At 38.1% G+C, this 143,768-nt stretch overlaps 8 protein-coding genes across 10 annotated transcripts; 3 read left to right on the top strand and 5 right to left on the bottom strand.

The window, feature by feature from the left end:
• Nucleotides 1–1,937: 1,937 nt before the first annotated feature.
• On the bottom strand, nt 1,938–3,233 carry LOC119979842 (putative nuclease HARBI1). The gene is made up of 2 exons (XM_038822468.1): nt 2,498–3,233; nt 1,938–2,410 (listed from the first exon to the last, which is right to left on the bottom strand). The coding sequence occupies exons 1-2, from the start codon at nt 3,231–3,233 to the stop codon at nt 1,938–1,940; spliced, it is 1,209 nt and encodes a 402-aa protein (XP_038678396.1).
• A 266-nt stretch (nt 3,234–3,499) lies between these two features.
• LOC119979843 (L10-interacting MYB domain-containing protein-like) lies at nt 3,500–5,708 on the bottom strand. The gene is made up of 5 exons (XM_038822469.1): nt 5,667–5,708; nt 5,314–5,359; nt 5,040–5,245; nt 4,854–4,991; nt 3,500–4,117 (listed from the first exon to the last, which is right to left on the bottom strand). Exons 1-5 carry the CDS (start codon nt 5,706–5,708, stop codon nt 3,500–3,502), a joined length of 1,050 nt encoding a protein of 349 aa, XP_038678397.1.
• A 1,174-nt stretch (nt 5,709–6,882) lies between these two features.
• LOC120016868 (protein EXPORTIN 1A) lies at nt 6,883–30,496 on the top strand. Of its 2 annotated transcripts, XM_038869822.1 has the most exons (32): nt 7,158–7,256; nt 8,579–8,695; nt 8,985–9,077; nt 9,194–9,265; nt 9,641–9,748; nt 9,827–9,909; nt 13,127–13,265; nt 13,382–13,450; nt 13,547–13,624; nt 13,788–13,850; nt 13,945–13,989; nt 14,621–14,728; nt 14,803–14,901; nt 16,997–17,206; nt 17,649–17,708; nt 18,113–18,223; nt 21,064–21,161; nt 21,412–21,520; nt 22,864–22,929; nt 23,106–23,204; nt 23,298–23,378; nt 23,488–23,577; nt 25,036–25,121; nt 25,217–25,297; nt 25,382–25,564; nt 26,713–26,779; nt 27,479–27,589; nt 28,861–28,968; nt 29,047–29,184; nt 29,269–29,406; nt 29,483–29,587; nt 29,823–30,496. In XM_038869822.1, the coding sequence occupies exons 1-32, from the start codon at nt 7,158–7,160 to the stop codon at nt 29,943–29,945; spliced, it is 3,237 nt and encodes a 1,078-aa protein (XP_038725750.1). In that variant the 3' UTR covers nt 29,946–30,496. The 2 variants fall into 2 exon arrangements, with proteins under 2 accessions (XP_038725751.1, XP_038725750.1); XM_038869823.1 differs by lacking the exons at nt 28,861–28,968; nt 29,047–29,184; nt 29,269–29,406; nt 29,483–29,587; nt 29,823–30,496 and adding an exon at nt 28,070–28,532 and having other exon boundaries at nt 6,883–7,256.
• Nucleotides 30,497–42,932: 12,436 nt separating this feature from the next.
• LOC119979845 lies at nt 42,933–44,874 on the top strand. The gene is made up of 5 exons (XM_038822470.1): nt 42,933–43,153; nt 43,221–43,634; nt 43,817–43,861; nt 43,945–44,104; nt 44,362–44,874. The coding sequence occupies exons 1-5, from the start codon at nt 42,933–42,935 to the stop codon at nt 44,872–44,874; spliced, it is 1,353 nt and encodes a 450-aa protein (XP_038678398.1).
• A 10,960-nt stretch (nt 44,875–55,834) lies between these two features.
• On the top strand, nt 55,835–69,355 carry LOC120016855 (serine/threonine-protein kinase TIO). Of its 2 annotated transcripts, none has more exons than XM_038869800.1 (23): nt 55,835–56,118; nt 56,696–56,805; nt 56,899–56,973; nt 57,676–57,768; nt 57,889–57,963; nt 58,085–58,177; nt 59,694–59,757; nt 59,851–59,935; nt 60,350–60,422; nt 60,508–60,576; nt 60,672–60,752; nt 60,891–60,972; nt 61,062–61,214; nt 62,155–62,293; nt 62,781–62,952; nt 63,442–63,540; nt 63,816–64,361; nt 64,560–65,714; nt 66,123–66,356; nt 67,314–67,457; nt 67,674–67,754; nt 68,474–68,662; nt 68,889–69,134. In XM_038869800.1, exons 2-23 carry the CDS (start codon nt 56,716–56,718, stop codon nt 69,132–69,134), a joined length of 4,038 nt encoding a protein of 1,345 aa, XP_038725728.1. In that variant the 5' UTR covers nt 55,835–56,118; nt 56,696–56,715. The 2 variants fall into 2 exon arrangements, with proteins under 2 accessions (XP_038725728.1, XP_038725727.1); XM_038869799.1 differs by having other exon boundaries at nt 55,836–56,118; nt 60,891–60,996; nt 68,889–69,355.
• Nucleotides 69,356–78,186: 8,831 nt separating this feature from the next.
• LOC120016492 lies at nt 78,187–79,955 on the bottom strand. Its single transcript, XM_038869292.1, has 3 exons — nt 78,949–79,955; nt 78,580–78,901; nt 78,187–78,484 (listed from the first exon to the last, which is right to left on the bottom strand). The coding sequence occupies exons 1-3, from the start codon at nt 79,634–79,636 to the stop codon at nt 78,316–78,318; spliced, it is 1,179 nt and encodes a 392-aa protein (XP_038725220.1). The 5' UTR covers nt 79,637–79,955; the 3' UTR covers nt 78,187–78,315.
• A 1,278-nt stretch (nt 79,956–81,233) lies between these two features.
• Nucleotides 81,234–82,921, bottom strand: LOC119979846. Its single transcript, XM_038822471.1, has 4 exons — nt 82,860–82,921; nt 82,137–82,676; nt 81,602–81,904; nt 81,234–81,400 (listed from the first exon to the last, which is right to left on the bottom strand). Exons 2-4 carry the CDS (start codon nt 82,225–82,227, stop codon nt 81,234–81,236), a joined length of 561 nt encoding a protein of 186 aa, XP_038678399.1. The 5' UTR covers nt 82,228–82,676; nt 82,860–82,921.
• A 26,465-nt stretch (nt 82,922–109,386) lies between these two features.
• LOC119979847 lies at nt 109,387–110,306 on the bottom strand. The gene is made up of 3 exons (XM_038822473.1): nt 109,829–110,306; nt 109,506–109,699; nt 109,387–109,416 (listed from the first exon to the last, which is right to left on the bottom strand). The coding sequence occupies exons 1-3, from the start codon at nt 110,304–110,306 to the stop codon at nt 109,387–109,389; spliced, it is 702 nt and encodes a 233-aa protein (XP_038678401.1).
• Nucleotides 110,307–143,768: the final 33,462 nt, after the last annotated feature.

Genomic DNA, 143,768 nt, shown 5'->3' on the forward strand with positions numbered 1-143,768 from the left:
GTAGTGAACCATCCTTGAAATTGACCGGATCTGAGACTTTTGTCTTGCGGTGGTCGCAGCTTTTCGATCATTTTTCGGTCGAATGGATGGCTGTTGGTTGTGGTGGAAGATTGGAGTATGTTTGAGGTAATGTGAGCTTCAGTTTAGGTTAGATACCAATGGACAAAAATAAGTAGAGAGAAAGAGAATAGAAGTGTAGTTGTAGGAGGAAGAAGACAATGGTAAAAAAGTAATTAACATACTAGTGGTACCCTAGAGCATCTACAGTGGATACTATATTTGACATTATTTTAGCAACACTTTTTGGATAAGTATAGTGTTACACCATCACAATGGATATAATGGAGTATATTTACTTGAAATGTTACTTTTTTTATAAGTTAAGCACTATATGCACACAATGGGTGAAAAATGACACTTGAAAACTTAACAAAATTTGTCCATGCTACATCTTTGGAGTGTATATAAATTGATGAATATTGAAGAGAGATGATAAAAATGAATAGAGAGATGATGAAAAGGAAAAGAGAGAAAATAGAGAAAATGAGTATAAAGTGTTGGAATGTAGGGAGTGTTGATGAATAGTATATATTGTGGGATCTACTTATCTAATTAAATTGTGCCACCCAAGAGAGAGAAGAAGAGAGAGAATGATTTTGGAGTGTTGAATATTTCTATTACCACTGTGGATACTCTTAGAGGATAAAATTTTTTGGACTCAACTTAAGTGTTTATTACAAATGGTATCGGCTTTGAAATTTTCTCTTTTTCTATTTCTGGTCATGGTTATATTTTGAGAATATTATGGGCTTGTTTGGGAATGCTGTGAGGTGCGGTGTGGTGCTGTGAGTTATAAAACTGTGGTGCTGTGAGGTGAGTTGGAACGCTAAAAGCTGTTTGGCGCATCACTTTTAAAACTGTGATATGGTGCTGTGAGGTGTGTTTGGCGTATCTAAATTACGGTTATATTAGATGACTAATAATATTAATATAAAATCACTTAAGGTTTATATTGTACATTAATCTAAAATAAAATAATTGACCTAATTTGATTACGTAGGACAATTCAACATATATTGTAAGCGTTTGGGAGTGCTGTGAGGTGTGGTGAGGTGCTGTGCGATAAAAAGCTGTGGTGCTGTGAGGTGAGTTAAACGTAAAAGCTGTTTGGCGTGTCACAAAAACTATGGTGCTGTGAGATATATTGCAATTGAATAGTTGCAACACATTGCCAAACTCATACTATGGGTTTGTTTGGGAGTGCTGTCAACTGCTGTGAGGTGTGGTGCGGTGCTGTGAGTTAAAAAACTGTGGTGCTGTGTGGTGTGTTGGAACGCAAAAAGCTGTTTGGCGCATAACTTTTAAAACTGTGGTGCGGTGCTATCAACCGTAATTTCGCGTTTTACGTATAAAAATAATTAATAATATTAATTTATATTAATATTATTATTTATATTAATATTATATTACTATTATTAATTATATTAATATTAATTAATCATATTAATATAAGTAATCATATTAATATCATTAATCATATTAATATAAATTAATCAAATTAATATAAATTAATAATATTAATATAATTATTAATATTAATATAAATTATTAATATATATTAATAATATAAATTATATTAATATAAATTAATTTGATTAATCATATTAATATACTTAATCATATTAATATATTAATATACTTAATCATATTAATATAAATTAATCATATTAATATAAATTATTAATATTAATATAAATTAATAATATTAATTTAATTAATCATATTAATATACTTAATCATATTAATATACTAAATCATATTAATATAAATTAATCATATTAATATAAATTAACGAAATGTTTACATTGCATAATAGTTTAAAATAAAGTAGTTTACATCATTTGATGACGTTGGTAAATAAAAAAAAAAAAAGTACTCTAGTACGATGCAAACACTTCAGCCGCAATCATATCGCGAAGAGCTGCCATCTCTAGTTCCTCACCAATGAATGGTTGGTGCTCCGAAGTGCTTGCTCCAACTTGGCTGGTACTGGCTTCCATGCCTGAGACATGAAGAGTGTGGTCATCATCACCATATGCAGTGAAGTCCGGGTCATCCAATGCGCGTAATCGTATGAAATTATGTAAAACTACGCAGGCAACCACGATCTTCACTTGAGTGCGAAATGAGTAAGGGGGCATTGTTGATAAAATGTGCCACTTATTTTTTAGCACACCAAATGTGCGCTCAATAACCGAGCGGAGAGATGAGTGAGCATGATTAAAGGCTTCCCGTGGTGTCGATACATCGGGACCATTTCGGAATACCTCTAGATGGTATCTCTGTCCCCTATACGGTGCTAGATATCCACTTTGATTCAGATATCCTAAATCAACCAAGTAATATTTTCCTGTAACATATTAGGACAGTTAATGTTACTTACTAACGAATTTTACATTGCATAGTAGTTTATAATAAATATGTTCATATGCCTTACTTGGGGGAGGGTGGGGAAACTTTGAGTTTCCATTAGAGAGAACTGAACTAAAAATTCTCGAATCATGCGCCGATCCCTCCCAACCCGCACACACATATGTGAATAACATATCAAAGTCACATGCCGCCATCACATTCTGTGTGGTCACGCCTTTTCGCCCAATGAATCGTGTCCGATCATCATTAGGGACTGATGCATGAATATGCGTACCATCAATTGCCCCAATGCAATCCCGAAAATATGGAAAATATATCTCGTTATCTTCTATATACTTCGGGACTGTCGAATATGTTGGATCCCGTGGTCTAATAATATCGTCTGACATTCGAATTAAACTGGCCAATACATTATGAAATTGGCGATGGACTGTTTCCCCAGAATGTTGGAATCTATCCTGCACGGACCGATTGCCGACACCATTTCCAACAGTGTAAACAAACATCCCGACTATTTCTTTGACACTAAGCTCACGAGATGCTTGAAGGCCATAACTCGTGCTTAATTGTCTACACAAGTCCCTGAACACACTCCTACCCATCCTCAAAACAGACAAACATTTGATTATGTTACCACGTAACAAGTCTGTCATGTACATATGGCCAGTGTAGCATGACCTCCAACAAGGTATTCGTGGAATATGAGACATAACCTCGCTGGCCGCAATAATTGCGACCCCCGTAATAGCCGCAAGTTCTTCCAAAATAAAATGATCAGTTTCATCGGCATACATATCCATCTCCTGTTAAGAGCAATGAAATATATTAATGTTAATATTTCTTACCACCATATTCAGATTTAACACAATTGCATGGAATAACAGCACACCTAATTATAAATTCAGCACTTGACATTGACATTTAATTCCAAACATAACTTCATAAGTATACTCACTGAAAAGATAAAACAAAATGTCAAAATCTAGAAAATTGAACAACTCAAATAAATTTTTTTAATAGTCTAAACATAAAATGATTGAAAATTGAAGCTTAATTTTTTTTTTCTTCATTTGCTGCCCCCTGCACCACCCCCCTGTGCGTCCTCGTACATCATCTTCAACCACGCAAGCTGCCAGTCCCTGCGTAACATTGCAGTAAAGTACTCACGGTGGTCTTTGTTATGGAATAGTTTCAGAGCAAACAAAAGCAAATCTCCCATCTCAGCAGTCTCTGGAATTTCCTCTAGAATATGCATACACTCAGCAATTTCAGCTTTAGCACCTGAAACAGGGGTACTGGCTATAGAATGAGATCGGCTATTCACAGCAGACACTAAGTTTCCCAAGGACTTGCTAATGTCTTCGCGATAGTCAGATGCAGATGCCCTACGCTTCTTCTTTCCACGGGTCCCTGACGTGCCTGACCTCCTCCTAACTTGACGAAGTGGTGGAGTGGGGGAGCTAGTTACTTCATTACTTTGCTCAATGTTGATGTCAAACTCTGGATCAGGAGAGTAATCAGAGGAGATGTGGAGAGAATCCACATTTTCTCCTATGCTTGACTTTCGCATTTGATCATTATGGTTCACAGCATTCTCGTTTGATGCTCCTGCAAAAAATGCAAATTCACCAGTGGCCATAATTCCATCAAAGAGTGTCTCCAACTGCTCAAGGTTTTCAGGTCCCTGGATTCAAAACTTGGCAACCTTATTGTCTTCCTGAAATGTAGTACAAGAAATTTATGTATTATAATGCAGTCAAAAAATATGTTATTTAGCATTTACATAGCTATATACACATGTATTAAGTGCAAGCTGCTTGTAATTTCAATCATCCCCAACTGATCCTAATTCCTAGCAGCCTACTTAAGTGAAAACACCTACCATAACTCCTGACCCCACGTTTAAAGCTTTATATCAAGGGATCCAACATATCAGTGCCTTGTGCTCATGCTCCTAAATTGTTTAGTTACCACTAATCTTTCACAGAAAAGAAAAGAAAAGAAAAAATAAAACAGGCAAAAAGAAATTTAAAAAGTCGAACAAATAATTGAGGTAAACCTGAAGAACACAGTCTTTTCAGCTAAATCCTTGAGATAGAGTTGATTCTGTGCAACAATCAACTTATTGTCCTAAAAAGTCGAACAAATAATGCATTCACAGCTAGCAACTTATATACAACAATCAATATAGTGCATCATCATTTAATGTTCGAGCCATTGTCCTATATGCATTCAAAGATTACAGCTTCTGCATCTATCCTATAAGCATCATAAAATTCACTTTCATGTCCAATTTATTGACATATATACATTCAGAGTGAGCAAACATTGAGTAAACTTTATCGAAATTGACATATGTTTGATATCGTGGCCATTAACATTAACAGATTACATTACATTCACATAATCATCAAACTTACCTGAATTCTTCTCTCCCACCAATCATTGTCCGCCAGAATAGTGTTACGAACATTGTCCCATCCAGTCCCAGTGTCATGAATACGCAGCTTCTTCCACAATTTGTACTCCTTCTTCAGATTATCCCATTTGTTCTTAAACTGTGGTTGATCATATCACTTCCCAGTTTTATCAAAAAAACCAGCAACTATCTTCTGCCAACCTTCTTTGGTGAAGTGTGAACCAGGCCTACGCCCTTCCTTTAATTGTTCGACACAAAGATCAACAAAAACTTTGGTTTGGGCAGAATCCCAATTGGCCTTGTCTGCAGCTTGTGTTGATGGTGCAAGAGGTGTGGTATTGCTCATACTACGTGGCAAGGCCCATTTGTACAACTTAGACACAAAGTAATATGCTAAGGCACACAATTGTACAATAATTGAACAAAAAAAAATTGATTGGCATACCAATGATATAAATAACCAGCATTTAGAGAAAAAAATATAGGTTGCCATGAAGGAATTTGGATCTATAAACAAATGAATCATTACAATCACACAAACACAATGCAAGCAATTATAAATTTCCACTTAAATATGTTGTCTTTTGCTACGACAGTCTCATGTTCTGCATCATCGTAAACATTGAAATACAAGGATTGCAATAAGCACCAACAGTAAAACAAGCAAATCATAATCCATATTGCAATTTGGTTCAAAAATAGTAACTATAAATTTTCTTCTTAGCATAAGATTTGGTACTCTTTAGAAATAAATTGTTCAAAAGTACTCCTCCCTAGTAACGCAAGCCGGAGAATTTTTATTCAAGGATCCCACCTCAGCAGCTTCCTTCTTTGGATTATCCCCTGAGGCAAGCATTAGCACACCAACAACTTCTATTTAGGTTGTAGGATAAGATGCGGAAATTAATACCCTAGACCCTAAATCCATGACACAGAGTGTCGAATGGTTGGCTTTACAACCCAGATAGAGCTGACCTGTCAATGAGGATCATGTTGGGAAAGGGAAGTTCGGGAGTAAAAAAGGGGTGATATCTGAATTGGGTTCGAGTGGGATTCTCTTGGAGATCCACAGAAGCACCAAGGCATCCCAAACAAAAAACTGCAACAATAGAGCACTTTGAAAATAAAGAACAACAAAGCAGCTAGTAATACTAATTTTTTATTCAAGGATCCCACCTCAGCAGCTTCCTTCTTAGGATTATCCCCTGAGGCATGCATTAGTAAACCGACAACTTCTATTTAGGTTGTAGGATAAGATGCAAAAATTAATACCCTAGATTAGGAATCGATAAGTCAATAAAGAATGAGCGGGAGGGCTAGGTTGAAGACATTCACATTTGGAGAAAGCGTATGCAAATTGTCTCAAACAATTTCATTCAAGCAAATCAGAAATCAAGCCCAAACCTCGCGAAATCAAGCCCTAACCTTGCGAACAACAAAAAGGGAATTCAAAATAGAAGGAGCTAATCGTGTAATACCTGATAATCGGAGTTGAGATGTGATTCTCCAGCTATACGTATCAGTCCAAGCTTCGTAAAGGGGTGAAGCGTAGCTACCGCTGTGCCTGAACGCTTCTCGTGGAGAGCTTCCCGTGGTTGTGCCTGAACGCTTCTCGTCGACAGCTTCCCGTGATGAGGTGTTCGTACGATTTAGGTGAACTGATGAATTTGGGTTTATCGTGGACTCAAACGTCGTTTAATGGGATGCAGGCCGCAACACAGCTACTGGGCTCACCAAACATGCAAAGCTACCGTTGCGGGCCGTTGCGGTAAGACACAATTGGAACGCGGGCCTTTAAACGTGTTGCCAAACTGGGCCTATATGTTCTTAACTTCTAATAAAGCCAAAAAGAGTTTGTTACCCAAAAAAAAAAAGGGACGTCGTTGACAAGAACACTCCGAAGAAGCCATCCGTGGACTCCCAGTCACACAATCGCCAAAAGCCAAAATCTCTCTAAGAAATTAAATAAGAATAGAAATTCACTCACAAAAAAGTCTAGTAAAATATTAAAAACCAAAAATAAGAAATTTTTTCAAAGTCCGCTCACTCCCCCTCTATGCTTCAAAATTAAGCTGTCTTTCACTCTTCTGCGTCTCCCCGTTTAAATCACGACTCTCTCCATCTCTCCATCTCTCCACATTGTTTGTTTCTCTCTACATGGTATAAACCCTCATTGTTTTCCTCTATCTCCCTCTCTCTCTATCCTCCTATGCTTTTAGGGTTTCTGTCCGTACAGTTGGTTGTTAGGGTTTAGGGTGTCCGAGAGTGCCGGTGGTTGTGATTGTGCGTGCGTGCGTGCGTGGCTATGGCGGCCGAGAAGCTTCGGGATTTGAGCCAGCCGATTAACGTTGGCTTGCTCGATGCCACTGTCGCGGCCTTCTACGGCACTGGATCTAAGGATGAGGTGACACTTTACTTCTCTCTCTTTTTTTTCCCTCTCTGTATTCTCCATTCTATAGTGCTGTAGAACTTCCCGACAAAGGGAGGCGAAATTTCATTAGGTGACTTATTTGAGTATATAACTGCTTTGGAGTTTTGTTACAACGGGGTTTGAGGTAGTGATACCGGTTTGATTGTTCACTGTCTAATTCCTTCATTGATCTCTTGGGAGGAAATACACAGGAGTAATGGAGTTTGTAACCTTTTTTTTTTTCTTTTTTCCATACATAGGGTTTATAGTGCTATAGTGCTATATAATTTCTGGTGCGGTTCTGATAAATTTCTGCAAACTAGAGGAATTGAGATTCCTCTTCTTCTTTGAGCATTTGCTTAAACCTTTTGTGTTTGATGATTGTTGGGGTTGGTTGTCCTTGCTCTTAGGTTGCATTTACTTGTTATGGAAGGATGACATAACTGAAAATTGAGCCTTGAAGTCATAGTGTAGAACCCAGATAGGCTTGTGGTACAACAGTTAGGGGTCTCTGTATGTATGTGCCAATCTACTTAGTATTTGCAAAGGGGGTATGTGTATAATGATTTTGATGAAATGTTGGCCATTTTATTTTGTTTCCACCTCAGCTTACCGGCGGGGGGGGGGGGGGTGTATAATTAACTAAGTAGTTGGGAATGGCAGTTTACACTCAGTCAATTTGCCCCCTTTGGGGCTTTAAGTTTGGTTAACAAAGAGAATCCCTTCCGTGATTTTTTTTTTCACCAAAGCCGGATAAGTATAGATGGATAATCTGGATGACTGGATAGTTGTTATTTCTGGGGCTATAATTGTTCAGGATTGCAAACTTTTGTGTTTGTCTTCACCAGAAGTTAGTTCTCTTAATTTAAATTATCACAGCCCCGTAGAGTGATATCTATTTTTATTTTATTTAGGGTATTTTTGGTTGGGTGCTATCATTTCAGGAATAATTTAGTGGAATGTGATTTTCAGTAAAATTACCTTGAGCTCTATATGTTAATTGTAAAACCACCTAGGAAAAGATTGTTTGTGCAATTTTCTTATTGTTTTGTGTGATATAAGAAATTGAGATGGTAAAATATTTTTTGTTCTACATGAAGTCAATTTTGGGAACTTGGAAACATAATGTTCACGGAATCTATATGAATAACTCACTCATCACTACCTATTGTCAATTTGTCATCCTTTGCCATTGACTATTAGATAGCTGACAACTATGATGGATACCTAAATGAATTATAGTACCGTTTTTGATAAACTTAAGCTGCATAGTTTTACCAAGAACCTAAATTTTTTATTCTGCATATTGGAGACAGAGGGCTGCTGCAGACCAGATCTTACGAGAACTGCAAAACAATCCAGATATGTGGCTCCAAGTTGTGCACATTCTTCAAAATTCTAAGAACCTGAACACCAAGTTCTTTGCCCTACAGGTTAGTCGAATTGCTCAAGTGTTAGCAATTGTAAGTTGCAAGTCTGTGTACCTCAATATTGAGTACATCGTACAATTGAATTGGCTACCTGTAAGCTGTTGTCTATCCATGTGTACCTGTATTTATATGTATCTATCCCTGTCCTCCTTTTAGAAGTTGTATTTGCAGCTATTTGTATGTTGTCCTGGCTTAAAGAGAGTTTAGGAACACTCAAGCAACTGAAGAGGATATATTACCTTATGGTCTCTTATTTTCGAAGGCTTTAATTTTTTCCCCTTTTTTCACTCAGGTGCTAGAAGGTGTTATCAAGTACAGATGGAATGCATTGCCTGTTGAACAACGTGATGGAATGAAAAATTACATTTCTGAACTCATTGTGCAGGTATAACCCAGTATAAATTTAGTCTCTATTCTCTGTTTTTTTAATTAGTTTTCAACACATTGTTTTTATCTGCTATTATTGATTTGTTTTCTTCTTCCTTCCCACCTCTTGCAAAGCTTTCGAGCAACGAGACCTCTTTTCGTTTGGAAAGGCTGTATGTGAACAAGCTAAACATTATTTTGGTTCAGGTATTAGTTGGTTGCTTCTCTGAAGTTTTAGTTCTTGCTGTTATTTCTTTTTGTTAATTTGTAATTGGCTGCGCTATGTGGTGTTATTATTATGAAAATTGATGATTAATTTGATTGTTTCTTACTTTTAGAAGTTAGAACTATACAAATTTCAAAATTATGGTTGATGGCTGCAAAAGTTTTTCACCAGAAGGTCTTTTCCGTATATACTTAGCTAGTTTAGTAAAGGATGATGTTATTTAACTTTTCCTCCAAGCATCTAAATTTATATCCAATTTTTTTTTTCTGCAATGGGCTCTCAAATTGTATATCTGCTTCTCTATTAATATGCATGATTTGATATTTTGATGTGGTTTATGCAATCATCATATACAGATTTTGAAGCATGATTGGCCAGCTAGATGGCAGAGTTTTATTCCTGATCTTGTCACAGCAGCGAAAACTAGTGAAACAATTTGTGAGAATTGCATGGCCATATTGAAAGTAATTCTGCTGCTCTTTTCCCTTTTCAATAAACATTGATTTGGCATGTGCTGGGTAATATATACTTGTATCTTTCAGCTTCTAAGCGAAGAAGTTTTTGATTTCTCACGGGGCGAGATGACTCAACTGAAGATCAAAGAGCTCAAGCAGTCTTTGAACAGGTAACTATTGATACCTTTGGTAATCATTTGGTTTATCTATTGTTTTCAAAGGCGTCTTCGATGTGCGTTTTGGTGCGCGTTTTGATGCGAAATGAACAGTAAAAGACCAAAGCGTATGTAAAAAATGATTCCCACTTGCGTACGTCTTTTTGGACGTAATGCGTAATGCATATAGATACAGTCGCTTCACAGGATTTATGCCCATACTACATTGTTTTATTAATTTTTTAGGAATAAAGAACAAAATCTAACCAAACGCAAGTGAGAGGATAGAAGAGAAGAGAGTGTCAGAACAAGAACTTGGACTCCCTAGATTGAAACAAAATTGAAACCAGAACCTGGAGCCACTAGATCAAAACAAAATTGAAACCAAAACCGGGAGTCACTAGATCGATCATCCTCACCTTTTGCTTCAATTGTCCTCACTCCTCAGCCTTCTAGATCCTTCTCTTTCCAAGTGCTCTGTTTACTATCTTGTCCTGTCTTCCACTTGAAGGCTAAATCGGACCATGGGCTGATTGAAGTATTTAGTTCTACTTTGGGACTGAGAAGACTTTACTATTGGGCATTTGGGCTTTAAGTCCTTGTGACCTTTACCAGTCTAATATACATTCAAATGAGGTTTCTTTCATCGTTGTTTGAGTGTCCTCCTCAGTCCTCAACAATCAACATTGGTTCTTCTTGGAATGGAAAAAAAAAAATACTAATTAAACTCTATTCACAAGTTTAGTGGTTTAAATATTATAGCTTGAATATAAGTCATCTCTACATTTCTATTATATTTATATGTTTTTAATTTTTAATATAAAAAATATCTTTCCCGAAAAACTTGCTGGGCATATTTGGACAAGCTTGTTTCTATGTTATTCTGTGTTCTGTCCTTCATGAGTTGTTTCCTGTTAGAAATGGTGGTATAAATGTATAATGTTCTGTCCAGGATATTATACGAGTATAATGCTACGTTTTTGTCTTCTGATGTAATATTTCTCGCAAGTGCACAAGAGTCTACGAATAGTACAGTGTATGCAAGCACGATGTCGATCCCACGGAGACTAGTCAATCTAATTAATGTACCTAACTTGATGAATGATTGAGAAAAGGTGATGAATGAGAATATGTATGATGTAATTAAACTAAGCTAACAAAGGAAATTAAAATTCAGATTTTTGTGATATCAATATGAAAAGAACACTAGGGCAATGATTTCACCTAGTAATCCTATTACAAGCATTCAATTAACAAACACACAATTATGGTTCCGATTCAAGGGTTGATTTTTTCTTAAATATGTTGGTTCGTTCGTTCACGGTGCCAACAAATATTATTAACAATGGATTAATGCTGTTCGGTTCGCAGTTTTTAACCCAAGGCTAACAACTCATTACGATCTAAAGAATTATAACAACCAATCAATCCCCTAAACCTTGTTCATGGTAGTCGACAATTGATTTCCTTAATTTTAGTTCCACTAAGACACGTGAATTCGGTTCGTTCCTTGGTCCTAGCTAGATGAATCTAATTGAGCATTCAATTGGTGGCCAATCAATCAAACAAACAATAGATTATAAGCATAGAAATTAAAGACAAAAATCATGAACCAAAATTATGCATTCAATTAATTGAAGTACTTGCAATAATCATATTAGGCTACATCAAGCCCTAGCAAAGAGGTTTAGTTACTCATGTTATAAGAACACAAGGAAACTAAATATGAGAACATCATGAACCAAGAACAAAAACAAAGAGAAAAGCTAGAGATAAGAACAAGAACAAAAGCTAGAGAATGTGGCTCTCCAATTCGTGGCCCTTCTACTGCCGTGTCTCCCCCTTATATAATAACAAAAGTTTCCCTCATGTCTGGCTTTCCTCTTTCTAATTGAAGTCGTTGTTTCCTTTATCGGGCGTCACACGAAGCTTAGAAATCCTAGTTAGACTTGAACACCACACGGCAACCTCCTTAATTTGTAAAACAAGTCTCTTCTTTTTATACTGCATAGTTGGTCCCACTTGTTTGACTCGTCTTTTATTCCTTTTCCTTCTCTCATTCATGTATCTCTTCTCATTTCTTCAATTCTTCTTTCCTTTTGCTTTGACTTTTCTGGTTTCCCTTATTTCCTTCTTTTAGTCTTCTTTTGTTTCCCTTACTTTGCTTTTGCTTCTGTTTTGGATGGCAAGCAGCTTCCTTTGCATTTTCCATCTCAGGTGCAAGCTACGCCTCGTCTCCAATTTTAACCCAATTGAAAGAGTTCAATTCCAGCCCTAGATCTTCATACACGCCAGTAGATTCCAATAATTAAATTAAGCCTTTTATGCCATATTTGTGCAAAGTAACCTACAAATCAAACCAAAGATAAATTGCGTAATATACATCCTTATTTCAATAAAAGATACAAAAAAATAAGTGTAAGCTGAGGTGTAAAAATAGATAAATTATCATATGATCATCTTCTTGTGTAATTCTTTGTATTTTCTCTTGCCTGATAAATACTGTGATGCATTAAAACTGTATTTAGAAGAAAATCACCTTTTCTTTTGGTGTAACAATTATGCAATGACTTATATGTTGCCTCTGGAATTTCTCTAAGAGCTGAAAACATCTGTTTTCTTTTTGGAAAATTAACTTGGACAACACATTATAATTTTTTAAAAAAATTTTCCATTCAAAAGAAAAAATTTCTGCTTGGAAAACTTGTCTGTTAACATAGCATTTAAGCAGAAGTGTCTGAAAACTTTTATGCAATTAATTTAAAGTTTTGATTTAGTTTAGCTCTTGTGAACTCTGAAGTTTTTTCTGCTTTTGTGTGTCTTGGGGATAATTATTTGACTACTTTTTGCCTGAAGTTTAATACTTTGTTGAGGATTTTCTGTCGGTGCGTAAATCACATATATGTAATTAGTTAGCAATTAACTTATGATTATGTTTCACTGCGCCCGAGCCATTTTTTTGGGTCTCAATTTCCTTTAACATTTCTTTGATCTATTTGGTTCTTGAAATTATTATGACCATTTAGTGGATCTAGCCTACTTTGCTATTATTTTTGCTTTCCAAAATTGTGTATGTGCTGTTTCTGGGACTGTGTGTGGTCCGATTTTAGTTGATTATTAAACTGATCCATCTTTGAAAATCCATCTTATATTTGTAGCTTATGTTGACGCTTTAATTGATTTAATTTGCTCTGTAATCTATCTCATCAAGAATCCTAATTTATGTCTACAGTGAGTTTCAACTCATTCATGAGTTGTGCTTATATGTGCTATCGGCATCTCAGAGAGCTGATCTTATTCAGGCAATACTATCAACTTTGCATGCTTTTCTTTCGTGGATTCCCTTGGGCTATATATTTGAATCTCCACTGGTATGTGTGTTCTTTGTTTGTTGTTCATCTACATGAAGATAGTAATTTTTTACTTGATCCTAATGTTCTTTTGCTGGTATACGTTATGTCTCATGTTGTCCTTCTGTACCCTGTAGCTGGAAACACTTCTAAAATTTTTCCCTATGCCTTCATATCGGAATCTCACTCTCCAGTGTTTAACAGAGGTATGTATTTGTTCCATGTGGAAGGTAATTTGTTGTCCTTATCTCCTGTATTATTGCAATTATTTTGCTCATTGTTACCTTTTCTGATGCTTACAGGTTGCTGCCCTCAGTTTCGGGGAGTATTATAACATGCAATATATCAAGATGTACAATTATTTCATGGTCCAGTTACAGGTGTGATTAGACACTAGATTCCAGAAAGAGAAATCAAGCCTTTAATTTGGAGAATTTCTTGATTACCTTGGAATTTGATAAGTTTTATGATGTTTGTTTTTTCAGTCATAAATTTTGTAACATCTTCAATTTGTATCTACTAATCTATCTTCTTCTTTTGAAGACCATTCTCCCTCCAACTACAAACATTCCCGAGGCTTATGCTCATGGAGATAGTGGAGAACAGGTGGATGTTTCCTTTTTAATATAGTTTCCACGAGGTTCAAATCCATATGTCTTTTTTGTGTATATCTTAGGCTGTTTCTTTGTTGACTCGTCAGGCATTTATCCAGAACTTGGCACTGTTCTTCACTTCATTTTATAAGGCAAGTTTCTTTTGTGATGTATCCTCAAACTACTATTAAGGGGCAGTGAAAATTGATGGGGCCGTTAATAATTTGAGGTTTCTTTTTTTCCCTGTTATAAATTTTTCAGTTTCTTTGAAACAGGAAAATAGTAGATTCATTTATTTGTGGAAGGTACTAATAAGTTCCTTTTATAAGTTGGAGTTCATTTTCTTCAAAATTCAAATCAGTATATTAGTTAGGTACTCTTAGGTGCAGAAAGTTCAAGGAGTGGTTATTGTCTTTGGCTCACAAACAAAGGGGTGGGGGCCACAGGGATCCTTTGTAATGGGAAGCTGAATTCTTTGTTTGGAAGCTCCTTTATTGATGCTTCTGATATGTTCTTATGCCCTTTAGCGCTTCACTAGAATCAATGAATCAATTTGCATATTACTTGATTGGATTGTTATCCTTGCGTCTTATTATGTCATGAAGAAAACTTGAAAGTTTTGCTTCGTCAGTATAAAATTTTAAAGTTCTTAATTTGGTAGGTGATGATGGCGCTTTTGTGGGATGTGCAAGCCTTGCTTCGTGCATGCCTATCCCATTGAAGATTTTTTTTTCCTTCAACCATTTTGGTAGTTTTGTTTCTGATATCCTTGTTTTTTCACAGGCCCATATCCGAGTGCTGGAATCCTCTCAAGAGAACATCTCGGCGTTGCTAATAGGTCTTGAATATTTAATTAACATCTCATATGTTGACGACACTGAAGTCTTCAAGGTGAATTGTTTTTCCAATGCCTTTTTCTCCTTTTTATGGTTTCAGATATCTAATTTGCTTGTTTGATTGGATAGGTTTGCTTGGACTACTGGAACTCCTTGGTTTTGGAACTTTTTGAGGCACACCACAATCACGATAATCCCACTGTTGCTGCAAATATGATGGGACTGCAGGTATGGCTTATTTTATCTTCGCCTTGTTTTTGTTTAGTGAGTTGAAGAATGACGAGTAGCTACGTATTTATAAAATATTTTGTTCAGATGCTTGTATTTCTTTGTGAAGTAATAGCAAGGTAGTTAAAATCGCATCGTAGTAGCTGCCAAAATATAGTTAAATCGGAGTGAAATTAAAAATGGAGCAAAATCAATATCGATTTTACTTCGTTTTAATGATTTTGACAACCTATGTAGCATGGATACAAACACGACACATACACGAGGATATGTAATTTTTCAAAAAAGTTGGATACGGATACGTTAGGGAGACATATATATATACACACACATATTTTCAATCATTCCAAAATAATACATTAAAACTAATGAAATAGAAGCCCAACCAACTCTAGAAGGGCACAAGCCACACCCATGTAAAAAGAAATGGATCTAGAGAGGAAAAAACCACTGACTTCCAAAAACTAAACCGAGAAAGAGGGAGTCTACATGTCAGGTTTGAGTAGATGAACAAGACCAAAAAATCAAAAGAAGAATAATCGTGGAAGTTCAGTCTTCTTTTACAGGTCGCCTCCTAAAACTCGACATCGGCCAGCTTTGCCGCCCTTCCTCTTAGATTCTCTCTCTTTCTCTCCATTTTCGTCTTGTTCTTTCATTCGTTCAGGTGAAGTTGACCTATATATATTCTCTGTCTTTGTCTCAATTTGTCCGTGCGTGTCCAACACGTGTTCGATAATAAAAATAAAAAATAAAAAATTGGATACGTAAATATATGTATCCGACACGTATCGTTCACGTGTCCGAGTGTATCCATGTCGGATACGTGTTGGACACCGATACTCTGTCCAAACTGAGTGTTCGTGCTTCATAGTTGAAAACTAGGACTTTCTTTAAGTCTGGTCAACGAAAGGAATTGAATTCGTGGGGTTGGATCGCAAAGGACTTGGTGCTATGCAGATCTCCGGAAGCAAGTACCTTCTTAGCTGCGGCGAGTCAGCGCGCAGCCTCTCCGCTGCTGTTGTTGTTGCCGCTTCTATAAGGCTGCATGTCAGTCTCTGTCCGAAGCTGGCTCTCTCTATCTCTGTGAAAATTTTATTTCTCGAGATAGGAAAAGAGAGCACACTACCTTTTGACAAAATAACACGACGTCTTCTTGAGCATGCCTGGGTAGTTCAAATATTTCTTGATCTGATATCCTTGCTCGGTTATCACCACAGACTCTTGGGGTACTAAAACACCGGCAAATGCTTTCGGGTTTGTGCCACATGGAGAGTACTTGTCTGATGGATATTTTGGTCATTTTGAGTCAAGCATATGTAAATTACTAAATTTGTAGATTAGATTAGAAAACAAAGGCAACTAGTGCGAGCAACAATTGTAATGGCCAATAGGATGTTTTTGTATTATATTATTGATACGATTTTACAGTCACTCTCCGATTTTGGGTAAAATCTCGATTTTGACTGCCTTGTGTGAGAGTGTTTCCTAAGTTAAAGATCTTGGAGACATTTGGATTTGGTGCATATGCTTGGCTTTTGGTGTACCCTAATGATTAAGAAAACAAATGGCTGAAGTATATTGATCTCAGAAATGAGGTTATTGGAAGTTTGAAATTTTGTGCAGTATCCATTGGCTGCTTAAAAGAAGCATACCCACTTTCATACAGTCTACTTCTTGAGATGATAAAGTAACGCATTATTCATAAGGTGGCTATTTCGGAATTTGACATGCCGGGTTCATGGTGCCATTGGAGTCTAGAGCATGTGAGCTTCCACAGATATAGAATCGTGAATAAAGGGAATTGGGAGAGTACTGCATAATCATCTTCAAAGGAAATGAGCACTGCATAAACTTTTATTACTCTTATTAGATTCCTTTCCTTTTCACATTACTGGCAGCAACGTTTTCCTGTTTTTATTCTTCTGTTAATCTGGTTCCGTTCATCTTTTTACATGTATGAGCACATATGTAACACTTGAAGAAGAATGTGTATTCTTTACTGTACTTGTGCAGTGCTTGATTATATCATTTTTGTAGTATTATATGCTGTTCATGGAGGGTATTCGTCTCACCTTAACATGTATTGATTTGGCAGGTGCCTTTGGTTCAGGGTATGGTTGATGGCCTAGGGCTAGGTTCGCAACTTTTGCAGCGGCGGCAACTTTATGCTGGTCCAATGTCCAAGTTGAGGACGCTTATGATTTCTCGAATGGCTAAACCTGAAGAAGTTCTAATTGTCGAAGATGAAAATGGGAATATTGTTCGGGAAACACTGAAGGACAATGATGTTCTTGTTCAATACAAGGTGATACCTGTTTTTTGAATGTAGTCTATGGAACTGTCCCTTTGTCACATGTATCAGGTTCCTTGAAATCAATGTCTGTGTCATTATTTGTATTATCTATTCCTAGAAGATATCTTTGACTGATGGAGTTCTTGGCAATGTTTGCTGATTGTAGTTCAGCACACCTAGCTGTTGAAATATGAGGCTTTGTTTTCTTATCTGTATCCATGAGAATTTTCTTGAGTAGAAACCTTAAATAATTCATTTTTTTGAAGATTTTATTACATTTTATAGATGTTGGGTTTTTAGGGTAACTTTGAGGGTTTATATTTTTAGTAAACTATTTTCTTCTTGAAATTTGAAGTTTGAAGTTTGAAATTTAGCAACTTGCTTGGTTTTTAGTGATTCATGCACTAGGGAATAACTTTGTCCCTATGTGTCTGTTTAATTATTTTTTTTCCAGATCATGAGGGAAACATTGATTTACTTGTCACACCTTGATCATGAGGACACTGAAAAACAGGTATGGATATGCCTTTGATTTTATGACTTCTTTTCATGTGCATGGCATCAGCAGTTCAATGCAATGCCCTATTTAGGAGAGTTTTGATTAGTATCTGTGTCAGTCATGCCCTGTGGATGAGGACTCAACTTTACAGTTGTGATTGATGTGTGATTGTAAGTGTTACTTTTCGAGAGTTTGATAGGCATATGAGCCATGAGGTGGCCTGTGATTAGTCTTTGAGGCTTTATTCCATCTTGTGCAAGTGGTATTGATATTCTGTAGAGAGCACTTGTATAAATATATATTATTTTTAAGTAGGCTATAGAAGGATAAGAGAATTTGCTCTTTTTACTAGTCTTTGACTACATTGTCTTTGCCTCAACTTAATTTATAGTGCTTTTTTTTTTCTTCCTGTTTCACAGATGCTGAAGAAATTAAGTAAACAACTTAGTGGTGAGGATTGGACATGGAACACCTTAAACACTTTGTGTTGGGCAATTGGATCTATATCTGGGTCCATGATGGAGGAACAGGTATGCAATTCTTTCGTATTTGGTTATGCTTTGTGCCCAAGTTGCTTCTTTGCTTCGTAGAATAATATAAAATGGTTTTTGATGCCTAAGATTGTCCCTATTCTGCCTTAATTGACTCTTGAGTCGAGATGATATCCCAGCTGTCATATTCATAGCATTCGTATACAAAGTTATATATTATTTTACTTTTTTTTTGGACATGTTAGGATGTTCTATTTTTATATAGTTGACAGTTAAGACTTGAGAAGCCCAAACAAGTGTGCGTGGAACATTGACACTATATTAAAGTTTTTGATTTTTTTTTGGTTTAGTTTCTTGGTTCCTGTCTTTTAGCTCAAATTTATATATTGTGAGTTTGTGATGGTAAAATGTGTTTGCGCATACTCTAGCTGAAATGGACAGTTTGCTTGTATGTGCATATATTATAAAGGTTGCACATATATGTAATGTTTCTCTGCCTGCTGTATAGATATTGTTTACAAATATTCTATGGCATGATCATTAATTCCTTTAGTGTTATTTTAAAAAAATGTATAGATTTCATGTGAGATGACTGCTTGCAGCTGTTTAATGACTTCAAAAACTGTTTGACTATGGTTTATTTTGTAATTTTGAATGATGTGGAAGTCCTTGCTGGACTGTATGGTTTTCTTCGACTTAATAGCAGAATCTGTTGGCACCTTGAATAATGGGTAGCTTTTAGTGAATGTTTTGGCACCTTGAATAATGAATAAGTTTTAAGTTTTCAATCCCTCTTTTTTTTGTGCATTTTTTCTATAAGATTGTTGCCAGTTACTCTCCTAAATTAAATTTGTAAGGGTAATAAAAAGGTTTCCTAATGCTGAAAAGTGATGCTTGTTACTCACTCCCAAGCAAATGGATTTACGATAAGGTTGAATCAGATGATTGTGACTTAGTTGCGCAACAAATTGATTTAAGTTACTATTTCGGCCCCACTTGGAGAGTAATTTTGGGAACAATATATGTTCGGATGTAGCATATATGCTATGTGGCTGCCAAACAACCATATTATGGCAAGAAGTCCAAGACAGTTTTGGGGCAATATTATGGCACTTTCAAAATGGTTCTGAGATGAACAATTTTACCACAATTTCACATTTTATTCCTAGTATATCGTGCCTATAAGGTTGAACTAACCATATTACCCCGTCTTCTTCCTCTTCTTCACCTCTCTCTTCCTCCTTGGTTCCTTCTTCCCTTAATCTCGCTGATGCTTCCCTTAAGCTTGCCGACACCCAACTTCGGCGGCTCCCGAAGTTCCAACTCCGTTGACTGCTCATAGATCTAGCTAAATCATCACCGGCCAAAGCCGCAGCGATCTTGTTGATCTAACAAGAAGTTCGCCCAACAATGATGATGCCCACAAAATTGTTAGATAAGTTTCCAATAGATCAACAACCCAAGCTCTTGAGGCATGATTCCACTCAATGAATTGTCAAAGCTGTAGTATGAGCAATCCCGTAGACCACCATTACATCTCGTCATCTCCTATTTTGAGTGGGTCACAAAAGGGTGCTTGATTTTGAGTTCAAGCCAAAGAGCAGAAAACCTACAGAATGGAGTGGAGTGAGGAAGAGAAGGGAAAGGGGAAGAGGTTCGGGAGAGCATAGGCTGAGATTAAAATAAAATATTTGTAAACATTGATTAAATATTTTTTTAAAAATTGATTAAAATGAAAATATGAGGAGATATTCCTATTTATTATTGTTTAATTATTTAATTATTCTGTTTACAGTAATACCTCTGTACGTAATTTGCCACTAAATATTACATAGCATATATGTTACTAGCAAAAGTTAAAACAAACACTACCAATCATTCAGACAGCATATCTGCTACCATTATTGTCTATCATATCTAGCGTATATATATTTGCTACCACCATATACGCTAGCATATACGCTAGTGACAAAATTGTTTGCCAAACAAAGCCTTAATCCACTCAATGCTAGATAAATAAAACTTTTAGTTGTTGCTACCTTAAGCATAAAGTCTGAGGTTCAGATCTCGCATTTCCCAAGTTGCGGAAAAGGATACAAGTTTTAATGCCTTGCTGTAATAGATTGGCTTTGTGGTTAAGAATCCTTTCCTTTTTTTTCTTTATTAGTGCTTATTATGTTTACCATGTTATTCCTTCTTTTTTTATGAGGAAAAGTAAATGAGTTTAATGGTCCTAGTGTAGGCTCATTGTCTTCATGCTATGTTTATTTTCTGGAATTGGTTTGTGGTTCACTTTTCTGAATTCTTTATTCTGAATGAAGGATATCACAATGAAAGGCTCACATGTTTTTTTATTAGCAGCAAGTCTTGAAAACTAAAAGGAGATTCTGCTCTTTTTTTGCTGTCTGCATCTTGTCTTTCTCTTTTCCATCCCATCCTTCTCACTTAACAAGAAACCATCCTTGTCATGGAACACCAATATTCATTCGTCTATTCATGCCAGCATATTGGCAATTTGTCATTTTTTAAGAAAAATCCATGTGGATATGGTTGGTGCTTTGTTGTATCACTTATTCTCATGCTTCCTGCATTGGAATGCTGGACTAGTGTTTTTTCTTTGGTCATAGATTGAAGCAATCTAAGAGTTCGAAGTCAAATGTTTCATTTATACCTTGTCTCACACTGTATACCATATAGATGATGGAGAAACTCATGTACTGTAAAGAAGGGTATTTGTTTGGCTTCCTAATTAGTACTTATTTAGACACCTCTGTCCACTTCCAGTTGAAGGAAAATTTCATAGTTTTTCTACCATTGTGTGCCATACTTCTCTTAATGAGGCATTCTTGACAGTTTTCCTTGTATTGGTTTTATGGCAGGAAAACAGGTTTCTGGTCATGGTAATTCGTGATTTACTAAATTTGTGTGAGATCACGAAAGGAAAAGATAATAAAGCTGTGATTGCTAGTAACATCATGTAAGAATATGTTATTTTGAGTAGTATTCATTTTTGTAAAATTTGTCCATTACTGTTACCAATCTGTCATGCCTTTTACATTTTTATCTGGTGATACAAAATTGATTTTTCCCTATTAAATAAGCTTTCTTCTAGAGAAAACTTTGGTATTGTCCCTTGTTGATTGGAGGAGCTGTAAATTATGTTGCATTTTGCCTTTTTCTCATTGAAGATTGCTGACTATTTATTTCATCTTGTTTTCTGTTGGAAGGTATGTGGTTGGACAGTACCCAAGATTTCTAAGAGCCCACTGGAAGTTCTTGAAAACTGTTGTCAATAAATTATTTGAGTTCATGCACGAAACGCATCCTGGTGTTCAGGTTTTCTCCACTTTTTCTTCTTCGTGATCTCACATTATATTCAAGCTGTTTACTCAGTGATCTGACATCAATTCAGACATGTTTGTGGTATCACATTAAAATCTTGTCATCGGCGCAATGTATCGTGCATGCCACAATAGACATGTGTGCTTGTTACAAATGAAAATGATATATGTTGCTTGTAATGAGTTTCCTACTTTACTATTCATGCACTGTGTTAAACTTCAAGGGTGTTTAATCTGTTAGCAACCAAATCTAGGAAGCAGTAAATTTTTCCACAGAATAGAATGATATTGCTTGGAGTATGCTGCCCTTGTGGATGTCGTGGACGTGACATAATGTCTCATGCCATGTAGCATTCTCTCTACTTCTAGTATGCAGCTTGATATTTCTTGTGAGACACTGCTTGTCAAATGAATTTTAAACATTTTCTTAATATAGAAAATAGTTTTGTTGGCCTAAAAGTTACTTTTTCTTGGGTTGGACCCCTTTGGTGTTCCTTAATAGTCTCCTCTTTGCATTCAAATGAAAAATGAAAAAGAGAAAAAAAGTTAAAGAGAAGGCATCATAATAAAAGCTATTGAATTTTACTGTTTTGAGGCATATTACATTTCATTCCATTGGTTTTTGTGCAGTGTAAAATAAATATACCTTAATGAGCGCGGGATGCCAGTGAGACATGTTTGTGCATAATTATTTGTCAAGGACCAATGTGTTTCTTTATTACAGCTGTATAATGTGGGAGCTAAAAGTAGGCATGTGTGGCACATAAAATTGTGAAGAGCAGTGGAGTGCTCAATCCACTTGCCGTCGTACTGGGTTGTGCTAGTTTGAATAAACATTTGGTGGTCTAAAATTCCATGTGGAGAAACAATTCATTAATAATTTAAAAACAACTTAATTTTTATACTTAAAAACTCCTGTACACGTTGCCCCCACAATGTAGGCAGGGTCATTTTACTCATTTATGTAAGGGCAAAAAACTTCTTTATGATTACTAGTAGCGAGGAGCACGTTTAATTAAAGTGGTCAGTTCTTTACCATCCTGCCCTTAGGGCAGGTTTTGAATCCTCGTCCCCTTTAGCTTGAAAATTTTGTGTTTTAAAATGCAATAGAACAGTAGCTAATTAAAAAGTTATATATAGTGTGAATATATGTTTTTCTTAGCATAACCACTGTATTTTATTAATTATTTTTATTTGTGGTTGCACATATGAGGGCTCATTTTATATATACCATGGATATTGTTGTAATATCATTTTTTTTTGGAAATGTGAGAGTTTTTCTGTATATTTGCATAGCTAGCGGTCCTTTATCTCACCTTGCATATCATATATTTTCAGGACATGGCTTGCGATACATTCTTGAAAATTGTTCAGAAATGCAAGCGTAAATTTGTTATTCTGCAGGTAAAATCTATGAGAATCTATTTCTTAAAATTAGCATCTGAACTGTTTTATTTTCTTGTTAAATTTGCTTGTAGTACTCTATGGTTTGGCTTAGTGCTTCAAGAAAGTTAATTTTTTAAATTACTTTGTTTATTAATCACTTATTTTTCTCTCCAATTTATTCTCTCTTTTTCCAGGTTGGAGAAAGTGAGCCTTTTATATCCGAACTTTTATCAGGTCTTCCAACAACCGTAGCTGACCTAGAGCCTCACCAGATTCATGCATTCTATGAATCTGTATGTCCATGAAGCTCTATTACTAAGTTTATACACTGCAATGCAGCTGTTTCAAATTTTCAATGCTGTTACATATTTTTTTCTCTCTTCCAGGTTGGTCATATGATTCAGGCGGAATCTGATCCACAGAAGAGAGATGAATACTTGCAGCGTTTGATGGACCTCCCAAACAAGGTTTTATATCAGATCTTTCTCTCTCTCTCTCTTGTGCATTATCTGAGCACATGGTTGTTAACATGCTGGTATTATCACCTTTTCTTTATTTCTTTCCTTTTTTTTGCAGAAATGGGTTGAAATTATTGGGCAGGCACGTCAGAGTGTTGATTTTTTGAAAGATCCAGATGTTATCAGGACTGTGCTTAATATATTGCAGGTTTTTCTTTCTACTCAACATAAGAAGTCTTCAGAATAGCACATTTAGGGACGAACAAAGTTTTTTCCAGCTTGGTTTACTTTTTTAAGGTTGTGAAACATTAGGCAATGTGAAAAACAACTGAAATTTGATTGCCATCTAATTTCGTATGATAAAAATATTATTTGCCATCTAATTTCAGAGCATTATTTAAAAAGAAAATATATGATGTGGCTTGAATCAATAACATGCCACTGTTTTATGGAGGATCTCCATTTGTGTATGATAGAGTCGCGCCCATACACTCTCAGCACCCAAGGCCCAACCGACACCCACCCATATGGGCCGGCTGTACCCAAGGCCTCCTAGCCCATACTAGAAAACCTTGGGTACTAAGGGAGGCCCATACCTCCCCCCTATAAACAACACCTTAGCTCCCACATTTTTCGATGTGGGACAATCCTATCAATACCCTCCCCTTCAAGACCAACGCCCACGTTGGTCGTGCAACATGGTCGACCACTCCGGCAGGCGCACCTCCGTTGGTCGAGCACCATGACCGGCCACTCCACAGGCGCGGCCCCAAGTTGAAGGCACAACAGGATCATGCTTCGATACCATTGATAGAGTCGCGCCCATACACGCTCAGCACCCAAGGCCCAAGCGACACCCACCCATATGGGCCGGCTGTACCCAAGGCCTCCTAGCCCATACTAGAAAACCTTGGGTACTAAGGGAGGCCCATACCTCCCCCCTATAAACAACACCTTAACTCCCACATTTTTCGATGTGGGACAATCCTATCAGTGTACATTAGTGTTTATCTTGTTTTGGCGGACCTAGTGGTTTGGAGTACTTGAATCAGTTTATTGATCCTACCAAGTGTACCTTTATTTTGTATCCTATGCGTATGGTGTAACAATTTCCGTCTTTTCATATGGAATTCCCAATTTTCTTATTTGTTTAAACCCTAATATGGTTGAATTTCCATAAGATTTTTACAAATTCAACAGTAGTTATTCAATATGTTATAATTTTCTGCAGTAGTGAAGTTTTTTGAAATTGAAGATTTGCTCTTCTTTCCTTCTGCTTTTCTGGACACAGCCAGTAAGCCAATCAGCTTGAACTTGTTGGACCAGATGCATGGATATATATATGTGGTAATTAAGGGTTGGGATAATGGGGGATATTGGAGATGATTAACAATTTCCTTTGGACCATTAATTAGCCTCCTTGTAGTTTGTTTTGCACTGTCTTTGTGCGTTGATAACTTTCTTTTTCCATTCAGTTATAGATGATGATGATTTTGATTTGAGCTGTGTTTCTTTGCTGCCAATTACATTATTATGGCATTCTTTATAGTTCTTTTGCACTTCCGTCTGCATGACTAATTTTGTGGACTGCTTATGCTTTAATTTATTTATTCTGAATTTCTGATAGACTCTGTTTGATTCATTTAAGTCGTGTTTATTCCTGTAGACAAATACAAGAGTTGCTAGTTCTCTTGGAACATACTTTTTACCCCAAATTTCTTTGATCTTTTTGGACATGCTGAATGTGTACAGGTATGCTGTCTTAAATATTTTAAGTAGATTTATAAGGTTGCCCAAAAAATTCAATTGGTTTTATTGTTAAATCACTGTTTTCATTGTTGCTACAGGATGTATAGCGAACTTGTATCAAGCAACATTGCAGGTGGAGGACCATTTGCGTCTAGATCATCCTTTGTGAAACTTTTACGGTTAGATTCATAATTTGAAATGTTCTTAACTGTTTGCTGTGAAGGCCATCGTGTTTTTTGTTCTTAAATCCGTGCCTATGACAGTTCTGTCAAGAGGGAAACACTCAAGCTCATAGAGACATTTTTGGACAAGGCTGAAGATCAACCTCATATTGGAAAACAATTTGTGCCACCAATGATGGATCATGTTCTTGGCGACTATGCTAGGAATGTGCCTGATGCAAGAGAATCAGAAGTGCTGTCGCTCTTTGCGACAATCATCAACAAGTACTGCATCATCTCTTGCATTGCAATTCTTTCATATATTTGGTTATTAATGTGTATGGAGTTTTTGCTGGAATCACCATAATCAATCTTGCTATGAATTACTGTAGTGCTTAAATTTTAAACCCTTGTTTGTTAAGCATTATTATTATTGTTCCTAAGAAAATAATTCATCAGTTATATCTTTGTCATATATTACTGCTAGCTTTGATAGTTTTCTTTACTGTTATAGCTTTCATGTCTTGTTGTATGTTTGAATCATCTTGATGATGATCTCGTGGGACCAGTGTGCTTGTTATTGACGTTTGGACTAGGAAGTGAAATCAGAAAGTTTAGAAGTGGTGTGTGCAGCATTGTCTTGCGATACCGGAACAGTGGGAATAAAATAATATTTTTCTGTATGTATTTGACTGTGAAGTACTTGTTAAGGATCTAATGCTTTTTGAAAAGATAATGCCCTATATTATGCTTCGAATTTTAGGAAGATAAAAGTCAACTGTGCTCATGGATGTCGCCATTGTATTGAGAACTTTTTATATCTGTTGAAGTTGTTTTGTACTAGGATATAATGGCCCTCATGATATTATTACATTTATAGCAAGTTTGTATTTGAATTGCTTGTTATGCTGTTGTGAATATTTTTTAGCCCCCTAAACAAGCACGGTTGGGTTGTGGAGGGTTGTGTATAAAGTAATACTTGGCCCTTGGGATAGTGTAAGGGTTTTTTTATTATTTTTTTATAAGATATGATGCACACTAGTTTATTGCTAAGATTTTGTGTTTATAAAGAATGCAATTGCACAGAAGAACATGAGTAGCTCAAATAGTGTAGCTCAGTGGAATGGTAATTTAGCTTTGGGCCAACCAAAACTTGAAGTGTTATGCTTGAATTTCGCCTGGAATCTTTGATTTAAAATGATGCCAGTGGTTTGCAGTTGACTGGTATATCCAGACTTACTTTACAGGGATGGATGCATCGTAGTCTAGCCTTGGAGAGGGCCCAAATAACTATTTTAGCTTTGGTTTTGTTGCTGGGTGCTGTTTGTTTGCACATTGTTTGAGCTTCTAAGCACCTTAAGACTTTTTACTTCATATTGATTTTCTTGAGAAGTTCTAATGTGTTTTATCTGTACTATTTGTGTTTTGTGAAGGTATAAAAGTACAATGACAGATGATGTGGCTCGTATATTTGAAGCCATCTTCCAGTGCACATTGGAGGTCAGTATTTAGGCTGTCAGGGTGCTCTTACACTTTTTCATAGTGGGATTATGAGTCGATTTATCATTATGCTCTATGAATTTTGCGATTGGAGAGTTTGGGAAAGCTAAAATATAAATGATACAGTGAAACAGGTTACAAATGGAATAGAACGGAAAGGACATTTTATGTACAAGATTATGTTATACTTGGATAAGCAATTTTTATCAGATTAAAGTCGAAAATCAACCCAATTTGAAGTGAAAATTAAAGAAAATTAAAGATTTTGACTATACTGTTTCAATTTTATTCTCTTTGCATGTGTTTGATTTGTTATACTGTTGAAGAATCTTGTTGCAAAGTGTGTTTTATCTTTCTTGTTTTCTCAATCAATGGAGATGAACCTTCAACTTGATGGTAGGCCCTCATTAGCATGTTAATAGGCTTACTTTTGGGTTAACATGGGACATTTGCGTGTGTGGTGCGCACATGCTTTCCTATATTTATCTCTAGATATACTTGTTGAATGGGTTATTATCTTGTGCCAGACCTCGATCTGGTTCTGATGTCTAGCCTAGAAAAAGGGCTCAGGATGTATGTTTGTTGATGATATCCAATCATCATTGAATATCCCCCCCCCCCCCCCAAAGCTGCATGGTGAATATTGAACTTTACGTCTAAAGCTGTCTTCGCTAATTTGGTGGTTGCAATGTGCTGCAGATGATCACCAAAAATTTTGAAGATTACCCAGAGCATCGCCTTAAGTTCTTTTCATTGCTTCGTGCGATAGCTACACATTGTTTTGTTGCGTTGATTCAGCTTTCAAGTCAGGTTAGTGTTTATTTTTATTCCCTTTACGAAGCTCCATCATTACATATTATTGTTGCATCCACGACACAATGAAAAGCAGTTTTTATGGTTGAATATTGCATAGTTTATGTTAGTTCCATGAAGTACATTTGTGATCATTCTTCTTTAAGGCTGGGATTGGGTCGGTTTTCTCGGCCAACCAACCCATTATTGGCCGGATTATCAACTGCCAACCGACCCATGGAGTCGGGCCGATAATATCACCCGACCCATGCAAAGATGGGTCGGTTGGTGGTTTTCAAAAATACTCAAAAGTCGGTTGGCCAACCGACTTCCAAGCCATTAACAGTTTAACACCAGTAGTCTAATATTATAAAATATGTGACCTTTTACATGTAAAATTAATATTTATGAAATGCAATATTTTGATCTTAAGTAAAACGTTGCGTTTGAGAGAATAGTCTGGAAGCATGACTTTCATTCACTAACTTTGACTTTAAGGACTGAACTCAAGCTAACCATAGTTAAGGGAAAGAAGCCAAAAGATCTGATCCCAAATCGCACCAGTACCAGGGCAGAGAAACCCAAAACAAATCACGAACTGATCAGTTGCTCGAAATCATCGTAGAAGGCGACGATCTGAACTTTGATACACCTCAACAACAGTCGGTTTATCACCAATAGACATCGCAATCAAGACAGAAAAGGTAAGATCTGTCAGCTGGGGATGTGAGCGAGAACGAGACGGATCAAGATGGTCATAGATCAGCCAAACAAAAACTGCTAGCAAGAAGAGAGTAAGAGACCAGAGAAAGCAAAAGGAAGAGACTATGCATCTGATTATGTTATTCATCACTTTCAATATTCCATTAGAAATTCTGTATTATGTTTCATTAAGCATCTAATTTTTCTAAAATTTATACTTTAATTTGGATTTTGGAATAGTTAGTGGTTCGTTCTGTTCTGTGCAGTTTTTAAGTTCTCTTCCTTCTGATCTCTCTCTCCTCTCGTTGGAGTAGAACCATTGGAATGGACTGGTGATGAAAGTCTGTTGTTATCGACCAACCGACCCAGTGAGCAACCCACAAAGTCGGTTGTAAACCATTATCCGATGCATAAAGTCGGGTCGGTAATGGTTTTGAGTTTTCAGCAAAGTCGGTTGGTCGGGTCGGTTGAATTATCGGCCCATAATCAACCGGTCCGACCCAGTCTCAGCCCTATCTTCTTTATGAAGTTACAATGGATGTTTTTGGTTTATGATTATTTTTAAGTAACCTTTGATTCTTCATCAGCAACTAAAGCTTGTGATGGATTCAATCATATGGGCATTTCGGCACACAGAAAGGAATATTGCCGAAACAGGACTAAACCTTTTATTGGAGATGCTGAAGAACTTTCAGGTATGATGTTGGCTTTCTTGTAATCTATCAATAACCTACTTCTCTGGAAGCTTACCTTCCATTGGCGTAATTTGACAGGCTTCTACATTCTGTAATCAATTCTACCGGACGTATTTCTTGACAATTGAGCAAGAAATATTTGCAGTCTTGACGGATACATTTCATAAACCTGGGTTCAAGTTGCATGTCGCGGTGCTGCAACACTTGTTTTGCTTGGTAATATACTTGTTTGGTGTATACTTTGTATTGTGTTCCATGCTAGCTGAGTAATCTTTATGACCGGGAGACACAAATTTTCAGGTGGAGAGTGGTGCATTGACGGAACCTTTATGGGATCCTGCAGCGGCCCCTCTTGCATACCCAAATAATGTTGTGTTTGTTCGCGAGTATACCATTAAACTTTTGGGCACATCATTTCCTAATATGACTTCTGCTGAGGTGTGAATTATTTAAAACCATTGAAATTTCTCTACCACTACTATTATTATATCAGTAACTAAACGTGACTTTTCAGGTTACTCATTTTGTGAATGGACTGTTCGAATCTAGAAATGACCTGGCGACATTTAAGAATCACATGAGAGACTTCCTTGTGCAATCAAAAGAATTTTCAGCCCAGGTAACAGAATGAAGTAGCAAGATGAATGGAATATGGACTTGCTTTGTGATGAGATTTTTTTCACTTGAACCTTGATAGTTTAGAAAATTATGGTTGAAAAATTCCCTTTAATCGTATAGCGCTTTCAATCATATAATTTTCAAGTTCAGATTTTTTGACATTGGTGGGACAAGGTTTTCACTTCCTATGATCAGGACTAATAGTGAATATTTATTCTAATTAATCTTTGCTGCAGGACAACAAAGATCTTTATGCTGAAGAGGCTGCTGCTCAGAGGGAGAGAGAGCGACAACGGATGCTTTCTATACCTGGGCTTATTGCACCCAACGAGATACAAGACGAGATGTTCGACTCGTAGAGAAGGCTTGAGTTGCCATGGTAGCTAACTTTGTGAACATTAATCCTGGGAGTTGCAGGGGGCATGTTGAGTTGCGAGAATCAGTCACTGTGAACAGATGCAGAACTATGTGCCCCCGCTGTTACTACAACTCATCTAAAATTTTGGTGCAAGTGGCATCTTGTTTTGGTGGCTGATTGCTAGTGAAAGTGCCTTATTACTGGGTGTAGAGTATAATTTAGGTGCTAATGTAGGATATATCGAGTCATCTTTACAGGTTTTTGGATCCAACCTCTAAGTTTCGATGATGGTGGATGGCATGTAAACTGTTTAAATGACTCATTTTGAAGAGTTGGATATTCATTCACTGTAGGTACAAGAGGTGTTATTATTCGTGGGGGTTTGTGCAGAAATTACATCCTTAATTAGTAGCATGGTATGTTCTGCTTTAAATTTAGGTTAGGGGAATTCTTTTGTCAATAACCCATTAAGTGTATTGTTTTTTCGTTTTAACATGGTTTTTGGCTACAAGACTAGTTTTTGGTCACACATTTATTAAGCCTGTTTCTACTCGTGGTAAAAGAATTAAATGTAGCAAGTAGAAAGGGTAACCCTGATAAGAAAATGGGTTATTATGGAATGCATGATTTTTATGGGATGTTAATTGTTGCGAGAGCCATACGGGACATCTTTTGATGCGATTAACTTTATTTACTCGCAATGCATCATCTGGAAGACATTGTCGTGGAACCTTGGATCTTCAAAACTTTTTTTGATAAGTAGCATGGTAAACTTTTGAAAGTTTGAATCTATAAAGAAAATACGGACAATGCTATGTTGATACACACATCATTTTATTTTTGGATATTTAGGTCTAACAAAAAATACATGGACAAAAAAAGTATTCATAGATTGATTATTTATATTTCTACCCTTATTGTTTCTTCCACAAATTTTTTTCTTCTTCCCTATTCTTCTCTCTCCTCTCATCTTTTTCTCTTTCTTCGTCTCTTTCTATTTGTCTCTCTCTATCTCTAGATCTTGTTTTGGCAATTTAGAACTCAAAAAATTTAGATTTGTTATTTTTATTCTTTTTTTTTCATTTAGGTGCAAACGTTAGGTATAAGATTTTCGTTTAGACGTACTCATGTTACTATTTTAGACATGTAACAAAATAAACAAAATCATTGTCATATTTCGTACTAGAGTAAAATGACCTTAGAAGAACACAATGTCAATACATTAACATTATAATGTTGGTAAATATTTGTCTAATATTATTTTTTTACAAAATTATGTTATTGTTTCAAACATTAACATTAAAAGCCCATATAAGACCGTAAATGGTGGAATTTGGTCAAATTAGGGTGGGATTAGAACCAAAGCAACTAGCTTGATCACCATGTTGAAACAAGTGATCCTGTCAAATTTCACGCGATTCTAACATCTTAACATTTTTCAATCCAACTAGTAGGGTTTTTTTTGTATATTTTGATTGTATAATATAATAGTTCAAAACAATGACATTGAAACGTTAAAATTAATTGTTCGATCTCATATATGTATGATCTCATATCTTAACTAAGATTACATCTCAGATATAAGAATAATAAGAATAAGAAAATAAAGAAGATGATGGGTTGAGGCGCGACGGTGTTGGAGGAGCGAAGATGGCAATGGAGGTTGACGGTGGCAATGGTGAAGATGGAGGGTAGGTGTCTTTAAATCTGGCTATTTCTTAGATCTATGCATATTGAAGAAGAAGGGCAAATATGAGAATATGTCATTTTTAGTTTTAAAAATAGATACTTATGTGGAAAAGAGGTACTTATATGGAAAATAAAATTTTACTTGGATCTAAGAGGGTACTTATATGGCATTTCTCGAAAAAAATAATAATTTCACACTTACAAAACTTTATTTGATTTTTAGGAACCGTGTCAAGCCAACGAGTGCAAAATACTTTTTGTGGGCAAATAATCCGAGATGGACATATAAGTACGTCAGAAGGTTGACCAAATCATATTTAATGTCCTCAAGATTTTCATCCATGATAGGCCAACAAATCCTATACTTGAGTAATCCCGACAAATCCGTCGAACTGGGCTAGCAGGGACTCATGTCATCCATTATATAAAGAGGAGAGACACTGAAGGTAAAGTTTAAATTCTAATTTGTGATGTTTAGGCTAGTGATAATCTTGGATACTTACTTGAGCGTCAGAGTGCCATCAATCGTCCAACAGTCATCAGGTTAGCTAACCATCTTTGTTTTCAAGATTAGGGCAATCGGATCGCGGAAGAGCTTTATGCTGACCTGACCCTTGTTTCCTACCAAGGAGTTTGGCCAGGTGGTGTACAATTTTCGTTCACTACATTTTGGCGAATGGGAGGTGATCTCTTTCCATGAAAAGTCAAGCCAGAGAGTCTCAACATGGTAGCCATAAGATCTGAGTTGGAAGCAAAGGGTAATGGACCCCCAACAACAAAATGGCCATGAAAAGGATGGATGTGATGGCCACCAAGATGGTGGTGCGGATGCGACTTTGCCAACGATCAACATAACTGTAAGAGGAGTGCTTCCAACCAAGGATCAAGTAGAGGCAGAGATCCAACGCACAACTGAGTATCTAGAATTCTTGAGATAAGGGCTGGCTGAAGTCAAGTAGAAGGTCAAGTGCGCCCTCGAAAGCCCTCCTCACGGAGCTAACGAAGGGGAGCCCGATAGAAGGGGTGGATCTCGCTCTTAGTGGAGACATTCATGCACCAAGAGGGAGTATGAAAGGAGAACCTTAGAAAGGGATCCATCGAGGGGAAGAGTGAGGCCAAGATTGGTACTCCTATCATGCTGATAGCAATTCCAGTGAGACCATACACTGAGATGAAAGGCTAATCAGGTCTAGTGATGAGCCTAACGCCATGAAGGCCGATCTCATATATGACACCGAGCAAAGGGAAATGAAAGCCCTTGATGAAATGACCACCTCCCCATACACTAGAGAGATTAGAAAAAGGGAGGTACCTAGGAGGCTGGTCATGCAGACTTTTGAACAGTTCAATGACCGAACTAATCATGTGCCACATCTTATGGGAAGGAGACGAGCCAATTCTATGCAAATTCTTCCCATCATCATTGGGGCCGACCACCTCCCGGTGGTTCTGCCAACTTCCTTCAAACTTTATTTTATCATGGCATGAGATGACAAGACAATTTATCAATCGCTTTATTGCCAGCAACCGAGAGCCAAAACTCTTAGTATTTTGCTTACCATGAGGCCGAACATTGGAGAGGAGATCTCCGATTACTTGTCTAGATATCTGGATGTGTGTACAGAGGTGGAAGGATATAATGAGCGGACGACCGCCACCTCTTTCAAGATTGGGATACCGAACAGTGGTAAGCTAAAAGAGTCACTGACTTTGTATGAGCCAAACACTATAGCAACACTTCAAGATAATGTGCGAAGGTATGCCAAGGTGGAAGTAACTAAAGGAAAGAGAGCATCCTCATCAAGGAAGGAGGACAAGGAGTCACAAAGCGGCCGGACTAGGCATGACAGTAGAAATGTCTCAGTCCGAGCCGAACAAAATAGCAATAAGGTGGGCCTGCCCAACTCCCTTATCTCTCATAGAGCAATCCCTGGAGAGCCACCAATCCCAGGCATAAAAATTAGGTCATCCCCAGCGGTCGCCTAGAAAAGATCGAAGGCAATGGTCTAACATACCAAGATTAGCCAAAGAACATACTACCAGAATCCAAAGTAAAATCACAATTTGGAAGACTAGCTTCGCCAAACCCTATATACCATATCCAGCCATATAAATCAAACACCAATCAAACATAATGATCGGGTTGACTCGTCAGGCATGAAAAAAATCCTACAGATAAAGTCCATCAGAGGGATCGGAAAGACTAAAGAAATGCCCAATCGCCGTCGTAGACGTCTCGGGAGGACATGTAGTGTCCAGAGCTATTATCGGTCTACATCCAAAAACATAAGGAGCAGAACAGCTGAACGGATAGATCCCAACTAGACCAAGGTGATCTAACATTCATCTAAAATTGGGCATTGCTCCCGAGCTCGGATTTCCCAAATTGTTAGAGGGGGATCTGAAATGAAAACCTAGAATTGGTTAGCTCATAAGGGAAATAACTTATTTAGTAAAATGTGGATAACCCAAAATGAGACAAATCCAACCTAAAGAGCCGAAACCATGAAGTATAGTGCCCGGGTTATTCTCTCTGCCTAGGTCAAATTCCCAACAAAGCCCTATGATAAAAAAAAAACTTCTCCTTGCTATGCTTAGCAGAGAAGGGAAGACAATGGATGAGCTGTCTATCTTTCCTCCTAGGAAAAAGGTGGAACTGATTCTGTTTATCGTAGCATTTTGAAGTGTAAATCATCTCAAAAGCGGAAGGCCTAAAACCAAGTCCGTAAACTTAGCTAAGAACATCTACAAGAAACTCAACCCATCCAATAGGAGGATCTCCTTCCTTGGCAAGGTTGAGCTCATAATTCGTGGGAAAGCCATAGCTATTCGCCCATTTATGAAGCTCCACTATGTCTCTAGCACAAATGGAATACTTTCCCATAAGGATGAAAACATAACTCCAACCAATAAAAATAAAGGGCAAGAGACTTATTGTAGAGGCTTGATCCAAAAGAAAGTCCAATAGCCAAGAGTTCTAACAAGCGAGAATGAATTTCACGTAAAAGTAACTCCAAGGATCAACCTCACTATTTATAGACTTTATGAGTCCAACATCATGAGGATTTAAGCAAAGTAGCGGCTGAACTAGCACTGGTCGAACCAAGAAAGCTGCTACACTAGTACGAGCCAAGTTGGGGCCAAACTCAAAGTATTTAGTGTCTAATATGCAACACACATAGAAGTCATGTATTTATAGTAAAAGAAGCAGCACATGAGTACAAACTACAACTAATGTTGGCCAAAGAGAAATCTTGGCTGAATGGATCCCGAAATGAATTTTTGGTAGACCAGAGACTAAGACAAAGTCTACACCAAATGAATATAAGTAGTCAAACCAAGTGATTTCATCCACGTAACAAAACCTAGTTCGGACAAATGGTGAGCCTGATGTGAATGATAAGAGTGTCGGTTTAGCCGCAATTATCTTTACATCCTGGTGTTTGGTCTCACGGGGCTTGTTGTCAGCACGATAGGAGTGCTGATCCTGGCCACACTCTTCCTCCCAGCATGGATCCCATTTTGGGGTTCGTATTTCATACTCCCTCTTGGTGTATGAATGTCTACCTAGTGAATGTCTCTGCTGGGAGCGAGATCCATTCTAGGCACTTGCTTATTCGCTTTGTGAAGAGGGCTTTTGAGGGAGCTCTTGCCATCTACTTGACTTCAATGATCCTCGGTTGGAAGCGCTCGTCTTATGGCCACATTGACTGTTGTTAGAGTTGCATTTGTACCAGCATTCTTATGGCCACGTCGCCGGAATCGGCCAGGGAAATCACGACAACTGGAACTTCAAACACGGATTACTCCTTAATGGCGACTCCGTTCGATGTGATTCAACTTGGGTTACACTCGTCTCTTCCCTGTGCTTCTTTTGATACCACCCGTGGCCACGACCGTTGCCGGAGCATAAAATCTCCGATGAACCCCTGTAATAGAGAGAAACATGAGAGAGAGAGAGAGTCGTGTGAGAGTGAGGGTATTATTGCAAATTTTTTTATTATTTCTTTTTCCACTTTTATACAATCTTTCAAAAACACCCCTTTCAAAAATACCCTTTAATAAAATGTTCAATTAATTTCCAAAATTCATAATAAATCCAATTTAAATCTGATTTGAGTGATTCTTGCGCCAAAAATTTTCTTTTTTAAATTCCCCATTTATGAAAAATATTCTCATATTTTTATCTTGATTTACTTCTCATTCTCTCCAAATCCCGATTCACGATCACCAAGATTCACTCCACCTCGATCAACACGTCAAAGTACTATGAACAATGTATAATCGAGTCAGGATATTACATATAAGATGCCGATCGTATAATATTAAAAGTTTAAAACACCTCCAACTCGTTTTTATTTAATACGGAGCGCTTAGTATAAAAAATAACATGTCAAATGACAAAAAAGACCATCACTCTCACTTTAATTGGGGATACTCCAGACATATTACCACAAACCTTATATTATTATACAAGCCGAATATCATAATATTTTTAAACGTCGGATAGGATTAAATTATACATCAACTTATTCAATGATTAAATTATACATTGAATAGGAAAATTATACTATTCTATATGGAGTTTCAAATGGAGCCTTAGACTTGGAGACTTACGAGATATTCACCTCAAGGAATTAATATTTATGAAGATAAATATCCTTTTAGAGAAAATATTAATCATAAACAGAATAGTCAAACTATCGAATCCTATAAGAACACAAGGTAGACAGAGGTTGATAAAACAAAAATACATGAAAGATAAATCATTTATGTACATACCCCATAAAGTCTTATTTCTCACTATTCACATGACATATGTCCTATCTACGTGACACCTAGGCACCAAGCTTGACAATACCCATCTTTTCATGTATTTTATAGTCTCCAACATACTCATTTCTACAGTAGCTTTACTCAAACACTCATCCAAAAGGACACAAATGGTCAAACATGATTCCCAAGATTGACATCCTTGAACTTTTATAAATAACCCTTCCCCATCTCTGGGAAAGGGGATGTCCAATATAAGCAAGAATACAAACCTATTTTCTCAGGACATTCGGATAACAAGATACTCAGCCCAAACACTTCTCATGGTTGGTTTTCATCCACGATCAACTTCTTTGTCTTGATCATTGACTTGATCGTCGGAGTCTCTACGACCGCCACCCCCACGATATGGTCTTGGAGCTTCTCACGGCCCTTTCTCTTATGAATATTTGCATGAATCAAGATTGCAGACAATCCCTCGTCATCATCGACATTGACTTTCAACAATTGTAGAAATTGCTCCTACACCATCCACAATGAGTTAAAAATACTCCAACTGTATAATGAGTTAGTATTTCTTGTTGCAGGCGCCCATGATACTACAATCCCATGTCCTTTTTGTTTTGTGCCCATGAACTCTTGCATTATCTCCAAGTGACCATATAAATGGTACCTTAGTGGATTCCAAGGCTTCTGCAACTGCCACAAGCTCGCTTGGAGGCGGTTGTGAATGAGCCAAAGCTAACGTCAAAAAAATCCAGCAAATAACAACTAAAAAGAAATCAAAAGTCAAAGCCATGGTAAATGCATGTATATGGAATATTCTGAATAATGAAATGAAAATAAGACCAACATAGACAACATAAACTTCCAAGTCAAAGGCAGCTTTAGGGTTTGCTTGGATTGATATTTTAGAGAGTTAAGTGAACAGGATTAAGGAAGGTGGGGGAGAGTTAAATGGAGTTAAGTGGGGGAATTTTTCTCCTCACTTAACTCTCCAACTCTACATTTTGTAACCCCTCAATTTGGGGGTTTGTGAGGTGAGAGAAAATTTTGTTTATAATTTGTAAAATCATGCATAAATTTTTTCATTCATGTCAACTTAACTCTTCTTAACTCTACCTGCTATCCAAGAAAGGGTGAGTCGAGGTCATCCCCCTCCCATGACCCCCTCACTTAACTCTCCTTTCATTAGCTCTACTCTACTCTTCATTTTACAATCCAAGCAAAGCCCTAGTGAGAATACAATATTTCTTTGCCAAGATTGTTAGTCAACATAATAGGAAAATCAATGCGAAAAATAAACAAATAAGAACACCACAAATTTAACGAAGAAACCCTGTCTGGGAGAAAATCTTGGGTCTATGAGCGACCAGCCTGTCAAATCAATCCACTATGTGAAGAAAAGCTTACAATCTATCATTACCTATGACTCAATCATACAACTCGACTCGTATGGATTGTTTTTGAGGTTGGTCGCTTGATAGACTTGAGGTTTTTCTTTGTTGGGTTTTCCTCATTATTTTGGTGTGTTGATTGTTATTTACTTATTCCTCACGTTCCATAGTATTTGACTAATGATTCTTAAACAAGAACATACTCTCAACAAATGTAAATAAATCAAACGTAACGAACTTCAAGTCTTGTTGATTCTCCAACGTGAGAATGACCAAGATTGAAGGTTTCTATTCCTTGTTGATTCTTCCGAATACCAAGTTGATATAGAGAAAGACAAGCCTCCAACTTTTATTCAAAACACCAAAAACTAAAATTTATGCAAAACGTTGAGTCACTTTATATAGTTGCCATACAAACCAATTTTAAACCCTAACATAAATCCATGCAAAAGCCTTAACGACACGCCTTATGCCCATCATAACGAAACAAAAATGGCTTGGGCCCCTCATGCTGCATCATCATCCCCAAGTGGAGAAGATTAAGTCCCTAAATGCGAACCATCCTCATCAGAAGTATCTTGACGGTATGGCATAAGATGTTTGTCATTGAAGACATCGGTCGTACGATTGATGACCTTAGTCTACGGGTGGTCAGCACTACTAAAACTCAACTTGGTGTTACCAAGTTTCCACGAACACCTCCAAATATGGCTAACAAATCGTGCATCCCTATCTAACACAATAGACATAGGCAGACCATGGATTCGATACACCTCTTGAAAGAATAGTTGGACAACATTAACAACATCAATGGTCTTTATGCACGGAATAAAATGCACTATCTTAGAAAATCGATTGACAATGATGTAAATAGAATCCATACCACGCTGTACGCGTGAAAGCTGATGTAAAAATTCTCGCAAGTGCACAAGAGTACAAATAGCACAGTGTATGTAAGTATGAGGTCGATCCCACAGAAACTAGTCTAATTTAATTAATGTACCCAAGGTGATGTATGAATGAGAATGGATGAAGAATGGAAATATGTATGATGAAATTAAATTAAGCTAACAAGGAAACAAAATTCAGATTTTGTGTTATCAATATGAAATATGAGAAGAATACGATGACAATGATTTCACCTAGCAATCATATCACAAGCATTCAATTAACAAACACACAATTCTGGTTCTTATTCAAAGGTTGATTCTTTTTTAAATATGTTAGTTCATTCGCGATGCCAATAAATATTATTAACAATGGATTAATCCTGTTCGTTCGTAGTCGTTAACCCAGGGCTAATAACTCATTATGATCTAAAGAACTATAACAGCCAACCAATTCCCTAAACCTTGTTCACTACAGTTGACAATTGATTTCCTTAAATTCAATTTCGCTAGGACACGTGAATTTTGTTCGTTCCTTAGTCCTAACTAGATGAGCCTAATTGCCTACCCAATTGGTGATCAAGCAATCAAATAAACAATAGATTATAAGCATAGAAATTAAAGATAATAATCATTGAACCAAAATCATGCATTCATTAAATTGAAATACTTGCAATAATCATGCTAGGGTATATCAAACCCTTGCAAAAAATATTTAGTTACAACCCATCATCCAAGAGGCAAAAAAAATCTAGAAAGAAAAAGCATGGAAGAGAGATGAAGAAAAACCCTTGATTTGATGAAATTGTTGTTGGTAAGGAAGCTTTAAGTCCTTCAATCCTTACAAAAGCTTAAATAGAAGGAGTTTTGCTGCCCAAAACCTAAAAAAAGAGTGTGTTTTTCTTGGCTTCCCTTTATATATTAGGGTTTGAAAATTAGGAAATCTAAAAGAAAAAGAAAAACTATAGTTTTTCTCATCAGGTCCCGCTAGAGCGGCCAAAAATCAATGTTCTGGTGAAATTGTGCAATTTCCCTCCCCTGGAGCACCCAAGAATCAACCTTCTGCCATTTGAATGTGTATTTGCTTTCGATGGAGCACCCGTGAGCGTTGGAGCGGCTATCTAATGCATTTTTTAGTCAGATTCAATTGTTTCTTCATCTTTTTGACCTGTATCTTCGCTCAAAACCTTTCTACAATAAAACACAAGGAATTTGAATTGAATCAACCTAATTCCATCAAAATTTACTAAGAACGTAATGAAATTAAGCACAAAAGTATGATAAAATATATGCACATCAAAAGCCCCAACACAAAATCCATGCTAATGTGTTCCCAAGGACTGCATGGAATTGGCAACGGCATGTATAGGCCGACATTGGTAGCCACTCCTTTCGATGATGATATACCCTACAACCCGCGACAAACTTCCCTACATTATGCAGGACACTCAGCCAAAAATAGGCTTCCAACATCAATTGAATTGTTTTGTCCCTCCCCATGTGTCCTTCATTGTTCAACACTTGGATAATCAGCAACCGTAAACTATAATTGGGTGTGCACAAGTGATTGCCTTTAAATAGAAAACCCTACTAGACCATATAATCAATGCGACGACATGCGTGCAAATATTGTAGAATTGGAGCAAAATATGGGTCAACCTCCACCAAATCTCACAATGATTCAAAACATAACACCCAACTCCTCATTGTTGTAAGCAAGGTACTTCGACAGCTAAGCGCATCTGCAACCCTATTCAAGGCACCCGAATGGTCCTTAGGAACAATGGTAAACTGCTATAAATAAGAAGCTTATTTAGCATGTCGAGCATGTAGTTGATCTTGTGAGTTGATATGCTTCAACGCCTCATGATCTATAAACAAAATAAATTCACTATGGGCTAAATATGACCGCCAATGCTTCAGAGCCTAAACAATTGCGTAGAACTCGACACCATACGTGCTATAGTTTAGCTTTGACCCATAGAGCTTCGCATTATAAAATGCCATAGGATGACCTTCCTGACTTAAAACAACCACAATACCCACCTTAGATGCAACACAATATAGTTCGAAGGTCTTGGAAAAGCTACTAGGACGAATAAAGGTGCTGAAATTAGTAGCTGCTTAATCCTATGAAAGGCTGTCGTAGCTTCTTTAGTAGAAACAAACTTCTCATGCTTTATGCATTCAATTATAGGTGTCATAATCGTACTAAATTTATGAATAAAGCGTCTATAGAATGATGCTAACCTGTGAAAGCTTTGGACACCTTGTAAAGTCTACGACATTGGCCAATTCCGGACTTCCTCAACCTTTGGCTGATCTTATCTCTAGAAACAAAAAATCTGAGAAATAATACCTTGTTAGTCATGAAAGAACACTTCTTTATAGCTGCATAAAGCTTCTCTTAAATTTGTTGATTCGACACACAAATACCAAATTTAAGGCTTCGAGACTTTGTTGATTTGAACGAATACAAAAGAATGGGAAATAAAAGGCAACTCAACTTTATAATTTTTATTCAACTCAAAACTAAAATTCCTTAATACTAGTCAAACCCTAAACACTTTTAGCATGAAACAAATACTTTAGTGAGGACAAGAGGAAGCTCGTGTGTGAGAGCATCACGAGAACCAAAATAGGCCTTCAATCTTTTGGTGAGATGCGCAAACCGTCAAGTGAAATCTAGTACCAAATGAAATGATGTATAGGAACCCTTGGATATTTAATTTTTGTTTGAATAAGATCTAATAATTGGTAAGCCGAAATGAACATTGGATTTCTACAAGATACGCTAGTAAGAATTGGGAAGTTTCGCAAGTAACTAAACTTATTTTGTGTTATAGGTCGTACACTGTTATGACACTCGTGTGATGAGTTGAACTGTTCAGCTGAATTAGCCTCGAGGTATGCTTCTGGTAAGCTTAAGAGGTTACCAGATCTGAATATGTAGTTTGTGTTTGCTTGAACTCTATCTTTGTATTGGAACACGTTTTTGTTCAAATAAAATTGATCTGGATACTATCTAATACAGAAGATGTGATAGGAGCAAAGTATTGAAGTTCATATGGACTCATTGTGGATTAGTTGTTGGATAGGAACTAATGTCTATTAATTGGATTTATGTGTGTTGGTTTTTATCTTAATCATATGTAACAATTATCTTCAAGATAAACACTTGATTAAAGTTTGCAATTATCAGAAGGAGTTCAAGATGTTTATATGAAGTACATCAACATGGAGTCTGGGTATTGAAGCTTTAAGAGAGAAAAACCCTTAGAGAAATATTTTGTACTCCGAGTCTGATTTGTGTGTTTTGTTTTTTATTTCCACTCTCTTAGATGTTTTGATGAGTGATTCATATCTGTATTCATTATGAGAGAGTGTGAGTTTCATGTGTGAGTGCTGCTCTATTGATTTCTTTGATTTATCATAAGAGGAAGAAGAAGAGCAAGACTGCACTACTTCGAAGTAACCTTCGCAGGCTACCTCAGAAGTTACCTGGATCTTACTTCAGTACAAAGTCTCTTGGAGGTGTCAAGAGCAATTGCAAATGATCATTGATGTGTTGATTTGGGGTCAAAGCATAGGCTGAGTCAAGTTGTATGATCGAGTCATAGGTAATGATAGATTGTAAGCTTTTTTTCACATAGTGGATTGTTTTGACAGGCTGGTCACTCATACACCCGAGGTTTTCTCCCAGTTAGGGTTTCCTCGTTAAATTTGTGGTGTTCTTATTTGTTTATTCTCCGTATTAATTTTCCTATTACATTGACTAACAATCTTGATAAAGGAATATTGTATCCTCAACTAGTATCGGAGCGGGTGTCAACAATGGAATCTATATCAATAAATAAGGTACCACAGTTTGATGGATCAAACTATTCATACTAAAAAGCTCGCATGAGAGCGTACTTGAAGTCCATTGATGAACGAGTTTGGATGTCAATCGTGGTAGGTATAGTGAACCCGAGTCTATTGATGACGAGGGTAACAAAATTCTTAAACCTTCTGAGACTTGGACTAAAGGTGACCTTGAAAATGCAGGTTGGAACAGTAAGGCAATAAATGTTTTATTTTCTGGTTTGAATATTTCTGAGTTTCGCAGGATCTCGCGTTGTGAGAAGGCAAAAGAAGCTTGGATTTGTTGGAGAAGACACACGAAGGAACCAATACAATTGAACAATCAAAGCTTCAACAACTTACTGCCAAGTTTGAAGAATGAAGTGTTTGATGACTTCTATGAAGTTAAACGATATTGTCAATACATCTTTTACTCTATGTGAAGCTATTGAATCAAGCAAAGTGGTAAGGAAGATTCCCAGATCTCTACCTGAAATATTCACAATGAAGGTGGTAGCAATTGAAGAAAGCAAAGACATTAATAAAATAAAGGTAGAAGAATTCATTGGCTCACTACAAACTTTTGAGGCAAGTTTTCTAAAACCTAAAAAATCAAAAAGGTGTTTCTTATCTCTCTACTAATGATTCTAATGATGTTGCTGATGAATTCTTGCTGTTAACAAAAAGTTTTAAGAAATTCATGAAGAATAGAAACTCCAAGGATTTCAAGAAGGAGGAATCTTCATCGTCCAAATCTAAAAGGAAAAGTAAAGATCCAAAGTCCACTCAATGCTTTGAATGTAAAGGATTTGGACATTTTGCTCAGGAGTATGCAAATCGAAAAAAGAAGCCGAAGGCCTATCAGACCACTTGGAGCGATGATACAGAAGAAGAATCTGACGTTGAATTAGAAGAGGAAAATGATACTCCAGTAGGTTTTCCGGTAACCTTAAGCGACCAAAGATCCGAAACAAGCTTAGAAGAAGATGATTCGGTTGTTGATATATGTGAGCTTCAGGGTGCCTATGAAGACATAATTGAGGATTGTATCAAGGCTAAAAAGGAAAGACACACAACTATTAAAGAGAAGGGACTTCTAGTGTAATAACTTGCTGAAACCAAAAAGGAAATCAAAGAGTTGAAGGAAAAAATAGCTGAGCTGGAAGCTTTGAAGAAACCTGATGTAACCTCTGATATAGCCTACTTCACAAACGCTAAACCAAAAAGAGAAAATATGCTGAAAAAGGTTGTTCTAATGTTAATAAATTTGAATTTGCTTCTAGTCATTTGCAGAACATACTTGATATGCAAAAGACAAGCAAGGAGACGTTTGGAAATAAGTGAAAGTTCACAAATGGGTGCACAAAAAAAAGATCCCAAAATTTGTAAAGTTTGTTCCTTCCACCTGTAGGATTTTGGAGCAGGAAAAACGAAAGTGCAATATACCAAACGTGGTGAATGCTAAAAATGGGAGAGCACCTCTTCAGCTAAGGTATGAAAATTTTTATCGTTTTGGCAGCATTGCTCAGCCATTCCATCCTCAATCCTTCTATGAGAAAAATTTTACAAAGGTATGACCAAGGTAGGTTCATTCCCATTTGTCATTATTGTGAAATCAAGGGACATATTCATCCATACTGTCATAAATTGTATGGAATACCAATCATACATGTGTAGAAGGACTAATGTTGTGCAAATGCAGAAGGAAAATTTCATTAACAGGTTTCAACCGCTAGCTAAAGATGTAACTTAGGACAGGTTACCCAGAAAGCTACCTGAGGCAAAACAGCCTATACAAGCACCTCAAGCTAATAAATAATGGGTCAAGAGTTCAGAATCAAGGTCCATGTTTGTCCATATATCATTAGCTGCATTCAAGACTAATTCTTGGTACCTGGACAGTAGTTGTTTAAGACATATAAGTGGTAACAAATCTTTTGTCACATCTTTTGAGTCTTTTGATGGTGGAAAGGTAACTTTTGGTGATGGGAGTCAAGCTAAAGTAAAAGGTAAGGGCATGATAAGAGCTTTTGATGAATGCATCTTAAACAATGTTCTTTATGTTAAAGGTCTCAAAGCCAACTTAATAAGTATTAGTCATTTGTGTGATTCAAAATACTCTACCTTGTTCACTAAACGATTTTGTAGGATCTACAATGACAAACATACGTGCATCTTAAAAGCTAAGAGATCTTCGGATAACTACTATACTATCTCAATTGAAGCTGGTTTTTCATGCAAGTCTTCTATTGTCTCTACCTCAGACAGGCTATGGCATGAAAGGCTTGGGCACCTCAACTATCAAGACTTGAAGAAATTGTCAAATAAGGAGGTAGTATGAGGAATGCCAAGGATTGGCTCAAAAAAAGGTGTGTGTGGTCCATGCCAACAAGGTAAGCAAACCAAGGTACCACATAAGAAGGTAAGTATTGTAAAGTCTATAAGACCTTTTGAAATACTTCACATGGATTTTATGGGACCTACCCAAGTTGAAAGTCTCGAAGGTAAGAAGTATATTCTTGTTGTGGTAGATGACTTTTCAAGATACTCATGGTAAGGTTTTTGCATGACAAAACTGTAACATTTGAAGCCTTCTATGATCTGTATCTATTATTGGAAAATGAAAAGAAATATATGGTTTTAATTGACTAAAATTAGGATAGATCATGGAACTGAGTTTGAAAACGCTAAATTTGATGCTTTTTGTAGATATTTTGGCATCAAGCACGAGTTCTCTACCCCCAAGACTTCTTAGCAAAATGGTGTTGTGGAGAGGAAGAATCGGTTACTTCAAGAAATGGAAAGAACTATGATGCACGCAAAGAATGTTGCACAAAGGTTTTGGGCTGAAGTAGTAACCACGTCATGCTATATCTCAAATCGAGTTCATATGAGATCTAGAACAAAACTCACGTGTTATGAACTCTGGAAAGGAAAGAAGCCCATGGTGAAACACTTCAAAGTATTTGGAAGTAAGTGTTTTATCCTTCGAGATAGGGAAAGCATTGGTAAGGTTGACACTAGAAGTGACGAAGGCATTTTCATGGGATATTCCTTAAATAGTCGAGCTTATCGTGTTTTCAATACCAAAACCAACACAATAATGCAATCAGCAAATGTTGTCATACATGATGATGTGTTTGAAAGTGATGTTGAATAGGAAAATGTATTTCAGCCGTCAATGATGAGCTAAGTACAAGTGCTGAAAAGGAATTTGAAGGTACTGATGTAACTTCACAACAGGCTACCTCTCTACAAGTAGAACCTGCTATAACCACTGAAGTAACCTTGAAAAAGCATATATCAACACAAACAGTGAAGCAGTCTACCTCAAACGTTCTTGAGCCTTCTAAACGAGTAAAGAAGAACCATCCATAATATCTCTTTCTTGGAGAAATAACCGCTCCCATGAAGACAAGAAGACAACTTCAAAATGAGGTAAGTTACTTGTGCTATGTGTCTCAATATAAGCCCAAAAATGTTAAAGATACCTTAAATGATGAGTCACGGGTAGATGCAATGCATAAAGAGTTAAATCAATTTGCACGCAATGATGTTTGGACATTAGTTCCTAAACCTGAAAAATGTCAATATCATTGGACAAAATGGATCTTCAAGAATAAAACTGATGAACATGGTTTGATTACTAGAAATAAAGCCAGATTAGTTGCACAAGGGTATACACAAGTTGAAGGGGTTGACTTTGATGAAACATTTGCACATGTTGCTCGTTTAGAATCCATTCGCATTCTTTTGTTTATAGCAAAGCTTACTTCATTTTAAGTTGTTTCAGATGGACGTGAAAAGTGCATTCTTGAATGGATTATTAAACAAAGAAGTATATGTTAAGAAATCTCAAGGTTTTGAAGATCCAATCCATCCATCACATGTGTATAAACTTAACCGTGCCTTGCATGGTTTGAAACAAGCCCCTAGGGCTTGGTATGAAAGACTCACAATATTTCTCTTGAGTACAGGATTTTCAAGAGGAACGATTGACAAGACACTCTTTGTAAAGAAAGATCACAAACATATTTTGGTTTCTCAAATATACATTGATGATATTGTGTTTGGATCCACTTCTATTTCTTTGTCACAAGAGTTTGGTGAGTTAATGAAATTTGAATTCGAGATGAGTATGATAAGTGAATTAACCTATTTTCTAGGATTTCAGGTGAAGCAATCCCAAGAAGGGATATTCATTTCTCAAACCAAGTATATAAGTAACTTGATGGAGAAATTAAATGTAGCCTTGAGCAAACCAGCTCCAACTCCTATGAGCCCGAGCACTAAGCTAAGCAAGGATACAATTGAAAAGTCTGTGGATTAGACTTTGTATAGAAGTATCATAGGAAGCTTACTTTACTTGACTGTAAGTAGGCCTGACATTGCATTTAGTGTTTGTGTGTGTGTTCTAGGTACCAAGCCGATCCCAAAGAATCTCACTATACGATAGTGAAAAGGATCTTGTAGTACATCAATGGTACACTAGACTTTAGAATTTTCTATTCAAAAGACACTAATGCGTCATTGGTAAGGTTACTCCGATGCTGACTGGGCAGGTTGCAGCGATGATAGAAAGAGCACTTCAGGTGAATGTTTCTACTTAGGTACAAACTTGGTAGCTTGGCATAGCAAAAAGCATAATGTTATCTCCCTCTCCAAAACTGAAGCAGAATTCATAGCTACTAGAAGTTGTTGCACTCAATTGCTTTGGATTGAACAAATGCTAATTGACTACGAATTGGAACAGGAAAGTATGACCATATTTTATGATAATATGAGTGCTATTAACATTTCTAAAAATGTTGTTCAACATTCTAGGACTAAGCATATTGACATTCGTCATCATTTCATTCGAGACCTTGTTGAAAGCAATATTGTGAAACTTGAGTACATTGCTACTGAAAATCAATTGGCCGATATTTTTACAAAACCTCTACACACGCAAAGGTTCTTATTCCTAAGAAAAGCACTAGGGGTGATTAAAATAGAATAGATTTTTCAAGTAAGCTTGAGGTAACAAGTATGTGGGATATGTGATTTAATTTTTAATCGATGATTATAGCATTGATTGTTTGATGTTACCTCCGCTTGTGTTTATGGTTAAATGGCTAATCCGTCCATGAAATTGAACAGTTCATTGGGAAACTTGATGCAAGCAACACAAATGGAAAAGGCTACGTCAAAGGTTAAAAAAAAGGTATGTATCTTTTGAAATAAGAAGAGCTACCTAAGTTTGACTGTGAAAACAGCCATGTAACCTAAGGTTTCACCTCTTGAAATAAAGGGGGCAATCTTGTAAGTTGCTTGCATGTACATAAAAGTATCAACGGATCTAGATTTGACAATCTATGAAAAGTCTATCTCTTGTATTATGTTATATCTTGATCTAACCAGTATTGAGATTCACACACAGATGCACAAGAACAAATAACATGCATCAGATTTCAAGAAAATGATGAGGGAATAGTAAGTCCATTTCAAGAACATATCTTATGGTAAGTCTTTCTAACCATTGTTTATTTCATTTGATTGAGTATCAAAACCTAGAAGTTCCATACTTGAAACCAATCTCTCTTGATTATTTATTTTATTTGGATACTCTTTTATGCGTTTTTAATTCTCTAGGATAGCCTAGTTGTGTTCTAGGCGGGAAAATTTTCAAGTAGGTTGGCCAATTGAGAAGTAAGCTACAATGTAACCTCAATGCCTACACAACCTTGGCCCAATGGTATTTTCAAAATTTTGTTCATACTGACAAGTCATTAAATGAAGTGCGCTTTTTAATTGAGCAGTTGTGTGGGAATTGAATTCATTAATGGGTATGTCTCTTCAAGAAACCCTTTCACTTACACCGTTTCCTCTTATCTCGTTACACATCCTACATAGATACTCTTACTCTTCCTCAAAGACATCGGTTAAGTCTCTCCCACTCCTATTTCAACTCAATCTTTGATCACCTTCACAATTACTTACAATGGTTATTTATAGGACTAGACCTATTAATACGATATATCCAAAGATAGTATTTGTGATACAACAAAACACATACATAATAGGATATGTATTTTATTCAATCTTAACTCCTCAAATTCTATCTCTTAGTGTTTTGTTTCATCCTAAACTCTAAGTAAAGAATAACAAACTAAAGACATCTCTTATTTAGAGTCCTAATATAAATCTCAGTCTCGCAAGAGATAAAACACACATCAATTCAAGATATGAAGGTCTTGTTTGGATCTGATCCATAATCGCGATTGGAGTAGCCTACCTCAGGTTGCATGAGCAATATAAGCTACTTCAGGATACATCACTGTACAAAACACAAATAACATAAGCACATTATCCACCAATCAATTGGACTACTCAGACTGTCATATTCTGGTATGGTTATAAATCCAACACCATCCTTTCTTCGGATACTACTCTTCACTGCTTAATTGCCCTCTTATTGGCCAGTCACTTCAACTAAGTATTGGTCAGAGGCAAAGGTGAACTTGTGAGGCACCTCAGTTCATAAGCTAGCTTGGTGTTATGAGCCACATGTCAACATTCTAATGAATGGTAATTTTGGTATCATCAACATGCCCCCATATCTTTTATCCAATAAGTCAAATTAGACTCCAATTATGTTGTATTACCAGGTTCAAGTGCGGGTTTTGAACCAACTCAAGAGGAGGGTTTGATTCCTCGATATGGTGGCACTGACACGCTTCAAAGCAAGGGTTATTGATTTTAATTGTTCTAATTGAGGTCGGGTTGCCATGAGAGAAAATACATGGTGGAATTAAATTGTTTAACCTTGAAATTTAATGTAGAATATGGATTTCTAAAAAAGGGGTAGATTGTAGAGTATGGAATGTGATTATTGAATAGATTGGTGAACATGAAAATTTAATGAAGCTTTTTTCATTGAATAGGTTAGTGAATTCGCGTTGAGTATATGTTGTGTTTGTAGACATTGCATTGTATTTTGTGCATTTTTAGCAACATGGTTTATTATCGAGTATGGACTCGAGGATTCATATTAGGTATTAGTGGATATGGATTGCTGAAATTTTATACATATGTGAACGTGCTACTAGTGGATCCAAATATTGGCTCTGGTGACATGGTTCTAACCTTATTGTTGATAGTATTTACTAGGTGGATCCAAAAATTTAGTGCTATTAAATTCTAGAGAATGCGACAAGTGTGACTTACTGGCTTTTTTTATCACGAAATGAACTCATGGTTTGACGGTTGATCATTGGAGGTGAGTTTAGATGTTCAATTGGGTGGATCGGATCAATATTTCATTCACATGTTATTGTATTTACCTTCTTTGAATCTCAACCTTTATTTCTACTTTGTATATCCCTACTAAGCATTCGACTCATAACCTCATTTCTTATCCTTTCATGTGAGTTTGTTATGATGTAGGTCCTTCAGATCAGCAAGATGGGCTATCACTGTTATTACTTGGGTTGATGACTCACATATTTTTTGAACATTGGAGTTCCAAAGGTGCAGCCGCAGATGTTGATGGATGTGATGGAGATAGTAAGGGCTGACACTCAATTAGTATAGGTAGATGCTACTCGCACACTGGAGATCCATAGTAAAGGTCATACATCATGGACCCTAGGGGATGACCCAGTAATGCGCCTGGTTGGGAGAGATTTGGTTGAGTTAAATCAGATGCACAAGACCAAAGTCCTAGCTTTACGGTTGACAAGAGTATAGTAAGAGCATGAGTGGTTGTGGCATATGTTCAATAGGTTGGATACTCAACATACCTGTTGGGAAGCGAGTGATGTTAGTTTCATACTTCTTAGAGGGAGTGGCATATAATTTGTGAGACTCTCTAAATAGTAGTAGGGAGACCCTCACGTAGACATTTTTGGATGAGCTATTTATGTAGCATTTCATGTCTTTGTCCTTTTATTCAAAAAAAGGCACTAGAGTTCTTAGAGTTGGTACAGAATCCGAGATGACAGTGAATGATTGAAGCAACCGGCATGAAAAACGATGAAGTCGCCACCAATTGATTTTTAGAATGCAATTGGACATCCATTCTGGTCTACGAGAAAAATGGGTCAGGGGGTCTATTGAGTATAGGGAAGGTGTTAGGTACCCCACAACTCCCGAAAATAGTTACCTTCAAAAATGTTTTCCTATTTAGCTCTAATTTGTTTTTGTTTGATGGGTCTTATTGGAATATAGTGAAAAATCCACTTGAAGTGGTTTGAAGAAAAAAGGTGCACAGGATCACTGCGGCCATTCCCGGCTTGGCCAAAGATAAATAAAAATTCCACTTGGAGTGGGTATGGTAATTTGAAAAGGGGTGTGCACGGGATCATTGGGGCCATTCCTGACTTGGCAAAAAATGTTGATTTTGCTTAGTTTGGATGAAAATTCCACTTGGAGTGGATTTTGATGTTTTTGAAAAAGGGATTTTGAAGACTTGGTTGATGTACCAAAAGGGCCCACAATCAAGGAAAAAGGTTCAATTCAAGCCTTACTCACAATCATGTTCTTCATTAGAAAAGAAAGAATCCATTTAAGACCCACCGGACGGGCCAAATATCTTTAAACCTCCCTTTGGGTCATTGAATAAATTCTCCTAATCCCTAAAAACATATTTGCTTTCCGGGTCCACGAAATCCAAATGTTTTGGATGAATGCCAATGGAACCTCAATATCTTGAAGACTCCTTGGTATTTAAACAAAACATAAAGGTTCCATAAATTAATCTGGGTGTGTTTATTAAGGTGAGACGGCTTGGATTAATTCTAATGACTAAGGCGTTGCATTTATTTTCATGGCATTCAAGCAATCCTATCATACGTCTAAGCATCATGGCATAGTGTGAAAAGTCAAAGTCTTAACCATGCATTCTAATGCAATCATCATTCACAAAATCAATTTCTAGTTTCAATTTGCTTCTAGCATCCAAGAATATCATGTATGCATTTTCTATTTTACATCCACTATTTTTGTTACACTATTACAAGACTTACACTTTACAATTATGCATGACAAATAATAAAATGTACAAAAATCCAATATCACCCGCGAGACCCATTGCTTCAATCCAGCCCAAATCCTTTAAGTATTCCCTTCGGGCCAAGTGGGATCAAGCCCGGTCCAAGCCCCAACATCAAACAGAAAAATAATGGGGTCAAATGGGTATTCAAATATAATATCAAATTCAAATCCATATTTAAAGATTCACACATACACATAAACATATATGATAATATCATACATAACCACATCATGTACCCACACATATACATATGCACACATACATGCCATATATATAATATACACTCAGACACAAATGTATACATATATGAATAAACACATCACATATACACGCACACACCCTGCATATAATATATATACATATATACCGGTCATCAAATAAACATATATAAACATCAGCATATATAGACATCAGCATGTATATTAACCAGATATATGCAGTGTATTAATATAGCAGATTAATCCGATCTAAGCAACCAAACAGCAGCACAACATATTAAGTTCAAGCACCAACCAAAGAGTATATGTCTGCCTTCTCATGAAGAGGACCAGAAGATGCGAAGATAAAAACAGAAAATACAACCAGAAGAGATGCTAAGTATGATCAAAGAAACGAAACCTGAAAAGTGACCAAAATATGTTCAGATTAATGTTCTTTCAAAGATGGAACCCGACAAATACAAGAATAGAACTAGGAGAACAAAAACAAGAAGTGGAATCAAATCAGAGGGTAAGCTAATTACTACCTTCTCAGATCAACGAAACCGGTGGAAGCAAAATCCTCTTCTTCTCCTGATTCTCCCTTTCTCTTCTACTCCCGGTTCTCCTTTTCCCTTTCTGTTTTCTTCTCTCTGTTTCCGGCGATTTCTTTTTACCCTTTTTCTCCTTTTCTCTGTTTTTTCTTTCTTTTTCTTTTGTGTGTTGTGCGGCTACTTCCTCCAACCCCTCTCAAAGAATGCTACATTTCTTTTATATTAAGAGAGAATGAGACCACCTCTCTCCTAAAACCCTAGTTCTTTCAATTGGTCCCTTTTGCCCTTACTTTTTCTTTCCTTTTAACCAAGGTGGCTATTCTTTTTGGTTCTTTTCCATTTTTAGTTTTCCATTTAATTTATTTATTTTTATTCTCTAGATATTTTCTAGGGTTTTGTTTTTGATAATTGGCCAAAACTTAAGAATTAGGCTTTAAATTTTGAGTTTATCAATCCACGGGCTTTTAAGTAAAGAAACGAGTTTGGAGTTCGTTTTGCTTCCTTTAATTTTTGTTTTGGATTTCATATACTTATTTTTCTTTTACTAATATTTTTGGCCGGACGAAAACCGGTTACTACAGTCAGTAAAATGTAACTCAAGCAATGAATGAATCTTCAACCATGAAGATTCAAAATTACTTTGCGAAGAACCCAGTTGTCGCTTGAGCTTCGCATGTGCGCTCTCAACCCTGTGTTGAAACAAGAAAAAAAATTAAAATTTGTGGTAACTATCCAAATATATTTAAATAGATAAATTTGTTTTATCGTGCTAAGAATTTCCTTCGGTCGCACCAAATTCTTAGACAAGTCTACCAAAATCTTTGTCTGCTTATCTGTCAATCTCCCAGGGTAACTATACCCCTCATAATTATCAACAGAAGGATGATTGTGCATTCCATTAACAACTTCTAAAATCCAACCATCCCCAGTTTTAGCTGGTTTTCCTTTTAGTAAGAATAGGCAACCACATTTCTTAGTGCCAGTAGACATACGATTTTTTACATTCTTTGCGTCGTTACTAACCATGGGCCTATATGAACCAAACCGTTCACAAGCAAGTAATACTCGTGGCTTTCTACTACTTCCACCAAAATCAGAGGTTCTAATTATAAGGACATGTCAAGTTTGTATAGCAGCCCCTCGTGCCCATGAAATTAAATGATCTTTACTTTTGTATATCTAGTAGACCGGAAAAAAATTAGTTAACACATATTAACAACTAAAATACATAGAAACAATGATAAAGGCATACTCACATCATATGTGATAAATTCACTACTATAATCAACCATGAATAATTCACCACTTATCATAGTCTCTTTCGTAGATGCATCCTCCTACATTGGAAGAATATATAATTAGTGAAACTGAACATATTTTTTGAAGTCAAAGAAAGGCAAAAACTTCTACAAAGAAACAAAAACATATACTAAACCCGTTAAACATGGTTGGCCTATGCACAGTAAAACAGAGAACAAAAAAATGGAGCATGTAAATTATTAGAGTAAATTTTTGAAATTCCTACACTTATATATTCATGACAACACTGCTAAAACAGAAGTTCCTTAAACCATCCTTAATTGAAATTAACATATTTACTCCAAACTTGATAACATTATACCTAGAAAACGGGTATAATTGACTTTGAAATTGGTAAGATGATATTGATATGTGATGCGCATATTATTATATACCTTTTTGCTTATGTTTTTAGGTTGAATTGACGTTTTGTTTATCGAAATAAGATCGGATTTTGCATAAATTATATTTTTTGTGCTTTTTCAGCTCCTTATGCTCAATAGCTGCTCGACCCATGCTCGAGCATAGATATCACAATATTGACCAGCAGTTAGCGCCCAACATATGCTCAACAAGTGCTCAATAGCTGCTCGACAGAATAAAATCCGAGAATCAGAAGTTTGACTTGTTTTAGAAGTTTCCTTTGAGGTTTACGTGTTTATTATTATTGAAGGAAACCGTAGGAGGTTGGGGAGAGTTTAAAACATATATAAATACCTCAATCCTCGTGGATTCGACACTCGTATTTGCTAAGTTATACTGCTATTGATTCGTGCACTTGCGAGTATAAACTGAGTTTTGAATTGCTATAATTTTAGTGGTTCGGAATCTCACATCAATATGCATAAGACAGTAGATTCCAATAAAACACGGATTATACTATTCCCAAGCAAGAAAACACAATATATTATTCTTAAACGGTTACTAAATAGAGCAGTTCGTGTGCAAACAATAAACACATTCTCTAGACACAAGTGAATTAAATTCAGCATGTATGATAGGTTCTAGGCAGTCACGTTACAAAAAAATTATCACTAACATGTAACCCTAGTGTTGCCAAGGATGAAAACAACCAGTAAGAAACCTAATCGACAAGGAAACTACAACATAAACAGAGTTCTAGACGAACAAAAAACCACAATAATCCAAACTCAAACCCAACCCAAAACCTTTTTCTCAAATATATTGGTACCTTGTATTGATTTAGATTCATAAAATTGGATTAGACAAATAATCAGAGAGTATTTGTTGATCGTTTCGTATATGAGACAAACCCTAAAAAACTTACCTCTACTCCATCAACATTCTTTGTATAGTCGACAATATTCTTTTCAAGTTGTTGAAGCTGATAGTCATTCGTATAATCCTTTTGTAAATCGTTATCTTCCATCTTCAACACTTCTTCAATAAATCTTGCGTTGAAAAGTTTTTGGCCTATAGAATTATATCTCTTTTTTGAGAGAATTTGTGTGTAAACTTATAAGTTTCTAGTATAATATGTAAATACATATTTAATATTTATTTTTAATAAAGGGTATATTTGTAATTCCAAATAAGGATATATATGTAAATAAAAAAAATCAAAAAGTTGTGTAAACTTAGAGTTTATGTGGTGTAAATAAAATTTCCCTTAGTATAATTATTCATCTAAGCGAGTAAAAACAATTATTTATTTTTTATAATTAATTTTGAAAAATTAATAAGCAAAAAGATAAAGAAAATTTTAAATGGTTGTTAGAAGAAAAAAGATGGAAAATAAAATTTTTTTAAATAATTAACCAAACTAAAAGATAATGATGATTAAATTACCTGAAAAATAATAAAAATTAAAAAGTCTGAAGATGTATTATACTTTTATATAGATATATAGATTTATCTTTGGTAAGCAATCTCAATAAATACCGAATTACACTAATTGATCCCCTCAAAATTTTTTTAAAAATTTTTCCTGGTTAATTTTATTTTCTGAAATTTTTTATTTAATTTTGGTAATGAATAACAAAACTTACCATTAGAAGGCAATCACAATCTTCGTAATTCTGCTATTTTTAAATTTTTTTTTCCTTGTTAATTTTATTAGGGTTTACATTTGGTTTTCCCCTACTGAAAGGGCCCAAATCTTGTTGTGACGGTGATGCCCTTCTGATTTCAAGCCCAAACAAAGTTTTTTCCTAAAATATATTTAATAATGATGTTGGAGTCGGAGGTGCCAGGAGGAAAGCAGAGGGTTATTTATTTATAGGCGGAAAACGCACACAGATATTCCCCCGCTCTCAATTTTTGAATGGACTGATCTTCCCTCTCTCTCCTGTTTTTCTGCCTTAGAAGGGTGTTTTAGGCGGAGGAAGAGCTTCCGTACCCTCCTATATCGGGAATCTTCCTTGTCTCTCCTTGCATACTCAATACGTGCTCGAAACAGGGTCCTTTTCTTCGTCTCTCCTCCGCTGGCAGTCTCTTTGTCACGCCGGCAGCCCTAAGAGACTTTGGATAGCGTCGTTACGGTGAGAGCCCTCCGTTTCTCTTTCGTTTTTTTAATTTTTCAGTGGGTCTGGAGGCCCATGGAGGTCATGGAACCGGTCTGCGACTATCTCTCACTGCCAGTCATAATTTCCCTTTGATTTGTGACGGCGGAGGTTTATGTGTGAGTGTACTGTAATTTCAACTCTGGTTTGATTTGCTTTATTGCTTTGTGCCTACTGTGTGAAGGTTGCATCTTTGCATTTCAAGTGAATTTTAGGTAATTTATTTTCAATCCGTTGCCGAGTCTTCGTCCCTTTCGTCTCTGCTTCTTCGTATCTCTGCATCTCGCTCTCTCCATTTCTGTTTTCTCTACGCTCTTCTCTCTCTCTATACTTTTTCTCTCGCTCAAGTCCAGTAGGCATCTCATATATGGTCTCAATTTTGGCTAGATCTGGGAGATTGAAAGGAATATTTATATTCATACGCGCGATTGTAGATTTGCATCATACCATATTTCTAGTCATTCTGATACACGTTTGCCATATGCACGAAATCCTTCAAAGCGGAGAGACAAAAGATATTAACAACTATGTCTGACAATACTTGCTATTTTGGCAGAGTGTGGAACAGTGAAAAAAATGGGCATTGTAAACTACCATGTAATCGAGCTGGTAGGTGAGGGCTCTTTTGGGAAAGTCTACAAGGGAAGGAGGAAGTACACAGGCCAGGTACTTGTTGAATTCCTAGTGCTTATGCCATTTATTTGTGCTTACAAGTTAAAAATTTGTTGCTAAATGTTGTTTCTGTTGCTTCAACTGTAGACAGTTGCAATGAAATTTATAATGAAGCATGGGAAAAGTGAGAAAGACATACATAATCTAAGGCAGGAGATAGAGGTAATGAAAGCCCTTCCTTTTTGATTTTCTTAAACTTATTGACTGTGATATGTGGAACTTGAGCTTCAACGGATAATTTCAAGAGTCTTTCACCTCATGAAGTGCACTTTTTGGATGTGACCAGCATAAGTTTGCTTAAGCTTGTAGATAACATCAGACTATTTGCACAATTGTTTCATTTGAATATCTCTGCGAGTGAACCTGTGACAGTCTCTCTTTCATGACTTAGGAATTCTATAATGATTAGACTTAACAATCCTCAGTAACCAAATTCAGTTATTTTAGCTTTTTACATATGGTTCTAGAAAAGTGCACAGGACACCTATACCGTGCAAAAATGCAATATGAAGTTGCAATTGAGTTTTAACTAATTTGTTAAAACTTGAAAATGTGAACTTGGGTGAATGAATTTTGCAACTGAAATGATGTAGTGAAGGCTAGTCAAAAGACTTAGAGAGATGGGGAGCATATGAGGAAATCCCATAGAGTTATTGGGGCGAATTGAGACGCTTGCTTCTACCTGGTTCTAAGAGTTGACATTGTATGAATTTGACTACGATTCAATAATCCATTTAATGCTGTGAAGTGTGAACTTTAATGGCCTTTCATTGTAAGAAAGATTCTTTAGATTTCACATTGTTGCTAGTCATTTTATATCTATATAGCCAGATATTTTACTGTCAACCACTTTAATTCTTACAGATTCTTAGAAAACTGAAGCATGAAAATATCATTGAAATGCTTGATTCCTTTGAAAGCCCACAAGAGTTTTGTGTTGTTACAGAGTTTGCCCAGGTATTTATGTTCTCTAATAGGCTCACAGTTGTATTTCTGTAAAACAAGATTGCAAAATCATTTCTTCTAAAGTTCTGTCTATGCTTAGATGTATGAGCAGCCTATTTTTTTGACATGCAGGGTGAGTTGTTTGAGATACTTGAGGACGATAAGTGCCTTCCTGAAGAACAAGTTCAGCAAATCGCAAAGCAATTGGTAATTCTGTTTTCAGAAAGCTACTTTCATCTCAATTATCCAGAAAAATATTATTGTAATCAGGCACATAGCATGCATATATATTCATGTTCTGTTTTTACCTGCTGTTAAATTTTTGCAGGTTAGGGCATTAAATTACTTACATTCCAACCGCATCATCCATCGTGACATGAAGCCACAAAACATTCTCATTGGTGCTGGCTCTGTTGTTAAGGTTGACTTATTACAATGTCATGCATATTTTTTCTTTATAGGTTATGTGCTATAAAGGCAAAACAAAAAAAAGTAAAAAATTCTTTGCTTGGAAACTCTTGTTGCGTAAGAGCATCCACAATGGGATGATTTTGAAGTACTTGATATGATACTTTCTTGATAAGTTAAGTGCTAGATGTTCACAATGGATATAATGGAGTGCATTTTAAGTACTTGAAATGTTACTTTTTTGATAAGTATAGCGCTACATGCACACAATGGGTGAAAAATGACGCTTGAAAATTTAGTTGTGGAAAAATGATACTTGAGAGTTGGAGTATGTATATAGTTGATGAATAGTGAAGAGAGAGATGATAAAAAGGAAGAAAGAGGTGATGAAAAGGAAGAGAGAGATGATAAAAAGGAAGAAAGAGAAGATGAAAAGGAAGAGAGAGATATGAAAAGGAAGAAATAGATGATAAAAAGGAAGAGAGAGAAAATAGAGAAAGTGAGTATGGAGTGTTGGAATGTATGAAGTGTTGATGAATAGTGTATATTGTGAGATTTAATCATCCAATTAAATTGTGCCACGTAGGATAAAGGAGGAGAGAGAGAATAATTTTGAAGTGCTTGATATTTCAAGCATCACTGTGGATGCTCTAATGTTTTACTACACAGTTACAATTGCTAGAAGTCATGGTCATGGTTCCTAACTATACTGTCTATCACAACAAGTGATTTTGAAAGTAAGAAACAAACATTTTTTTGTTTTGATTCACCATGCTTTCATTCCTTTTCCCGGTTGTACAAGTCTGTTTTTAATTAATTGCTTTGTTCCTTTTTAGGTAACAGTTAAATTGAATAAAATTATGCCTGCCAATGGGTGTTATGGAAAGTAATTGAAGTACCAATTTTCTTTAATTGATTTTGAGAATCTGACATAATAAGTCTAATATCTTATTATTTGTTTCTTGCTTCATGTTGCAAAGGACCCAATCATCCATGGAGTTCTCTGTTGCAGTAAATTTTGGATAACCTATAGCTGGCTTTTGTATTGCTCATTATCATCTCTCATTTCCATTTTTTATTTCTATGATTTTTTGTTGGGATTACAGTGCAATGACGAGGAGACTCGAAAGAATTTGTATAGGAGAGTAGGAAGTGAAGAGGAAAATCTAAAAAGACACGACTTGAAGTAGTAAGAAAGGATATAAATTCAATAGGAGTTGATGGAAGTATGATCCTAAATAGAAATGAATAGCGGAAACGAATACACGTAGTGGATTCTCATTGATTTTCTCCTAGACTCATGTAGCTGACACAATATTTTAGGGATAAAAGCTTCGGATGATGATGATTTTATGTTGACGAATTGAAGCCATGATCATTTGATCTCTGAATAGTACATAACACTTTTTAAGTGTGTGGCTGCTACTAATATCTCACTTAATATGTTTTGTTTCTTTTCTATCAAATTATTTCTCGAAGAAATATCACATCGAAAATAATTTATTATAGTTTCCTTTTATTTTGCACAGCTATGTGATTTTGGTTTTGCACGGGCAATGTCCACAAATACTGTAGTTTTGCGATCCATAAAAGGTTTGGTAGATCCTTTCTTTGTCCTTTCTGGTATAGTGCAACCATGTGGAAAATTTCCATTTTTATTACAACTTTACATATTCACGTCTCCAGGCACTCCGCTCTACATGGCCCCAGAATTAGTACGGGAGCAACCATACAACCACACTGCTGATCTGTGGTCTCTTGGGGTTATATTGTAAGAAAAACTTTCCTTCTAATCTTCTCTACAGAAAGGGTTGGAGGTGTATTGATTTTGCTTAGTATTCATTTTTTGTTTTGTTATTGAGATTTTGAACCCATGCTGCTTTTGGCATCAATTCTACGCACTTGACTTATTAAGTAGCTTAATAAGTTCATTGTACAAGTTGCACCTTTTGTGGTTTTCTTTTGTAGGAAATTTTCAGTGTTGATTTTGTAAATTATTATTATCATTCAACTTCTCATTTCTTGTTGCTTTGTCATTTATCCCAATGATAATTATTTTGATAGTAGTTCATTTCATTATAACATGGAACTCTAAGGATTAATCAATCCAGCGGAAATTTGATGAGATTAAATATGTTATAAATAATGTCTTTTTTCATTGCTCAAGTTTTGCATTGACTAACAGGTATGAATTATTTGTTGGCCAACCTCCATTCTATACAAATTCAGTATATGCACTCATCCGACACATTGTGAAGGTACCTCTTCTATGCTATTTGTCTTGGTTTGAACTCAAAAGCATGCTGTAAAATTGTACATGCTAATGTCTGTACAATGTTCCAGGATCCTGTCAAATATCCTGATGACATGAGTCCCAGTTTTAAAAGTTTTCTGAAAGGACTGCTCAATAAGGTCATTTTATTGTAGCATTGTTGATGAATACTTCTGAAATTTATTTAAATATCAAATTTATGAGTCGTGACATAGTTGTCAATTTTGAGATACAGGTTCCGCAAAGCAGACTGACTTGGCCAACGTTGCTAGAACACCCATTTGTTAAAGAAACTTCAGAAGAAATGGAGGCCAGGGTAGTGCTATCCTTTTCTTACCATCCATCTAAGACAATTTTAATGTTTTATATTTATGATTATAGAAATTATGGTACTTTTCTTGGAACTCATGTTGTTAAGCATATGCGTAATAGTTAATACCCAAACCATCTTTAGGAAGTGCGTGCTACAACTGCTGTAGCCAGGGGATTTGATGCAGCATGGAGGGCTGAAGGAAACCTTATCCAAGCCTCAATTGGTTCAGCTTTTCCCAGTCCTCAGAGTATGTCCTTCATTTTCAGAAATTTAAGCATTATGATTTGAGCTTTGAAAGTTTACTTGTTTTAGGTAAAAACAATTCTCCTGTTGCTTTCGAGGGTGGTATTACTCCAAAGAATAAAATTGATGCTCAACAAAATAGTCCGAACATAGCTGCAGACCTTTCTTCACCACATGAAGAGTTCCCTGGGTTCTCAAGTCCAAAAAATGTTAAAGAGTCAGGTATGCAGAAGTGATGATTTACAAATGTCTTTCTAATTCAGTCCTTTGAGCTACAAGAGTGGAAAATGGTCTTGTATTGAGATTTTCAGTCTCGCCAGCTTTTCTCAGTTGGTTGACTTGCTGGGTGAAGGTGAATTTAATATTTGAACATTTTGAAACCCATTAATGAAACTCTGATACCATGCATAGAGAACAATGGTCGCTCTTTTAATATCAGAACCACTGGCAAGCCCCAAGTCATGGGGTTGAAACCCAACTCCCACCTAAAATATCATGTTCCACATGTTTAGGCCTCCCCAATTAAAAGCAAGTCATAATACGTGAAGGGGAGTGCTAGAGTTCAAAAATACAGTAACAATAAAATTTGCTTGCCCATCAACTTATGCTTTCAGGATACATGGTGTTTCAAAGGATATTAGCCACATTTGTACTTTCTTGTGCAAGGAAAATGTTGTATCTTTTGTTGACTTGGAAGTTGGAACTCTACTAATAAAAGTGAATGTGCTTAGTCCTTTCCCACTACATTTTTTTGGCGTCTTATCACTTTATTTGTTTGCAAATTAGTTACTATTCTGTGTTATATCTTCTGGCTCTCATATTCTCTAATATTTTACGACATTTGTCGTATGTCTCTTGCGTTAGACTGACTTGTTTCCTATAGAAGTTGGAGGGATTTCAAAGGAGGCTTGGAGGGTGAGAGTGGAAACACGAGAGAAAGTTTATAGGGAAATCATATATTTTGTCTCTATCTCAGTTAATGAGTCAGTATATATAAACTTACATGTCTTCTCCGATACTATTGACTGTCATGATTGAAGCCTATTTTGTGTTTCACTTTATTTCTTTTGTTAACGATCAAACTTGTAAATTGCTCCCATAGAATTCATAGTTTAAGGACATATTTCATGTGGATAACTAATGATGTGATGTCTCGCCTCAGGTAGCCAGACATTGGATAGACTTGAAAACAACTCTCGCACGGTTAAAGGTGCGAAAATAATTGGCCAAGATAATGAAGCTATAGCAGCTATTCTGCAACCATTGAAAAGATGGGCCAAAGGACCTCAAAATTCATGCAGGTGGAACTAAGTTGCTCTCAAGTATCTGTTTGTACAATTGTACTTGAATATATTTCACTTTGATATTTTTCTAGCTTTTAGTTGGCGCTTGAAGGAAAATTTGAGGTTCATTTCTTAATTGTTACTTTCTCAAACTTTGTATTTAAGCCCAACTTCAACCTTTAATGTCAATGCAATTCCCTCCCCGACCCCATCTTATGGGGAAAACATATGAAAAATGCATACATTGCGGAAGGATTTTTGCTTGTTTTGTCAATCAAAGGGTGTTCCGAAGACCTCTTGAAGAGTTAAAGTGTCTTTGTTGGTTTAGTTGTTTGTTTGTTTGATGAAGAACCCACAGGTTACCATAAGCTTCACAAGATATTATGCATGCACTATTTTTGCGAGAGTGCTTCTTTGCGATTGCATCATGAAATTATTGTACATATATCTAACTTGTCCCTATTGCTTGATTTATCATTTTTAATTTGAGTAACGTACTCTACAGGGATCAGGATGCAATTACTTCAAATCAGTCACTGAGAATTCTTTCAAACTTGGTTGCAGCAAGTGCCATCAATTCTAGCCGACTAGTTGATGAAATAATTTGTGAACTTCTTGATTTCTTGTCTGTCTTGGTCAGCTTGAGATTATCTGAACTTGATGACTCTTTAGCAAAGGTATATTGTTACTGTTGAAATTTGTTTAGAAATTCCGAATGATCGTTTTTGTATTTTCACGATGCCATATAATTCGCTATTGTGAAAGTAGTATATGTGGTTCGTTCCGAAGTTAGAAATATAGTATTAAACTTGTGCATTTCGATTTTCCTTTGCATTCACTTTCTATAAAATATAATCTTATCTATTGTGATCATACCCTTAAAGTTGCATTAAGATATATGTCCATCACGCCTCTTCCATATAGGGGTAAGGCTGTGTTGATCTTGCCCTTCCCCAATTGTTTTTCCAGTATGAGAATTTTATGCATTGAAGTTGTTTAACCCCTTTCATGTCTAACCCTTTTCCAAATAAATTGATGTTTGCTCACCTAGGCATAGCTTTTCCTTGCTATTATGAGATGCTTTCTGATTTACTGCAGAGATTTTGTATTGCTTTTAGTTTGGTGATGGCTGATGAAATTTTGATTTTCTTTTATTCTTGTTGCAGAGCTTTTCAATAGTCAAAATGTTGGTAGAGAATGGTAAAAATGGCATTGCAAGTTCATATTTCAGTCACTGGGTTGCCATAGCTGAACTTTTCTCACAGGTCACTATTCCGTTTACTTGTCTTACCAATATTTGTATTTTTGTATTTCCTCTGGCTTTGATAATGATTATGATAGAGTTACATGGGTACAACCTAGAGGTCACGAGTTCAATCCCAGGAAACAGTTTCCCCACATATTATGTGGTGGTATTATGGTAAGGTCTGTGTACATCCTGCCTGTCTCGACCCTGCCCTCTGCGGTAGCCTTGTGAACGGGAGTTGTTTACCTTTAATGATGACGTATTCATGGCTCATTCATGTTTTTGAATGTATAGGTCGTTGCATGCAATGAAGATCCCTCTGGAAAAGTTCTGCATGAGTCCAGTGCATGTGTTTCAATCATACTATCTAGGGTATCCCAGGGTCTTAAAGCAACTTCTGCGACGCTGGCTCCCGAGGAAGGTTCTGTTGCTTCCACAGCAAAGGAAACATTGAAACAGATTTTGGATCATACTGTTACCTCTGGATTAGTGGATCATTTGTGTCTCTGCTTAGCAACTTCTGGCCAAAGTCTCATATCAGGTTCTTCTAACATGTTGCGTGCGGCTTATGAAGCTTGTCGAGCTATCTGGTCACTGATAGATGGGCTGGAAACTCTTCACATGAAAGAAAAAGCCTATTTATTTCCATTAGATGCTTTACGTCATGCCTTACTCCAACCTGATATTAGGGACTATGAACTAGGTTCATTTGTTGGGACTGAATCCATAAGAATTGTTGATGCAGTGACGAGAGTATTCCTTACATCAAAAGCTGTGCAGGTTTCTATTTACTATTGCCTTCACCAACGTGTGGAGGCTGTACTCTCATGTAGTATTCAGGTATTTTTTTTTCCCATTCTGATCTTTGAAATTCCTATCTCCAGGATCAACTGAAGAAGATAGATTTGCTGAAATTTCTTCAGAATAGTAAACAAATTTTCCTTAGACGTTATATTATTTATTTGTACTTCAGTCACATCTAAAGTCTTTAGCTCTCATATAATTTGCATACTTATTAAAATTTTAAAATGTTTTCAGCTCATGACAAGGTGCTGTATGCAAAATGCAAATGTTCCAAATGTTCTTTGCGGCTTGCCCAGCTCCCTCCCCGTTACAACTGTTGTCAGTGGTGGAGGGGATGGCACTATTATTTCAGAGATATTTTCTGTTTTATCTTTATGTGCTTCATCAATGAACAAAGATCCTCAATCAGGTGACCAAAACAACTTGAAGTCCAAGTTAACCAATCCTTCTGCGATTGTTCTGCGTGCTTGCTATCTGATTGCAACAATTGCTCAATGTTTGAAGTCAAATGGAAGAAATTCGGCATTATTTATGCTTACAACCTCCCAAAAGAAGCAGCTTTCTAGACTTTCGATCCTTTCTCATCATTTTTCCTCAGAAGATAGAGTACAAAATGTGTGTCCCTTACATTGCACATCGGCTATGCTGGCAGTTGCATCCATTTTATACCTTGAAAGTGGAGCATCTTTTGAGTCTTCTGTCTCTGAGATTGCAGTGCCTTTGATTCCTCGAACTGCAACACTTTGTGATCTCCTCAAGATTTCAACATGCAGTGAAAATGCAGTAGGCACTAACAATTCAAATAGTGCTCTGTCACACTGGCATGGTCTTAGGGATGGATGTGTTGGACTGCTAGAATCCAGGTTAAAGTGGGGTGGACCATTAGCTGTCCAGCAGTTATGTGCAAGTGGTATCCCTCAGCTTTTGATTGATTTGTTAGCCAAGATAAAGTCTTCTTCTCAACTAGTTGACAGCACAAAGGATCAAATTGGATTGTCTCCAATTGGGGTTGTATGGACACTTTCATCAATCTGTCACTGCCTCTCGGGTGGAGCTCAGATATTCCGTCAGGTTTTGGTCAGGAGTGAACACATCAAGATTATCACTGAATTGATATCTGATGTGCATCTCAAGCTAGTAAAATGCTGGGGTGGGCCAGGTGGAGGGAATGACGGAATCAGAGATATAATTAATGCAGTGGTTGATCTTTTAGCATTTCCATTTGTGGCTCTTCAAAATGCTCCAGGATTGCCATCGGCCACTGCTTCTGTAAATGGTGGCTTCCTTCTGAACATGGGGTCGCCTGGTGGGAGAGTGTGCATGGAAGACAAGGACATGACAAAAGCAATTGAGGAAGACATGGGAAAGTTTATAAAAATTATTCGGGAGGTGAATCCTCTCTCTAGTCCATCTCTTTTGCAACTTTTCTTTTTTCCTGGTTTTGGAGTCAAACATTGCGATAGTCATTTTATATTGTGATATTTTAATTTTTAAATCCGCCAAGAAACTTATTTATTAGTTATGAAAGTAATTACTGTCTCGTGGCATTACATTGATTGACATGAATGTGAGACTAATTTGCTTTCTTGACTGCTGGCAAAATGGACTCTTTGCTCCATTATTGTCCACAAGCACTGAAAATTTCTTATCTGGTTATATTTATGACAATTGTTCAGCAGATATATTGTGGAAAAGACACATCCCGCTTTCTTTGGGAAAGGATATTAAAATAGTTGGCCTTTCCATCTCTACTGCACTCATACATGATCCTTATGTAGTTGCCTCTGAAAATTTCAGGTGGGAGTGCCAAGTGCAATACTTCGATGCTTGGAACATGTGGAGTCAAAAGATTTGGGAAGGCCAGTTGCCTTTGTTGCCAAAATGATGGGTCATCGTACACTTGCAGTTCAACTTGTCAGCAAAGGCCTGTTGGACCCCAACAGAATGACAATGCTGCTCGATTGTTCAGCTCCAAGGGAGGTTACATTGGATGTCCTGATGATAATTTCTGATCTTGCTAGAATGGATAAGGTTGTTTCTAAGCCCAAGGTTCCTTCTGCTTATGGAAGTAAAAAACTATTGTTTTCCCACATCCTTGCCTTCATGTCTTTACTTCACCATATCATTAACCTTCCACTGGCCTTGGATTAGATTTTCTTCGTTGCAGACTTTATTGTAGTCGTCAGGGAAATCTTGTCTTATTGTGTCACTCTTTTTATTGGCTTTATTTTCATTTTTAGTTCACCTATATTAATTCAACGAAAATTTTAGACCAGTGATCATATTTTGAGGATTCTTTTGGGTCACAGATTTAGAATTGTCCTCCTCTGAAATTACCATCTTCTTGCAATTTTCCTTCTCTATTTCTCTATTTCAATATGTTCACCAAGGTTTGGACTGAACTTTCAACTTTAATCTCTATTCACTTGTCTCTTTAGGGCCCAGTTCATGGTTGGCAGTAATTCTTATTTGAAATTACATAGGAATGAGTTATAGTGAAATTTTTTTTATTCTTGGAAGAATTAATGCTCGGTGACATTGTTTTAATTACATGGAACTCATTATAATCCAAATCCCCTTGCATTACCTCCAAAAAATTACCATTTGTCTCTGTCCAATGAAGGCCTTTTCTAGTTTGTGTTTTATGATCTTGAACTTTGCTAAAGTTGAACCAGCTTTAGAAACTAAAGGAAGAGGTTAATCTTCCTACATTCTGCTATGGAAGTTTTATAGAAAAAGAAAATTATAATATGATAATCTTTTAGCTGGCTGAGGTATCAAATCTTTCAAAGGTATGAGCTGAGAGTCGGAGGTGCCCATTCATATATGCATAATTGAGAAAGCCACCATTGTTCGCTGCAATGGAAAGCATGTACTAGTATCATGTTTAATGTTGTGCATGTAGAAAGTGAAAAATAGAAACCAAAATTTTGTGATATTGGAAGAACTATAGTTCTGTTTGATTATATTGTATTTTATGTCAAGCAGGGTTTCTATGAGGTGATCAATGGGGCTTCTGTACTGGAGTTCTTGAAGGACTTTCTTACCCATGAAGATCCCAACATACGTGCAAAGGCTTGCAGTGCTCTTGGTAACATGTGTAGGCACAGTTCCTACTTCTATAGTTCACTAGTAAGTACTAAAGGAAGTGTTGCAAATGACAGCTTTTAATGTCTAGATCTCTGAAGATATTACAGATTTATTCTTTCCTTGATTGCTGGGACAATTTGGGAGAATACATTTGCATGAGGATTGAATTCTACTTGCAAACACACACACACTGAATTATGTTCAAATCTATGTCAGCAGATGTGCTTTTATCTTATAATTTTTCATTTTTTGTTCTAGGCAAGACACCACATAATTGGCCTTCTCATTGATCGATGTGCTGATCCTGACAAACGTACACGGAAGTTTGCTTGTTTTGCAGTAAGATCCCCTCTTGGTTAATCTATCTCCTTTTTATTTGTAACTTTGTTATGATGGACGATATTTGATGCAAACAGAAAATTATGTACAAATGACAAGGAAAGATAATTTTAAGGTCCACGAGTGATTTTGAATTTGGTTGATTAAGAATCAGTGGTGGCTTTAGCTCTAATTGACTTGTGTCTTGATAATCTATATTTATTGGCTAAACCCCTGTAGTATAGAAATGTCTTTTTTTTGTTTCTTTTGAATTTTTGGTCATGAAGTGGCGCTAAACTTAATTTAAATCTTCTATTGTTGTTGGGGTTTGTCATAGAAGATGGCATATGTTGTTAACTTGTTATATTTTGTCAACTGTTAGGCTTTAACTTTCCTGATTTGATGGGAGATGTTTATTCGTCTTGATATTATGTCAACTATTTTCCAGGCTTTATTAAAATTTAAAACATATAGCTTTCTTATTGCTCAAGAAGTTCTCATTTGGGGAGTGATAGAAAAAGCAATACAACCAGTCTTTTGCTTGCAATGGTGTGGTGGTGGTCTGGAAATTATAGCCACCTTATTTAATATACAGCAACTGAACACTGAACAGTCATCAAAAGTTAACCTATTTTACATATGTTAGCTCTATTGAGATATTACACAGTCATCGTAGTTGAACCATACAGCTTTTGTCATAATTAATCAGATTCTATCTTCCTCTGTATCTGACTGACCAGATTGGAAATGCTGCCTACCATAATGACTTGTTGTATGACGAACTAGGGAGATCTATACCTCAGCTTGCAAAGTTGCTGCTCTCAGCAGAGGAAGACAAGACCAAAGCAAATGCTGCTGGTGCATTAAGTAACCTTGTTCGCAACTCTAACAAACTTTGTGAAGACATTATCTCTAAAGGAGCTCTGAAGGTTTGTAACTAATGTTATTTTTCTTAATGTCACTGTTTTGCTTGTTTGGATCAGTATGTGGTTTTAACACTCATTTAATTCCTCTGGGCTGAAATGAATTTTTGATTTCAATGAGGATGCAGGCATCCCTTCTAATATTTTCCACATTTGGTTTTCACACTGGAAATCAGAATGAAGTTTATTGCAAAAACTAAATTTGGATCGTTATTTGAGTGGTACTTTTCAGGCATTGTTGAAGTTGGTTGCTGACTGCTCAGCTATAGCCCTGAACCCCAGTAGAAATGACACTGTCAACGAGTCACCATTAAAGATAGCTCTCTTTTCGTTGGCAAAGATGTGTGCGCACACACCCTGTAGACAGTTCCTCCGTTCATCAGAGTTGTTCCCGGTGGTTGGAAGACTGCGGCAATCTCCAGAACCAACCATTGCCAACTATGCTTCTGTTATTCTCAGCAAAGTTGCTGATGCTTGAAGAGGGTTCAGAAGCAAAAGACAATAGTTGATTCCCACTAATATGTAACGTTGTGCTGTATCAGTTCGATCCAGGCATGGGACAAATAATATACAGTGCAAATTGTAAGGAAAAGAGAGCATGACAATATCTAAGGCTCGATAATATACCTTATAATGATTGTGTATATTGTTATTGTGTGAATGACCTAAGTCGAGTTTTACTTTATTTATTTCTAGAAAGTTAATGCTCTACTCAATCCTTGAAGTGCAGCAGGTTCAATAACCCATCAGGACACTGTCAATTACGTTCAATTGTTGAACCCAAACCCTAATTCAATTGCTAATCTCTTTTGTCTCTTGCTAATTCCAAAATTTCTAACATAAAATTTCCACATCAAACAATTATCTCACACACCAATCCCTAACTCACCTTCAAAGCATGCAGCTCTTGAGGAATGAGATTCTTCACAAAGATCCTCATAACTGAATTGATAAATCATATCCCTCACTTGGAAAGCACTTGAGGACAGTTGTTGACAAAATGTGATTGGAAACGATGACACCCATACATCGGCGTAAGGTGGCCGTAAAGGTGGAAATTGTACGATCTTCTCTATTTAGCAAAAGCGAATCACCGTAATGCCTGAAAAAGATTGGCGTGGTCAGAAGTGTTCGACGTAACTCCTTTCAAGCCCACAACAGTTCAAATTAAGCCCTTTAAATTTAGCCATTCTAGGTCCACAATTAAATTAATCCATTCTAGACCCCCACTTCAAATTAAGTCTTTTCAAGACCACAATCAAATTAAACCCTTCCAGACGCAAAAAAAAACTTAGGGTACAGGTTATTTACATATACAATTAGACTCAACACACAAAATTTTTTTAAAAAATTAAATCGACTAAAGTATCCTTACGTTAAATTACCTAAAATCATGCACCTTTTGCACTTTTACTTTTTTTTAAAGAAACAAAATTTTATTAAACTGGCCAAAGCCTGGGGCGGGAAACCCCTACAACATCATCCCAAAGAGAAGAAATATAGATAATAGGAGGATAAGAGAAGAAGTGCACATCCTGAGACAAATCAAAGCCAAAGTTGGCTAACTTATCAGTACTGAAGTTAGCCTCACGATAAACATGACTAACTTTAATTTGCCAATTCTGGCCAAGAAGCCGTTTAATAGGAGAAATTAAATGAGAATGGACATTGGTTAGAACATTTTGCTTATTTAGCAGATTCATCACACCCTGTGAATCCACTTCCAACATCACTTTACGGAATCCTACATCTCAAGCACTCTGAAGGCCAACTAGCACCCCCCACAACTCCGCATTAAGCACTGAGCAACTACCAATATTCACTGAGAACCCATCTAACCAAGTCCCAGCTGAATCTCTAAGTACACCAGCCGCTGCACGATCCTCAACAGTATGCATTGCTCCATCCGTATTGATTTTCACCCAAGAAATGTCTGGCGGCACTCATTTAATAGATCTCTCCACTCTAGCTAGGACAGTCCTCTTAATTCTAGAGACAATCGACTCCGTGATCTTCCTGTTGGGATTATGTCCTAAAAACATACCATGTATGACAGTTCTGAGGTTTATTGATGAATATTTAATATTGCATTATGTGTATTAGATGTCTTTTCATTTATGTATGAATGTTCCATCAACGTCTAGGGATGTTATTTATAGTAATCTTGGATACTCAGATGCACTTTATGTGTGAGTATAGACAGACACAAGATTCACTATTACATCCGAAATAAATTAGTCACAACCAGATTAACAAAGTTAGGCACTTTGTTGATATAGGTTGTAGTGCATGGACATCTCCAAATAGGGGAGTGGTTTGTCTTGATCACTCGAGAGGAGTCTCGGATTGGTGCACTAGTGTATGTAAGGAAACATACATTGACGGACTTACATAGGAAAGAACAACCGGAAAAGTACTATCAATGAGTTGTTCATCCTATAGCTGTGAGAGTACGATATCTCTTAAGCTTGAGTAGGTCAATACTTTCATACTTATAGCGTGTGCGTTTTGATTCATCAATGAGTGAGACACACACTATTGTCAATATACTCGATGGATTAGATGTATGCCACTAGGGTGTGGGAGCATACCTACAAAATAGTCATTCATGTACTTCCGGGATACGGAAGTGTAAGCACCCACCTGAGAGGTTCAAATTAATCTACCGAGAAACTCTGCAGAGTGATCCTTATGGATCAAGCGTTAGCATTTAGATTGATCGACGGGTCAATCTAATACGCTTAGTGGATAGATATAAGGGAACCGAGAGCTCAGGGGGAATATGGACTTTGGAGTGTTTAATAGTACACAAACTTTCACTCCAACTTACCGGGTGGTGCATGGAGGATATATTCGTACACATCTCACAGGTCAGGGACAGGTTTCTAATAAGGAAAAGCCTCGATGTAAGAATCGTACATCTCTGGGAGTTCATCCATAGTTCTGGTGGTGTCAGATGAACATTTGATTGAAATATTATTCCTAGTCATAGGGCTTGACGGTAAAGAATAATATTTCGGGAGCCTAGATTTGTATGTCCTGCGGAGTCCCCTTGGTAGCCTCATTCTAGTCTCTCGTCCTATTAAAGGAAGATCGGCAAATTTCACCATATCACAACGGTCATTGGGATATTTACAAGAATAGAATTTGTATAACAAATAGATATAATTTTATTGGGTTTTGGATTTCCAAAGATAACCCTAAGATGAAATTATTTTTTGTTAAGATATACAAAATTCTTGTAAGTATATTTATGATAAAATAATAAGTCTCGGAATTTTGATTTGGATTGTAAAACATAATCAAAATTAAAGTCAAGAATGGACTAAGGATCAAAATAATATTTGAGCCTTGAATTCTTGTAAGGCTAGGCCCACACCATGCCTTGCAATGCAAGTCACGGTTGCCTAATAAGAAAACATAAAAAAAGGAGGCGCCATTCATTAATAGGCAGGCCTCTCTCTTTTTTTGTCTTCTAATTCCATTAGGTTTGGAACGTACAAACCTAATTAGAGACTTGTTAATTTTTGGTATATATACGTACTCTCTCATATATATATATAGGGACATATATGCTCAAATTGAGCTGCCGCTTTTATATATAACCAAGAGAGAGACAATCACTCGGCCGTGAGAAAGAAAGAAAAAAAAATTCTGGTAGTGCCCGAGAGACAATCCCAAGTCATAACCGTGTGTTTGTTTTTGGTTCACCACCAATCGGTGATTCTTTGCTTTGCATATTCGCAAGAAGATTAAGGGGAATACCAAGGAAACGACGTAGGCATTCCAAGTTGGTAGAGATGAAGACGGTGGTTCGTGCGTTCAAGAAAAGAAGAAAGCTTAGGACCTCGATTTTGAAGAGGTTGGTTAATCTCTAACTTTCTTGATGCCATGTTGTGTGTGCTTGATCTTGTTTTAATAGTTGTTAGGATATCAACCTAGAAGCACGCTAGGATTATTTGCAAAGATTAAAACTTGATCTTGTGTGTTCGATTAACATGTTAAAATAAGATTTGAGATAAAATAAATTTTTAGAAACATGTTAGGCAAAAAAACACACTATGGCCGTGGGGCATGTTAGGGTTGTAGGGCATCGTTCGTTAAATTTTGATTTATACCTATGCTAAGACGATCCTAGTTAGCTTCCGCTGTGTGTCTAAAATTAGTTTTAGCAACCAACACTTCCAAGAACTCACCTTTTGCCGGATAATTTGCAATGGACTATCAAGGAATCTGAACTCTTCATCAAAGCAAAACTTGTTCGGCCATTGCCAGAACAGCCAGCAAGTAGTACCAAAAATAATAGCCCACTTCTCCCCATCATGTGGAGGGCGCTTCACTGAAAGATTACAAACCAACCAGTCTTGCAAGTTCAGAGAAAAAAATCAGAGATCTGCAGGGTTGCTCCCAACGCATTCTAAATAATGCTTGCTTCTGAACAATCTCGGAGAACATGTAAAGTAGTTTCCATACACATGCAACGAAACAAATCGCCGAATCTGACATTTTCCTCTTAACTCTAAGCAAGTTGGTGAGTAAGCTGTCATGAACCACCAACCACAAAAAGCTCCTAATTCGCTCGGGTCCATCGCAACTCCAAACTTTAGACCACACCGGGTCCTCCATAATATTTGTCGTGCCAGTAAGCAAAGAATACCCAGATTTGCAAGAATAAATACCTTTTTGCTCAAGACCCCAAAAAATAGCATCCTCACCTGCTTCCAAAGAAGGGGGGCGGATTGCAGCAATTTTACTACACATAAGAGGAGAAAGATACTGGTTTAAAATGGTCCAATTCCACTCACCAGAGGTTGCAACCAAGTCACTTACCACATTTTGCTCCATATCGCTAGAAATAGGGATAATAGTTTCATTGGCTAAAACGATACCATTGGCAATCCATTGATCCTTCCAAAATTTAACATGCAAACCATTGCCAATAGCCCATGTAACTCCTTGCATTAGATAGGGCCAAATATTTTGAAAAGCACGCCACAAATTAGAACTAGCAGAGCTTCGAAGCTCATGAGGAAATAAGTACTTAGTCTCCACTTTATACTTCGCACGCATAACTTGCACCCAAAGGCAAAGCAGCTAGGACAGATTTAGTAAGGGTAATATGCCTAGCAAGAGATATGTTTCTGGCCTTCCAAGCACTAAGTTTAGCACGAACTCGGTCAACAATATAATCAAAAGAATGAGCCCCCACACCCTTATATAATAAAGGAATTCCTAAATATTTACCCAGATTCTTAGTCAGCTTAAAACTGAAGGCACGACTAATCCTCATTGCCAAATCCTTTGGAGTATTGTGAGAGCAAAAAATAAAAGTTTTCTCATTGCTCACTAACTGACCTGAAGCTTTACAAAATTTATCCAAGCAGCCTTTTATGACATCCAGTTGATCAAAAGAAAAAAAAAAAACTTTATATCATTCAAAGAAGGTTTTTTTTTTTTCTCTTTTTTTTTTTTTACAAATGAAACTTCATAAAAAAACTGAAATATATGGAAAAGACAACCACATGACACGATCAAAAAACACTTTCCAAGTGCAGTACCAACAACACTCCATTATCCATATTTTCAACTATTGTGCGTCAAGTTATAACAAAATTAATATCAATATAAGGAACATAGAGAAGAAAGCAAGACTGATTCATTTAAGTCGAGAGACTGAAATAGCCAATGACACTCGAAATGGCCTCAGGAGGCAGGTCCGTGCACTGTTATCTGCGACAAAAAATGCAAAGCAAAACAATGACCCTGTAATCTATTCCCCTAATCATGCTCCTTTGCAAATTGCAGTGCTTGCACCGGTAGTACGGCGGTGCTGGGTCAAGCTTGGCGATGGGATATTAGGAAGCGAAGGATTGTCCAGATCATAGGAGGAGAGGTTTGCTAATTTCCAAAGGAAGATCTGAGTTTGTTTAGGTAGGGTTTAGGATATTAAACATTTAGTAATTAATATGCTGAAAAGATAATTTGACAAGTCCAATGCGTGTATTAAAAACAAAATTTTGGTGTATTATTTAAGTGTATGCAGTGAGTTCAAAGCTATGTGTAAATATCGACTTCCAAAAACTTAACGCCGCAGTAGAACAGGTAGAAGTAGAAAGCTTTGGCCCACATCTAGAAAAGCAGTTGTTGTATAAAATAAAATGAACTGGACAAGTGTTGGCAAGCCAACTTGCCTCACCCACTTTATATATCGTATATAGATATAGATATAGAAGGAGTTGTGATAATGTTATTGAGGCATGAGCTTAAGCTTGTTCATGACTCATTAATACTTTACACTTGTTAATGAAGACAATTTAAAGTTGCTTGTGAAAAAACAAAGAATCATCATTTTGATAGACAAGCTTGAAAGTGAGCAAAATATTCAAATTGAAGGAATTTAAATATTTTTTTAAAAGGATTTAAATCCCAACAATTCATTCCATAATAAGAAATGTTACAACTTGCGTCACATAAGCAGTCTGAAAAAGGAAAAAGATACTTGTACATAAAATTTTTATACATAATTGTACATAACACATATGGCATGACAACTCACTATGCCACATCATGCCACATGGTTTTTAGAAAAGTCAAAGTAAAAAATTGTGTTTTTCCTCTTCTCTCTCCTCTTTTCTATTTCATTTTTAAATCTCATCTCTCATACACCCATCCACTCATTATCTCTACTCCATCCACCTCTCTCTCTCTCTCTCTCTCTCCCCCCTTCCACCTGCTTTTTCTCCATTCTTTTATGTCAATCTGAACTACAATTTGAAAAATTCATCGGTACATTGAAGAAGATATGGAGTTGTTCATGTTGAAGATTTATGCCAAGAAGAAGTGGATTATTGCTAACATATCTCGAGAAGGAGTTTGATAGAAGAAGTTGATCGGTGCCTGTAGATATGAGTTTGGTTTTCATGCTCTATTTGTGTTTCTCGTCACGATATAAAATGGGTATGGGTTTGGGTTTTCGTCCCCTATTTGTGTTCGTATTTAGTGGAAGAAACAATGTAATAAAGGTCTGAAACAATGTCATACGAGACTGAAACAATGTAATAAATGTATGGGTTTGGATGGTTGCTGAACTGTCTTAAGGAGGAGTTCGATGACATGATTTGAGAACATCATAAGTTCTAATTCTTGTTGTTTGATTACTATAGTGGGCAAGATAACTACCTAATAGCATGTTTAAGTAATAAAAAATACTAGGCGATTGTTTAATTTATCTTCACATTATATTTGACATTTTTATATGATTGTTGGCTCTAAAAGTATCAACTTCGTTGATGAAATTCTTCAGAGTTATGTGTAGTTTTAAGACAGTAGAATATGTACTTATAAACTTATTCAGTGTAATTGGATTGCAAACAATGTAACTACATATATTTTGCCAAGAAAATGGGTATGGGTTTGGGGTTTCGTTCCCTATTTATGTTTGTATTTAGTGGAAGAAACAATGTAATAAATATCTGAAACAATGTCATACCAGACTGAAACATAGTAATAAATGTATGGGTTTGGATGGTTTCTGAACTGTCTTGAGGAAGAGTTCGATGACATGATTTGAGAATATCATGAATTCCAATTCTTGTTGTTTGATTACTATAGTGGTCTGGATAACTACCTAACAACATATTTAAGTAATAAAAAATACTGGGCGATTATTTAATTTCTCTTCACACTATATTTGACAATTTTTTTTTATGATTGTTGGCTCTAACAGTATCAACTTCGTTGATGAATTTCTTCAATGTAATGTGTAGTTTTAAGACAATATAATGTGTAGTTATAAATTTCTTCAGTGTGATTGGACTGCAAACAATGTAATTACATATATATTGCCAAGAACATCAAAATATAAAGCAAATTGGATTCACATTGATATTTGTATGTTTTGAACTCAATCTTTTTTATGATTCAATAGTTTGTTACATAATTTTGAGAAGATAACTTTTAATTATAACATTACAGAAATAGGTTGTGAATTATGTAATAAAACAACAATAATGTAATTATAATTTATCAATGTATAATTACGCATTGGAATAATGTAAATATTCACTATTGTTTTGTAATTAAAAATTATCACTGTAATTACGCATTTCAATAATGTAATTAAGAAATATCAGTGTGTAATTATGCATTGAAATAATGTAATCATTCATTTCGAATAGAGTTTTGAACGTTCTGAGAAAGAGGAGAGCACCCCAACCATCTCTAAGGCAAAAACAATACAAGCACCAAAAATAAGGAAAGCCACAACATAAAAGACCCAAAACCACCAAAGCCACAACATGGAAGACCCCCAAACCACCAAAGCCACAACATGAAAGACCCCAAACAGTGGGCACAACAGCTGAATCCGCCCTTGCAACCTCTAGCAGTAGCTGAAGCCATTCCCTTCCATTGCTTTAAAAGGTCTCACCTTTATAAATTTATAAGACCACCACCAACCCCCACTAGTATGTTGACAAAAAACTAATTACACATCAGTATCTCAGAAAGTGTAACAATTTCATACTAAGCACTAAATTTGAACAAATTTCAAACCTCACATCAAATACCACTTTTACTTACAAAATCATTACATAAAACACAGATCCATGGATTTCATATAATCTATGGTTGGAATCCGGTCGAATTACCACCGAAAATGGAATATTGGTTGACCGTGCTGCCCATAGAGCCTTCCGTATGATGAAATGGGTATCAACTTCTCTAATTTTCTCTGGGCTTCTCGAATTTTCGATTTGTTTGAGAGAGTCTTTTTTCGTTTTCTCTGAGAGGAAGAGAGAGTGAGGGAGAAAGTGAGAGAAAGTGAGAGGGAGAAAGTGAGAGAGAGAGAAAGTGAGAAAAAGAAATTGCCAGAAAGTGAGAGAGGGTGGGTTTTACACATTTTTTAGTTTAGGTTTTAATTTTTTAAAATTCAAAAAATTGTCATGTCATTAGGCTTATATGTCATGTCACATGTGTTATGTACATATATTTTATGTACATTTAGCACTATCGAAAAATTTACAAACCCAATAAGAGGAATTATAAAATCGAAGAACAAATACCAGACTAACACCAGACAACACTGAGATGTATCCGAATAACATCATCCCGGAATGAATGAACTTTAAATTATTCTTGTGTTGGTCAATGATTTGAACAAAAACTCAATACTAGTGAGTCCATGCTGGTTGTTCTACTTCATAAGTCGTGATTCACCGTTTTTGTTCATGTATCTCATTTTAGCTCATGAAAACCAAGGTTTTGAACATATAGGCGAAGAATAAACTTTCAGGGATCTCAGTAGCATGAGCACATTATTATGTGATGAAGCTGGTGGTAATTGTTTAACGGGATAGACAAAAAGGAAAGGGGGACAAAACAAGAAAAAAAAATACAGGAGTTCACAATATAGAGAAGAGAACCGATTTATATATGAAATTACCATTCAATATATGAGAGAGAGAGAGACAGATAGAGAAATAGACCTCCTTTTGTGGTTTTAATGAAGCAAAATGCCAGCAAGATAATGGAAGACTATAAACACTTTGAGTAGAAATAACATCAAAGTACTTCAACTGAGTCTTATTGAAACAAAATGCAAGCAAAAATGTCATGAAGAATGCAAGATAAAAGTACCTCTCCCCTCTTTTAAAGCAAATTCAACCAAAAAAAAAAAACAACCATTTGGAGTGGGCCTTCCTCATAGTTTCAGCCTTTTCATCCATCACACTCACACTGTCTATGGGCACTTCACATCTCCACAGGGTCAGCAACAGGCATGCAGTTCTCAGGCAGCTTCCGCAAGGCTGGTCTGATCTTCCCCTCCCGCTGCTCAGGTTTAGCACACAACACAATTAACATAAATGCAGTGGCTAAATGCATGAGAGATTTTTTTTGAGAAAACAAAGAATTGTCGGGCTTACCTTGGTGACATTGGAGTCTTGTCCTTCATACTTTCAGAGATCATCAATTTTGTTTTCAACATCTTCTTCAAGCTTCTTATACTCTCACCCTCTAGTACAATCTTGCGACCCTTATCAATGACATTCTTTTCCTTCTTCATCTCATCTTTTTTGATCTCCAAATCGCAGCTAATCATGTCAATGCTTTCCTTGTTGATGCCCTTGGATTCTTGAGTCGTCATTGGAAATGTAGTTTGTTTCTTGGTTGATGACAAGTTTGGTCGAGGAAACTGGCTAGGAAGGGAGTCTGGAGCAAATTGTGCATTTTGTCCGATACCTTTACCTCTGGAAGGTGTCTTGTCAAGTGATGGAATGTTTTCATGAGTTTACCTCTGGAAGGTGTCTTGTCAAGTGATGGAATGTTTTCATGAGTTGTCATACCAAATTCCTCAGCTTGTGCGACATTTATATCATCCATCAAAGCTCTAGAATCATACTCTCCCATCTTAGGCAATGCAATTGGATCTTCAGCTTTACCCTCTGAAACCATAGGATAAGTGGGACTCATTTGCTTGACAAATTCTGAAGCCTTGTCCGACAATGTTTTTGTAAAGTTGAACTTTTCTCTAACATCTACATCTGGTTCATCAGTGTTATTCTCTGTCAAACAAGAAAGTGTCTCAGCATTGATGCTTTCTTCTTCATCAATTTCATCTGCATTGTGCTCAGCAAAGCTGCCAGAACCAGAATAATCTTCCGCAGTTGAGTCATCAGGAAAGTCATTCAAATCACAAGAATCAGAAACAACTTGATGTGAAACACCAATAGATTTCTCACAATGAACAAAATAATAGTTAGACCTCTCAGACCCTTTTGCACTTACAAACTTAACAAAATCAATGCCTTCTGAAAGAAGTGAAACGTTGTCTTCAGACACTTCTCCAATGCCATTCTCTTGAGGATATTCAATTGGTTTTTCCTCTGGAAGAAGTGGAGCATTGATTTTCGGCTCCTCACCAATAGAGCTTTCAGAAGCAGAATAATCTTCTACAGTTGAGTCATCAAGAAAATCATTCATATCACAAGACTCAGAAACTAGTTGATGTATAACTTTATCATATTTCTCATAATCAACAAAATATTTAGAAGTCTCAGAGCCCTTTGCACTTTCATACTTCACTTTTGGAAGAAATGAAGGTCCACTGCTGTTCTCCTGATGAAAGTCATTTGGTTTTTCCTCTGATTCATCAGCTTTAGCCTCTTCATCAGTGGTATATTTCGGTTCAAGATAATAGCGCTTGCCAATTGTTGACTCTAGACTATTTTAGATTCATATTGGTCAGAAAAAAACGTAAGTTCTCCATTCTTTGAGTCATTTTTCTCATGTTGTGGGGAAAATTGGGAATCAGTACTGATGTGCCAAATATATACATACATTTGCACATCCTTTACACATAAGTTCATCCCATTTTGAGTTGATTAATAGTTGATATTGACTAAGAAAGTTATATTTGCATATTGTAGGTATCAAGGCAAGAAAGGAAGGAAAAGAGTGCAAAATGAAGATTTTTACTCCAGAACCGATTTCCGATCGATCGGAGCCATTCCCGATCGATCGGACCTGCCAAAACAGCATTGAATTCATGGAGACAGATTCTATTTCCGATCGATTGGAACACTGTTCCGATCGATCGGAGGTACTATTCACAGCACGCGCAGTTTCGCGAAAAAGTTCCGAATTCACTTGTTTTTAAGCCAAAACGACCCCAACTTGTTTTGAAAACGACATAAGAGTTTGGGGAAGTATAAAAGGGCAAAAAAATAGGGTTTTCGGGAGTTATTGGAGGGTTTTTCATTCTACCACCATTGGAGAGCTTGGAGTCAACATTGAAGCTTGGAGAAGAAGAGGGTCTACAAGGGGGTTTTCTCTCTCCTTTTCTATCCTAGTTTCTATGGTTGATTTCCTTTGTTTAATGATGTATTTTGCTTCCATGAGTGGCTAGATTTCTTACTAGGGTCTTAATGTAACCAAATCTTGAAGATTCAATAAACTTGGTTTCCTTATTTCTTGATTTATCTCTCTCGATTGATTGTCTATGGGTGTGATTAATGCTTTTGAATGTTTGGTCATCATTCAATTGATTTGCTGCCTAGATTGAGACCGGAAGGAGATATCTAGGGTTTGCCTCAAGCCATAGATGACATAGGGTGCATGAACCATAGGAATATAGGTTTGTGGCTTATGCAATCGCTAAATGATTTCCATAGTTCTTAATGGGTTTTTGATATATTAATCCGATTGTTAGGAATAACAGGGATTTATGTTGAAAATACGTTTGATGTATCTAGGAATAGAACATTGAATAGGTTGGGAAATCGATTGTCATTATAGAGAGATGAATTAGGGATTAAGGGACTAAGGGAATTGAATTGGATAGATGAGGTGACTTTAAGTACCCTAGTGCTTTCCATCCTTGATTTCACACTTGTGTTTGATTTGTCTTTGTTCTTTTTAATTAGTTTAGTTAAAAATCAAAACAAACCGCAAAACCTTTCCCCAATTTGCATAGTTATTACTAGTTTGACATCTATTGCCAACACATCCCTAGTGGAAACGATAATTTACTCATCTGTTTATTACTTGTGCGATTTGTGCGCTTGCAATTAAATCCATATCAAGTACCATGGTCCATATTCTCAGCATAGACTTGTTCAGGGACAGTAGACCCCTCAACAATTGAAAAATCATGACTGTCATGCAAGTCTTTGTTGGTTTCTGATTCTGAAACTATATTTGAAGTCTCAATCTCAGATGAGATCCTTGTAAGTTGAACATCTGATTCTGCAGAGACATCAGATCCTCAATATATGATCACTCAAAAAAGAAAGAACTGAATTTTTGGCTATCAGTTCATCCTTTAATGTAGCCCTTTTTCGCATTTGAACTCAAATAAACCATTTCTTACCAGGCAACGCAGAAAATAAATGCATGAGAACATCACATAATTATTGAAAGTAACAGAAAACAGCCGCATATACATACCCTTTTCTTCTATGGAATCATCACTCATCTCTGCTGTGTTTTCACCATTTTTGGATCCTTCACTTTCGTATTGATATTGAACTGCCAAAACCAAGGGATTCTTCAACTCATCAGATTTTTCGGCACCTAATTCCAGCTTAGCCTTGGTATCCTCTATTCTATAATCATTAGTCTTGTCATTGTCTTGAATATCATATTTCAATTCCTGTCTATCCTCAAATAGGCCATTAGAAATTTGGCCAGAACTCTCCAATCCATCAGTTGCTTGCGCACTATCTGGTGATATTGCTAGCAGATTAGTTTCTGTATCAATATCATTACAAGTTAAGGAATTGAAAAGGTTGTCTTAATTTAGGGATGGAAAAATGGAAAAAATTGGCAAGTTTTAAGCTGCTACCATGACCTTGAATTTTCACTCAATCTTTAACAAAATTATGAATAAAAATTATCATATCGAGTCAGTTTTAGAAAATTTCCCAGTAAGGCAGACAACGAAGGAGTGGTTCATCTCTCAGACAATATGAATAACACATACCGAACGTTTCCTTCCCCCCTTCATTCTCCACGTACTCAATCATCTTTATGGGCTGATTTCTTCCCTGTTCCTTCAAACTGAGCCCGGACATGCTCTTCTCCAACAACCTCACTGATCTCCTTGTGCTATATACACCCTCTGAACTGATCCTTCATCTTCCTGGCCATCTACCTTCCTGCTGGAGGAAGTTGCCGGCGCTCTTCTACGGCTATTTGGAATGGCTAGAGTCTCTGGCACATCCCTTTTCTCTTGACCCTCCTCGGCTTCCTCCAAATGGGTCTCTACCTTCTGCCTAGCTGAATGGACAGTTGCCCTCGTCCTGGTAGTAGGTGCAGCTGAAGTTTCGGGTACACTAACATTCTTATTTTCTTCATTGACCTCTTCTGCAGTTGTTCTTCTTGATGCATGGCGAGCAGAAGTCAAGCTCTTTGAGCTTCCAGGCTCAGCATTACTGGGCTTTCTCCTTGCAGTACGGGGATTTTCTGGAGACTGCAGGGGATTTGATTCAGTTTGATTCAAGATGTCATCAAGTCCTTCAACCTGAAAAAAATGGAGAATAAATATTTTAGAATGTTGAAGCACTAGCAGAAAATTATATATAATTGTCTAAATTTTCTTCTTTCTTAGGGTTTTCTCAGCAACGAAACAAATAGTAATGAATTCAGATTGATGTGTTTCAAATAAATTCACAAAGAAATAGAATCTCAGAAAACCTTTGCCTACCAAATCCCTTCTTTTTTCCAACTAATTCCCCACAAATTTAAATGAATTCTGCAAAATCGAAGGAACAAGAAGAAGCAAACTGAAAATTCAGATCTTGAAATTGAAAATTTATTTTCTTCATTATTTTCTCTTCTTTTTTTTTTTCTTATTTTCTTCTCTGGCCTTTCATATTCTCTTATATGGTTATTAATTAAACCTCATAAATTCAGAATTATGTAATGAACAGTGAACTTATTTGGTTTTATTTTGAATGAGGAAAAATTTGGTTTTTTATTTAACATTTCTAGCAAATGCTTTCTTTTTCACTTCTTTGTTTTTTGGACAATTCTATTGTTTCAATTTTTAAAGGGAAGATTGAACTCTAAAAGGAAAAAAAGAGGAAACCAATTCATTTGGTATTCATTTTCTTTAATATTTTTGAATTTTTTCTAAAATATATAAAATCTTGTGAAGACCCATAATACCATTTTTCGAAATATTATTTTAGTATATTAAAAAGAGTTAAGGGATTAAAAGAGAATTCTCTATTAAATATTAAAAGAGAATTCTACATGCATACCGTACTTGTATGCATGTACCGGTACTTGCATGCCGTGCACATGAATGAGTAATAATTGGTTAATAAAAGACAATAGAATAATAAAACAAATAAGTTATTTAATAAAAACATATGTATGAACGATATTAGGATATGTTTCAAATTTGACGTGAATTAAGAATGAAATTTAACAAGTACTTATTATAGCTAATTAATACATCAACTATCAATTCCTACAAAGAGACGAAGAAGGAAGAGTGTACAAGTATGGGAAAAGTCTGTGATTATTGGGGAGATGGACCAACCAAAGGGAAGGCTTGAGGAAATTTTTTTTAAAAAAAAACAGAGAGATCGAGTACATATGTATGTGTGTATGACTCCGTTTGACAAACAATTTTGACACTAACATATAATTTAGTATATATTGCGACAGTAGATATGCAATCTGAAATGCTGGTGGTGCTTGATTGCATTTTTGTTCGTAGCATAAAGCTGTTGAAAATGTAATGACAAAAATTACTTATAGGGGTATTATGCACTTAAGTTGTAATATATATAAATAAATATTGAAATAAATAATAATTAATTTTTAAAATGGAGATAACTAATTAAAATTAACAGTTTGTTTTCCCTACAGTTTTAATAAAATATGTTTTTTTTCTATACAAATAAAGTCAATGAATTAATATAATTATTAATGAATTTTCTATTTTACAAATAAAGTCCAAAAATGAAGAAAAAAACACGTGACTATTACAAAGACACCTCATCAATCCCATACTCACCGATCAGATAAAAAATTATCTTTGATTACAATATATGATCAGATCAAAACCAGACATGGGATTAACAATGGTGAAGCAAAGAAAGCCGATCCAGCAAATACCACATCCACCAAGGCTTCGCTTTCGGCGACTATAGGTGTAGTAGCCAAAATCAGTCATGGCTCCACTTAACAATTCAACGATGCCATGTCAACAAATCATAGTCAAGATAATGCCACATCAACAATCAAGGTCAATGATGAACCGCTCAATGGACAGATTTTACCTAGCTCAACAGACAAAAGCAAGTAGGGACACCCTCTGGATATATGCACGCTGGCAAGTGACCCATGAAATTAGGCACCTGTTCGCTGGAAGTGTCTGACAGCATTTTCGGCGCTTGACCTTGGACACGTCATTGGGTATGGATTCAAATCCATACCAGGTATGAACGCTTCACTCGTATATATTCACTTTTACTATTCACTGACTTGCATGATCATAAAGCTGCATATTTCTTGTTACATCAACCACCACCTTTCCATAAAGCTTGCAACTGACACATTTTCATAAAGCCTGTAACCAATCTTTTCAATAGCTGCCGCCCTAGTCTACAACCCTAATAGTCTTAGGCGACTGACCTCGTCATCCAATCAGAAGCCAAGCATACCTAACCTCTGATACTTTTCGTTTAACCGTTTTGTCCCTCAATTCACAAGCCTTAGCCGTAATACTTGAAGGATACCTTACCTCAGGCCATCATTATTCACACTCTTCCACCTATGCTACCTGCCTGCTGCACCTTAGTCAAATCATCCCACTTGTACGACTACGTCACTTAACCGCCCTACCTTTTCACTCCTATCAATACCCTCATAACTTCTGATATATGGGAGGTTCAATGGGGAACAACTATAACCAAATACAAACCCTCTCTCTAAAAACCTATCTCTAGCCCTTAGCCTACTTACCAAATATCATCGTATAATCATTCACAAGCATCACCATACTTGCACTACTTACAAGCTATGGTTATTTACTCTCACACCAAAATACGATTAGGTAGGCACCACACTTGTCACGCCCCTCTCTCCTAAGGTATACCGAAGTGTACCTAAACCCATAAGAACGTGACCGGCAGGGGACCCCATCCCCCGAACCAACCCTTAATCCAATATACCTAAATCAATATATAAAATATATAAAATAGTAACAACTCCTGAAATATAACATGGGCATAGTCTCTCCAGAATACCACATATATACACCTATCGAAAACATCGAAGTATCTATACAACAGCAGAAATAAGAATACTTATCTACCCGAGATCAGACTGAGCAAATAAGTAACATATATACAAATACAAAACCCCAAATCCTCAAAACTTGCTAAAGAAACAGCTCGAGGCTACACACCAGCTGATGCGTCCCGCCGCTGACCAACATCACCTAAATCCAACTCACCTGAAAGGGAAACAAGAAGAGTGGTGAGCCAAGAATCTCAGTAGGGCATAGAAAGGGAACACCGATATCAAAAAAAATAAGAAATCCAGGAATATGACGCATAATATGCAGCATAATAAATATACAAGCATTAACAATTCAACCAAGTAATATGGTAGCCGATAAGGCTATACAGCACCGTAACCACAAACACCAGTCTCCGGTAATCCATAATCCACCACTGGACCCACCCTAATCCCCGTAGGGTGTCTCCCAGTCCAGGTCCACACCGAAACTGGATGAGGATCGGATATCCCGATAGCATAGCCTACACCAGAGAGCGTCCCCTGTGATGCACCTCACCTCAGACGGTCTACAGGTACGTACCCATTTTACTGTATAATCCAATATATTGGGCTCCTATATGGGCCCCACAGTGTACCTCAACCACCTCCAATCACCCCACTCCCAAAGACGTACCAACAATGATAATCAACATAGAATACGTATAAATCATACAAACAGGTCGTATTTCCACCCCCGGAAACTGACAGAACCATAATATAATAAGAGTCCATGAAACCAGAACTCTAGAATCACACGCAAGATACATAGAAAACCCCTACCTGAAAATCAGAAACCGAATACCACGCACGCGTCCCCAAGAAACCCCTAACTCTGAAAGTTAACCTGCTTCAAATCTCAACCGGGATCACCGTCTACATCGAAAAACACATTATACGAAATACAGTTAAAATACGTTCGGTCAACTATGGTCAACAGTCAAAGTCAACGGTCAACGGGCAAACCGGATCAAATGGATCAAAACCAGGTCAAATGGGTCAAACCGGGTTAAACCGGGTTGAACCGGTCAACACATCAGTCAACCGAGTCATCTCGGCCTGACTCGGTCAACTCGGCCGAAACCCATTCAACGTCACCGCCGGCGATCCGACCACCCAAACCTGCCAAATCTTATATCAAATTGAAGAGCTCGATGAAATGAACTCATAGGTACCTGAATCAAGCCAAACCGTCGTTGGAATCGGCCGGATCGACCAAAGAAAGTTCACGGTGGCCGGAACTTCAATCTCAGATTTCTCCCACACCAGAGCTCCGATCGACGTGATTCAAGTTGGGTTACACTCGTCTCGTCCGTACGCTTCTTTTGATACCAGCCCTGACCGTCACCGTCGCCGTCACCGGAATCATGAAATTGCAGGTTAACCCGTTTTAGAGAGAGAAAGATGTGAGAGAGAGAAAATCGTGAGAGAATAGGGGCTTTTTGCAAATTATTTATTTATTTTTTATTTTCTTTAATTTTTCTTTTATACAATATTTTACTTTCAAAAACACCCATATTTCAAAAACACCCCCAACTAAAATGTTCAAATTAACTTCAAAAATTTATAATAAATCCAATTTAAATCCGATTCGAGTAATTCTTGCGCCAATAATTTTCTTTTTAAATCCCCCATTTATTAAAAATATTTTCATAGTTTTATCTTGATTTAATTTTTATTCTCCCTAAATCCCGATTCACGATTACCGAGGTTCACTCTACCTCGATCAACGTGTCAAAATACCATAAACAGTGTATAATCTGGTCAGGATATTACATCCTCCCCCTTTAAGAAAATAATTTCGTCCCCAAAATTAAAATCGTACCTAGGTAGTGAATAACTCCAGAAATCTAGCTCGCATGTCAGACTCCAACTCCAAGGTTGCCTCCTCAGCACCATAGTGCTGCCATATCACCTTGACTAAGGGTATGGTTTTCGATCGTAGCTGCCTCTCCTGTCTATCCGCAATCCTAATAGGACGTGTCTCAAAAGTAGCGTCCTCACCAATCTCCAAGGTAGACCAATCTAATATATGAGAAGGGTCTCTATGGTATCTCCGTAACTTAGACACATGAAACACACCATGTACCCCTGACAACTGTGGGGGTAAAGCTAATCGATAAGCTACTGTCCCCACTCTCTGCAAAATCTCAAATGGTCCTATAAACCTAGGAGCTAACTTCCCCGCTCTCCCAAATCTCTATACCCCTCGCTTCGGACTAACCCTCAGAAACACGTGATCCCCTACCTGAAACTCTAGAGGTCTACGTCTCCTATCTGCGTAACTCTTCTAACGTGACTGAGCTGTCAGAAGTCACCGCCGGATCGCTGTCACTACCTCAGTAGTCTACTGCACCATCTCTGGACCCAATAATGGTCTGTCACTAACCTCTGACCAGCATAATGGTGATCTACAAGGTCTCCCATATAATGCCTCATATGGTGCCATCTGTATACTGCTCTGGTAGCTATTATTATACACAAACTCCACCAAAGGAATATGAGTCTCCCAATCTCCTCGGAAGTCTACCACACTAGTCCGAAGCATATCCTCCAGAATTTGAATGGTACGCTCACTCTGCCCATCAGTCTGAGGATGAAAAGCTGTACCGAAGTTCAGTTTCGTTCCTAGAACATCCTGAAAACTGCCCCAAAATAGTGAAGTAAATCTGGGATCCCGATCAGATACAATACTCAATGGTACGCCATGCAGTCGGACTATCTCTCGTACATACAACCTGGTCAACGACTCTATCGAATATGCCTGTCGAATAGGCATAAAATGAGTTGTCTTTGTCAACTGATCAACAACCACCCAAACCGCATCATGCCTCCGTGGAGTCATAGGTAAACCCATCACAAAATCCATAGTAAGATGCTCCCACTTCCACTCAGGTAATGAAAGCGGCTGTAACAATCCTTCGGGTCGTCGATGCTCTGCCTTTACCTACTGACAGGTAAGACATCGAGTCACGGTCTGTGCAACATCTCTCTTCATGCCACTATACCAATACTGTCTCCGTGAATCTCGATACATCTTAGTAGCACCAGGATGCATCGCAAACTATGAATGGTGTGCCTCCCGAAGTATCTCCTCCCGTAACTCAGTATCCTCTGGGACCACTAACCAACCCCGGAATCTAACTCCACCATCGGTACCTCTGACCCATCCCTCAATATCCTCAACGTCATCAAATAGTGTATCCCCCAACTGTGCATCCAACACCTGCTGTATAAGTGTCGGACGAGCAATCAAACTCCGTAAACTCAATGAGTCTCCACGCTCCTCGATATCCAGTTGATACTGACTAAGCGTATCCACTAACTCAAATTCACGGATAGCTAACCGAGCTACAACCAATCTTCTACTCAAGGCATCAGCCACCACATTGGCCTTGCTTGGATGATACTGTAAAGTAAAATCAAAGTCCTCAAGGTACTCCATCTACGTTGTCTCTGGTTCAGATCTCTCTGAGTAAACAAATACCGGAGACTCCTATGATCTGAGAATACCTCGAATCTCTCTCCATAAAGATAATATCTCCACTGCTTTAATGTGAACACAACAGCAGCTAACTCCAAATCATGCACCGGATAATTCCTTTCATGCGGCTTCAGTAGACATGAAGCATACTCAACCACTCTGTCCTGCTGCATCAGCACACAACCCAATCCAACTCCTGAAGCATCACAATATACCTGATAACCAATATCTCTGCCTCGTATCACCAACACTGGTGGAGACGTAAGTCGATTCTTTAACTCCAGAAAAAGCTTGCTCACATTCGTCTGACCAGACAAACGGAGTATCCTTTCGGGTCAACTGCGTCATCGGTGCTGCAAGCCGCGAGAACCCCTCGATAAAACGTCGATAGTACCCTGCTAACCCCAAGAAACTACGAATTTCGCCTACATTCTTCGGTCTCCTCCAAGCTATCACTGCCTCCACCTTAGCTGGATCCACTGCTATCCCCTCCTGGGATATCACATGCCCTAAAAATTTCACCTGAGTCACCCAAAATTCACATTTGCTCAACTTGGCATATAATCTATGCTCCCTGAGCGTCTGTAGCACAATCCCCAAATGTCTAACATGCTCCTCCTCAGTGGCTGAATAAATCAATATGTCATCAATGAACACAATCACAAACTGATCCAGATATGACCTGAATACCCTATGCATCAAATCCATAAACGCTGCAGGTGCATTGGTTAGCCCAAATGGCATAACCAAGTACTCATAATGGCCAAACCGTGTGCGAAAAGCTGTATTCGGAATATCCTCCTCCTGGATCCTCAGCTGGAGATATCCTGACCTGAGATCAATCTTGGAGTAATAGTGGCTACCCCTCAATTGATCAAACAGATCATTAGTCCTCGGCAATGGATATTTATTCTTCACTGTCACCCGATTCAACGGTCGGTAATCCACACACATCCGCATCGTACCATCCTTCTTTTTCACAAACAGAACAGGTGCTCCCCAAGGTGAAGTACTCGGTCTGATAAAACCCAACTTCTGTAAACCTGTCAACTGAGCGTCTAACTCCTTCAGCTTTGCTGGTGCCATCCTGTACGGTGGCATAGAAATAGGATCTATACCCGGATACAACTCAATCACAAAGTCAATCTCCCTCTGCGGTGGCAACACCGATAAATCATCAGGAAAAACATCCATATAGTAATCCACCACAGGTATAGGAGTCAAAGACTTCTCCCTAGACTCTGAGGTAATCAAACCTGCTACAATACAATCGGTGTACTAAGGATTATCTAAAAAATGTGGACACGGAAGAAGTCTCGTCCCACGAAATCTAACCCTCCCCGCAGGTGTGGTCAGTGTAATCCTCCTCTCAGCACACTCTACAATTGCCTCATACTCAGTCAACCAATCCAATCCGAGAATAACATCAAAATCAGTAAATGACATCACAAACAAATCTGCTCTAAACTCATGGTCTGCAAAACTAAATACACAGTCCCTACAAATACCACTAATCACGGTACCTGATCCTAGGGGCGAATCAACTATAAATCTCCTCTCCACTCCTGTAATCCCTAAACCCAATGCCTCAGCAAATGATGCAGAAATAAATGAATGCGTAGCACCAGTATCAAACAAAACACTACCCAAGAACTGAATAAGAGAAACCTACCTCCCAAATGATCTCGCTCCGCTGGTACTGCATCAGACCCGAGTGCATACACTCCACCTCTCTGGACCTGCTGCTGCTGCTGAGCTAATGGTCTACCACGTCTTGCAGGACCTCTCGGTGCTGGAATTGGTGCTGGTGCTGGTGCTGGTGCTGGTGCTAAAGCTGGAGCTCTCTGACCTCGAGGTGCTGACGGAGCAGGTCCTCCACCCTGTGGGCAATCTCTCCTAGGGATGGCAACGGGTCGGGTACCCTTCCAATTAGTGAATACCAAAATTGTTTCCATTTAAGGTACCCAATACCAAAACCGTTTAAAGAACCATTTAAATTTCCAAAATCGGAACCGTTCCATAACCATTTACCATCGGGTACCTCTTTACCATTTAACTTTTAAATTTTTTTTTATTTTTCTATAAATGTATAATTCAATTTCTTAAAAAATAATATGACTTATCATGTTGTTCAAGTTTGAATGTATAATCTATAATTTTATTTAATATGCTTGATCATGTTAAATTTATCATCCTAATAATATATCTTTACATATATGATTTATAATGTTATTACTATAATTCACTTTTTTAATTAAACGGTTCGGGTACCCTAAACCTGGCATCAAAAACCAAACCCGACCCTAAACCGTAACGGGTTTGAAAATCAAAACCAAAACCGTTTCCAAACCGTATAGGATCGGTTTTCGGATTTTAAATGGATTGGGTATCCTATGGATAATGCTAGGAACGGTTTTTTTTGCCATCCCTAATCTCTTCGAGTATGTCCTGGCAAGCCACACTGAAAACATAACGGGTTGTTTGCCATAGGACAATCCCAACGCATATGACCCACATGACCACATGCATAGCAATGCTGGGGCTGCTGATCCCGTCTCAGAGCCTAACCCTACTGATCCAATCTCTGCCTCTGCAGACCCTGTCTCTGCCCCTGCTGACCCTGTCTAGGACCCTGATGTCCCTGCCTAGGTGCCCGATAACTCTGTCTCTGACTCTGAGAACTCTGCCCCTGACTCTGCTGCTGCACACGGGTATCAGTCCTCTGTCTGCGCTGACTACTCTCACCAGTAGTAGATGTAGAACTCTCAAGATTCCTCTTATGAAATCTCCCAATAATCCTTAATCTCCACTAAAGTCCTCTCAACTCTGAGTGCCTTATCAATACACTCGCGATAGGTGGTGATAGTCTGAGCCGCCAGGTGAGGTGAAATCTTTGGAGACAATCCTCTCTGAAATCTCAGTATCTTCTTTTCCTCAGTGGAAATATACTCCTCCCCATATCTCCCTAACTCCTCAAAGCGAGCCTGATACTGAGTCACTGTCATGTCCGGGGACTGAATCAACTCAAGGAACTCCTTAGTTTTAGCTACACGCACTGTCTGTGGTACATAGTGTGCCAGAAAAACTGTCTCAAACTCCGCCCATGGCATACCTTCCCTGCCCCGACTAACTGTCATCACCTCCCACCATGTAAAAGCATCACCCTCTAAAAACTCTACAGCCAATAAAACTCTCCTCTCCTCAGGAATCCGCAAGGAAGTCATCTTCCTGCGTAGCTGGCGAAGCCACTCCTCTACTGCCACTAGATCTATCACTCCCCTATAAACTGGAGGGTTCGTCTTTCGTAACTCAGCTAGCTCCTTGATCGAAGTATCAATCGCCAAAGGAGCTGCCTGCGCCTCAATAATCTATCCTGCACCCTCCTATAACCCACCTAAAATAGGAACCTGTGCTGGAACCTCAGCAGGAGCCTGTAATGCAGCTGGGGCAAGAGCGGCAATCTGTGTCACAAGTCCGGTAACAGTCTGCCCAAGTGCTCGCACCAACTCAGTAACGTCACGGACCTCCTACCGTAAAGTAGTCACTACTGCCTCTAGCCCCTGTGGTGCTGGTTGTACCAGTGGTACCTCCCCAATATCATCTACTGGAGCTACATACGCTCCTCGCCTGCCCCCGCCCCTTCCACGTCTCACACCCCTACCACGTCTCGCACCCCTACCTCTCCGTCGCCACCCACGCTCCAATGGAACCATCTCGGGCATACCCGCCTCATCTACCCCCTGAGGCTCATCCGCCTCATGTCGTCCCCTACCCTCTCCATGTCCTCGCACCCGAGTATTACGTGTGTCAACCATATCTACAAAATGTAACACAAGTATACATAAATCTAAAAGCAAGAAAACAAAAATAAAAACTCACCAGGTCAGCCGGGAAGCGCATGATATGTAGCCAACGACATAACTTAGGTAGTCTAACCCCATAAGTATCTAAACCTACAGCTCCGATACCAAACTGTCACGCCCCTCTCTCCTAAGGTATACCGAAGTGTACCTAAACCCATAAGAATGTGACCGACAGGGGACCCCATCCCCCGAACCAACCGTTAATCCAATATACCTAAATCAATATATAAAATATATAAAATAGTAACAACTCCTGAAATATAACATGGGCGTAGTCTCTCCAGAATACCACATATATACACCTATCGAAAACATAGAAGTATCTATACAACAGCGGAAATAAGAAGACCTATCTACCCGAGATCAGACTGAGCAAATAAGTAACATATATACAAATACAAAACCCCAAATCCTCAAAACTTGCTAAAGAAACAGCTCGAGGCTACACACCAGCTCATGCGTCCCGCCGCTGACCAGCATCACCTAAATCCAACTCACCTGAAAGGGAAACAAGAAGAGGGGTGAGCCAAGCTCAGTAGGGCATAGAAAGGGAACACCGATATCAAAAAAATAAGAAATCCAGGAATATGACGCATAATATGCAGCATAATAAATATACAAGCATTAACAATTCAACCAAGTAATATGGTAGCCGATAAGGCTATACAGCACCGTAACCACAAACACCAGTCTCCGGTAATCCATAATCCACCCCTGGACCCACCCTAATCCCCGTAGGGTGTCTCCTAGTCCAAGTACACACCGAAACTGGATGAGGATCAGATATCCCGATAGCATAGCCTACACCAGAGAGCGTCCCCTGTGATGCACCTCACCTCAGACGGTCTACAGGTACGTACCTAGTTTACTGTATAATCCATCATAATCCAATATATTGGGATCCTATATGGGCCCCACAGTGTACCTCAACCACCTCCAATCACCCCACTCCCAAAGACGTACCAACAATGATAATCAACATAGAATACGTATAAATCATACAAACAGGTCGTATTTGCACCCCTGGAAACCGACAGAACCATAATATAATAAGAGTCCGTGAAACCGGAACTCTAGAATCACACGCAAGATACATAGAAAACCCCTACCTGAAAATTAGAAACCGAATACCACGTACGCGTCCTCAATAAACCCCTAACTCCGAAAGTCAACCTGCTTCAAATCTCAACCGGGATCACCGTCTACATAGAAAAACACATTATACGAAAATACAGTTAAAATACGTTCGGTGAACTATGGTCAACGGTCAAAGTCAACGGTTAACGGGCAAACCGGATCAAATGGGTCAAAACCGGATGAAATGGATCAAAATCGGGTCAAATGGGTCAAAACCGGGTCAAATGGGTCAAACCGGGTCAAACCGGGTTGAACCGGTCAACACATCAGGCAAACGAGTCATCTCGGCATGACTCGGTCAACTCGGCCGAAACCCATTCAACGTCACCTCCGGCGATCCGGCCACCCAAACCTGCCAAATCTTATATCAAATTGAAGAGTTCGATGAAATGAACTCATTGGTACCTGAATCAAGCCAAACCATCGCCGGAATCGACCGGATCGACCAAAGAAAGTTCACGGTGGCCGGAACTTCAATCTCAGATTTCTCCCACACCGGAGCTCCGGTCGACGTGATTCAAGTTGGGTTACACTCGTCTCGTCCGTACGCTTCTTTTGATACCAGCCTTGACCGTCACCGTCGCCGGAATCATGAAATTGCAAGTTAACCCGTTTTAGAGAGAGAAAGATGAGAGAGAGAGAAAATCGTGAGAGAAGAGGGGCTTTTTGCAATTTTTTTATTTTCTTTAATTTTTCTTTTATACAATATTTTACTTTCAAAAACACCCATCTTTCAAAAAGACCTCTAACTAAAATGTTCAAATTAACTTCAAAAATTTATAATGAATCCAATTTAAATCCGATTCGAGTAATTCTTGTGCCAATAATTTTCTTTTTAAATCCCCCATTTATTAAGAATATTTTCATAGTTTTATCTTGATTTAATTTTTATTCTCCCTAAATCCCGATTCACGATTACCGAGGTTCACTCCACCTCGATCAACGTGTCAAAATACCATAAACAGTGTATAATCGGGTCAGGATATTACAACACTGGTGCCCCAGTCTTATCGATGACCAACCTTTTTGTTTCGTAGGACTATAGGAGGTCCACGCCTTCTAGCAGCTTAATACTGGCTCATGCCAGAATGATCCACATGAAAACTTTGGCCGAAAGCAGCCACCTCCTCCTCGCTATCCTAGGCCTCAATTTTTTCCTCCTCTTTACCAAGCACCAGTTGGCAACCAACACTTGCAAAAATGATGTAGAAGATAGTTGAGATGGAGCCAGGCTCAACAAAGTTCCTGGGGCAGTTGCATTACCAGAAAAAATGCTACTCACATGTTATGTTGATTCTTCTTTTACGAACAACATTGAGCAGGCAGAAGTGCCCCCGCGATTCATGGCCCCTGTGATGAAATTATATGACTAAACAACATATCCTGACAAGTATGTGGCACATTACACGCACAAGATATTGGCGACCGCCATCCCACGAGATGTGAGAGAAGCTTGCATGTGCAAGGGCTTTAGATCAAGTTTGACAACGGCTGCCTGTCAATGGTATATCAATTTACCAATTGGAGGGATATCGTCATTCGCCCAACTGGTCGACGCTTTCCTCATACATTTTACTGGCAGCAAAAAGATACCCAAACGTTCAAAAGATTTGTTTAAACTCATACAGGGAACTATAGAGCCAACTCGACATTTCTTAACTCGATTCAACAAGGAAAGATTGCCCCTCCTCAATTGTAATCCAGAGACAATTTTCCGCACCTTCAAAATGGTATCTTACTAGATTGGGGGGGGGGGGATCTATGAGGAGATTGTCAAATATGACTGTAAAAGCAGGGAATATGTGCTCCCTCGTAGAACGATCCAGACAGATGGGATGATGGTGCTCACTAATGCCCTATTCCAAATAAGGGTGACAAACTAGACGAGAAGCGTAGGCGTCGAGAAAAGCGACCCCTTCCTCCAAATTCTAGCTATGGCGCTTCAAGTGACACAAGGAGAGCCAATCGACGAAGTTACTTCTTACAGGTCTCGAGCACAACCACAATATTAAGCCAGAAGAAGTGATAATTGGGGGATAACGAGCGATGCCAAAAAGGGGACCGCCTGGTCCCAAGGATCGACGCAAGTGTTGCGATTTTTGCCATGAATTCAGCCACACAACTCTCAATGGTGTGGCATTACGATATGAAGTGGCTGCGTTTTTGAAAAGGGGGCATTTATGTGATTTGTTGACCGATAAGAGTAAAGTCACCCTCACCAAGATTGATCAGAAGAAAAAAGATAATAGCACACTAGATCCCATAATTTCAGTCAATGTGACAATTAAAGGTTCAAAGATTAGCGGCATATCACATTCATCCGCCAAAAGGCATGCAAGGGAAGTTGTCAACCCAAAAATCAGGCGTGGGCGATCAATGAAGGCGCCCTCACACCAGATGATCACATTCATGGATGATGAAACAACTGACCTATTGAACCCTCATCATGATATGTTGGTCATCGCTTTCCAGGTGGCCAAGTGCCAAATAAGTAGGGTCCTAGTAGGTAATGGAAGTTCAACAAACATCTTGATGTTGAGTTGTTTGAAACAAAAGCAAATGCATATTGATGAAGCACATATCATCTGACGTTCAACGACTCTCTTTGGTTTTGGTGGAAAAAGCAAGATCACTGAAGGCGAGATAGCACTACCTATGGGAGTGAATGCGCATACAAGATTCCTTATGCTAGATTGCCCGTCAGCCTATGACATAATTTTGGGGCGACCTGGCTTTATGAGATGAGAGTCGTCCCATCAATTTATCATAAACTGCTAAGGTTTTCAACTGATTATGGTATCAAGAAGATATATGACAAGCAACTGGTCTCACGAGAGTATTATAAGAATGCCATGAAGAATAAAGAGAATAGTCCACAATTATAGCAATTACAGTTGGAAGAGATTGTTGATGAACCCAATATACCAGATATGAAGGAATTAGACGATATCCCTATTTTTCTGGGTTTCCAAAAAGGAAACTCCAAGTTGGCACTCGCTTAACAAGGGATCTAAGGAAAAAAATTGATTGAGTTCCTCGTCAAGCATAATCACTGTTTTGCTTGGTCTCAAGTCTACATGATCACGGCTGACCCAAAGGTCACCCAACATCGACTTCAAGTTGATCCTAGTCACTTGCCAGTTAAATAGAAGCGGAGGAAGTTTGCCCCAGAGTGAAATCTAATAATCAATGAAGAAGTTCAACAGCTGATCGACAATGGATTCGTTAGAGAAGTAAATGTTATTGGATGAGTCTTCTACTGTATTGTATTCAGTCTATTGTATTGTATTCTTTAGCTATTATACATGTCATATTGTGATAGATCCCTCTCTAGGGCTTCATATGTATACTCAATATAAACCCTAATACACTTAGTTTAGTCGTAGACATTAGGATACTAAGATTTGTCCAACATATATCTGCCTCTCAAATTTCTTCTTCTTTCTTTCTGTTTCTTTCACTTGGTATCGAAGTGCAATGGCTGACAACCTCAACAAAGATCCTGAAGTTACGTTAACACCGGAGAGTGATGTTTGAAGGAAACAGGGCTCTACTATGACAACAATCAAGAGCAAAGAAATGTCTACTGGCTCGTTGAATATCTCAAAAGCACATGGACAAACATGTAATCCCCAAGGTTCATATTGTTATGTTAAACTCACTCATGAGAATTATTTCATGTGGACGAATTTTGTCTTGCCTGTTGTTCATGGAAATCGAATGGAAGGTTTTATTACTGCTACCAAGAAGTGTCCACTAGAGTTTGTTGTCTCCAATACTTCAGAAGAGAGTCAATGAGAGATGGTAGAGAACCTAAAACATACAAAATGGATGGCTCAAGACTAGACCTTATTGAGTTGGTTGTACAACTCCATGGATACTGATGTTGCTATAGAGGTCATGGGATGTGAGACCTCGAATGAACTCTGGGATTCCATCCGAAGTGCTCTTGGGATTAAAACAAAATCCATTATCACATACTACAAGAGAGAATTTCAAAAACTTCATAAGGGTGGAATGATGATGTTCGAAGATTTGAAGGAAGCTAGGAAACTCGCTGATAATCTTGCTCTAGTAGGAAAACCTATTCCACTCGACGACCTCGTCCTACAAGTTTTGACTAGACCGGACTTGTCGGAATACAATCCAGTGGTGTGCTAGATTCAAGAAAAGGAAGGCATTAGTTGGATAGAGCTTCAAACTAAACTGCTGAGTTATGAGAAAAGGTTGGAGCAATTAATGCTGACATTACATCAATTAATTTGGGTAAGGTCTCTACAAATTATGCTAGCAAGGGCAACTCAGACAATTAGTCTGGATAGGGTAGAGGTTAAGGTAACTACTGTTGTAATTTTAATTAACTCGCAAGCGCACGAATACAATTATAGCATAGGTATGCAATAGCAGGGTTGATCCCACAGAGATTTGTCAAGTAATTCCAATTTCTACTCAATTAGAATGTCTCAAGATAACCAAAAAAAATAAAACTAAATTATTTCTAAAAATTAAAGAGAAGTTGTGTGAATTTGAAAATCGAGAAAGTGCAAGAATATTAGAAAGATTCAAGGTGTTTTCAATCAAGAGAATGCAAACTAGGACTTCGATTTCACCATAACAATCCTATTCTATGTCTTATTTGGTTAAGATTCAATTCTCGTTTCTAAGGTTCGTTCTTATCTACAATATGAAACGCCATTGATTGTGGTCAAGATCAACTATTCTTAAATTTTTATCTAGCCATTGATTGTGGTCAAGATTACAAACAAGAATGCATTGAGTGCAAGAAGAACATCAAGAACCAAGAGTGTCTATGCATGAATCGTGCTTCACCAACATCTCATTCATTCACAAGAGCTATATCAAGTTTACCCATTGATCGTGGTGTAATCTTGTCTCAAACATGTATCTAAATAATGGTGATTAGTCATTAAATCAACACACGATATATGAAGCACAATGAATACAACTAGAAACTTGAATTGGCAACGAATTAATTAAGACATAGAATAGTCATGCTAGGCTACATCGAATCCCTAGTAAAAGAGTTTAGCCACACATAATATATAGAAACATCAACAATTCAAGAAAGAACGACATCAAGAACTTAAGAAAAAGAACACCCTTTACAAAGTAAGCTTGGTGAAGAGGATTTGCCTTTTAAGAACCTTGTTGCTTTCTTCTCTCCTAGTGATGTTGCTCTCCAATATCCTGCCCTTATGTGATTCTTGAGTCTCTCCCTTAGGTTTTCCGTCTCTTGCTGTGTATGCCAGCCCCTTTTATATCATCCTTGGTTAGGCTAAAGTCATCCGTATGAAAGGAAACAATATAATCCTAGTACAATTAGAATCCTTTAGTTTCCTCTTGCATAAAGATTTCCTCCAGCTGAAATATTGAATCATAATAGTCAAAGATTCATTCAAATCATAAATTGATACTCTATTAGCTTCCTTCAAAGGCTGGAAACGTCCTTGGGCTTTCAAGAAGTCTCAAACCAATATTGTTAAGTATGAGCCCGGATTCCTGATTTTCTGGCCTGCGCAGTCCGTATTCAAACTGTCATAACTTTGTCCACAAAACTCAGAATCACAAACTGTAAAGTTCTTCAGAAACTAGACTTCCATATCTTTTCAACGGTATGTGACACAAAACCCAGATCTTCTCAAAGGATTTATGGTGACCTTCACAAGTGGACTGGGCTGAACAGTGGCAGATTTTGCTGAAATTACCAAGTCTCACATGTGCATGTCCAATAACAATGTCAAAATTGCCATTGACATAATTTATCGTCTAGGATTCGATTAACTGAAATGCAAACAAAAATAACGTAAAACACCCAAGTTTAACTTGAAAACAAAGCCATAAGTTAAGAAAGAGAGGTATAAAATTAATGTAATTTTGCAGTCATCAAATACCCCCAAACCTACTTTGTGCTAGTCCTCGAGCAAAACTTAAAGGAGAAAAAATAAAGATAAGAAAACTCACTCACTTTCGCAGGAATCGCGGTGGCACTTAGCATGTGACACAAGCCTTTAAACCCCTAGGTGTCCCTAGTGAACGAGTTATAGTCTCGTGAGGGTTTACCAGAATGATACCCACAAACATTTACCAAACTATCATGGGATAACAAGTAAAAGCATAATAAAATCAGTATAATATTGACACAAACTACGTTGAGACTTCAAACTCTATCATTCATATCATAGATACTCCAACCAAGTCAAATACCATTCATTCCATTAGTAAGTGAATATTTAGATTGTGCTCAAAAGATTACACATAAATGTGTGACTTTTATTTGATTTTAACGCAAATCATGCGAGCTAGAAGATTTATCAGAATTATTAAGTAATGACACCACGACATATATTTACTCTCTCTTAAGCTTTCCAATTGACTCATATAACGAGCTTTCAACCAATGGCTCCCAATCTAGTTAGCTCGGGGCATTAGGTGTAGAAACACCCCTAAGGGTCTAATAGCTCAAGTGAAAAAGGCTACGAAACTTCGCTAGTCACATATGTATTTATTTCAGTCTCACTAACTTTTTACGCGAAACTCATTGTCGACTAAACAAGAGGCCCGGTTACTCAGTAGCGAGAACCAAAAATAAACACTTATTCTTTTCTTCATTTTTTTCCTTTTTTCTTTCTTTTTTTTTTTCCAAATAGCATATCACTCATATTTCTTTATTTCAATTTATATATGCCAAAGTATCATACTCAACAATACCCAACTCATCTCTAAACACCAACAAAATTTGCAGTTAATCTCAAATAGCATACCCCACAAATATGTGCTTTGTGCATGTGAGATTATTTTTATGTTAATGGAATAAATTGGTCAAGACTTAGCTTAGAGAGATAAGATATAAATGTGCATTCTCCAAACAATTTCATCATTGTTTCAACAATACTGAATTAAATTCATATATACTCTGTGTTACGACACATAGTAACTTGAAAATTTTTTTCCAGACTGCAGTTTGTCAAATCTGACCTATGTTCAGTTTTTGGAGCATATCTCAGAAAATACTCAATGGATTTCGACCCAAGTTATATGGACAGAAAATAGACAGAAAAACCCACAACTTTCATTCAGATCACAATTCAAAAATCATCTTGCAACTGATCGAAAACTGGCAGTGAAAATAGTGCACATGCAGGACAATGAACTTCACACCCCCAAACCTAATTGAAACATGTCCTCATGTCTATAAGCATATACAGCATGAAATCAAAGTAAAAAAATAAAATAACACAAGACGAAGGAACGAAAGGACCTTATTGAGTTGCCTCCCAATAAGCGCTTGATTTAACGTCTAGGCAAAACGAAAGGCAGGATTGACAATTCAGGGGCGGCCAGCGCCAAGACGTCGATGTCTTGTGTTTGATGTTCCTCCATGAGGAAAGACTTGATGTACTCGAAAAGGGCCAGTCCATCTTGACTTTAATTTTCCGGGAAAGAGAGTCAAACGGGAATTATAAAGTAAAACTTTCATACCTACTACGAACTCTTTTCTTTGAATGGTCTTGTCATGGTAACGCTTAGTCCTCTCCTTGTAAATATTTGCATTCTAGTAAGTGTCATTCCGAATTTCCTCCAACTCATTCAATTGAAGTTTTCTTGCATCTCCAGCTTTCTTGAGATCAAAATTAAGTGTCTTGATGGCCCAATAAGCTCTATGTTCCAACTCCATTGGTAGGTGACAAGTCTTGCCAAAGACAAGTTGATAAGGACTCATGCCAATAGGAGTTTTATATGCCGTTCGGTAGGCCCACAATGTATCATTCAATTTCAATGCGCAATCTTTTCTTGTAGCATTCACGGTCCTCTCTAGGATCTTCTTGATTTCTCTATTACTAATCTCTACTTGACCAGAAGTTTGAGGATGATAGGGTGTTGCAACCCTATGTGTAATATTGTACTTCTTCAATAATGCCTCAAAAGGTTTGTTGCAAAAGTGGCTACCACCATCACTAATGATAGCTCTAGGCATTCCAAATCGTGTAAAGATCATATCCCTCAAGAAACTGAGTACAATTTTATGGTCATTTGTTTTGGTAGAAATTGCCTCCACTCACTTAGACACATAATCCACAGCCACGAGTATATAATTATACCCAAAGGATGGAGGAAACGAACCCATGAAGTCTATACCCCATACATCAAAAAGATCGACTACAACGATATTGTTGAGGGGCATCATATTCTTACGGCCAATGGTTCCTGTTCGTTGGCACCTATCATACTTAACACAAAAATTAAACGCATCTTTAAATAAAGAGGGCCAAAAGAAACCAGATTGTAAAACTTTGAGGGCTGTTTTCTTTGCACCAAAGTGACCTCCACACGCCAATTCATGGCTGAATTTAAGGATGCTTGTTTGCTCAATTTCCAGAACACAACGCCTTATGATTTGGTCAAAACAATATTTAAATAAATAAGGTTCATCCCAAAAATAATGCTTAACAGGGGCAAAGAATTTGTTTCTTTCGTGCAAGGTTAGTTCATCCCAAATAATACCACAAGCCAAATAATTGACAATATCCGCATACCATGGTTCAACTTCTCTTATTGAGAAGAGTTGTTCATCTGGGAATGACTCTACAATAGGCACGTTTTCATGATTGCCCCCATCCGTTATGCGTGACAAGTGGTCCGCAACAACATTTTCTCTCCCTTTCTTATCTCGAATCTCCAAGTCAAATTCTTGCAACAAAAGGATCCACCTAATCAGACGAGGCTTTGCATCCATCTTAGTCAATAAGTACCTAAGAGATCCATTGTAACGCCCCGACCCGGAATACGTTACTTTTGGTACTATATAAATTGAACTACCAGAGGTTCAATCATCAAATCACCAAAGAAAAACACAATTCGACCGCCTGCACCTCCCCATAATACAGAGGATGCCAACCTGGAGTAACACGCAACAATTTCACAAACATATTCACAACCTAGGCAGGGCCTCTGGCCATCTAACAAGGACATCCCAATTTAAATTCTCAATTCTAAGCAGGGCCTCAGGCCACCTAGCAATCGTAGCATCAAGAAAATTCTCACATCTAAGCAGGACCTCAGGCCACCTAACAGTCACACATAATTTCTCCACACAACAACATATATAGTCAATATCTAGCACAAATAGCAATTCTGAAAACATAAGAATCGTCAGGACTCGAAGTCCACAAACCCGGTTCGGGAGGCCCGATCACACGGAGTACCCTCCCTACCGTCCATCCCGTCATCGAACAGGGACATCACACAATGTCTCGACAAGGTAACATAATTACGACAAATTAATAACATATATCAAGTTTAGAACTATTTAATCCTATCACCCTCCAGAGGTCCATCCATGTCACGCACCCTCCTCCTGATCCGCGACCCTGGTACCGGCACTAGACTCACCTGCGAGGAGGGAATAGGAGAAAGAAAAAGGTGAGCGAAAGGCCCAGTAGGGAATAATAAGGAGTAATTGAATAATTAAGGCTGAAATATTAAATAAAGGCACAAATGCAACAATATGATAGCTAACATCATGTACATCAACCACAAGTAGATAACTACACCATATGAGATCCTAACTTGGCCCACCGACATCCCTACACATATTGGGACCCTGAACAGCCCAACGGCATCATCACATGGTGTTCAAGCACATATGAAATCCTGATCCGGCCCACCGGCATTCCCGTAGTCATAGGAACCCTGAACGGCCCAACGGCATTCCACATTCACATCAATCACAACTAGGAGATATACGGGTTCATACCTGACATCTTCTAGGCAATTACAATGCATGTCCAACATGGTTATGCAATAGATAACCTACAACCTATATATATACATATACTACTACATGATGCATGTTCAAGAGTAATTCATGCTCAATGGAAGATTGAACAAGCGGGGTATGTGATTGGACCTCTATTTTGAGGTTCTAATGTCCTTTAATTAGGATGTTCTAGCACTTAGTTAATGTATTTGATTGCATTTTAGCTTAATTTTACACTTACAAATGTTTCCCCTTGGTTTTGTAGGAATCGGACCTTGTTCGGGCAAGTTGGAGCACTTTTTGGGCACTTTTTGCTGTGAGGTGTCGGGACACTTCCCAAGGTGTCCGGACACCCGTCCGGACGCTTTCTTCACAAATTGAGGCAGAGGCTTCAAAGTTGATGGACGCATGAAGTGTCCGGACACCCGTTCGGACACCTACGGCGAATCTGCAATTTTCTGCACCGAAATTTCAAGGGCACTTAGGGTAAATCATGTATGTAACCAATGGGAAACGATTTTATAAGGGTAGTTAGGTATTTTCTATTGTAAAAAGAGAAGAAAACCCTAAAATTGGGTCTTCCTTCATATAATTCATCTCCTCCAACTTCTTGCCTCCATTGTTTTTCTCTCTCTTTCTCTCTCTAGGATTTTACTTAGTTCTTGTGATCTTGATTGTAAACATTGGTTTTCATCTATAAAATTGATGTTTATTCTCATTATAATGAGTGGCTAAGTTCTCTTTCTAGTTTCTAGTCCCGAACGGTGGGTGCAAGGTTTCGATTACTCAAGGTATGCTCAAAGAATCGTAGCTTCGATTTCTCTCTTTTAATTTCGTGATAGTTGTGTGATTGGATCTATGAGAATGACATATTTGATTGTATTCTTGGATTGTTTAGTCTAGGGATTGCATCTAATGTGTTCGATTGAGAATTGTTAAACCCATTGCATGATTTCCTTAATTAATTGAGTTTTTCATTGCATAGCTATTAATTATGTGTATTGATGATGGAGTTTTGGGTTAATTTAGGAATGTGCATGGGAGAGTTATGGTTAATTGATCTTTGAGTGTGAAACTAGGGTGTTAGCCAAGCCGAGCCCCAAGGGGGAACATTAATCCATAATATTAGGTGCTTATCCCTTTGCGTTCATCGTAGATTAAGAGACCCGATGGCCTACATGCATGAATTGAAGTCTTATATCCCAATTCTCTTTGCATATGCATGATTGATAGTATCACACAATGCATTGTGTATGGTTGTGTGTGTTTGCAATGATACCTTGAGTATGAGAACCGAGTAGCCACCGGGACGGACTAGAGACTAGGTTTTTTTTAATTAATTGTTTTAAATCCACTTTGTGCTCACTTTGATTACAAAATCGCTTATGCTACCGAGTCATTCGGCCCATTTCTTTTACGTGTTTTTATTTGATATTCATTGTGTTTATTAGTGTTAGCTAGTCATTTGCATATCATTCACTTCAAATTTGCATTGCTTCCTCGTGGATCGATACCGGACTCACCGGTTTATTACTTGACGATACCCTACACTTGGGGTAAGTACACACACACACTTTGGTGTCGGTCAGTATGCAATTAATTCAAATCATATAATAAATAAATCAAAAAGTGATGTTAGTCTCCCTTAGGCACAATTAAGGCGAGAATGCATCATAATGAGTAATGGAGAAAAATAAATGTTCTCAATAGGAATACATATTCAAAGAGAATAACAAAGGATGGAATTTCCCTACCTCGCACTCCAAAAATTAGCTATGTAAATCAATACTCAACCTTGACCTTTCCCGACCTCAACCAACCTATTATTCGGTAAACCCATCCTCCAATCAATATAAAAACAACTTCAATTGCACATATCCAATACAAATTAATTCAATAAATCAAGAACTCCTTACCTTTTCTTACCCAAAACTTCCCAAATTCTTGAACTTCACCTACTCAAGCTTACTATTCCAATCGACAATAGGATCTAGCAATACAACCATAAACAAGTCTAAATCAACCTATTATATCACTAATTTCATCTAGTTTAGAGAATTTCCCCCAAATCCACAAAACCCATAAACCCCAGAATCCCAAATCCCCCAAATCTTTAGATACTAACATTTAGGTTTAAGAAACTTACCAAGGTTGTAGAAACAAGTAGAGAGAAGGGATTTAAGCTTCCTTTAGGCCTCAAATGATGTAGGAACCCATGGGTTTGAGTTTGGGTTCAAACCTTGAAAGATTAGAACAAAGAGAGAAATTTAAGAATGTGTAAGCTAGAGAGAGAAGTTAGGAATCCAACTTGAAACAACTTGAAAGAGAGTAATCTTACCTTGATTGATGATCTTAGATTGCTGGGAGGGAGGAAATTTGAGAGAAAATGGGGTTTAGGGTTTGTTTAGGTCGGGTATTTTGAAAGAAATCGTGAAATGGGTGTTTTTAAACAAATCTCGGGTTGCAGATTTTAGGAAGTGTCCGGACACCTATAGAGGTGTCCGGACACTTATGCCCAAAAACCTCTCTGTTCAGTTCTCTTCTGCATCTGTCCGGACGGTTTTTAAAACTGTCCGGACGGTTACCCCTGTAATCCAAAAAGTTCAGTTTTAAACCCCTCGTACACTCCCCAAATCACTCGGTATTAATTTCTAATGATTTTATACATATCTCTATACTCAACACATGATGATTCTACTTATTTTCTAAAGAAAAAGAAGTTTGGCGTATTACATCCTCTCCCCCTTAAATAAATTTCGTCCCCGAAATTTAAAACGTACCTAGGCTTGTGAATAAATGTGGATATTTCTCCTTCATCTTCGACTCAAGCTCCCAAGTCGCCTCTTCTGTGTCGTGATGTATCCACAAGACCTTTACCAACGGTATGGTACTTGATCGTGTGACCTTGTCCTTTCGATCTAAAATCCTCATCGGTTGAAGATTGTAGCTTCCTTCTTCCTCCACTTCTAATGTAGTCCAATCTAAAACATGGGATGAATCCGGCTCATATATTTCGTAACATGGAAACATGGAACACATTATGAACTTTAGCCAATTTTGGTGGAAGCGCTAAACGATAAGCTACCGGTCCAACTAGCTCAAGAATTTCAAAAGGACCCACAAAACGTGGTGCCAACTTTCCTTGCTTGCTATACCTTTGAATGCCACGTCGTGGACTAACCTTCAAAAATACCTTGTCCCCAACCGCAAATTCCAATGGTCTTCTCCTCTTATCCGCATAGGACTTTTGCCTACTTTGAGCCGTGATCAGCCTTTTCCTAATCTTTTCAATTCCGTCTCTCGCCTCCTTCACCATTTCGGGTCCCGATACTACTTTCTCTCCAACCTCCGCCCAACACAATGGTGACCTACAAGGCCTTCCATAAAGTGCTTCAAATGGTGCCATCTCGATGCTACTCTGGTATGAGTTGTTGTACACAAACTCTGCCAAATGTAGGTACTTCTCCCAATTACCACCAAAATCTACCACACAAGCACGCAACATATCCTCTAAAATCTGGATTGTCCTCTCACTTTGTCCATCACTCTGCGGGTGATATGGCATAGTGAAATCCAGTTGTGTCCCTAAGGCCTCCTGTAAACTACCCCAAAATCTCCCCGTGAATCGTGGGTCTCGATCAGACACAATGGATAGTGGCACTCCGTGGAGTCGCACTATCTCCTGCACGTACAATGTACTCAATGAATCCAAAGTGTCCGTCTTGTTCACCGGTAAGAAGTGAGCTGATTTGGTCAATCTATCAACTATCACCCAAACGGTATCCTTTTGCTTAGGTGTCATCGGCAACGCCGTCACAAAATCCATAGTGATCATCTCCCATTTCCATTGTGCCAGGGTAGAGGTTGTAGCAAACCTGCCGGCCTTTGGTGTTCCGCCTTCACTTGTTGACATGTCAAACATCTTGCCATAAATCTAGCTACATCAGCCTTCATGCCTCTCCACCAAAAGTTTCTTCTCAAGTCTTGGTACATCTTCATGCCTCCGGGATGCGTAGCGAATTGAGAATGGTGTGCTTCTTTCAAGATCTCCTCTTGTAACTCCTTGTCATCGGGTACTATCAATCTCCCCGTAAACCTCATACCTCCATCATCACCCCGAACCCATCCGGAGTCCTCCTCAAATGTATCAAAAATCGGGTCCCCATTTAGTGCATCCATCACCTTTTTAATCAACATTGGTCTAGAAGTCATACTACCCAAATACACCCTTTCCTCTACAGTTTGCAACTCCAAACCAAATTGACTTATTGTCTCTACAATTCCCCACTCATGTATAAACAAACTAGCAACTCTATGCTTTCTACTCAATGCATCCGCAACCACATTTGCCTTACCCGGGTGATAATGTAAACTAAAGTCATAGTCCTCTAAATACTCCATCCACCTCCTTTGTCGCAAATTCAACTCTCTTTGGGTGAATAGATACTTAAGACTCTTATGATCCGAAAATACCTCAAATTTTTCCCCATAAAGATAATACCTCCATTGCTTCAGGGCAAATACAATTGCTGCCAACTCCAAATCATGGACCGGATAGTTTTTCTCATGTATCTTCAACAATCTAGAACCATACTCCACTACCCTATCTCTTTGCATCAACACACAACCCAACCCCACTCCGGAAGCATCACAATACACTTGGTAACCTACACTCCTCTCCGGAACCACTAATACCGGTGGGGATGTCAACCTACCCTTTAACTCCTTAAAGGCTTTCTCACACTCATCCAACCACACAAATGGTGTACCTTTCCGCGTAAGTTGCATCATAGGTGCGGCAACACGCGAAAAGTCTTGGATAAACCTCCTATAATACCCCGCTAATCCCAAGAAGCTCCTAATCTCCGAAACATTCTTAGGTCTCTCCCAATTCAATACGAATTCAACCTTAGAGTCATCTACCGCAATGCCTTCTTGCTTAATTACATGGCCTAAGAATTTCACATCCGTAGCCCAAAACTCACATTTACTCAACTTAGCATATAATTGATTCTCCCTCAACATTTGCAACACTAACCTCAAGTGTTCCTCATGCTCCTCTACCGTCGGAGAATAAATCAAAATATCATCAATAAACACAACCACAAATCTATCCAAAAATGGACGAAGGACCCTTTGCATCAAATCCATAAACACCGCCGGAGCATTTGTAAACCCAAAGGGCATCACTAAAAACTCATAGTGCCCATATCGTGTCCTAAATGCCGTCTTTGAAATATCCTCATTTCTAATCCTCAATTGGTGGTACCCCGAACGTAAATCAATCTTAGAGAAATGCTTAGCACCTCTCAATTGATCAAACAAATCATTTATCCGTGGCAGCGGATACTTGTTCTTTACCGTAACCTTATTCAATTGCCGATAATCTATACACATCCTCAACGAGCCATCTTTCTTCTTTACAAACAATACTGGTGCTCCCCATGGAGACACACTTGGTCTAATAAACCCCAAGTCTTGTAACTCTTCCAACTGAGTCATTAACTCCTTCAATTCGGCCGGAGCCATTCGATATGGTGGAATCGAAATTGGCTTAACATTTGGATGCAATTCAATAGTAAAATCAATCTCCCTCTTCGGTGGTAATCCGGGTAATTCATCTGGAAATACATCCATGTACTCCTCTACCACACGGGTCGGAGTAGCTACATCACTCCTAGGTGCCGACGTAATCAAACTCGTGATCCTACAATTTTGATATGAAGGGTTGTCCATGAAGTGAGGACATGGAACACCCTTCGACCCGTGTAACTGTATCACCCCTCCTTCCGATACATTAAGAGTGACTTTCCTTTCCCAAAAGTCCATCAATGCATGATGTTTGGTTAACCAATCTACTCCAAGGATTACATCAAAATCCTTGAAGTCTAAGACATACAAATCAGCCTTTAGAGCTTCACTACCAAACCGGCACACACAATCAATAACTACACCCTCCAATGAGGTGAAATGCCCAAAAGGAGTGTCCACTGTAAACATTCGCCTCATTGGAGAGATTTTCAAACTCAATGCATGAGTAAGGGATGTAGAAATGAATGATGTCGTAGCTCCTGAATCAAATAACACCTTTGCCCAACAATTTGAAATGAGAAAGGTACCTCCAATGAAGTTAGGATGCTCAGATGTTTCATGGTGTCCTAATGCATATGCTCTTCCATGAGTCAATGCTGTCTGCTGCTTAGCCCCACCCCGCCCCCTTCCTCCTGACGGAACAGTAGAAGGAAGAGCTGGTGGTGGCAAACCTGGTGCCTGTGACTGCTCTGAAGCTCTGCCACCTCGTGGGCACTCATATTTCCTATGCCCAACCATACCACACCCATAACACCTGACTCCCATGATAGGGCACTGACTCTTCTTATGGCCCTCTTTGCCGCACTTGAAACACACAATCTTACCATCCCTTGGCCCCGAACCTTTGCCTTGATCAACCTTCTGGCCCCTTAAGCCTTGAAACTCAGTCCTTGGTTTCTTCTGACTACCTCCTCCACTACCACTAATTGTTGAAGCTTTGCGACCCTTCTGCACATCCCAATATTGGCGGAAGTTGCGCTCTCCTCGCTCTAACTCTAGTGCCATATCCACCGTCTCATCATAAGTTCACACCCTAGAAGCAATCACCATTCTGCCAATGCTCGGAAGTAGACCATCTCGGTATTTCTCAGCTTTGCTCTCATCATCTGGAGCATACTTCTTCCCATACTTGTACAACTCCTCATACTTCTTGGTATATTGTGACACTATCATCTCGGGTGTCTACACTAAATCAAGATACTGTTTGGCCTTATCCACCTGGAAAGACCGTGGCACGAACCGCTACGTGAATAGTAACTCAAAGGACACCCAAGTCAAATCATTCTTCCTTTGATCCAAGGAATCCCACCACTCAAAAGCTGCCCCCCTCAAATAATGTGAGATCAACATCATCCTCCTATTGTCCGGTATAGCTAAAGTCTCCAATCGCCTGCTCATCTGACGTAACCACTCCCCAGCTTCAAATCCCTCCCCCTTTCCAGAAAACTCCGGGGGATTTGTCTTACGCAGCTGCTCCATCTCATATAACTCTCATCCAGGTCTCGATACATCTCTATCCCCAATATCAACTCCTGAAATCTGCCCCTCAATGCGGTCCACCGGTGCCCTAACCATCTGAGTCTGTACTACCTGAGCTAGGGACCTCACTATCTCCACAATGTCCCTCATGGATGCTGGTGGCTCCTCAACAGTAGGAAGGGTCACCTGCACTCCTAGGGTCTCCCGCACCTGTCCTGGTGGAACAACCGTGGTCCTCGCATGTTGACCACTCCCTGTATGTGGCTCATCCTGTACAATCCCCTTCTCCCGTGCCCCTATATCCGAATCAGGTACTGACTCCTGCGTACTGGAAGTACGCCTAGTAGTACGTGTTGTCCTACCACCCCGGCCCTTAACTCGGCCTCTCGGTCTCCCTCGCCTGCCCTCGACACTAGGGGCCTCCGCAGTACGAGAAGATCGAGTCGTCCTGCGGGTATCCATCTGCATCACCACAGATAATGCAATTCAACAACAAACTCCAATAAGAGTTTATGGAGAAGAATACATACCGAATCAGTGGAGGTCGTGACATGGCCTGGAGACTCACTAACATACTATTTACACTTCTCTAGACCCATACACAGATCCTATATTTCGTAACCTGGCTCCGATACCAAAATGTAACGCCCCGACCCGGAATACATTACCTTTGGTACTATATAAATATTTATTGGCTGCATAGTTTTTAGAGGGGGATGCTTTTACATAATGGGAGGTGATGACAGTTAATCGGGGCAGAGAGGGTATGCCATGGGCGGAGTTTAAGACAGTTTTTCTGGCACAGTATGTACCATGGTGGGAGGTGATGACAGTTATTCGGGGTAGAGAGGGTATGCCATGGGCGGAGTTTAAGATAGTTTTTCTGGCACAGTATGTACCACAGACAGTGCGTGTAGCTAAAGCTAAGGAGTTCCTTGAGTTGATTCAGTCCCCGGACATGACAGTGACTCAGTATCAGGCTCACTTTGAGAAGTTAGGGAGATAGGGGGAGGAGTATATTTCCACTGAGGAAAAGAAGTTACTGAGATTTCGGAGAGGATTGTCTCCAAAGATTTCACCTCACCTGGCGGCTCAGACTATCACCACCTATCGTGAGTGTATTGATAAGGCACTCGGAGTTGAGAGGACTTTAGTGGAGATTAAGGATTATTGGGAGATTCATAAGAAGAAGCTTGAGAGTTCTACATCTACTACTGGTGAGAGTAGTCAGCGCAGACAGAGGACTGATAGCCGTGTGCAGCAGCAGAGTCAGGGGCAGAGTTCTCAGAGTCAGAGACAAAGTTATCGGGCACCTAGGCAGGGACAGTAGGGTCCTAGACTGGGTCAGCAGGGGCAGAGACAGGGTCAGCAGAGGCAGAGATTGGATCAGTAGGGTCAGGCTCTGAGACGGGATCAGCAGCCCCAACATTGCTATGCATGTGGTCATGTGGGTCATATGCGTTGGGATTGTCCTATGGCAAACAACCCGTTATGTTTTCAGTGTGGCTTGCCAGGACATACTCGGAGAGATTGCCCCCGGGGTGGAGGACCTGCTCCGTCAGCACCTCGGGGTCAGAGAGCTCCAACTCTAGCTCCAATTCCAGCACCAGCACTAGCACCAGTACCGATTCCAGCCCCGAGAGGTCCTGTAGGACGTGGTAGACCATTAACTCAGCAGCAGCAGCAGGTCCAGAGAGGTGGAGTGTATGCACTCGGGCCTTATGCAGTACCAGCAGAGCGAGATCATTTGGGAGGTAGGTTTCTCTTATTCAGTTCTTGGCTACGTGTTTTGTCTGATACTGGTGCTACGCATTCATTTATTTCTGCATCATTTGTTGAGGCATTGGGTTTACGGATTGCAGGAGCGGCGAGGAGATTTATAGTTGATTCGCCCCTAGGATCAGGTACCATGATTAGTAGTATCTGTAGGCATTGTGTATTTAGTTTTGCAAACCATGAGTTTAGAGTAGATTTGTTTGTGATGCCATTTTATTGATTTTGATGTTATTCTCGGATTGGATTGGTTGACTGAGTATGAGGCAATTATAGAGTGTGCTGAGAGGAGGATTACACTGGCCACACCTGCGGGGAGGGTTAGATTTCGTGGGACGAGACTTCTTCCGTGTCCACATTTTTTAGATAATCCTCAGTACACCGATTGTATTGTAGCAGGTTTGATTACCTCAGAGTCTAGGGAGGAGTCTTTGACTCCTATACCTGTGGTGGAGTACTATATGAATGTTTTTCCTAATGATTTATCGGGGTTGCCACCGCAGAGGGAGATTGACTTTGTGATTGAGTTGTATCCGGGAACAGATCCTATTTCTATACCACCGTACAGGATGGCACCAGCAGAGCTGAAGGAGTTAGATGCTCAGTTGACAGGTTTACAGAAGTTGGGTTTTATTAGACCGAGCACTTCACCTTGGGGAGCACCTGTTCTGTTTGTGAAAAAGAAGGATGGTACGATGCGGATATGTGTGGATTACCGACAGTTGAATCGGGTGACAGTGAAGAATAAATATCCATTGTCGAGGATTAATGATCTGTTTGATCAATTGAGGGGTAGCCACTATTACTCCAAGATTGATCTCAGGTCGGGATATCACCAGCTGAGGATCCGGGAGAAGGATATGCCATTTAGGCTAACCAATGCACCTGCAGCGTTTATGGATTTGATGCATAGGGTATTTAGGCCATATCTGGATCAGTTTGTGATTGTGTTCATTGATAACATATTGATTTATTCAGCCACTAATGAGGAGCATGTTAGACATTTGGGGATTGTGCTGCAGACGCTCAGGGAGCATAGATTATATGCCAAGTTGAGCAAATGTGAATTTTGGGTGACTCAAATGAAATTTTTAGGGCATGTGATATCCCAGGAAGGGATAGCAATGGATCCAGCTAAGGTGGAGGCAATGATAGCATAGAGGAGACCGAAGAATGTAGGAGAAATTCATAGTTTCTTAGGGTTAGCAGGGTACTATAGGCGTTTTATCAAGGGGTTCTCGCGGCTTGCAGCACAGATGACGCAGTTGACCCGAAAGGATACTCCGTTTGTATGGTCAGACGAGTGTGAGCAAGCTTTTCTGGAGTTAAAGACTCGACTCACGTCACCACCAGTGTTGGTGATACTAGACAGAGATATTGACTATTAGGTATATTGTGATGCTTCAGAAGTTGGATTGGGTTGTGTGCTGATGCAGCAGGACAGGGTGGTTGAGTATGCTTCACGTTTATTGAAGCCACACGAGAGGAATTATCTTGCGCACGATTTGGATTTAGCTGCTGTTGTGTTCGCATTAAAGCAGTGGAGATATTATCTTTATGAGGAGAGATTCGAGGTATTCTCAGATCATAGGAGTCTCCGGTATTTGTTTACTCAGAGAGATCTGAACCAGAGACAGCGTAGATGGATGGAGTACCTTGGGGACTTTGATTTTACTTTACAGTATCATCCAGGCAAGGCCAATGTGGTGGCTGATGCCTTGAGTAGGAGATTGGTTGTAGCTCGGTTGGCTATCCGTGAATTTGAGTTAGTGGATACGCATAGTCAGTATCGACTGGATATGGAGGAGTGTGGAGACTCATTGAGTTTACGGAGTTTGATTGCTCGTCCGACACTTGTACAGCAGGTGTTGGATGCACAGTTGGGGGATACACTATTTGATGACGTTGAGGATATTGAGGGATGGGTCAGAGGCACCGATGGTGGAGTTAGATTCCGGGGTCGGTTAGTGGTCCCAAAGGATACCGAGTTACGGGAGGAGATACTTCGAGAGGCACACCATTCACAATTTGCGATGCATCCTGGTGCTACTAAGATGTATTGAGATTTACGAAGACAATATTGGTGGGGTAGCATGAAGAGAGATGTTGCACAGACCGTGACTCGATGTCTTACCTGTCAGCAGGTAAAGGCAGAGCATCAACTACCCGTAGGATTGTTACAGCCGCTTCCATTACTTGAGTGGAAGTGGGAGCATCTTACTATGGATTTTGTGATGGGTTTACCTATGACTCTACGGAGGCATGATGCGGTTTGGGTGGTTGTTGATCGGTTGACAAAGACAGCTCATTATATGCCTATTCGACAGACAGATTCGATAGAGTCGTTGACCAGGTTGTATGTACGAGAGATAGTCCGACAGCATGGCGTACCATTGAGTATTGTGTCTGATCGGGATCCCAGATTTACTTCACAGTTTTGGGGCAGTTTTTAGGATGTTCTAGGAACTAAACTGAACTTCGGTACAGCTTTTCATCCTCAGACTGATGGGCAGAGTGAGCGTACCATTCAGATTCTGGAGGATATGCTTCAGACTTGTATGGTAGACTTCTGAGGAGATTGGGAGACTCATATTCCTTTGGTGGAGTTTGTGTATAATAATAGCTACCAGAGCAATATACAGATAGCACCATATGAGGCATTATTAGGTCCAGAGATGGTGCAGCAGACTATTGAGGTAGTGACAGTGATCCGGCTGCGACTTCTGACAGCTCAGTCACGTCAGAAGAGTTACGCGGATAGGAGACGTAGACCTCTAGAGTTTCAGGTGGGGGATCTCATGTTTCTGCGGGTTAGTCCGAAGCGAGGGGTACAGAGATTTGGGAGAGCGGGGAAGTTAGCTCCGAGGTTTATAGGACCATTTGAGATTTTGGAGAGAGTGGGGACAGTAGCTTATCGATTAGCTTTACCCCCACAGTTGTCAGGGGTACATGGTGTGTTTCATGTGTCTATGTTACGGAGATACCATAGGGACCCTTCTCATATATTAGATTGGTCTACCTAGGAGATTGGTGAGGACGCTACTTTTAAGACACGTCCTATTAAGATTGCGGATAGACAGGAGAGGCAGCTACGATCAAAAACCATACCCCTAGTCAAGGTGATATGGCAGCACTATGGTGCTGAGGAGGCGACCTGTGAGTTGGAGTCTGACATGCGAGCTAGATTTCTGGAGTTATTCACTACCTAGGTACGATTTTAATTTCGGGGACGAAATTATTTTCTTAAGGGGGGAGGATGTAATATCTTGACCCGATTATACACTGTTTATGGTATTTTGACACGTTGATCGAGTTGGAGTGAACCTCAGTAATCGTGAATCGGGATTTAGGGAGAATAATTAAATCAAGATAAAACTATGAAAATATTTTTAATAAATGGGGGATTTAAAAAGAAAATTATTGGCGCAAGAATTACTCGATTCGGATTTAAATTGGATTTATTATAAATTTTTGAAGTTAATTTGAACATTTTAGTTAGGGGTGTTTTTGAAAGATGGGTGTTTTTGAAAGTAAAATATTGTATAAAAGAAAAATTAAAGAAAATAAAAAAAAATAAAAAAAACCCTCTTCTCTCACGATTCTCTCTCTCTCCCCTCTTTCTCTCTCTAAAACGGGTTAACCTGCAATTTCATGATTCCGGCGACGGTGACGGTCAAGGCTGGTATCAAAAGAAGCGTAAGGACGAGACGAGTGTAACCCAACTTGAATCACGTCGATTGGAGCTCTGGTTTGGGAGAAATCTGAGATTGAAGTTCCGGCCACCGTGAACTTTCTTTGGTCGATCCGCCCGATTCCTGCGACGGTTTGGCTTGATTCAGGTACCTATGAGTTCATTTCATCGAGCTCTTCAATTTGATATAAGATTTGGCAGGTTTGGGTAGCCGGATCGCCGGCGGTGACGTTGAATGGGTTTTGGCCGAGTTGACCGAGTCAGGCCGAGTTGACTTGGTTGACTGATGTGTTGACCGGTTCAACCCAGTTTGACCCGGTTTAACCCGATTTCACCCATTTGACCCGGTTTAACCCGATTTTGACCCATTTCACCTGGTTTGACCAGGTTTAACCCATTTGACCCAGTTTTGACCCATTTGACCCGGTTTTGATCCATTTGACCCGGTTTTGACCCAATCTGGTTTGCCCGTTGGCCGTTGACCGTAGTTGACCGAACGTATTTTAACTATATTTTCGTATAATGTGTTTTTCGATATAGACGGTGATCCCGGTTGAGATTTGAAGCAGGTTGACTTTCAGAGTTAGGGATTTATTGTGGACGCGTGCGTGGTATTCGGTTTCCGATTTTCAGGTAGGGGTTTTCTATGTATCTTGCATGTGATTCTGGAGTTCCGGTTTCACTGATTCTTATTATATTATGGTTATGTCGGTTTTCGGGGGTGGAAATACGACCTGTTTGTATGATTTATACGTATTTTATGTTGATTATCATTGTTGGTACGTCTTTGGGAGTGCGGTGATTGGAGGTGGTTGAGGTACATTGTGGGGCCCATATAGGAGCCCAATATATTGGATTATGATAGATTATACGTTAAACTGGGTACGTTTCTGTAGAACGTCTGTGGTGAGGTGCATCATAGGGGACGCTCTCTGGTGTAGGCTATGCTATCGGGATATCCGATCCTCATCCAGTTTCAGTGTGGACCTGGACTGGGAGACACTCTACGGGGATTAGGGTAGGTCCAGGGGTGGATTATGGATTACCAGAGACTGGTGTTTATGGTTACGGTGTTGTATAGCATTATCGGCTACCATATTACTTGGTTGAATTGCCAATGATTGTATATTTATTGTGCTGCATGTTAAGCGTCATATTCCTGGATTTCTTTTTTTTTTATATCGGTGTTCCCTTTCTATGCCCTACTGAGCTTCTTGGCTCACCCCTCTTCTTGTTTCCCTTTCAGGTGAGTTGGATTTAGGTGATGCTGGTCAGCAGCGGGACGCATGAGCTGGTGTGTAGCCTCGAGTTGTTTCTTTAGCAAGTTTTGAGGATTTTGGGTTTTGTATTTGTATATATGTTACTTATTTACTCAGTCTGATCTCGGGTAGATAAGTCTTCTTATTTTCACTGTTGTATAGATACTCCGATGTTTTCGATAGGTGTATATATGTGGTATTCTGGAGAGACTATGCCCATGTTATATTTCAGGAATTGTTACTATTTTATATATGTTATATATTGATTTAGGTATATTGGATTAAGGGTTGGTTCGGGGGATGGGGTCCCCTGTCGGTCACGTTCTTATGGGTTTAGGTACACTTCGGTATGCCTTAGGAGAGAGGGGAGTGACATATATTATCTACTGTTAAAGTCTGGTTGAGTAGTCAATTCAAAATGAAAGATTTGGGAGAAGCCGGCCACATTCTTGGGATCAAATTACAAAGAAATCGGAAACAAAGAATGTTGGGCTTATCTCAGGGAATCTACATTGACACCATCCTGGCAAGATTCGGCATGAAAGATTCCAAGAAAGGATTTCTTCCTTATAGATATGGAGTCACTTTATCTCAAAATCAGTGTCCTAAGGATGTTGATAAGATAAAGAAAATGAGTCAAATGCCATATGCTTCGGTAGTGGGAAGCCTCATGTATGCCATGATGTGTACTAGACTGGACATATGTTATATGGTTGGTCTAGTTAGCAAATATCAGTCTAATCCAGGTATGGAACATTGGATTGCTGTAAAGCACATACTCAAGTACCTAAGGAGAACGAGAGATTATGTGCTAGTTTACAAGTTTGATGAGCATATACCCACTGGGTATACAGATTCAGATTTTCAGTAAGACAAATATTCCAGGAAATCAACTACAGGGTATGTTTTCACATTGGGAGGTGGAGCCATTAGTTGGAGAAGTGTCAAGCAATCTTGTATTGCTAACTCCACTATGGAAGCTGAATATGTAGCAGCCTCTAAGGCAGCTAAAGAATCAGTGTGGCTCTAGAACTTTCTTATAGACTTGAATGTGGTGCCTACAGCTCTGTCGCCTATTACACTTTACTGTGATAATAGCTGAGCAGTTAGAAATTCAAAGGAACCAAGGGCTCATTCAAAAGGAAAACACATTGAACGCAAGTATCACCTGATACGAGAGATCGTACGGAGACGTGACGTCGTCATGGCCTTGAGCAGAAGTGAGAGATTGATAGGAATAGTATGCGAAAGGCCATTATTTTATGTAATATTCAAACTCGATTTATTTATTTGAATAAAATAGATTTAGCATTTAAAATGAGAAGAGACATATTGGCATCAGTGTCTTTTATTCTATATGGTATATGAATTGGTGTGTAGAATCTAAGCTTACACATGGAAGATCAATTAATAAGTTCCCATCGAATATAAGTAAGCGATCATGGCTAAGACGGAATTGGACAAACAGTCGGCTTGGCTGTGGTATAGTATTTAAGTATACCTATCTTGGTTACGGAGAGCGGTAAAGCTTGAACTTACTATACCAGTACACTTGGAGTGTATTGATCAGGACTACGGGTGAGTCAATTTTCCCAGTCTGACTATATGGAAAATTGTAGACTCACACAAACGTTATAGAATTGTTCATATTTTTAATTTATTAAAAATTATTGGTACATGTGCATTTAATGTATGAGACTTTGATTTACTAAAGGGTGAGGTCTTTTTGTACAGGCCAACAAACACCAAGTGAGTTGGGCCACCGCATTAATTGTACGATGGAAAATAATCTGTTAATAAAATTCACGTCCAATTATGGATTGATGATACCCTCTTGAGAATGCTTAGAGGATTTGAGATTGTGTCAAACCCTGCAGGTGGATTTTAATTAATCCGACACATTCAAATAAGTTAAGCGGTGAGATCAAAGAAATATTTAAAGATGTCAATTAAATATTATATGTCAGTGGCATATTTAATTGACGGGTATCTGTAACTTAACGTGAGGAATTTAAGAACAAGTTTAACGAAAGGCTCAGATTTAATTTGATATAAAACGGGGAGTGCAATTATAATATTTTAGTGGAATATATTATAATTTATGAATTATAATTATGTCCATGGTTTAGGCTGATAATTAAATTCATAGGAAGCCCATGTTTTATTTTTCCTAGTTGGTCCCCACTGTAGCCTAGAAGCCCAATACTAGAAGATACAGGAAAACCAAAACGGACCGGAATTAGGAGAGGGAGAGGCTTAGGGGCCGGCCCACCTAGGGAGAAAACCCTAGGTGTGGCCAAACCCTATAAATACACACATAGTGTGTGTTTTGTTAAAAAAAAAAAACACAAGTTTTGAGACACCAGTTGGCCTCTCTACTCTCTAATCGTTTCCACTAGTTTTGGTTTGTGTTCTTCAGGTTCTTGGAGAAAAGAGACCACCCTCTCAATCCAAGTTTGGGAATTGGTGCATATGGTGGAAGATCCGCAGGTTTGAGCTTAGTATCAAACTCGCTGACTCCATCCTTTGTTCCTGATTATTAGAGATCAAATCAGAGAGATCTCAAGGTATATAATCTTCTTGCAATTAATTGATATGTGATTTGTGCTATGGTGATTAGTATTTGATGAGAAATTTTTGAAACTTGTCTAGCTATCGTTTATGTCTATGAGGTCCCTTATACGCTTCCGTTGCGTTGCACGTTTCCAACACATAATTCATCGTCTGGGATTCGATTAACTGAAATGCAAACAAAAATAACCTAAAACACCCAAGTTTAACTTGAAAACAAAGCCATAAGCTAAGAAAGAGAGGTATAAAATCAATGTAATTTTGCAGTCATTAACTACCCAGGAAACCAGTATCGAAATCGAGGACCTTTCTTCAACAACAACAATCATAATCAAACTCGCACTACTGGAAACTCCATCAATAGAGGAGGAAGATTTTTCCGAGGTAGAGGAAGAAGAAACACTAATTCGCGACCTCTGTGTCAAGTGTGTTGCAGAATAGGCCACACTATAGTGAAAGGCTACTAATGGTTTGATGATGTTTATAAGGGAACACCATTGCACCACCAACGGGACCACAACAACAACGCAACAACGTTCCTTGCCAGCTCAGAGATCACTCACGGTCATCCATGTTCTGCTGCTCAGTCTCCTAGTTGTAATTCTGTCTTTTTAGCTCTCAGTCTAATAGTTATAAATCTTTAAATTCCCTAAGAGAAGTATGGCATAGAAGGTTAGGTCACCCTTCCCCAAGAACTCTTTATCAAATTCTGAAAGCTTGTAATAAAAAAAATTCATATTAATGACAAGCACTCCTTTTGTGATGCATGCCAATATGGTAAATCACATTTGTTACCTTTTAAGACTTCTACTTCTCATGCTTCCTATCCACTTGATCTTGTGTATATTGACTTGTGGGGATCATCACCAGTGATGTCCACAAGTGCCTTTCGATATTATATTTATTTTGTTGATGACTTCGGCAAATATACCTGGATTTTTCCTCTAAAAACAACCGTGTTCCCCTCAATGCCTTTATTCAATTCAAAAATATTGTAGAAAATCAGTCGGAAAGAAAAATCAAATGTCTTCAATTTGATATGCGAGGTGAGTACCGGAGTTTTCTTGCACTGATCCAGAATAAGGTATTGAGCTTAGACATTCTTGTCCTCACACCTCTGCTCAAAATGGAAGGGCTGAAAGAAAACATAGACAGATCATTGAGAGTGACCTTATCCTCCTAGCTCAAGCTAACATGCCTTTAAAGTATTGGATAGAAGCTTTTCAAACCTCTGTTTTGTTGATAAATCGACTTCCTACACCTGTTTTGAACGACATAACTCCACTTAAAAAACTCTTCAATAAAAAACCAGACTACTCCACTCTTAAGACTTTTGGTTGTGCATGATTTCCCTGTTGAAGACCTTACCAGACATATAAATTTCAGTTTCATACCACAAAGTGCTTTTTTTTGGTATAGTGATGCTCACAAGGGGTATAAGTGTGTCTGCTCCACTGGTCGCATGTACATTTCTAGACATGTTGTCTTCAATGAACTTGAGTTTCCCTTCCACATTGGTTTTCTAAATACCACGCAACCAGAGTATACTACCCTACCTTCCTCAGACACCGGACCTCTTGTCCTTTTACCTTTCTCTAGTACTCCCTCACTAACTCCTTTCCTTGATTCCTCATCTCAATCATGTGGTTACATTCCTACTTAAGGTACTCTTATAGCTACATTTGTTCCTATTGTCCCCTCAATAATGCAACCCTCTGAGCAAAGAAGACAACATTCTGGTGAGATGCAAGTTTCTGGTACAAAAGAGCACAGTGCAGTTGATGGTGAGCATGTTTTAGGAGGTGAAACTCTGACTGTAACTCTAGAGCCCCCTGCAGAGGAAATCAAGTCTGAAATAGACTCCACTTCTCTGGACCAACAAGAGAATGTTCCTACTGACTTTCCTTCTCAACTAGATGCTGCTTAGGGGCATCACATGGTAACACGAGCCAAGTTGGGTATTCACAAATGGAAGAGATATCGTTCTAATTATCATATGTTTGCAGCCTGGAAAGATCAAGTTCCACGTGAGCCAAGTTCTCTGCGAGAAGCACTGGGGTCAGAATAGTGGTTCAGTGCTATGAAAGAAGAAATGATTGCTCTTAAGGACAAAAAACTTGGGTTCTAGTGCCCTATTCCTCTGCCTATAATTTAGCTGGGAACAAGTGGGTATTCAAGGTTAAATACAATTTTGATTGTCGTTTTCAAAGGGGTAAAGCCAAGCTGGTGGCAAAGGGTTTCACTCAAACACCAGTGGTGGACTTTTCGAAAACCTTTAGCCTAGTCATCAAGGCTTCTACTGTCTGAGTTATTCTCACATTTGTTGTGTCATGAAACTGGGTAATGAGATAGTTGGATATTAATAATGCCTTTCTAAGCGGGAATTTGCAAGAGACAATGTATATGAGACAGGCAAAAGGGTTTGTGGACGTGACTAAACTAGGTTTTGTTTGTAAATTACAAAAGGCCCTGTATGGATACGCTAGGCCCCAAAGCGTGTTACGAAGAACTTAAAAATACTATGATCAATTGGAAGTTCAAGAACTCAAAGTGTGTGGACAGATTACATAGCATGTTTGCTTTGAAGGATATGGGCAACTTACATCATTTTCTTGGTCTAGAGTTACGACGAGATACTACTGTCATGTATTTGACTCATACTCGATATATTGAGGAGCTTCTACAGAGAACTCAGATGGAAAATTCCAAGCAGTGTCCAACACCAGCTGCAGTTGGTAGGTCAATGTCAATTGTTGATGGAGAGCTTTAGAAAAACCCAAATGCTTACAAAAGTGTAATTGATGGCCTTCAGTACCTGACTAATACACGACCATACATCTCCTTTATTGTGAATAAGTTGAGTCAGTTTCTACATGCACCTACCACAAATCATTGGCAAGAAGCCAAGCGGGTCTTAAGGTACTTGCTGGTGAAGTCCTTAAGACAATATGCTGGTGAAGTCCTTACTTGCCAAACAACACTTGGATCATTTGCATTAGGCATTCAACTTACTCATCAAGTATAACATGGAGTTGAATCCCACCAAGTGTTTGCTTGGCATGACCACTCAAAATTTTTTGGGTTATATGGTAACTCAATGAGGAATTGTAGTCAACTCAGATCAAATCAGGTTGGTCCTTGGCATTCCCTTGCCGACTTGCATGAAGGATGTCCAAAAGTTAATTGGTAGAGTCATGGTGCCTAGTCGTTTCATCTCCAGATCGTTGGACAAATTGCCATAGTCTTTTTGTGACATTATGCAAGGCAACTGACTTCAAGTGGATAGAAGAATGTGAGAGTGCCCTACAACAATTAAAGTCATATCTAACTTCCCCTCCACTTTTGTTGAAACCAAAGGCAGGTGAGCAGTTGTACATCTACTTAGTGGTATCTGAAACAACGATCACTATTGTTCTAGTAAGGGAAGAAGACTCTAAGCATCACCCTGTGTATTATGTGAGCAAGAGTTTACTTGATGCCGAAACTAGATACAGTCAGATGGAAAAGCTCACCCTCACCCTTATCATATCGACATAGAAGTTGCATCCTTATTTTCAAAGTCATAATATTGTGATGGTGACAACCTTTTCATTGCGCAATGTGTTGCATAAACCAAAATTATCGGGACGACTGACGAAATGGGCGGTCGAGTTAAGCGAGCATGATAATACTTATCAACCGTGTATGACGTTCAAGTCTCAAGTTTTGGCCGACTTTATTACTGATATTGATCCTTCTATGCAAGAGATAGCAGAAAAAGAATTGTTGTGCTTGTCAGTCCAAACTGTTGGGAAATGAACACTTTCAGTCGACGAAGCGAGTAATGTTACAGAAAGTGGACTTGGCGTAGTCTTGGTGTCACCTAAAGGGAGCAGAAAAAGAATTGTATGCAACTCGCCATGGATTTAGGGGTTAAAAATTTGGTGGTTCAATAAGACTCACAATTGATAGTAAACCAACTTCAAGGGTTTTATCAGGCGAAAGATCCAAAAATGACATAGTATTTGACGTTAGTAAAAGAGCTATGAAGTAACTTTGAAGAGTTTGCAATAACATAGGTACCTCGGGTGAGCAACTCCCATTCTGATGTGCTCGCCAAGTTGGGATCCTTAATCCAAACAAAGGATCTACAACCAGTGCCTCTGAAATATCTGAAATGGTCATTAGTATGGAAGGAGCATGCAATTCTAAATGAAGCGGTGTGTCCAAACGAAATGTTGGTAATGAACGAACCACCACTATAACCATCGCAAGACAATTGGATAGTTCCTTTGACACGATATATTGAAGACGGAGGCCAGGAGCCTGAAAGCGAAGGCAGCCAGATACACTAGTTATGGAGGTTTTTTTGTATAAAGGCTCTTATTCTGGTCCTTTATTAAGATGCGTAACTCCTGAACATGCTCAGTATGTTTTAGGCGAGCTACACGAAGGAATGTGAAATCATTATGGGGACGAATTTAACTAGGGTTGTTATGGTAACGGTAAATTATCCATTCGTATACCGTTACCAATATGTCAGTATGAAAAATTTACCATTGAATTCAGTTAGTAACAGTAATCAAAGTTCAACATGGGTTTTTGTACCATAACCGATATATATTAATAATTTTTTATTTTTAATTTATGTAATGATGACCGTCACATCTATGGGTAGATAGATCTACACCATTTATTTCTTCTTAGGGTTATTATCACCTATTCATTCTCTTATCTCTGCATTTCTTTGGTCTCATCACTTATTCGTTCTCTCATCTCTTACTCTCTTTGTCTCTCATCTCAGCTTAGAGCCTTAAGACTAACATTGATATCGTGACACAACTCCATATCTCTCGCGGCCCCTCTCCTCCGCCAAAGAATATGAAGGTGCTTGATAAAATCTAGATCTTGGATCCATCTCTATATAGTGGTTGTCGTTGTTGTTATTGTAGACTGGAATTTCCGTTTGTGGTGGTACAAATAGAGGAGCACTATCGGGGATGCTTTTATGGAGTGAAAGGTATGGAACAATCAAATTTGAATAAGTTGTCGTTGACAATGGTTGTGCTTTGATTTCAGATCGTCGCCTTCTGAGTTGTTCTTCTCGGCCCTAGATTTATTGACTATGGTTAGGTTGAATTTACTCAAGTGAGCTCAATCAAAGTTAGTCAAGCTTCTGGATACTTCTCTTAAACGAACCATTTTGAATATCCAAATAATATATTACATGTGAATGGGACCGTTGTTTTTGTACAAAATTATTGGTTAATTTATCAATTATTGGCTTACCATTATCGATCCATCGATAACCGAATTTTCCAGTAACGGTAATGATAGCATTTTTTAGTTACTTAAAGGATCGGTATGGTAACAATATTTAGGGTTTAGTGACGGTAACCGTACCAATAACAACCCTAAATTTAACTCATCGAGCATTTTCGAGGGGTTATTATTGGCCTTTAATGTTGACGGACGACACTGATTATGTACGCCGATGTCACAAATGTCAAAGGTTTGCCCAAGTTTCACACCTTCCACCAGAAAGATTTCATCCCATTTCTTCTCCTTGGCCATTTATGAAGTAGCATTTATAGTGGGACCACTCCCAACTGCCTCTAGCCAACGAAAATATTCTTTGGTGCTAACAGATTATTTCACCAAATGGATTGAGGCTGAAGCTTTTCGTCACGTGAAGGAAATAGAGGTGAAAAGATTCATCTGAAAATATATTATGTACAGGTTTGGCATGCCAAATTCGATAATAGCAGACAATGACTCTCAATTTATTAGCAATGGATTTAAAAGCTTGTACAACCATTGAAAGATCAAATTGATGTTCGCCATACCTCGTCACCTACAATGCAATGGACAAGTCGAAGCTTTGAACCAAACTTTGATCAACACACTGAAGAAAAGATTGGAAAAAGCCGAGGGAGCTTGAGCGGATGAGTGTTCAAGTGTATTGTGGTTTTATTGGACAACAACAAGGATTGCAACCTGGGAAACCCCATTATCATTGGCATATGGTTCAGAAGCAGTAATTCCAATCAAAGATGGACTGCCCTCTGCTAGATTCCAATGGTCGAATGAAGAAACTAATTGGGAGTACATGAATGATCAATTGGACACGATTGATGAGCTTAGGGAGAAAACTTTGACAAGAACTGTGGCCTATCAAACCAAAGTCACCCAACACTTCAACAAAAACATTCGCACCAGATCTTTCAAAGTAGGCGATTGGATACTTTGGCGAGTGTTCCAAAATACAAGAGAATTCGGTGCTGGCAAACTCAGTCCAACTTGGGAAGACCCCACTTAACTGAGGTAGTGGGTCAAGGAGCTTATAGACTTCAAGAAAATGATGGCCGTAAAAAAAATTTGTGGTGTGCAAATAGTATGTTTTTAAACATACAATCTTTTTTGATCAAGTACTTATTCGCACTCAGCGTTCGTCCTATGTTTCCTTGGATGCAAGTTACGAGAGGACGAGGACGATTAAAAGGTACGATTGCTAGCAGCGGTCAACCAGCTTCTACACGCCAAATTGGCACAACAGGAATCCGGTCACTTGCCGTCAAGTAACTCTACTTTGTGCATCTATTCTTCCATGCTATGGTTATATTATCTAGCACAAGTAGAATCGTTTTTAGTTAAAACTTCCACTTAATATAAAAAGATCAATTGAGTTTTTAGGCGCTCGACACTTATATGTTCTGGCAAATTAATTTACTTAGTTTACCATTGGATTGCTTTTTAACAAGAATTTAATAGGCCAATGAACTTAGTACAGTTGATCGGCACAATAAAACATGCGTTGAACGATACAAATGCATAATATTCATTAAGATTAGAAGTTGGAAGTACAACTATAAAAAAAACTTAGCAAAGTAGCAATTTTAAGGAGATATCGATCGTGTTTTCTTCCCCCCTCGTCGAACTTTCTAGCATATCGCTCTTTCTTCGCCTCCAATTATCTGGAGTTCTTTCTAGATTTGGCTCGGTCGCTCGCCGGTTTAGCTTGTAGGGAATTTACTTGTGTCTTCAAATCATCTCTCATCTTTTTGTGTCTTATATGTTCCCTCCATGCCTGGGCCAGATTTTCTTCCATCTCTTTTTCTTTGTTGGCAAACACCTCAATAGCGCTTTTGAGATTATCAAAAGCTTTATCACGCTGCATTTGACAAATTTTCAACACCTTTTGAGTCTCTTTCGTTGCCTTTTTAAATTCAGTAACCTACACTTCAAGATTAACGATTCTTTGTTGGTCGGCTGCCTGAGCTTCATTTGCTGCATCTTTCTCTTTCCTCGCCTCATCCACCTCATCTTTATGCATTCTCAATTGGATTGCCACATCCTCGACAAATTATTGATAGGAACTGTCACTCGCGGCAAGACGTTGTGCCGTCTCATCCAGGTTCTTTTCCATATCCGCCAACTTTTGCTTGAGGTGATCGACCGTGGCACTTGATCTCCCGTTAAGTACAAATTTTTTCATGTAAAACATTTTTTTAAAATGCTGGAAGGCATGCACGGTACTATCTTCCAACACTTGACTCAAACCACGTCTAACTAAAATCTTGTCATCCTCTCGAAAAAGAAGATTATCCAACTCAGCGGGAACCGATCGAGAAGTATTACATAACGAGATATTCGTCGGCAGCGAGAACGACATAGATCGGGCACCGTGAGAAGCAACATTGCGAAACACCTTAGCACATGTTGATGCCCTTTTTGCGAGTTTCAACGCATTAATTGTTGGATATATAGAATGCATAAACAAATATAGTAATGAATATATTGCATGTTCTACAACTAAGTTACACAATTAGAAACAGTAACATAATCAAGAATAACAACACTAGTAAAATTGCTTGAATTAAGAATACCAAAACCGAAATTTACAGTAGCTGGAGAGGAGAATGTCAGTAAGGAGATGGGCCTGATAACTAGTAAAACAGTAACATAATAGGAGATGGGCCTGATAATAGCATTAGTGACCTCAGTTGCAGCTGCAATGCAAATATCCTTCTGAATATCAGAAGAAACCAACTGAGAATTATTAGGAGCATTTTTAAGTGAAACCTTGTTTATGTCTTCATTATGTGCAGCAAGCCAATGAAAAAGCTCCAAATAGTTTCCTCTATTCATTGACCATTCAGATTCATCATTCCCTCGGAATGCCAGCCCTTGTCATAAAAGGAACCGAACACAGTCAATAGCTGCAATCAAGCGAACTCTATAATCAATTTTATCTTGATTTGACTTTCCAGTGAACATCGCATCAATTCTTCCAGTAAGATTCTGATTCATTAGATTTTGACATTTCATCTTCGCTTGATTATGCGCACTATTATGTTTCCCAACATGTTCTTTAAGCTTCATTTTCTTCTTCCAATTTATGAATCCCTCACCAGCGAATGAATCTCCGCCACCCTTTAAAGTTTGCCGTCGAAAAAGATAGCAATAGAGGCAATAGGCAGCATCTTTTGCTACACTGTACTCTAGCCAACCATTATATTCCTTAAACCACTCTGCCTTGAACCTCCTTAAGACATCCACAAATTCTGTTTGTGGAAAATCATGACTTTCAGGTTGAGTAGGGCCCTTCAAAAGGTATGCTCTTCGAACTTGCTCTCTGTCATTAGCATTATAACTCCATATTGGAAGTCGATGCCCTGGATCCGTAGGAAGACTTGTTAAATCAATCTCCACACGACTTTGCTTCATTGCGGACTTGTCTTGAGCATGAGATTGAGAAGAATCACCCGCTATAGACTTTCTTTTGAAAAACTTATCCATAATTATCAACAATCCTACAAACTGAATACAATTATCCATAATACAATATTACAATATAGCATTGTGTCATTTGTGTGAACTGTGAAGTCAAATCATTACTAAAAATTCCAAATTCTAGTATATATGTTCCAATTTTCACAAGGGTGTAACCAATAAACCAAATAATCAATTACCATTCAACTAGACAACTATCAAGATTCAAGAACATGATTTTCTACAAATAACAACTTAACAAGTTACATGTCAAAATTCAAATAATTAAGAACTATTGAAATTTTAACCAAATACAATAAATGAATCAAAGACTTACCAAAAGAATGACCCAATTTGAGGCTTTGAGCAAATTGCTTGATCTTTAATTGAGCCCTAATAATCATATGAATCAATAAGCACAAAGTTGAACAAGAAATAGAGTGATTCCTACTTTACAAGGCTAGTTGGCACATGATACGACTCACTCACCACTTGTGTAGTTGTGTCCTCGTACTGATACTTGAGAAGTATTTTAATTAGAGACAGCATTTTTGGATTCACTTTCCCATCAGCTACACAACAGCTCCAAGCCTCCAAGCCTCCAATTATCACATATTCAAGTCTATACGCTCGGCTGCACCGCCTGCACGTCTATCAGTCTATGGAGTCTTAAGTGACTCGTAACTGGGCTTTTTTCCAACTTCAATTGGGCTTAGAGTTTAACATTTGAGTTGGACTTTTGACTTCTACTTGACCTAATTAAGGCCCATAGTTTTAAACACATGAATTCATAACTCACTTGGGCTTTTACTTAAACACTGAAACACATAAATTGATCAACTCTAAAGGCCCATATTAGTCACAATAATCATATTTAGACTACATATATATATGTATATGTATATGTATATTAGATTTTTTTTTTGAATTTTCCAAGGGGGGTCAATTGACCCCCCAAGCCATAGTCTAGCTTCATCCTTGAATATAAACCTCCATAGTGTCCCTCAAGTACTTGGAGAACATTTTGTTCACTAAACTTTGATAAGTTGCCCAGCATTCTTCAGTCCAAAAGGCATCACCTTGTAATAGTATATCCCCCTCTCTGTGATGAATGTTGTCTTCTCCTGGTCCTCTAGATGCATAGGGATTTGATTGTATCAGGAAAAAGCGTCCATAAAGCTCAAAAGCTCATGTTCGGCTGTTGCGTCTACCATCATGCCTATGTGCAGCAGTGGGAACGGATCTTTAGGGCTGGCTTTGTTTAGGTCAGTGAAGTTGATGCACACTCTCCACTTCCCATTCTTCTTCTTGACAACAACAACATTCGCCAGCCATTTAGGATATTGCACCTCCTTCACTGAACCATTATCTAACAACTTTTGAACTTCCTCATTGATTATTTTGTTCCGCTCGTGAGCAAACTTTCTTCTCTTTTACTTGACTGGAGGATCTTTAGGGTCAACCCTAAGCTGGTGCATCACAACTTTGGGGTCTATTCCCATCATGTCCACATGAGACCATGCAAAGCAATTGCAATGATGGGCCAGAAAGTGGATCATCTGTCTCCTTATCTCGGTAGGCAGCTGCGCACCAATTAATACCTTGTGGTCTGGAAAGTCAGGGTGGATTTGTATCTTATCAAGCTTCTCCATCCCTGGCTCATCTGGTTCCAGACTTGACACTTGGCTCTGTAACTACTATGAAGATTATTTCCTTCTCTTCATTGTAGTTCTATATTAGCTTCTAGAAGAGTGTTGATCTCCTTAGATTTCCTTGATGCCATTCCTCGTGGGATAGCGTAGCACTTAATGATAAGTGGAGGGAACGGCTCTTATAGAATGTAACCAAGGACGACCCAAAATTGCATTGTAAGTAGATGGTGAGTCCAATATTGAAATCTTTATCTGCTTATTTATTCCTTCAGTGAAGATCGAAAAAGTAACTTCTCCGAAGGAATGGCTCACCTCGCCATTGAAGTCGACCAGCGTTGTCGACTTCTGGAGGATCGGAATCTCATCCAGCCCAATCCCTTTGTACGTTGATATGAACAGGACGTTGGTTGAACTATCGTTGTCAATCCTAATCCACTTCACATTAAAGTTCACAACTTGAAGAGTGAGCACCAAGGCATCATAATGTGGGTGCGGAAGTTGGGTGGTTTCGTCGTTGGTGAAGATGATCACTTGATCAGTGAAAGTCCCAAGTGTTTGTGCCATTTTAGCAAAGGGGTTTACTGCTTCTTTGTCGAAGTATGAGAGAGTCCACTCTTTTCTGATCTCCAGAAATCATATTGTAAGTATCAACGGGCTCTGGTGGTGGTGCCTCATCGCCATCTATGCCTTGGCCTTTTCGGACAGAAGGTCTCTTAAATGACCCTTTTTGAGTAGGTCATTTACTTCGTATTTAAGACCAAAATAATCTTGAGTTGTATGACCTGTGTCTTTGTGGAAGTCACACCACTTGCTAGGATCCTTCCACCAGCCAGTTTCCCTCTTGGGAGGGCACCGTACATTGTTTTCCATCTTCTTTAAGATCGAGACTACCTCAACTTGGTGTATCCATAATGGGTACTCCAGGCAGTTCTTGACATATTCAGATGATCCTAACTTGTGGGGGCACCACTTATCGTTTGACTCCCCAACGCCATATGGTTCTTTCTTTTAACGTTTGTCATCATGCCTTTCTTCTTTAGAGGGATTAGAGGATTTTCTCCTTGCATCCTCTTCCCATCGAACGTACACCGTTACTTTTATGAGGGCTTCATCGTAATTCTCACCTCACACTTGGTGAGTTCTTTATACAACTCCCCATCCAGGAGCAAACAGCTTCTAAGTGCTTGGATGGCGGTTCTCGGGTAGCAACGCGAGATTGACACCTTCTCTACGTTGAATTGGGCTAGGAAATCTCGTAGAGGTTCCCCAACCCTCCATGGTAGTCGGTATAAGTCATCCGAGCACTTCTGAATTTTTTGACTGCTTGAGAACTGTACCATAAATGTCTCAATCAGCTTCTCAAAGGAAGCAATACTATCATTTGGCAGATTGATATACCAGCGTACGGTCGGGCCAGTAAGAGTTGACCCAAAAGCTTTGCACATGCACGTCTCCTACAGCCCATGAGGAATAGCGATAGCATTCATCTTTAACTTATAGTGGGCAACATGGTCTTCAGGATCATCTGTGCCATTGTACAGCTTCATGCTCGGCACACTGAACCTATGGGGCAGCTCCGATTGGGAAATACTGTCGACGAATGGTGACCCAGCATAATAGTTGGCGTTGATATGATTTTATTCGAGAGAGGAGTGGCATTTGTTAATTTATCCAGCTTCACTCCTATTTCAACAATCTAAAGGGCCATTTCTGCATTAATAACGGATAATAATGGATCCCATAAAAAGAGTAGGAAAATGTGTCGGTGGGGGAGGTCTATATCTGGAAGAGTTGGTTAAATCGATGGGCGGAACTCCACTGACATTCTGAGGTATTTCCACCGTCTCAATCGCCTTACTCTTTGAAATGGAGGCACTGTACTGGCTTGGGGTAGTTCCAAGAACAAAATGAGTATCGAGTGGATAATTTAAAGTATTTCGAGGTGGTGTTTGGTCGAAAGGCTAGATAGTTGGGATTTGGACCAGAGTAGAGTCCTGGAATGGGGAAGCATTTTGGCTTTTCAACTGTTGCACCTCTTCCCACAGAGCTGCACTATCATTAGCCAATGATTCCAAACATGTATGAGTCTGTTCCCTGCCTTTAGACATTTCTTCTTTCATGGCTAGCATAAGCTCCATTAGCTGCTTCATCGTGGTTTCATTGGTATCAGCCATGGCTATATTGTTACAAAGTTTTCTGATCAATTGATTGCAAATGCCCCCTATCTGGCACGCCAAATTGTAGGGGTAAATTCTACAATCGTTGAATAGTCAGTGTTTATCTTTGAACGGCTCATTTGCACCTTTGAATCTGCAATCGTCACAACAAGAACAATCGTTAAAGCTCCTTGACCGGATTGAGGGTGCCAGTCGTAGAGGCTCTGACGATCAAGTTAGTACAGATCGAAGGTGGAAGACCAACGATGGTCTATGTGTTTTATCTAAGTCTATTTAGTGAGGGTTCATAGAGTTTTGGTTTCTAGCTTGTAATGTTCTAGAAATCGATTCTCTTCTCTGTGGTAGGAGAAGAGTATTTATATGAAAGTGAGGATTGACCTCAGGAATTGTGTCACCCACTTGTGTCCTATTGGATAGGACTGCATGGTGTAAGAGTACGAAAGTCAAGTATCTCAGTTGTGTCAGGTTTGGCAGACAAAAAGTAGGATAAGGATATTGAGACATATGAAATGGCTATGATACGTGTCGACCGAGATATGGATAGTATTGTAGGCGACAATCAATGCATGAAAATGTATGGCGAAATGTCATAACTGGGGATCTGTACCTGTTACATCTACGAATGTCAGTTATAAATCGGATTGGACGATGCTCCCCTAAGGAATGATCATATGATGAGTTGGCGCTCGGGCATGCGAACGCCTTTGCTATGGTGGCGCCACTGTACAGGCGCCAATACAATAAAGATACTTTGAAGCATAATTCCTGTCTAAGGACAAGTTACTGTGAATACAATATAGCAAGTACAAAGAAAGATATTAGCTGTTAAAGTCAAACATGGTGTCAGACAACATGTTTGCTACTGTGACTGTATGGTTAATAGACAGTTCCTCGAAGTTTGCATGTGGGCCTCAGAGTGGGCCCAAGTGTATTTGTTGAGCCCGTGGACTTAGGTAGTCCAGCTTGGTTTTGTCATACATGACCTAGTGGGGCCACATGAATTTTGGCAACTACAGAATTTGGGGTTCTCTCGAAGCTTGTCAATGTATTGAGACTGAGTTGTTATCAATTTAGCACGAGAAGCATTCAATTGCTTGAATATTTCAGCGGGGTGTGTAGAATGGGTTTGCAGCGGTTGTACTGCACCAATCATTGAAGCACCCATGAAAGTGAACACGAATTCTGCATAATTTTTTAAGAGAATCATTATTACTTCGCCTCTCTTGATCCCCAAGCTTGACAACCCGGCTCCAACATTTGATGAAATTAAATGTGTTTCCCCAAAAGTGAAGGTCTTCCCAGTGGAGCCAACAATCAAACATGGTCTCTCAGAGAATTCATAGAGGTTTTGGAAGCAATAGGTGTAGAGAGGGAGGTAATTGGAGATTGGTATGTCTGGTAATTTTGATGTGAAAACATAATTGAGGGTGTTGGAGGAGAAATGGTAGGAGAGATTTCTGTATTTTGAGTTTCAATGGAAGCTATGGAAATCATGGTCTTTGAGTGCTTGTTGGTTTGTGTTTGTGATATGAAATTAATGTACAGAAATGAGTGGTGTGAGAATGTGAGAGGAGATTGTGTGTGTTTGAGCGTAAAAAATACAAAGGAAATGAAGAGGTGTAGGTATAATGAATGGATGATTGAAGTTGTTGGCAATTAGAAGGAAGCCTAAGGCATGCCTAACTCAATTTAAAGAAACCCTAACAAAACCACCCCCTTTGGCAATAGCCTATAGCTACCTCTCTCTTTGTTGGTGTATTGCGTATTTGCGTGAATATTTCTCCTACCACAAGTCCAAAAGGCAATTTTAAGCTGCATTAAATTGAAATTTTTTTTCTTAGTTATTTTTTTTGGTTGGTATATTTTCTGGTATATGCATATTCTTTTTGTGAAACATGGGTTTGGGGTAGTGTTAGAATGTTGGGACGGGTTTGCCCAATGTGGGTAAGAGAAAGAATCCTATCTAGATAAGAGGTATGGATTAAGGTAGTACTTTTCTATAAGAACTTGTAAAGACTACTTCAATTCTTATAGATGTTGGAGACTCAGTTCTAAATAAACTAGAACTCTTCTAAGAGTTCTAGTAGGACTCTCAATCTCTCCACTATAAATAGGGGGTATAGAGAGATAGAGAGATACACGCCAAAAATTGACTATTCTGAGTCTTTTTCTCTTCTCTTATGAATATTCTAATCTTGGAGATACGGAAGCTTACTCTTACGAATTATTGAGGTATTTGTGCTGTGGATATTTCAAATACAGTCTAGTACCATATCCGAGACCTGGGCGATCCTGTTATACAAGAAGATCAATTCCGTCGATGGATCTCTTGTTATTCGGCTCTATATTTTTTCTAATATTGGTATTGAAGCTTAAGCTTGAGTCTAACTAGGTTTTTCTATAGCACTTTTCAATATTGATGCTTGTCTAGAGAAAAGCATGCTAGGATTTATTTTCTGAATTTTTTATTTAGAAAATTTGTGTTAAATATATGCATATTTCTCTAAAAGTTGTTTATATATAACAAACGTTGTTTAAACTATATGAAATTTTTACTGTAAATACTTTGGTATGTTATGTGATTACTGTGTAAATTTCGTGCAAAAAGAAAATCTATAGAAAGATATATTGCCCATCCAAATTTGTGACACCCAAAAATTAATAAATTCATATAAAAATGAACAGATTGAATTAGGAGCAGAGGCTGATATGTGTAGAAAGATAATTTATTAGCTTTCCAACGACATATAATATGCATGATTTGGATATGTGAATTATTAGATATGTTTTTTTGAAGTTTGGTGTGTAATATGAGATTATTTTGTTAAAATAATTATTTTACAGAGAGTGGGGGCGCATGCGGGTCCCACAGAACTCCAAATTTTATGAATTTTTTAAAATTTTTAAAATTTAATTTTCTATTTTCTATAAATTTTTCATAATTTTTGGAGTATGTTAGATTATATTTTGACCCGTTTTTGGATGCACGTGACATGTTTAGTTTTTGGTAAGATATGATAAACATTACCGACAATGTCTAGGAAGTTTTGTCTAAGGAAAGGGGTTCCATAATTGTGCGTCATATTAACGGAAGCCCCCCTCTTTCCGGGGAACAACCTGGTTGCTAGTTTTGTTTTTGTATTTTGTAAACTAATTGTGTTGTTTTATCATGAAAATTGATCAGGTGCATGAAAGTGACAATTTACAATATGGGTTGAATATTATATAAAGTATTTATAACATTTTTTTATTGCTCTATTTCAGTTGCACTATTATGGTTTGAATATGCTCATAAAAGTTTATTGTATGCTTGCATATATATTGTTTTTATAGCATATGTTGAACTATTAGGACGCTTGATTTGAAGTATGAAGCAATAAAATACGTAATATGTTGTGCAAGCTCTTAATGTTAATTATTATCTTTGACTAGATGGCTGCTACAAAGAGTATCGTCGCTAACCTGAATCAAGGTGAAAAGCTGACTGATAAGAATTATGAAATATGGTATCGTAAGATCCAGTACTTGCTTGAAAAGCAAGATTCGCTGGAAACTATAACACACCCAATGGTTGAACTTGAGCATGGAACCACCGCTCAACATAGATGTGACATGGAATTGTATCAGGCTTTCATGCACAAAGATCGCATAGCTCGCATATTGATGTTGAGCAGTATGCGAAATGACTTGATGCTTCGTTTTGAGAAGCACAAATCGGCTCAAGCTGTGTGGAATGCAGTGAAGCTGCAATTTGGGGGTACTTCTACCACTAGACTGCGCCAGTTGACCCTCAATTTTGATAGGTTTGTCAAGCAGCCTCATACTTCAATGTGGTAGCACCTAACAATGATGGCTAATATGATTAGCGAATTAGAGGAAACTGGACACGTGCTGTCGGATGAACAACAAGTGCAAGCTGTCATCCGAACCTTGCCACTGTCATGGGAACACATGAGGGTAAACCCTACCCACAATGAAAGCATCAGAACATTTGATGATTTCTCTAGACATGTAGAATTAGAGGAAGATCGCCTCCTACCTGACAAACCGAAATCTTAGGCCAATATGGCTTAGACTTCAAAACGCAAAGCCTCGAGCTTTGGCTGTAAAAAGGGTAAGGGCAAAAGCAATGCGGTGGGTCCCAAGAACAAGCCTTTCAATCTTGGAAAGCGCAGTGCAAAGAAGAAGGACAAGACTAAAATGATTTGTTTTAAATGTGACAAGTTGGGTCACTTTGGTGGTGAATGTCCCGAAGCGAAGGTAATTTTTGACCAATCAATCTCTCTTTTAATTAATATACGTAGTAGTCTTATGTTGGCTGAAACTGTTCATCTTTGGACTGTAGACTCAACAACAACAGAGCATGTAACCAGAGAGAGGTCGGCATTTGTAGATTATCATTGTTCCGAAGGGGAGTCACAATATCTTCATGGGAAATCATGCTTCTGCTGAAGTGCTCGGGATCGGTACTTGCAAGCTACAGCTACGAGGAGGTCGCACTTTGTATTTGCATGATATCCTATATGCCCCTGAAGTTAAACGAAATCTACTTTCAGTTTAGTTTTTCTTATATTGGGATTTCGAGTCGAATTTGAGGATAATTGTGCTAAGTTATTTTTGGATAAGGTTTATTATGGTTCTGGATATTTTCTTAATGGTTTTATGGTGTTGGATACTATTAATAATGAGAATAAAGTTGATTCTGCATCTTATATTACTAGTTCCAATAATGTCCCTGATAATTGTATGTCATGGCATGCTAGATTAGGACATATTGGGCAAGATAGACTTAATCGTCTAGCTAAAGAAAGCCTTTTAGGCTCATTAGCAAAATGTGACTTTCCCACTTGTGAAAATTGTTTAGCTGGAAAAGCTACACGAAAACCATTTCGAAAGGTAAAAAGAGCCAGTCTTCCTTTGCAATTGATTCATTCTGACATTTGTGGCCCAATGAATGTGAGGGCCAGAGAGGGTGCCTCATATTTCATCACTTTTATAGATGATTATATCCGATATGGTCATATCTACTTGATCTCCCATAAATCAAAAGCATTGGAATGCTTCATAAAATATTTAAAAGTGGTTGAGAATCAGTTAGATAAAAGCGTCAAAACATTAACACTTTTATAGAATTATGTGCTGAAAAGGGTATAGCTAGACAACTAATTGTTCCATACACTCCGCAACAAAATGGTGTTGTCGAAAGGAGGAATAGAACCCTTTTGGATATGGTTAGATCTATGTTGGCGCAAGTAAATCTACCAATTTCATATTGGGGAGATTCATTGTTAACTGTTGCCTACATACTAAACTGTGTGCCAACAAAATCTATCAAGTCTACCCCATATGAATTATGGACTGGTCGAAAACCCGAATTAGGATATTTACGGCCATGGGGTTCAGTTGCCTACATTCATACCTCTGTTTCTAGATATGGAAAGTGGGCTGCCCGAGGTAAGAAGTGTATCTTCATAAGATATAGTGCTACTTCCAAGGGATATGTCTTCATTGGAGAAGATGAAATTGGTAGGGTGACAGAAATTGAGTCACGAGATGTCACATTCTTAGAAAATGAATTCCCTAAATTAGGAGAGGTTGATAAAGATTTTTGAAACTGTAAACATCAACGAAGGCGCTAATAGTTTCCCAATCGAGGATACCGAAAACATATCTCAATCTCAATCGCTTGGGAGCAGTGGGAGCAATTCTTTAACTAAAAATGCTCAAGATGAGCAAGATCATGTTAAATCTCAACCTCGAAGGACTACACGTGAACATGTTCCCTGTCATCGATTCGAGATTGAAGGGTAAATATTCATGATAACTCCTTTGGATAGTGAGGTAGAGCCAGAATCTATAAAAGAGGTTCTTTCAGGTCCTAATTCTAGGGAATGGATGAATGCAATGAAAGAAGAAATGTAGTCGATGGAACACAACCATTTCTGGGATTTGGTTGAACTTCCACCTAATAGAAAACCTATTGGGAATAAGTGGGTTCTCAAAATTAAGCGTGACGCTGATGGGAACATAGACAGATATAAGGCTAGATTTATGGCTAAGAAGGTTCCTTCAGCATTTGTCTATTGTCAAGACAACATCTGAACCTGTCACAATATGGTGTGATAGCATTGCTGCACTAGCTTATGCTAAGTATCATGGAAAGACAAAACATATTCAATTGAAATATCACTATGTCAAAGATATGATTGTAAAGAAAGAGGTGGTCTTAAAACACATCCCTACTAGTCAAATGGTACCTGATCCATTGACTAAACCTATACCTAGGGGTTCTTTTCTTACACATGTTAGATCCCTTGGATTAAGTAGGATGTAATTGCTTGGTAGACCATTATTTATTCACAAACTCTTGTATCCAATGATTATTTTAAAGAATTTGATTATTCAGTTTATCATTTCATGATTGGATTTTGTAAAATTATTTGTATGACATTGAATGTATGTCATAGGCATGATTGGCTCACTCACAAGAGTGATAGCCTCTGACATTGTGGGAGCGTGCAGAGATGAGATTGATTTGAAATCGAACACTAGTTAGTGACTTCAATGGCGCTATAGAGTGTAAAAGATTCAAATTAAATATCACCTTAGTCACAGCTAAGATGAGATTCTTTTCAAAAGAATCAACATGATAGATTCACAGTCTTTCATGAGCCTATAAGTAGAGCCAAGTGTGAAAACTCTTTTGACACTAAGGAAAGTGTGCAAAATACGAGATTTCAAGTTTGTCGCCTAGGCAAGGTGAGCGACAAGACTAAGACTTGTATGGTGTTATTATAAGAGTTGACATACACTCTTACAATTAGATGAAGCAAGAGCAACTCCGCCATAGTGTTCATTTCACACTACATGTGCCAGTGACCAATAGAAGATGAGTGAATTGATCCCTATTTCCTCATCATGTGATTTCTAAGGATTTCTTAACATTCAAGAAACCTATTATGCTAAAAGCATGAATTTTGACTATGTCATGAAAGTTATGAGACAATGATCGCTACTTTAGCTTGTCTCCTATGGACAAGGCAAGATGCGTCCAAAACGAACAATGCTAGGAAAGCGAGTTGTTTTCATATCCTAGTGACATGAGGGCTTAAGGAAAAACTGTTAAGGATTTACATAAAAGTTACTTGTATTTACTGGCCAGGCAATGATGTCGAAAGGACAAAATTGCAAGTACATGTAATTTAGTGGTTGACAAGCATAAAGACTCTTTTGAGTGATTGAGTAATACTTGATCAAATGTAACCAATAACAAGTTTGGTGTATGGCAAAGTACACAACAGTAACACTTTTATAGTAACCTACTTCATTGTGGCCCATTGGGTTTCTACTTTGAAGATACTATATTATGTGTGCTTCAGGTCACACGGCCCATTTACCTATATGAAGATTTGAAGAGATAAGCATTTATTTCTCCCCCTCTATTAAAGCCCATAATGGGTGAGTGGGAGTATGTTGGAATGTTGGAACGGGTTCGCCCAATGTGGGCTTGAGCCGACAATTTACATCGGCCAATATACAATATATATGGATAAGAGAAAGAATCCTATCTAGATAAGAAGTATGGATTAAGGTAGTCATTTTCTATAAGGACTTGTAAAGACTACTCCAATTCTTATAGATATTGGAGACTCAGTTCTAAATAAACTAGAACGAGTTCTAGTAGGACTCTCAATCTCTCCACTATAAATAGGGGGTGTAGACAGATAGAGAGATACACACCAAAAATTTACTATTCTTAGTCTTTTTCTCTTCTCTTACGAATATTATAATCTTGGAGGTACGGAAGCTTACTCTTGCGAATTATTGAGCTATTTGTGCTATGGATATTTCGGATACAGTCTAGTACCATATCCGAGACCTGGGCGATCCTGTTATACAAGAAGATCAATTCCGCAGGTGGATCTCTTGTTATTCGGCTCTCTATATTTTTTCTAACAGGTAGGATTTGAACCCACGACCTAATGGGTGGGTGATTCCTTACATGCAATGTGATTGTCGTTCAACTAATGGCTCACTTACGGTATATGCACATTAGGGAAGTACTAACTGTTTTTTTTAATCCATTATAAAGTAATATTGAAATTTCTCTTATAAATTTATTGTATACGTTTTGCTGATTTGTTTCTTTCCATGTGCATTGGTATTCTTTTCTTTTTATCTTCTAAATCACAAAAAACTGAATTCGTATGCAATTTGCTCATTGTATGATACATATGACTTAATCAATGGCGTACAACTACAAGAGCTTATTTAAAATTTAGGCCCAATGATGTCATAAATTATCGCAAGTGTACTTGAGTACAGATAGCACAATGTATGCAAGTAATGAGGTCGATTCTACAGAAACTAGTTAAGTCAATTATTGTACCTAGCTGAATGTATATGTAAGAGATGGTGACGAATGAGAATATGTATATGATGTAATTAAACTAAACTAACAAAGAAATTAAAATTCAGATTTTTGAGATATAAATATGAGAAGAACACTATGACAATGATTTCTCCTAGTAATCCTATCACAAGCTTTCAATTAATAAACACACAAGTATGGTTCTAATTCAAGGATTTATTATTTCTTAAATATGTTGGTTCATTCATTCGCAGTGTCAATCATGTTCGGTTCCCAGTCATTAACCCAATGCTAATAACTCATTACGATCTAAGAACTATAACAACCAATCAATCCCCTAAACCTTGTTCATGGCAGTTGACAATTCCTTAATTTCGGTTCCACTAAGACACGTGAAATTCGGTTTGTTCCTTAGTCTTAGTTAAATGAGCCTAATTGAGCATTCAATTGGTGATTAAACAATCAAATAAAAAAAATTATAAGCATGACAATTAAAGACATGAATCATTGAACAAAAATTATGCATTCATTAGATTAAAATACTTGTAATATTCACACTGTGCTACATCAAGCCTTAGCAAAAAGGTTTAGTTACAACCCATCATCCAAGAAACAAAAACAAAATCAAAAAGGGAATCCATAGAAAGAAGATGAAGAAAAACCCCTTTGAGATTGATGGAATTGAAGTTGGGAAGTAAGCCTTGATTCCTTGGATCCTTACAAAAGCTTGGAGAAAAGAAGGTTTGCAACCCCAAAAACTCAAAAAAAAAAAATGTATCCACCTAAATTTCGTGGCCCCCTTTATATACTAAGTATTAGAATTAGGAAAACCTAATTCTAGGCAAAATAGGAAAAACTAGTCTGTCAGGGTCCACTGATCCGTCCTGGTCGCTCAAGTGGTGATTTGTTAAGTTTCTATTCCTAGAGCGCTTGTCTTGGCTGCTGAAGTGGTGATTTGTGCTCAAGCGAGTGGACCTATATATGCCTTCTATTACAGAATTGTGCAGTTGAGGAGATCTATCCTTGTGCACGGATCCATCCATCCTGTATAGCTGGCGAGATCGATCCATATACATGCCTCATGTTCCAGAATTATGTCTTCTGTTCCAAAATTGTGTAGCTGTTGAGATCGATCCCTATGCGAGGATCCATCTATCTTGTATAACTGGCGAGATCAATCCCTCTGCACAGATCCATCCATCATGTATAACTTGTTTGATGCAATTTCATCCATTTTTGTCTCTTTTCACTCCATATCTTTGCACCAATATTCCTATGACAAAATAGAAATAATGCAAGTAATACTAACTCAATTCCATCAAATTTACTAAAAACGAGTACAGAAAAATACACACAAAAAGTGTGTACAAATATATGCTTACAACCCCCAATTGAAAATTGAGTTGGATTAGGACATAAACCACCTACATAGTCAAGTTAGGCTTAATTTCTTGTTCAAGCCCAAGCCAATTTCAAAATTAAGTAACACTCTTCTCATTTTTCATGTTAAGAAACTTTTGAATTTCTACTTGAATTTAGGAAATTTAGTGTGAGGATACTGAATTATTTGACCCACTTCAACTTGGTCACCCATTTTTCGAAAGTTTCAAATTAAGTATCGCAATTTAAAATTTGTTTCAAACTCATCACACGGACAGATTTCTCCCCAAACAAGCAGTCAACTATCCTAGCTCGCAGTTTGACACAACGAAAACCGTTAATTGTTTGTCTAACGTTTATTAATTGTGCTTATGTGCACTAACGGCCTTTATCTTTACGTGGACCCCAACACACTCACAATCTTTTATCTCCACCACACCATTTGTCACCAAAAGATCATATTCGTCACGGTAGTGCTAAATGGCCCAACAAAATTTATCCCAATTCTACACAGCATTCCACATAAGCAGCTATATCACTATTTTGTCTCCGTATAAACACTCACATTCTCTCTCTTTCTTTTCTTTCCTCCCTTTCTCTCTCCTTTTTCTCCCTTCCACTCTCACGATACATCACCACCACCACTGTAGCTCTTCTGTCTGACCATCGATCGGAGTCGTCGACCCATCTAACAAAAGCATTCGACCATCACAATCATTTTTCGACCCTCCACTTCACCCACGGTTGCTCGTATCGTTGGAAAAAAACACCCAAAGGATGAGGTCACCACGACACAAATCGCGTCGATCCGGGGTCCTCTTGCAATGTCTTCAGCAATTGACCTTATATTCGGACTCCAAGCATTGATACACACCTTACTCATCCATTTCTCGGCCAGATAGCTACCAGATTCTAGCGACCCGAGCAAAGTGCATTGTTTTAAAAACAATGTAATTTGTCGATTCGGGCATTCAATCACCTCTAGCAACGTTCCCAGCCACCTCCAACAACAATGTAATTTTTTTCTCATGTTTTGCTTATTTGGAAGTTACATTGTATCTACCTTGTCATTCTTGTCTAGTTTGTGGATTATTTTTTTCTGCAGCTTATATTTATCTATTATAGAAATTACATTGTTTTGAAAACAATGTAATTGCAGGTCTGTTTGACAAAAAAACAGTGTAATTGGATGTCTGTATGCAACAAAAAACGTAATTGCATGTCTGTATGCAAAAAAAAACAATGTAATTGCATTCCTTTACAGAAAAAAAAAACAATGTAATACCATTCTTTTCAATGTAATTATTGAACATGAATGATTTACTTGTTTATTTGTGGTTAAATGAGAGTATGGGAGAAAAGG

The sequence above is a fragment of the Tripterygium wilfordii genome, chromosome 15 (genome assembly GCF_013401445.1).
Source record: "Tripterygium wilfordii isolate XIE 37 chromosome 15, ASM1340144v1, whole genome shotgun sequence".
Taxonomy (NCBI): Eukaryota; Viridiplantae; Streptophyta; class Magnoliopsida; order Celastrales; family Celastraceae; genus Tripterygium; species Tripterygium wilfordii.

What these genes read in the sequence shown, in the direction of transcription:
- LOC119979847 (XM_038822473.1), bottom strand. Translation starts at nt 110,306, where the DNA reads ATGGCACTAGAGTTAGAGCGAGGAGAGCGCAACTTCCGCCAATATTGG. An exon ending in GCATCCTAACTTCATTGGAG is followed by an intron (nt 109,700 to 109,828) that starts GTACCTTTCTCA and finishes GAATGTTTACAG; the next exon opens with TGGACACTCCTTTTGGGCAT. An exon ending in AAAGGAAAGTCACTCTTAAT is followed by an intron (nt 109,417 to 109,505) that starts GTATCGGAAGGA and finishes TCAAAATTGTAG; the next exon opens with GATCACGAGTTTGATTACGT.
- LOC119979842 (XM_038822468.1), bottom strand. Translation starts at nt 3,233, where the DNA reads ATGGATATGTATGCCGATGAAACTGATCATTTTATTTTGGAAGAACTT. An exon ending in GTTTCCCCACCCTCCCCCAA is followed by an intron (nt 2,411 to 2,497) that starts GTAAGGCATATG and finishes AATATGTTACAG; the next exon opens with GAAAATATTACTTGGTTGAT.
- LOC120016492 (XM_038869292.1), bottom strand. Translation starts at nt 79,636, where the DNA reads ATGAATGATTTTCTTGATGACTCAACTGTAGAAGATTATTCTGCTTCT. An exon ending in TGACAAGACACCTTCCAGAG is followed by an intron (nt 78,902 to 78,948) that starts GTAAACTCATGA and finishes CACCTTCCAGAG; the next exon opens with GTAAAGGTATCGGACAAAAT. An exon ending in AAGACTCCAATGTCACCAAG is followed by an intron (nt 78,485 to 78,579) that starts GTAAGCCCGACA and finishes AAACCTGAGCAG; the next exon opens with CGGGAGGGGAAGATCAGACC.
- LOC119979845 (XM_038822470.1), top strand. Translation starts at nt 42,933, where the DNA reads ATGAAGTTAAACGATATTGTCAATACATCTTTTACTCTATGTGAAGCT. An exon ending in AAAGAGAAGGGACTTCTAGT is followed by an intron (nt 43,635 to 43,816) that starts GTAATAACTTGC and finishes ATTTGCTTCTAG; the next exon opens with TCATTTGCAGAACATACTTG. An exon ending in CAAAAGACAAGCAAGGAGAC is followed by an intron (nt 43,862 to 43,944) that starts GTTTGGAAATAA and finishes TTCCACCTGTAG; the next exon opens with GATTTTGGAGCAGGAAAAAC.
- LOC120016855 (XM_038869799.1), top strand. Translation starts at nt 56,716, where the DNA reads ATGGGCATTGTAAACTACCATGTAATCGAGCTGGTAGGTGAGGGCTCT. An exon ending in GGAGGAAGTACACAGGCCAG is followed by an intron (nt 56,806 to 56,898) that starts GTACTTGTTGAA and finishes CTTCAACTGTAG; the next exon opens with ACAGTTGCAATGAAATTTAT. An exon ending in AAAAAATGTTAAAGAGTCAG is followed by an intron (nt 61,215 to 62,154) that starts GTATGCAGAAGT and finishes GTCTCGCCTCAG; the next exon opens with GTAGCCAGACATTGGATAGA.
- LOC120016868 (XM_038869822.1), top strand. Translation starts at nt 7,158, where the DNA reads ATGGCGGCCGAGAAGCTTCGGGATTTGAGCCAGCCGATTAACGTTGGC. An exon ending in GTAAATTTGTTATTCTGCAG is followed by an intron (nt 22,930 to 23,105) that starts GTAAAATCTATG and finishes CTCTTTTTCCAG; the next exon opens with GTTGGAGAAAGTGAGCCTTT. An exon ending in CTAATATGACTTCTGCTGAG is followed by an intron (nt 29,407 to 29,482) that starts GTGTGAATTATT and finishes GTGACTTTTCAG; the next exon opens with GTTACTCATTTTGTGAATGG.
- LOC119979843 (XM_038822469.1), bottom strand. Translation starts at nt 5,708, where the DNA reads ATGCTTGCCTCAGGGGATAATCCAAAGAAGGAAGCTGCTGAG. An exon ending in CAAAGAAGGAAGCTGCTGAG is followed by an intron (nt 5,360 to 5,666) that starts GTGGGATCCTTG and finishes ATTTGTTTATAG; the next exon opens with ATCCAAATTCCTTCATGGCA. An exon ending in ATTTTTTTCTCTAAATGCTG is followed by an intron (nt 5,246 to 5,313) that starts GTTATTTATATC and finishes TGTGTGCCTTAG; the next exon opens with CATATTACTTTGTGTCTAAG.
- LOC119979846 (XM_038822471.1), bottom strand. Translation starts at nt 82,227, where the DNA reads ATGTCCGGGCTCAGTTTGAAGGAACAGGGAAGAAATCAGCCCATAAAG. An exon ending in AGGGGGGAAGGAAACGTTCG is followed by an intron (nt 81,905 to 82,136) that starts GTATGTGTTATT and finishes ATATTGATACAG; the next exon opens with AAACTAATCTGCTAGCAATA. An exon ending in TGATTCCATAGAAGAAAAGG is followed by an intron (nt 81,401 to 81,601) that starts GTATGTATATGC and finishes ATGTCTCTGCAG; the next exon opens with AATCAGATGTTCAACTTACA.